The sequence below is a fragment of the Varroa jacobsoni genome, unplaced genomic scaffold (assembly GCF_002532875.2).
Source record: "Varroa jacobsoni isolate VJ856 unplaced genomic scaffold, vjacob_1.0 scaffold_103, whole genome shotgun sequence".
NCBI classification, from domain to species: domain Eukaryota; kingdom Metazoa; phylum Arthropoda; class Arachnida; order Mesostigmata; family Varroidae; genus Varroa; species Varroa jacobsoni.
Window position 1 is genome coordinate 220,912 of NW_019213005.1, and position 144,179 is coordinate 365,090.

The following is a 144,179-nucleotide window of genomic DNA, read 5'->3' on the forward strand; positions in this document are numbered from 1 at the left end:
TATTCTTCATGAAAATGAAATTTGTTGCCTGTCTCCATATAGCATGTAAATGCAAGTTACTACCACCAACAGAATGAGTAAATCGCGTCTAAATAAGCAAATATGAATGTTATTCCTAAGCTAAAATGATTACGACAGACTAAAACTATTACAGCAACCCTTCTAATTTACCAAATATCGTAGAACACTTTGCCAAGCGGGGAAAGGTTTGCCATATCGCGATTTATCACAGTAGTATGCTCACATGATCACGGGGAACAATACAGGACATTTGCAAATATGCAAAACCCCCAGCATCCAAAAGCTTTAACGCAACCATGAGGCCGCTTAGCTTCCCTTTTTCATATGCCCCTATACGCACGCTTATCTATATTTGACTTCTCTTTCATATCTGTCGCTGGCTGTCCTACTGTGCGTATGTATAAACTATTCTATTATTTATTATGTACTGTATGCGAGCAACAGCGAAAGGCGGGGTTGGCAGAGGGGGCAATAGTTCTGCGTTCAATAGGGCCATAAGGTTGCTTGAGCTAGCCGCATAGGTTTCCTCCCTATAACAACCTCAAGCCAGCGTGGCCGCGCTCGCCGTTGCTGGTACGTAGTCTACAATACAAACACTTCAAGGGAGGCTAAAGGCCTTTGACGGACCGGACCTATAGCTGTGGCCGTAGCCGTGACAGCACTACCCTTAACAACAGCAGCTCCGCTACTAAACGGTGGATATAGAAAACGAATGGCAGCAGCTGGCAGCAGAAACCGTTACGAGAGTTCAGCGTTATAAGAGACGAGGACGAAGACTTCAAGAACGCAGAAGGAAGAGGACAAATATCAGTGGCCCACTGGAGTTACGGTTCTCTGACTAGGCCGTTATATTCTCCGTTCCGACAAAGCCTCTGAAGATGCCAGGGAAGACCCGAAAGCACCCTTGAGAAATCCGTACACCCGGTCCTGGAGAACCCCTTAAGAGCTATCGAAGAAGCCCCGATACCAGAGCCATTCCTAGGTGCTCCGCTTTATCATGACAGCCCGGCGCAGTTTCCACCGCCAACGCCTCTTCACAGTACTTCACTCTGGGGACTGGGGATATCGAAACCGCTGTTTGTTCTTAACCTTTATGAAGCAGAAAGACCATTCAAAGTAAGCAGCAACGTCTAGTGTTAGCCCAACAAGGCAACCAGTTGCAACTGCCACAGCTGGAGAGTGATCGCTAAATGCAAACTGAGCATTTACGTTCGCCATCCAATGTATATATTAAATTGTCGAAAAAGTATTGACCGTGTTTGCAATTGCATAACTTTAAAATCACTTATCTCAATGTAAATTGCGAAAACTCGCTACTTTCATTACGCTAAGGGTACGAATGCTGCCCGTGCTTATGGCCAAAATACATTATGAGAAAACCCTGCTTAAAGACGGTTTTTGGTGAGTTAACGAAGTCAAGCCATTTCTAAAACAATTTACAACGCCTGATAAAAGAAGCCACATACAACAATAATATTTGAATTAAAAAAAAATAAAAATTATGTTCCACAGTCTGTAGCAAAGCCCAGATTGACGCTATGTGTTTGGTAAAGCTAGAAAGGAATCATGCATTGTGTGGCTGTCACCTGGCAACGACCCATTCTGACCTCTACTGACATAAGGATAATCCCATGTAATGAAAGTTTATCGGCTTGGTAAAATGGTAATTAAGTACAGCTATAAATGCTACAACTACCGTGAATATGACGAGATACAAAAAAAACTTGAAAGCTTATTTTTAGTAAATAATAAATAAACCTAGGTAAGTAACCGTCTTATAGAACACACGACCAATAAATTTTGCGGGACGCGCAGCAGGAAATACAATTTCTTATCCGATGGCACCACGCGTGGTTCACTTACTTACGACCGAAGCTAAAAAGAAAACTCTTCGCATTTTGCACTCTTTGTAATGGCGAAAAGCACATCAGTATAGATTTTCATACTTGCCAATAATTGTTTTATACCCGAGGGTACCGCGAAGTATTATACGTATCCTTGAATGTTACTGGTCTCGAAACAGAAGTACCGAGCCCAATGAACGTTTTTTCCATCTATGGTGGGGCATAAGGTAAGTACGCCATCAGCCAGTTTCTGTGCATGTTGTGTTAAGGGCAATTGGCTCCTTTTATTGAAACTACCACAAAAGCTCGATTACCGTTGGGCTGCAAACCAACTTTCAATCGTTCACTAGTGAATTCCAGTCGGCAGAGCATAATTCGTTTCTCTCTCCCACTCATACGTCATTCTCTCTTCCTGAGCCCAGGGAGCATCGTGCGCTCTTTACTGAGAGAGGGGGGTGGTTACATGGCTGACTGCACAGGAGTGCACTTTGGTACGAAACTACCTCAGGTTACTAGGCAAAGCCTCAGAACTTCCAGTGCAATGGGATTGCATGGATTAATGTTTAGTTTCACACCACTGAAGGAAGTTAGTCAACGACAAAACGAAGCAGGTTAAGTACGTGTGCTGCATGTCGCAGAAAACCTATTTCGGACACATGCGATAGTCAGCCCTGTTTCAAGTTTTGCGTCTCGTATTACCGTTAGCCACCCCAGTACAAAACGAAATCTATGCCCGGGTTAAATATAGACAACGCGCGTTCCTAAGATAAGCAAGCAAATACGTTAGCCACTAAGCTATCACGGGTGCAAGGTGTCGAATTCTAGGAGAAATTAGGTTGCCGAAATGTGGTAACTTATCCGAAAGTGATGACATTACTGCTAGGGACATTTAGGATAAGCCTTCACAAAGTATGTCCGCTTACAGCAATGAAAACGAGCATGTTTTATGTCTTAATGGGAACAAATCATATGAAATTGTGGTCGATTTACGTTACGATGCCGCTTTTTAGGCCTGACAATATGAGACAGTGATTGTTTGTTTCAGGTGTTATATAAGGTGGTTATGCCGGGTTTAGATATTTTCTGAAATTGCTTTGCTAGCTTTGCCAAGAAAAAACAACTGTTACTTTATTTAGCTTAACTAATCAAATTTACTAAAATGAATAAATTTGCTTATTCAAATGTAGACTGGCACCGGTTGAATACCGTTTTAAACATTTAAATTTAAACGCAGGCCGATTAGTTTTTTGTCGTACCTTTTTCTTCAGATCAAATCTCATAATAAATTCCTTGAGGAAGCGGATACAAGCAGAATGTAAAAAAGAACTTAATTTTTCAACGTTAATATAACGACGTAGAAGAAAACGAAGCCGTTTTTTTTTTTGATATCGCACAGTATATTCAAATACATAGAAAGTTCTTTACACATGAAGCCGCTTTGCTTTGACATGCTGATTTACTGCAATATCATACATCCTGAAATCTATTTAGAGACCAGTGCATGCACGTAACGTGCATGTGAGTGCCCAAGGTCAGTTCTTCAGACGATTAAAGAGTCGTTCAATCTTCTAAATGGAGGCGTAGCGTGCCTTCGTTTTGAACTTAGAACGTTCGAGAACCTTTCTCGGTAAAGTAGAGCTGCACGTGCCTTTTCGTTTATTATAATAATAATACCTAGCATATGTCCAAACATCTTCTATATACAATTTTAAGTAAGTCCATGCAATTAAACACCACACCGTAGAAAAACGACCGTGCTCTCTTTTAACTCTCCTATTTCACATCTTTTCGCACAATACAGGCGTATTCCATGTGAATAGCAGAACGGATTAGTTGAAAGAATTCTCTGGTAAAACGTAATGAATAGTGTACGGCTTTCTCGAATGCTTGTCCTGCTATTTGCCTGCATCAGTTAAGGCCACAATGACTTGCAGTTTCCTTAATTTCTCTGGAGCAGGAGAATTCAATCGAACTGTTCAGATCAACCAAACATATTTGCGTAGGCGTTGAGATCGTGTTAAGTACTTCGTGAACATTGAGAAATTGTAATAACAGGTTGTAAAATCAAACCATTGAAAGCCCGATGGGTTATGCCCAATAATAACTCAAAACTACAAAAGTACCATAACTACGAAGTCAATTTTTATCAAAGGTTTACATAGCTTAGTCATCAAACTCATCTGAGATAACGACGAATTTGAGACAAAAGTAAATATCTATGATATATTTCATCACCATGTAGACCTTCAATTGGGGCTTCCATTATTTCATTAGAGAACATATATGCTTATCACCATAGGAAGCAGTACACGCCCTACTCGCAAAATGAAAGCGAATATTTTGTCACCTTAGCAGAGTTGCTTGCGTCTTCTGGCCAAGAAATTCACGCTTTATTCGTCCGTTTGACCTATACAGACTGGGATGACTGCAAGACTCGGAGCGATTATTTCTGACACTTTCATATAACACCCATACCACAAACCATGTGCAAAAATCGCAAATATACGTATTCACGCATCACTGGTTAGCACGCCAACCATAATGTCCCTATTTGCTTGGCTATTCATCAGGCTATGGTGAGCCTTGTGTCTAAAAAAGCTTCGTTCTCGAAATGTTAAATATATATATTTCCGAAGCGGTAAATTGCAAGCAATTGATTATATCGTTGTGTCTCGTTGTCGGACTATCCATATCAAATGTATGGATATTAAAAAGGCGATAATGACATATCGCTATTTGAATAAGCACTATATGCGGTTTTGTGCCCGGATTCTTATCTAGGGCTCTGTGTAAAAAAAGGCACAAGAAGTTTGAATAGACGAGTGTAAGGTCCTAAGCAGAAAATCTGTTTTTCAATGAAAACCAATGCTCATCGAGTACCTGTAGTTAGCCCTAAGAAACATACATCACTTTAGTACTGAGATAATTATTTTTCATTCACTTTTTTCAAAATGGAAAATCATTAAATCTTCAGAATTCAAGTGTCAGACCAAACTTCAAAATAAATGTCCCCAAAATTGGGTAGTTCCGATACTAATGTCATTACCCAAAGATATTGAAAGCGTCAGCTAGAAACAAAAAATAAACAGCCAAATCGAAGTGTTTTGACTAGCACGCTTCCTTTTTTTACCTTTTTGGCCAACCCTTGGCCTGAAGCGCCTCAGAACTTCCGGCTCTGAAGTCTTCCTAGATAGCCGTACTGTTGCCTTGAGGTGTGCTCTCCACCTCGTAGTTACGCAGCCTTCTTCTGTGCCTTTTTGGGTTAATCTCATGCTTCCTCTTTTGAGATGATAATTCTTTGTTAAGTATCTCATAAATAAAACTATTCCACGCGCATATCCAGTTTCGAACTCGCGACTTATGCGAACTGGCTTATGGTACCGTTTATGATAATGAAACTTTCAAAAGTCAGCACAAAAATACATAAGGTTTATTTCTTTTAGAATTACATGTCGTTGGAACAATTCAACAGCTGCCTGCCCTTTGATATCTGTATGTCAATTAATCTTTCAACTGATATGCAAGCAAAGCTTTTCGTTTCCAAAAATAGAAAATGTGCACAGATTTTTTTGTTTTATAAAAACTACGTGACGTGGAAATAATAAAGGGGAAAACCAAACATTCATTAATGTGTCCCAAACGACATGAAATACAGTCTTACATCGATAAAATTTTACTTGTAACTGCCGGAAGTAAGCTGTAGTCCACTTACATCTAGCCGATGGCGACCTAAAGAAACTGGAAACCAAACTTACGTCAACCTGTAGGTATCACTTAATATTATTAGAAAAATCACATTGTTCAAGGCCATAACTAAAAACTTGAAATTTACATTTACTGAGTCTCGACGTCATTTAAGAAAGGTCTATTGCTTAAACTTTCCGGCAGAATACTCGAACAAGAAAATTCTTTCAAGTCAAGTCTTCGATCCGGGCAAAACCTAATATGTAAGTCTTATCAAGGTGGAGCCAAGTTAGACTTGGTAGATGCAGCGCCACAAAACATTTTTCATTAGTGCAGCTACTTTGCTGTTGTCTTTAACTCCAGTATGAGCCTCACATCTCCGCCCCCTGCCTTTTTAGCAGATAGTCAGTTTCTTCATTCACACGAAATGATTTTGTAGGTCTCGTCAGTGCTCCAGAGACATTGGTCCACCTCTGAAGCACCTATAACGCCTGTACCTGCTTCCGCCTGCTTTATCCTGCCACTCCAAGGCAAAGTTCCTAACTCCATGCCTAACTTCCTGACCACGTTACCAGCTGTTGCAGTAACAGAATAGACAGAGGCGAAAGACCAATCTCACACTCGACTTAGCCAAACTACAACATACCCAATTCAACCGGCCGCCCGCGTTAGTGCGAATGTGCTATTGTTGAGAGGCCAATAGAACAATAAAAGAGGACGAAGCTGTTGGAAAGACACGACCACGCACCGACAAACGGACCAACCATATCCGCAATAGCAACAACAATAACAACTGTCACAGGAATAATGGTGCAAACGCGCGATACAACTGTGTTTCAGTACAGCTGTTTCTGTTGCCGCTCCAAGGCAAGTGATATTACAAACAAACTTCTAATAGCTTGGCTTCTACGATGGTTTGAATGGATATATCTCCCTAGGTGATACTTTTAGAAAAGGAAGCGAACGTTGCGCCGTAGGACAACAACGGGAAAAGGGAGTAAAAAAGTTTGCTGATGCCACCACTGCTATTGCCTATAGCGGTTGCTGTCGCTTGTCCAGTTTTTGTGGCCGATGTTGGACGACATTGATTCCCATTTCTAGGTGGAAATAGTCACGCGGGAGAGCCGATCGACAAGCTGGGACGAGAAACTGGTTTCAATTGTTACCTATTCCATTTCATCGGCCAATGGGTGAGGATAAATTGTGGGTAAGGGAAAAACGCCGATTGACAATAGTGTCATTCAAAATGTGGTAACGCAAAGGCAATTAAACACCTAAGCAGGTCGTGAGGCGAGCTACGTTAAAGTAGCGGCTCCCAGAATTGCAGATACGGTCGCGAAACTGTTTTGTGGGCGATAGATTCGAAGAGATGTTGAATACTTAAACAGTGCTTATAATTATATAATATGTTAAATTAAACGAATGTTGCGTCTGGGACTATACATTGAACTGTGGTCAGTACTGGCAAAATCGTTTTAATAGCATGGATGCTGACTTTAATCTATAGGACTTAGACTCGAAATTCGTGGTTCCTGAAGAGGAATCGATCCTCAAAAGCCTCTAGGCATGGATTTGTGTATATCTCGCCAATTTAATGTAAACGTATTACAGGATAACTTCCTTTATTAAGAGCTTTAAGATATCCTAGCCTGTTTTTTGCATGAAATCTTCCTCAGATCCACAATCTCCATTGTTTTCTAGCTTTTCATGACTGAGAGCCACGGGAGTGTAAAATTAAAATACACCTGACTAGATTTCTACGGTCGAAATCTGGTTAACAGATAGCAACGAGAGTAGTGCATGGACCAATTTTCGCGGTTCTTCCAGAATAATAAAGACACATTTGCGTGCTGTACATCGTAAGAATTGCTCAGAGTGTGTTTCTTCTATTGGCTAAATCATATCAACTTCTTGTTCCTTCCTTGCAGAGGTTCTTGTGAGCCTGCACTTAAATGCTGGTTTTTCTCGTCTTTATAAACTTTCGACGATCGACTAAACGAAAGAGAATTTTAAATATTTTTTAAGTAATAAACTTTAACACTTTTTGATATTTAATCTAGAATGCACATATTTGGATGAATTTTGATAGGGTATATTTACCTAAACTCTGCGATAAGACGAGCTAAGGTCATTTTTTTAAATTTTGAACTGCTTGAGTGACAAATCGTTACCAAACGAATAGTCCAGAGCTAGTCCCTATGGTTTGAAAATTTAATTATTTTAGAGGTAGAATATTTGCAACTGGCTATCAACAGCCGCTACGAAACACCAGGTTTTTCGTAGAGCTATAAAGTGAAGTTAATTAATGTGAGCAAATTTAACAATTCGAAATGAAGAATGTCACATTTACGTGATGTATCACGATACTAATTTACATTTATGTATTCATCTATCGTAACTAAAGTTTGCACTTAATCTTAAGGGACTCAGTGCAGCCGCAAATCGGCTGAAACCAGACCTTAAACAAAAAATAATCTTATTCACTTGCGAGAAGTTACGCTAATGGCATAACGCCGCCAGCCACGTATGACTGGAGGAATTCGAAACCATCGAATTTATTTCAGTTGTTTCACCTGAGACATTTGAAGTGACCTCTATCAAATAGGTGGAGAAAGAATCTTAACATACCAAAGAATTATATTTTACTTGAGATGAAGCATGCATTCTACGCACGAGTTTGTCAGCAAAAACAACGAGTCCGCGTGATAGATCTGTTTATTTCTTGATTTTATCAGTTCATTGATCTGCACTTGTCATTGTTACCAGTAATCGATGCCCAAATTCACGGCTATTTTGTTCTAAAACAGATCATTGCGGTAGTATCCATTCTAACAAATATTTTACATTCAACCTCTAATGACAGCCACCTATGCATGCGGCATCTGCTTTTGTCGTTAAGTTTGCTAACGACTAATTAAAAAAAAAAAGGTTGAACAACTTGTTTTTCTCCTTAGCGAAGCCTTATCTCTTTCCCTCTATGTTGCTTACATGCATCGCTGAAAACAAACGCTGCAAATCTTTTTGCACAAAAAACGCTACCATTCTATTAACTTTCCCGCAAGTTCATATACAGTAGCACACCATATATACATATGAAGTGCTGCTTCCCATATATATATATATATATGAGAAGCGCCCATCTAATTAAAAATAGTTCCCTGTACCTGAGTAAAAGATTGCCTGCCTGTACCTGAGTAAAGGCATTGCTGCTTTTTTTAACATTCTTCAGTTCTCGAATAATTTCCAGCTAAAGTACATTCCTCTCTTTTTTTTCTCTTGGTCTCCGTGGTCAAGTCGTCTGATTACGGATGCGACCTTATATATTTGACAAATTGACTACTTATATTTTGAAAAAACTTAAAAAAGAAAGAACCCGGCTCTGTAAAAACAATTATGTTTACAATGTCTTATATTTATTCGTGCTTGTGACGTTTCAGTCATGTTTCGTTTAAATAATTGTAGACTCTTTATCCTTGGTGTTATTTGTAATTATCGTGTTTTTCATGGACGAATTTTATTACCTATTGTTATCATCTATTGTACGGTATGAGTGACGTTTTCATTTGTTTGTCCCCCCAAGACGATGTCATTGCCGCTGGCGATCGGCGATTCTGTGCTCATATATAAAATTCATCATCGATTTCTACAAAAAGGTGTATACGACGCGGACTGGTATTGTACGCACCTGCTCAAATTGCGGCATCGATTATCCGGGGATCGTTTAAGGTGATGGCATGCATTTAAGCCGCTTAAAAGCCTCTTCCTCGAGCTTTGCCCGATGGTCGGGATGGGCAATGTTGATAAGGGCGTGCGCCCGTTGTCGGAGGGACTTGCCAAACAGTGACGCAATACCGTATTCGGTAACAATGTAATGGGCGTGAGCACGCGTGGTTACTACGCCCGAGCCAACCTTATTGAACACCGAAATCTTTGATTCGCCCTTGGTGGTAACAGAAGGCATGGCCAAAATCGGTTTGCCGCGGCCATCTTGAGAAATAGCTGCGCCGCGCAAGAAATCCACTTGTCCACCGAAGCCCGAATAGATACGTGGTCCAATCGAATCGGAAACGACTTGACCGGTTATGTCGACCTCAATGCAAGAATTGATTGCCGTTACCTTTGGATTCTGGCAAATTATCTGATAATGACAGAAAAAGAGATCAAAAATAGTGTATGAAGACCTCAGCTTCAATGGGATATTTTTAATTGAACGCGATTCTGGCTCCAATTTACACTATTTGGTAACTATTGAGGGTTTCAAGGTTCATATGAGTTTTTGTTAATAATGAACCTTAAAATTCAGAGCATTTGTACTACGGCTACTAATCAATAACTTACCTGAGGATTGTTCGTAAATCCGGTATCAAGCATGACAAGCGAAGGGTTGTTGTGCATCCAGTTGAAAAGCTTTTGGGTGCCAATCGTAAACGAGGACACCAGTTTTCCCTGGTGAATGACTTTTTTATTGTTCGTGATAGCGCCAGTAGCCAGTAGGTCGACAACTCCATCAGAGAACATTTCTGAATGGATGCCTAGATCTTTATGATTGCCAAGCTGTGTCAGAACGGCGTCAGGAATCGCGCCAATGCCCATCTGAAACAAGACGTAACGGACCAAGAAAACGATTTATTCTCCCGTCCATATGCTTTCTAATAAATTTCTAGTTATTGTTATAAACTCATACACATTGGTGTTTACGTATCATTATTCTTCTCTTGTTAAGTACATGATGTTATGACAAACATCCGCCGGTTCCAGTCTTGTAACATCTGCCGATTTGAACAAAGTTTTGCTTTTCGCCCTCTGACTTCAGCATTTGTTGCTACATGGCAACGGGTCATTACATTGAACCCGTCATACTCCAGGCGCCATATTATCCAGCTTCTGTGAGAATATAAAAATGAAAATTATAAACGGATGTGTAGACACAAAAAAAACTACACAATTTATTATTATAATATAGCTCAATCACTGACCTGTAGCGTAGCACCATCCTCGACAAGGTTCTCTGCAATGTGCTTGCCGATAGCAATTTCAGGAGCACTGAGCTCGTTAGCTTTATGTTGAGGCAATGGAATGTGTCCCTCTACAAGTGAGTCGAAGTGCGATATGTGAACCGATGCATCACCGAATGTTCGCGGCATGTTCTTATTTACCTGTATACATCAGGGGCAGTCGTCCATTGAGTAAACAAAACCGGAGTTTGACGTTAATATGACTTCGACAAAAAGTGTTGACGTAGCCTGCCGGCGATACTAGCGATAAGGTTTATGATGGTAGATACAATAAAAAGATATTTTTTTTTAATGGCCACTATAAGTTACAAGTGAAAATCACATAAGTCTTATTCGAGCAGTCTTACATTATGCAGTACGAACTGAGAAAGCCATGTTTAATATTCGCTTGCAATCGAACTAAAAAAAAGCTTTTTAGAGAAACTCTTGTCCGCCGAACGTTAATTAATGTTCTCAATCATACTAGAGCAAAACGGAAATTATTTCTTAATGGATTAACATACCTGTCCAATGATATGCTTTGCGTGAATCAGTGCGGCCCGGGTCGTGTCTACGGAGGTGCCGAGAGAACAGTACCCGTGTTCATCAGGAGGTGACACCGTGACCATGGCTACGTCAACGGGCATAATTTTTCGATGAAACACAAGGGGGATCTCGCCGAGAAAGATTGGGATGAAATCTCCTCGACCTTCCGCAATTGCCTTGCGACAGTTGGCCCCCGTGAAGAACGAGCATGATCTATACTTCGCAGACAAAATCGTAACGTCATCAAGCAACAAAATAGGATCAACATCAACTTCAAAAAATTGCTCTTGGCAGCAGATACATTTAATATTCATGTGCAATCCATTTGAAGTTTATATTTCAATCGCGTTATCTACCAATCATCAATTTCGTAACTATAAGCAAACTAAATTTGACATCATCAGAGGATTATAAGATGCTCAAACCTTTAAACAGTGTGGCTGCCGTCCAGCTAACTAGCTTAATTTAGCGGAAGTTACTAGTCACTTTGAAGGACTTGTTTGTTTTGGCAAAAATCACCAAAAACATACCGGAAGATACCGTCGCAGCTTGGGTCGTTGTATTCAGCCGCTCCTTCGGTGTGAATGTGACAGACCGTGACCCCCTTAAGACCAGCCTTTTTGCCGTGCTCGGCAAGAGCTGGCACAAGGGCACGTGGTGTGGCTGCTGCTCCATGCAAAAATACCACATCGCCTGAAATGACACGATTTGTTCATTAGAACTAATTCAAGGACCAAATTTTGGATATGCTGTATGATAATTTCTTTTGCTTTTTCAAGTGCTCATTATGTCAGTGTGACAAAATAATAACAGCAATAATCCCTCGAATATATTTTGACGACAGGAATTAACCAAACAGTAATACACCATAAAATATCAAGCCAACTGTTAAAGAGAGTGGTTCGTTCCACATAGACACCACATGGGACTGTGTCGATTGAGTAAATCTGAAGCTTCTAAGATTTGCGAGCGTATTCCGATTCGAACTCAGTACTAATAAACCAATTAACAGGAAAACAAACGTTTCTGTGTTGTGTCGTGATTTATTAATTTATTTTATTTTATTATTAATTTCATTAATAAAAAAAGAGGTAATGATTCATCAGACCCTACAACAGCATGCCATCAGATGCAGTCGGTAAAATAAACAGCAAAACCTGTTTGAAATGGAATTGATTCGAGTTCTCGTGTATAACGATTAAACTTTATCACAGAGCTGACCTACACATCCTCATAAAATTGAGTTAAGTACTTCGTCCTTTTTAAATCAACACGAGATTTTTTTTGCCATTTTAGTATCTGTTATTACTTATATCTGGAATATATGATATTTTTCAAACATCTGCTAGCCTACGCGCAGATATCAGTTCAGAACGGAGCGAGATATTCTTCAAGATACATGGGACAAAACTCGCATAATTTTAAACATACCCATATGACTGTTTTTACAAAGCGTCCTACCTGACCACTCCCATGGGTGGTTTAATACTTCAGTTTCCTATATTCGCAGCCTGCGTAGTGGTGACCTTCGAGTCTTTCTCAGCCATTCGAAGACCTGAAGAGAAGACCCACTCACCCCTTGTCTCTTTCCTTGGTAAGGTCAGAGAGTACTAGGTTTGCTAGTTCGTTCTAAAAATAGATACATTGAACGCGACTTTGTCTCTTGCGAAACTGTGTCTTGCTAGTCGCATTGGTTGTAAATAGGGTTGCATTGTCGAATAAGTCGGTTCAAACTTTCGTAAAAATAAACTACCTTTTGTATTGTACGTGTCACTTGCACACGAATGTGAAAATAGACAAAAGCAAGTCGTGCATATCGAGCAGCAAAAATAACCTTATGATATTGAACCAGTATCGCACGTTTTTTTTTCAGTGTTCAGTTGTAGTTTTATCATTAGTTTGGCTTCATTCTACCAACACCTTTCACTTGTCTCATGTTTTCCGTCAGACTATTCGCAATACATTTTACATACAGCAAATATATTCCCTCATTTCCTACGCAAGGCTACAGCGAGGTCCCCAGGAGTAAAAGTGCATTCTTTATGGCCTACCTACTTGTAATTTTGATCAATTTTTTGAGCAAGTGCTTTCTTCTTTCGAATATCACATCAAATTGGAGGATAATAGGTTTCGGGTACTGTCAGCAGGCCATACAATTTGAAGCCTGCGAGGAGACACAAGTGCTTGAAAGTTTGTGAATTATGCCAATTTCCATAAATTAGCTGTTGTAACGTTGACAGTCTCGGACGGCTCACCTGTTTGGTGGGTCTGAAAGTCTTTCGCAAATCCATTGACTTATGCTATGTGTGCAATTATTATGTTAACGACTTAAAATGATCACACTAGAAACTTTCCTTTTTCTTGTGAGCGGTGTCTTTTAGTAATACCACACACAACTTACGATAAGTTAGCCCTTTATTCATAATAAAACAGAGCTTGCTACACTGTCCTTCTTGCCCGCTTCTACGAAACTACCTTCCAAACACGACTAGTAGTGACCAGGACCTATAAGTAGCTTCCTCTTCGTTGTCTGTCACCGGCTAAACAAACGCTTGTCCACCTATCTGGAGAAGGACTTCAAGAAGAGGTAAATACTTGAACGAGCCCTCTCAGCTGCGTACCGAATAGAAACAGCGACCCATATCACTTTTACCTACTAATAAATTTCGTGTACGTTTTAGGAGCTTTTGCCTAGAGTAGATCGAGCGCATAGTTAAAGGAATCAAACATACAGAGTATTATTAGCGATAAACGGTAAAACACTACACGCGAGTTACCCAAAGGTGCGAAAAATTCATCTCAGTTACACGTGTTAAATAGTAATACAGTTGTCGTTCTTAGCTAGCATATTACTATAGCGGAATAGAAATTGGCTAGAAGTTGCCCCGTACCGCATTCCGTTTTTCCATGGGCATGGAACGCACGTGCCTTCACTGGAGTGTTCACCCTAGTTCGCTTGTCTTTTTCTGCCGAATCGCATCGAATCGAGCTTCAGCATATACTGGTTCAACTTTGTCTATTTAATGATCAGAGTCTGTTGGCCTAACAAACGAGCTTACCAATCTGCTTAACTTATGAAATGGTGATAGCTTTTTAGGCTTTGTGTAATATTAATCAGAAATCTTCGCGTTGATCGTGGAAACATATCGTTGTTTCTATGTTCCGAGGTCCATTAGAAAATAAGGGCACAAAATTTTACAATATATAATCAACAGCGATACCGCGATTGTCCCTCAAAAATCATCCCCTTATTATAGAGGCATGGATTCGTTGCTTACCTTTCTCATAGTTTTCGCAACTGTTATAACAATTTTAGATCGCCATATAAAGAAAATTACAATAATCAGTTTTCGTCAAATAAACCGTTTGTTTCTATGATGTAAATAGAATTCATTTTGATCCATCACTTACTGTGCCTAGGAATATGAACCCAAAGTTGAATTTGAATTGAACATTTTTGAATTGCAACCCTCTCTCTCTCTCACTCTCTGCATTGGAGTTAACACGATTCTACAAGATTCTACTGGATAAAACCAACAGTTCTACGTGTTAATAGATAACGTAGTTAACGTAGATAATTAACATTTAACGTGGGCTTTACCTGATATTTGAACCTTTTTCATGACTCCGCTTATCTGAAACGACCCCTAACGAGCACTGTAGTAAACAGCTAGTCGGCGTGACGATTATTGTTAGCAATGTATTTGTTATACTGCGTAACCTCATTTATGAGATATGATTTCGAACATTAGCGATGTGCGCAATTTCTACATGCAGTTTTTGGTATAGGTATGGAAACGCGTTGAAAGAATATATCATATACTCTTCTAGAGTACATGATTAGATTTAGAATCTAATCAGCACAAACGGATTAGACGAACAAATCAAAAGCCCACAACGCTACCCCCGCCAAGCAAGGCTGGCTTCCCATAAATAATTGTGTCAAGCCACGAGACCATCACTTCATAGCGGGTTGTTTCGATCCAATATAAGAGATAGACTGTTTCAGCCCAGTTGAAGCGTATTATTCTATTACAAAAGATTATTTCATAGAAGATACTTTTCCACCTACCCCACGGACCGCATGAGTCAATGCAATCACCATAACGAGTCATATTGGCGATATATGGACTTAGTTCCTAGCTGTCACGCGTGCAATAATTAGCCAATAAGAGGCCTCATATAGCCAAGAATGAATATCACTGAATTAATGCATTCCATTGTAATTACTGCTAAGAATAGAAAATGTATAAATTGTTATCATAATATAGTCGTGATATGATGGTAGATTTGTCATAATTGATGCAGCCAAAAGTACTAAGAACAAATATTGAACAATAAGTAGACGATACCAAGCAATGATTTACCGAATTTTTAACATTCGATTCGAGTACTACTGTCGAGGTTACCTATCGTTCATGATGTACCTGTTTTCAGTAGTTCTAACTAGGCTTTTTCCCCGAAAACGTATTTAGAGTAGTATATATCATTTTCTTTAATTTGAAGTTGAAAATATTACCGCTACTTGTTTCTCATTGACCATGACTGAGGGAACATTATAAGACTATCGTGCAAAAGGTCACTTTACTGTTGTTGCGTTGCATCTAATAACGCACACTATTCGACTACTCACGAACACTTAGTCACCTATCCAGCCATTTGTAGCAGTAAAGCAACTTCACTGTATCATCACGTTTTGCAAAAATCTCTTTAGATAGGGGCAACAAAAACAATGCTTAAGAGATGGACAACCAATCGGTTTTGTCCACAGGAGTAACATTTTAGCAAGGAATTGACTATCGAAGTCCAATACTGATCTGTGTAAAGACCGTGCCCTCTCACTGGCCGTCAAGCGATGTCCATCGTTTGAGATCGTTCGATACGAAACGCGAAATGGTAGTGTGTTTTTGCTGCTTCCGCCCATGGAATGATCATGGCATGAAACTTTGTTGATGCATGCAAGGCAACAGTCTTGATGACTAATGCCAACGTCAAAATACACTGTCTAGCTAATGGCAGTTATGCTTATGATTGGCTCATTCTGATAACAGTATCACAGCACCCTGATCGTGAAACCACGCATAAGTCTTTATGCAAAGGAGCGCTCAAAATAGGTTTGCTCAAAACGAAGGTGGGTTTCTATGGAGATCACTCATGCTTTCTGGCGCCTAGGAAGCGGGGAACCAGGCACAACGGTAACTACAGTTCAGTGAATTGTACGAGCGAGAATATTAACATCGGCAAGTGCAAATTGTTCGACACGTACATGCAGTAATTTAAGTTGTTCGTCGGGGAGTGGAGTGTCCTCACAAAGGGAGTACAGTAAAATGACGAAGGAACTGAAATTATTGTAATTGAAATATAATTTTTAACAGTCGAAAAAAATATTTTGATTAAGAAAGACGTAAACGTAATTAAAATGGAAATTTTGCTTAGAGAAACCTCGTAGCGACCTTTGTTGGCAGATGTGAATTAACTACACGGAAGTCGAATAACGATGGAATATAACTGAGCGAAGACTAACATTCGTTTCTAACCACTACATAGTACCGACTGATCTATTCCCTCATAGACAATACATGCAAGTTCTAGGAACCGTTTCTTGTTAAAACATGCTTGTGAATAAGTACACAACAATATTGCGTCGCCAAAACCTTGATAATAAAAAAAGCAGAATAAATTATTTCAAAGGTGCAAATTACTTTGCACTTTTGAGATACTTTGTAAAAATTTACGTAAAAGTCGTCGCACTTTTTCCGGAAAAGGAAATTCAAATGATCCTTTCATGTTCCTGGCATAACCACAGAGATAATGCAATTACTCAAATGCTGGTGACTGCTGCTGCCGTATCATAAAAAAAAGCAGAACTGGTTTGGGAGAAACTGACCCAAAAACCAAAAATACACTTAATGAACAGACGCCCATTGGCAATCACAGAGCTGACAAAATTTTACATTACAAATATATAGTGACGTTGACTTGGAACTATTAAATGAATACGTACGTCTTTGTGTTCACTGCTTTAATCAACTTACTTACCTGATTTTACTACACTAACGGCTTCATCGGCGCTGACTGTTTTCGGTTTGCGATCTAGAGCCATGAATGGCTCTCGCGAATAATTATACAATCCACGGTTCAGCGCTGCGGGGCTAGTCCGCGTAACAGTTGCGCTTAGGAGGCCACATTTCCGCGCAACCGCAAAAAGCATTGTTGTTAAGAATAAAACAGGAGTGTAGGGTCACTATTTTAGAGTGTAGGTATTTACTTGTAACGTTTTCTGTTACTTTCATGCACCACTGGCTTGCCCGACCACTCGTCAACTACGAGCAAACACTGACGACTGCTGCAGATCACAAGGTCCACGGAAGGCTGACTGGATGATCCGCTAGCAGACGACGTCTATATGAGAAGTCCCCGATACAGACATCCACGAGGATGAACGCATTACCGTTAGTGCGTGGGACAATGCGCGGGATGCTCGCTTGAGTAAACAGATGAGTGAGTGGTGGAACAGTCTGACTTGGCCCTTGCCACCTACACAATAGACCTTAACCTTTTAGTTTCGTGCTGGGATCCAGCCATCTGAAGTAATTAATTGTTTGAGTAACGGATGTAAAACACGGTAAAAGCTACAGAATAAAAATAGATTAACGTGCAGGCAGAATCCAATATTTCCATTAAGTTTTCTGGAAAAGACAAGTTGAAGGTATGGTTGGTTGCAGTTCCGAAAGGTTAAATACGTGGATATAGCTAAATTTTTGAGCTCAGGTTGATATTTAAATTGTACTTAAAACACATTTGTGAAAAACCTTTGTGGTGAAAACCTTTTAAATGAAGACAAAACCATAGATAGGGAACTTTCTCTGTTATGTCCTATGACGTTATGAGATTTCCTTTAGTTGTTGCATCAAATTATAATTTTTTCAATAAGATTTATTTATTTGAGCATACGCATTTTTTCGTGCTCTATTTACATACTAAAACCAATTCTTTGTTGTAAACAAATTGTTTATTGATAAATAAATACGGAATATAATGACGTATATTGGATACATCGCTCCATATTATCTAGTAAATTAACACAGCTATGTTCCATGAAAAGGACCATAATTCATTTGAAGTCAAGCGTTAATTAAACGGTGTATTACTGAAGTAAGCAGAAATGTAGGGTATCTTTGATAAAGTACTGGACTTTGCGCATCTTGTCGAATCAGACATATAGTAGAATTTTGGAAAGCAAACCTGCACTCTACCGTCGCTGGTCATAAGCTCTGATATCTTTAGCATTAGAAAAACTCTGATTACACTCGTCATGTATTCATTCACTATAATGTTTTCACAGTAGAATGCACAGCAAGCAGATGTTGCCGACCAAAATCAGATCTTAGATCAGAGATTGTACGCTAGACGGGCGTATTTAGACAATCCCAACGTGAAGGTAATTAAGCAGTATGGCTTCAGGCATCGCGTCATTGTTTTTTTCGAAAATATAACTCCAACACCATACTTCAGTTTCACCTTATTGGACCTAGAAGCCGGAGTAGTTTTAAAATAATAAAATGTATGTATTAAGCTTTATCAGTTTATCTAGTATCCTATAATACAAGACTCTAAAACGAACAAATTCAAATTTGCTTGCATATTCAAAAGTTTTCCGAAGATTAGTTTATACCTAAACAGAGGCAAACCGTAATCTCATTCCTGTAGAATATTAAAATTATCTTTGTCACGCATTTTAAACAATCTTGAAGTCCAACATCATGAGTTCAACTATTAATAGGCAATACGCTAACTGATTTTACTCCAAAAATATAACACAAAACAATAGGGACACACGCTGGTTAATAGTCATCAACTTAACTATCAGAACTCTTAAAAGTGAACTTTACCGAATTCTCCTATTGTCAATGACTATTTTGATTAAATCTTTTCTGCGAAAAAATTTATTTGATCTTCATTGGCAAGTTTTAGGTGAACTATACACAACTTAATTTACGTACCCATCCGATCCAACATGTATTGCAAAGGTAAGGAAGCAAGATTGCATCTTGTGGATTTTGTACGACCTATCTGCTAACAATTAAATAGTTAGAATACAAACTAGACAATACTATCGAGATGCATCGTAGATATACTCAAAAATCAAACTGATTTTTACCATTTGCAAGCTCATAGATTGGTTAAATCAATAGTCAGTTTAATTTTGGCAACCTAGAATTCAGGTTTGTTTTATTCGTTTTTACTGCTTGAGTCATTTTTTAAATATACTTCTTTTATTATACAATTCAACACTCGCGCATCAAAGGACATCTGCAGCTTCATCAACTTGGCTCCAGTCCATTTTGTTCTCCATATATATGATGTTACTATGTTACTATTGGGGTGCTTTAGTTGTTGTCACATTGCTAATTGACGTTTAGTTATACATGATTAGATTCGGTGTTCTCACTGTTGTTACTTCCCACTTGATTCCTACCGTGGTCTAAGCTATGTGTATTTTTAGCGCCCTGTTTTGCATTGCGGTTAATATTATCGTCTGCTACTTAACATCGGATCGAGAAATATTTGGTATACAAATTTGCGCCCATAAATGAAGCATCTTTTTAATTACATTATACCGTTTCGTGAAAACTTCGTGAAAAATCGCGTGATTCATCGATGTCAACACATTGTTCAAAATCAGCGGTAATCTACAAATATTTTGACGTATCATTTAGCTTCGTGCACGTATGCATATGTTTATAATCTCTATACAATACAATATAGTCGCTACGTAACTTCGATCTAGTCCAGGACAAATTCGAGTCTGAGCACTTCATGTTGATCCAGTTACTTGTCGACTTCCCAATTCGTATGTACGATGCCAATAATTTTTGTTATTCTTAATAATAATATCTAAGTGTTTTAATTTCATTATCTTGTACCTTTAGTTTGACATAAGATTTCACTTTGATTCGTTTCGAATGTACCGTCTCTCCAAGTCTGTGTAGTGTATGACAGAGTTCTGATAGAACAATAGATTTACAGATACAGAGCTCAGACGGCGCTGAGAACACAAAATACCTAAGAAGACACCAGTTCCTGTTTCAATATTTGCAGGCTGACAGCGGCACCCTGATGAAATACGAAACAAAGCAGCCCCTGACGGACGTCCAGTATTCCTTACATTTTGCTGTGTAAACATTAGAGGTCAGGATTTAGTCTCCTTTCATCGTTTCCCATTACCGAGTCATTACACATTGGGATAGCGTATCGGCTGGATCACGCCTCCTTGTGGTAGATTTCCAGTAGATACAATAATGCCAACAGAAATAAATGATTGACAGGGAATGAGATCCATAGCGATTCCAACATCTCCCGACAAAAACACGATCACAGCTTTACAAAATGACGTACAAATATAATGGGGCACTAATCAGCACTTGCATCGTAGAAACAGGTTGAGTGGATCAGTCTTCTATCTAAATTTGAACAAATGTAATAAATCTAAGCAGACGTTGTGGAAATCTATCCTTTTCGGGAAATGGTACTTGTTGGAATTTAGTTATCTCTCTGTACACCGAGCCTTCATTGAACGAGAAACCTTTAGCGTAAAGATTACGCATCGATGCTTTTGTCAGGCCAGAGACATTTGTTTGATACACTCTTCGGTATACAGCTAGCTACATTCTACGTTCTATTCAAAAACCGAAGCAGCGCTTAGAAAAAACAATTCAATTACTAGATATTACAACGTAGAAAATGCGTCGTGAAACATTTGTCTTGTGCGCCGATCGCTCATTGTACGAAAGTTCTATTCTTCTAAATTCTGCTGCAATACGGGAACAAACATACTCTCACCACAGAAACTCATATGCTGGCTTTAGTGATTTCAAAAGCTGCGGTCTACTGTTCAACTCCGAAATGGAAAGCTCACAGAAATCCTTAGCGATATTTTATTCGGTTAGAACTACGTCTCAAAACCAGCCGTTATTGCCTTACAATGCCCCGATATGGAACCTAACTTCTTTTATATTTCCAAATTTCAAAAAAATCCTAGGAAATCCTGCGGCGTTGAGTGATACAGCAACCTGTGCGTTTGGGGGCCGATTTAACTAGAAACTAAATTCCGGTGAGCACTTAGCCGGTGAACAGAGTCGTAAATTATGCTAACAAGGCAAACACGATGGTCATTTAGTCTAGATCCACGATTGATTTCATTAAGACTTTAGATGTTATCATTTTGAAGCTTAAATACACACTTGAAAATAAGCGCGGAACACATCTTTCACTGTAAAAGCTAATGATAACACAAGGTATCTGAGAAACGATAGAACACATCAGCATCCAGTAGAAAACAGTAGACATCCGGTATGTTAGAAAAGCGTTACCCGTATAAAAGCATCAGAGTAACGTGACTAAGTTTATACAACAGAAGACGTACAGCAAGAGGAAAAGGAGCAGGTATCAGGAGACCATTAACTGAGCAAAACGATGTCTAAGTCCGCAGATGATGGTTTCTATGGAATGCAATGCAATACAAATTAAGTAAGAATATGGTAAAACAGTAATAAATCGAAACGAGAGAACACCGGTCAACACTCGCAGGGAGGCAGTAAAGAGTAAATAAATCATAGGGAAAAAACTAACTGTGGAGGCAGGTTCAATACGTTACTCTCACGGACGATGCAACAGATAAAAGGAAGCTGCCATGATGACTAAAACAGAACAAGCTTTCAATGTACTTACTACCGAGGGAGAAACATGTTAATTGTTCTGTTATGGATAAACTGTGAAGGTCCACCGAAGCTGACCATCGACGCGAATCGCATGGAACTTCGCTTTATCCAAATAGTCCGCTATATCCAAATATTGTCAGGCAGTAATCAGTTATTTGATTCGCTATACAAAATATAACTAATTCAAAGTTAAATCTCTCAATAAATTAGAGAAAATTTCCTATACATTTGAATACAGGCGATTTGAACTCCTTTCCTCGCTTTTTATCTGCCACCACATGTCATTGTAATCACTTGGACTAGCCAAGCGTTTTAATATAATTCATTACTGTGAAATGCTCTTGAAAGCTCACGCACACCCTTCAACGAACTGTTTTTGATAAGCGTCGTTGCTATATAATGTAAAACACAATGAAAATAACTTGACGAATGGTACCAGACACTAGTTACGTGAAATGATCATATACGGATGTATCGACAAACTAGGATTCGGTATTTTCTCGCTCATTGCCAATGGATTGAGCCACTGCATTCGTGTACTAAAGGAGAACAAACGTTAATTTACGGCCTAAATAAAATGGGTCGTATCAACGCGTTTAACTGACGCTATTCCGTGATATTACCGACGGAATCGACTGCTGTTTATCGTACGCCTAAGCGACAGGTGCCGCTACCCTGAACTTGTCATTTCAGCTGTCTACGTCAGCTGAGACCTATCGGTCCTTGGCGTTATCTTGCTCGTCTTTATGGTGGTTCTTTTCCATTGCCATTTTTCGTCGCAAAGCTTCACGTTCACGTTCAACGACATTTTCCTTAGCTCGCCATTCTTCGACATTCTGCTTAATCGATTTCGTGTTGTTCAGTACGAACGAATCGGGCTTACCATAGTCGGGTGGATTCGCGGCAGGGTCGTAGCCTAAAAAGTGGTACAACAGTGCCGAATAACAGAAAAAAGAAATGGAAAACCCTATTAGTTGGTACTGGTGGGCTATTAGAATTATCAAGGAATTAATCCGCAAATGTCAGCTTGTTTTAATGCGCCACTGTCATAGCTCTATGACTTGACGTGATTTTAACCGAACCGTTTGAAATGTTACCTCCCGAACTTAGTCATTTTTTTTGTTGTATCTCACGACCATTAGTCATTGTGATTCTGTATGTGAATCTGTATAAAACTGGGCATAGTGAAAGAAAGATCAAACCGAAGGACATGGTTGATTTCCACGTTTAGTAATACATACCTACCACGCTAGCTTAATATACATCGCGCATACCTAAATATTCCAACATGGGCGCAATTAGTGCCATATCCTTGACGACATCTTTGGGAATCGCTCCGACCCATTTCGAAAGGGCTTCCATGTTAATTGGTTTGATCACCTGATCTGTCGATCTTTCCAACCTAGTCAATAAACAGAACAAAGCACCAGCAATATGACAGATGCACTTAAATATCGCTCAGTTCAAGCTTCGATTTCTTGGCAAAATCGCACAACGGTGCATAGTCCGTGAACATTTGTTTTATTTCAGCGTATTACAATGATTTTTGAACGAATTTGACGTTTAAACAAGCGTAACTAGTAACCGAGCGATCTGTCTATACACAGCGCCGGACAGCATAAGACATTCAGGAATGATACATAACTTAAAACGACGACCGTACAACCTATGAATATCGCTCGCCCTATTGAGTGACATAGCATTGCACTGCAGCTTACATCGAGAGTGAGATTCCTCCGGGCTTGTTAACCAGCTTGTCGTGACGAAGGACATCATCGCTCCACGGAACGTCAAGAAAGTTAAGGATCTTTTCGAGCCAAGGCCGCGGGTGAAGTACAAGTTGTTCATAATATACTGGCAAACACCTAGTTAACAATAATGTAGTAGTTCAACAAATAAAAACTAGGCATAAATTACGATCCATTTTTATGTAGCCATTTTAGGCAACAATGAATTTAATTCTGATACTTTTTTGTGTTAGTCGTATTTCATATCTTTCAAGCTTTATTAAAAATTACCAGTCCATTAGTTTGAGGCCACAATATATTGGAAGTTCTCATTTGACCTTACCATTTGGTCCCTAGTTGTTGACATTGGGTGTACATGCTCGTCATTGCCTGGTTCCACTTTTTCAAACATTGTCGATAACTCGTCAGATCATAACCTGTTATAGTCACCTGAAAAATGTATGCGATCGCAGAACAGATTCCAGCACACGTCCAGTAAACAGTATTTAAGTTTTTATAAAAATGCTCCATTTATAGTTTCTACTTCTAAATAGAATACAGCATGTGTAATAACAAAAACGTGCAATCCATGGGACACGTACTTTTCGTGTAATGATTGAGTGAACGACTGCTCGGCCATCGCGTATCATTAGGATGAATTTGGCTTTAGGGAAAAGCTGATGTAGATATGTTGCCGCTCGTAACGTGAACGGGTCCTTGTTACACAAACGAGGTGCAGGCTCCCCATGACGGACGATCACCTAGGCACAGAATAAATCACGAGCGGTGAGACGAAACTTTTGTCGAAAACGATGTCTCCTAGGGTGGTCAAACCTTTGTTTGATCTACAGATCAAGCACGTCGCAAGGAAAAGTCAGTAAGGAGGCTGACGTCTATGTAACGCACAAAGCAATACCCACAATAAACAAATGGCAGTTTTCGTTAAGACAGGATGAAGCTATACAAACGGGAGGCGAAGGATTGATCTTTCAAAACTGTGAAGGTGTTACCTCAAGGATGAAGGAGGAAACAGCGCTATCGATGACCTCGTTGGTGATACCGCCCTCGAGAAGGCGGTTCATCTCTGTAGGGTTTTTCGTCCACTGCTGTTTCATACTCAGCAGCCTTTAATTCGATTATTCGATCATCGAGAGCCACAGTTCGAATCGGTGGAACGTGTAACGAGATAAACGAGTAATAATCAGCCACGGACATATTCGATGCACACAAATTGTCGAGAGACTTGAGTGCCTTTACATATTATTAAAAGTCTTTAGAATAAAGACTTTAGATTAAGAGAATATGTATGAAACGCAACTAGCACTTCTTCGACTTTTATAGATCCATTATGACCGATTGTAAAATGCAAAGTTCGACCGTATCTATCCATATCCTTACGATACCTATCTGGTGTAAATCAATCTCTGCTTGTCAAGATCCTTAACTTTACGTTCAGTCGGCCTACCTGGGGATGATCCTAGTCTCTTCTCCGCAACGTACATCCGGATGGGCATCAAGAAGTACTCGAATAAGGGTTGTTCCACTTCGTGGCATTCCTCCGACGAAAATTAGCGGCATATCTGTATTGTATTTAACACGTGCTCCGCTCTTGTTCGTGATAAGTCTCTGAATAAATAGGTCAAAAAGCATACACACGCCGTCACAAATACAAAACATTAGTCGTTAGAATAAAGATGATGTCCAAAATTCAGTTTACATATGTATCGTTACATGGAAAATCTAGACGGCTTTCGAACGCAATCTCCGGAGAAATATATACATCAATTCAAATACAAGAAACGTTGTATCAATTTGAAAAACTAGACTTACATCGCTTGCTCTATAATGAGCGTCTATTGTGTCCCATGTGCCCCCTGAACCGTATCGTCCGCAAACGCTCCGACAGAACCACCCTGGCGGTAGCAGCACATAAAGAGCGAGGCATAAACCTGCCAGGAAAATCACAATCGCCCAACGGCGAGAATGTAGCATCAGCAAGGCCACCGGAATTCCACTCCCTCCATTGACACCGCCGAATCGTATCTGAAAATTTCGATAAACATCGGAAAAGCACAACATCCTGATTGCGTCAATCAAACATGCCGTAGGGAAACTTACCTCTAAACAGGAGGACCATTTTTCATGACCAGCCATTGTGGTAATTCTAAATGAAAAATATATCTGATATCATTCATCGAAGCATATTCATATCGTTCTATTTAAACCTGTTAGCGCTAATATACTAAAAAATCATGCAGAGGAAAAGCGTACGCCACCCTTTTAAAATCTGTTTCTAACATTGTCAATACTGACAATTTATCACACACCATTAGTTTAACGTGTATAGAGGCGTTTTTCTTTTATATATATATACCATAATCAGCATCGATGTTACATACGTATCCTGCATTACTTTCGCTTATTTTAGTCATCTGGAAAGATTTCCTTCTAGATTCTTGGACAATCAGAAAAATGGCGTGTGCAGTAGGACTGTTCAATCTAAATCGCGTCTGAAGAAAGTTCTGAAGTTTATTAACAGACGCCTATTACCTGAATATTGTACGAGCAGTTTAAATTATGTAGATAGAATATCGAATTGATCTAATAATGCTAGTAATAGACACGCATCCTGATATAGAACGAATTAGATGGAATAGAAGGTAAAGTGTATTCGCTAAATAGACGTACCCCACTTATTAAACAGATAGGAACAACGTTGCACAAGCTGCCAATAAACGCATGCGGAATAATCTATTCTTTAAAAAGCTCTAAATAGAAAGCGTACTTTGAGTGAGGATGCCATCGTGCCGCCGTGGTATAGCTGGTTCGCCTTGGAATTGTTGTAACTAATGTTGTCCTGGGCGGAGATCTTTTCGGCCGAAGACAGCGATACTAGACACTCACCTGCCTTCAGCTTTACACCACCTTGACCGGAACCCTTCAACGTAAGATCGCAAAAACTTAGGGAGATAATCATGCATTTGATCTATATATTTATACGTATGCTTACTTTCACATGACACATAACTAATCATTGGATGTGTTTCGATTTGTATGTGCTTGAAGAGTAACTTCATATGGAAACCGACGTCGTTATCAATGCTTGTAGAAACAAGCGCGCAATTTCCGAACATGATCTGGCTTCAATTGTGTATGTTGAGGGTAAGACGTTATCATGTGGTTGAAGAGAATTCGAACAAAATACGATTGTGTGAGAACCGCTCATATTAGATTCTATATTGCTAGAATCGATAAAAAGGAAGTGGATTGGTCTTTGAACATAACATCATCAAGGATCGCCGAATAAGGAGGTTATAAGAGCTCAGGGCTAACCGTTCTCGTTTCGTGTACTCACCGTTATCACACTTAGAATTTACCTCGAATTTTTACTCTGAAAATACGCTGAAAAGCTAGGAAAAGACTTTCTTCGGTAAATTATAACTAAAGTCAAAAGTGAGACCGCCGACCGCCACTCGCTTGATCGGATTACCTATATTAAGATCATACGATATGTGCACTGCGCCACATAACCAATATGGCTGCAGCTGTGAACGGCCATATGGCCAAGATTCGTGGGTGTATTTTTAGTGTGGTTATTTTGCAATAACCACATATACGAGACGTACTATAAACAAACTGGGAAACCAATAAGCCTTAGTTCTGTGTGTCCTAGCTGTTGTGCGGTCCAGTTAATTTTCGTTCCTCTACTGGAACAGCCCAAACGCGTTGCCAAAGCGCGTTTCACCCCCCACCCCTTCTAGCCAGAAACCCCATGGCTAGCTAAACAAGTTTTCTTTCTGTAACTCACCTACAATATCTACTGTTGACAGGCGAAGCCGGACCCAAAGCAAAGAAGCGTCCCGCTATGTCAGTCACGTCCAAAGAACAACATACATTGGAATAGTCCCTGCTGCTGTCTCTGTAGGTTAGACTAATCAAGCTGCCATCGCCTGATCCGCTAACACAAAAGGCAGTGCAAGGAATTGCCAAATCACGCTACGTAATCACCCGGCCCAGGGTCCACCTGTAGGCCTGCTCTTTCCTGCTAAATTCCGGAATCGTACCATTTGGGTTGTCTTTGTGACCGGGTTATTTCACACGAAGGACAACATACACGCTTTACTTTACATGTCGCTGAATGAAACTTAACATTGGGAAAATGACCCAACAAAGCCCACTTGGTTTAGTTTACTGGAGAAAAAAATATAATAAAATAATAAACTGCGATAAAAACGGCAAAACCACAGAAATGTATTTGCTTATTGATTTACCAGTAGCTTTACGTCTAAAGCTAATTTTGTTTACTTCAACCACGATTCGGTTAAGCTCAAAGAAGGTATATATATATTCTCTAAGCTTAAGCGGATCGTATATATATAGGGCCGACGTTATCATATTTTTACATGAAAAGCCTGTCTGCTCAGGGAATTAATTCCTATAGGCTGATTGGTCTGCGCAGGCGTCTCTTTTTTATCCACTTTAACGCAGGTAAAGCCTTTGTTTATCTCGAAACGAAATATAAAATTACTCATTTGTGACAGTTATCTTATACAGCTCAATAAATTACAATGTTCATAAATGAACTAATTACATGGCAACGTCTAGGGATTTTTATGCGCAGACGTAAGAAAAATCAGTTTCTTTACCCTTTACTCTTTGCCGGTATGAGAAAAAATCTAAACATCTATGTACTTATTATGGAAGCCATATATGCAGTGAGCTCAACACTATACAGAAGCTAAATCCAATCATACGGGACAGTACTCAGTTTTAATAAAGTAGTTTAATAAAACTTTCATTTGACCAAAGCTTAACATTGAAGGACGAGACGTATTTGAGCGTATTAAGACAAGAGAAAGTTTACCAAGAACCCCAGATAATTAACTGCGTGGTGCATATTGAAGTTAGAGCGTACTTGACTGTGACCACAAGGGGTGTGTGAATACCGTGTTATCAACGAATCGAAGGCATATATGTGCCTACACATCGTAGAATAACTAACACAATATACGGCGCAGACTTTCGTTTCGTTCAAACTTTGTTGAATATCGGAAACTAATAGGGAAGAGCTCGCAGAGGGAAAATTTAAACATATAGCGGGCAGTATTAGATGACGCCGATCCAACGAATGTATCCGCGGGCTTATGGTTCTTAGCTTGTGATTTCTATGCGTATGCGCAGAGCTTACTTGCATCATCTTGAGATCCTCTGTAATTATGATAACCAGATCAGGCCAAAATTAATCAATGGAACTTGATATTGCGTTAGGTAACTTCATCCGTATACTCCTATAGGCCAGGATTTAACGACGCCAAGCTACCACGTCCTTGGTCAACCTGTACCAAAGTCATTTAATAAGAGATGATTGCAATTTATGAAATTACAATGGGTTTTTCGATCGCCCAGCGTTATCTGCTAGCGCCGTTATGTTTTGTCGCTTTTCCGAGCCCGGCTATTGCTTTATGTTCGAATTAGAATTTGGACGCGTCTCGGCATCATGCTAGAAAACATTCAATTGCCCATCCTTGTTGACAATATCGATATCAAATTGATACCAGTTATGCTGGCTTTATGAAGTCCCGCGTATTTTAATGTTCTATCAAAACTGTTTTCTGATAGCATTGCTATCAGTGGTGACAACCCTTAGTTCGCTCATTCACTTTTGGAAGCTAGTACCTCTTAGTGCCAGTGTCCTAATAAGTTGTCGCTCTAAGTCGTCATTACGCATAACTTACCTTCAGCATAACGTCGGAAATAACCAATCCGTCGCCTCCTCAAATGAGTCACTACACCATCGTACTATGGCCTGAAACGATACCACCGAACATTCTTCTTAGACCGCTGCTGTTAACATCACACACACACACACACACACGCTATCCCTAGCCTTTTATAGTGACCCGAAAAATTTCTACCGTGGTAAAGTCTTCCCTTTCAATAAAAAACATGCCTAAAACTGTCTATAGAACGACTGGTCGATTCAACAAAATAACACAAGCCTAGTATATAACATTGTATATGATACCAGTCACGTTGTTGTTCATACTACATAAAGATGACAGCAATACTTCAGATATTTTTCGTCTAGTGTAGCCCTCTAGAAATGACTCCATCTATTTGAATTTAATTCGACTTGAACAAGTCCATCTATTCACGCTTCGTTATTGCTAAAATATGACGTCATCACTAACTTCGGAGTTCCATAAATTAGCTTTTGAAAAATGCTCTCCATTTCACACGGGACAGCGCATAGGGTTTTCGCGGCCATACTCGTTTTAGTATACTGATAGTATTTACTTCTGATTATTAGAAAGCACACTGAGAATAGCTCTCAAAAGAAAGTCGATTTTTTCCTGAGAATAGATAGAACGGAGTTGGTAAGATCCCTAAAATACATCCAGATGCTCATGTAAAAAAAAACAACGATAAACAATATCCTTATCGTGATTCAAAGTATTCGTCTTGTGTATTTATACTCGGGTTGAATGAGCAGAAACGTGGCAGATAATCCTGTATATATATGCAAGGTGTATCAAAAAATGTATACGCACTCTAGGCGATTATATCTTCAGCTTTTGTTTATATATGGCTAATATTTGAATTTCATTATCAAAATTGTATAATATATAGTCTTCCTCGCATTGCGAATGCTTTAAATTATGACCATTTACCAGCAGTAGATCGAGCTGATAACTAATTCATAAGCTCAATTGCGGCTTTTGAACCTTTCAGTGTCATTGGGTTTCAGACGTTGACCCTATCCTTAAGGCAACCCCACAAAAAATACTGTATTGGCGCCGAGTGTGAGCTATTATATGGAAATCCTTCGTCCGTTTAGTAGAGGCCTATTGAGGTTTGCTCTCACATGACAATGATAAGGTGCATATGCTTTCTTCTGTTGAAGGTGAAATTTGCACGAAGGTGCTCCTAAATCCGCAGTAAAACTAATTTTTGCAGTAAATTCAAGCAGCTGGCGCTAGTAACTGCACTGTCAAAAATAATGGCACAATTGAAGTACAGATGCTAATGTTAAGATTTATATGTCACTTTACTCTGGTAGGTAACGCAACTTATACGTTCAGCCGTCTGTTTTATCTATCTTGAATGCGTAGATAACTCTAATCTAATAATACATATAAACAGTTTAGCTATAAGCGACCTGTGAATCTCCCGAATAACTAAACAGATTAATGTAAACAGGCATTTACTAAATAAATTGGGCATGATCATCAATGTACTCCGCGTACTTACATGTTTTCTTTGATAAACTTTAACATATCGCAATGCAAATCTCGACTAATGTTAGAGACGCCAAACCCTTCGTCGATTTTGTTGAGTCCACTGTATCTGGGAGCTTCGCTAGACACGCTATCGGCAGAATCACACAATAATCTAAACCCCTTTCGTACTATTACACGAATGTAACGTTTTAGCAATATAGAGCAGGAGCTTAACCTCAGTTGTATTTATTTGAACGTCACCCGGCACAAACGCGGCTCACTGATATCTGCGTGTACTGGTAGAAAGCGCTAAGACGAACCGATTAGGCAAACCGATCTGCGGGAGGTCCCTGTCATAGTTTATGGGTACCATATTTGTTTGCTAGTCTTAGAGACAGGTTATGAGTCTGGGTATGAACACGCTTCGTGTCGTTCTGGGAGCCAGTCAGCCGTCTGTCTGATGGAATGCTTAATGACAGTATCGTACGTAAAACTTGAGACATAAAGCGCTACTGGCCGTAGCGTGATGGGTAACAGAATTCGTCTAATGTCATTCATTGCAATCAAACAAAGAAACCAGATGACTTTCTAATCTAACGAAATTGATTGTGATTGAAAGTGGATAGCACGCACTTGATACACAAGGCCAATTCTTTCTACAACCTGTCAAACTGATCCAGTTGGCAGCAGGTACTGTTAGGCATGTTGAACTTAGATTAAAGGGTATACAGACGGAAGTAGGACTGTAGAACTTTTTAAGCTAGTCATATAAAGTAGTTCTCTGCCCGCCTAATAGGCAGCCGTTCACTAGGTTCTAATAACGTCGCCATAACTTGGCGGAACCGTAGATCGCATCACGCCGTTTACGCACCTGTCATGATACTCTTATTAGCGTTACCATTCAGATTCAAGATAATATTATTTGATTTTTCTAGAAACGCGTTATGAAAGAATATGGCACGGGATATCAGCTTAGGTTCGGAGTGATTCCAGCCATTGCAATGTAACTATAATAGTAATAATAATTGTACAGTAAGTTCTTGCCTGGCTTCCGTTTCACGTTACGGGGCCAAAAAGAAGGACACACCGAAAATAATTTTGTCGTATTTAATATGTAATAGCACGTTACAATGTCCTGTAGAGTCCCGATTTGATCGGCTATCATTAGACTTGAATTTTAGTTGCTTTTGAATACAGAATAATATAACAGACGTTCAGTAACAGCGAAACATTTAATTCATAATTTTCCAAGACTAATGCTTGCGAGCTATTACACTGCGACAATGTAGAATAGTATAGTTAAATTCCTGAATATTACGTGATTCGCCGACACCCCCTGTGCCAGGAAATAGAAGAAACGTCCGCTTGGTTTAGTAGCTCCAAAGTGAGTACACGCTTAATGTCATCGTCTAATTACACCATGCCTATTATCTTAGATATAAAAACAATGTACCATATTTTACGAAAGGAAGCTATCCTAATTCTGTTTGCACCTGTTCACAGATAGGTTGCCAACGTGCACAGTATAGTAATGACTATCGAATAAATAACTAAACATGCTTGCTAATTAGCCATTTTTGCATATTGAGCCATTCAGGCAGTGACCTCGCTAATGGAAAAAGACCTGTTAGAAATAAACATCGGCCAGTTCACTATTGCACCATCCCCTCCCCCAGCCTTTCCTATCGCCTTGTACCTTTGTCAAAGCTTTTACGAATAGGGTCCTTGTCCTGCGCGACGTATACGCATTCATCGTTGTTTGCGACTGTCGAGTTGAACTGGCTAATGCTAACAGACCAATATATCTGCTGTGGCAGTAGAAGCCTCATTTGAGCGTTCAAAAAGGAAACAGTAACAACCATATTGTTTCGTATCGTGCCAGGACACACAGGCCTCTACCCTGAACCACATGACCGTCCACTGATTGATCCACTTCTTCACGTCTGGCAGCGAGTAATTGTACAAGCTAAGCAGCATAGGTCATCGCCGATGTTTTCCGCACAGCGGCCTGATGTCCAAGGGAAAGGCAAGCCAACGCAGCACAACCGAACGAGGTTACTATTAGGTTCAACGGGAATTTGTACTATGTGAAAAGCTACGTCCAGGTGTATATATATATATACAATATAGTTATCATACATAGATTTCACGTACGTATTTGTACCGATGTGAATCAAGGACTCTCCGACTGCTAAGTAACTGTTTTCGAACAGATGAACCCTCTACGTATGCGCAATATAACTAGCTATATCCGAAGGCTATCCGATGTCACGATCTTGGAAACCTCATTGAATGTATTACTACAACCTGCAGTATCGAGACAGGTTTGTTGACGCCGTAAGAGGTCACACAATATTAAATGATGGTTCTGTCTTTGTGTAACGTGTTACAGATGAAGAAACATGAATTTCTCAAGCGATTCGCTGGTGATTTATTTTCGCAACGTAAAAATAGATATTTGTCCACCTACAAGTAATCAAGCTTCAGCCCTCTTCCTTTAGGAGTATCGGTGGTAAGGGTGGCGACTTAATAATAATTTTTCAATCGAGTGAGACATTGACATTTCATCATAGCCTTATCATGGTCATTAATGAACATCATCGTAATCTGTTTCTATAAGAACGATTCTAAGCTTTACCTCTTCTTGGAGTTGGGAAGTCGAGTATGTTCTCGATAATTTATTTGAGATAAAAATGAAAGCTCAAATAACGCGGCTATTTGTGAAAAAAAACGTTTAGCCGAAACACACGCCTAGCTTAAGTTAATTCGTCACAGATATTGTCGTTAAGGCATCTTTCCTTATAAATATTTCAGTCGGTTTCAGGGCAACTTCCGCCATATTACGACATGGTCAAAAATTGTTTTTAGCGTAAATAAAAATTATCAATTTGCACTTACTGAAAATGGTAACTCTTCAAAAGTGACGAATCACTTAGTAGTGGTATTGAAGTCTGCCGTGGAAGAGACAGCTGACAGTCGGCTATAAGAAGAAACACATTTGCTTTGTAATATATCTATATAAGAAAAGCATTTTCTTTTTACAGGCTTTATACTATAGTAATGGGTCACAGGTGACCAACTAAAAAAATAAACATAATTTACATCTTCCAGTTTATCTATGTTTAACTTAAATTTCAAAATTCGAAAATGTCAATCACACGTCCTGCCACAAACAGACAGATATAATATAATCTAGATTCCAGAAACCTAACCCTATCCATCAACAGGAATCCGTGATGATGAAAAGATAAAGCATTTTGACACTGTTCTTTCTATAACTAGATTTAATATTCTCGCATATGTTCCTCCTGTCACAAATAAAACAAGTCGAAAATACGAAAGCATATGGCCGAAATATAACAAGTCCCCCTTTTTTGACCACACAGAATAACCCATCAATAGTTAGCTAAGGCTTTATATTACAATTCCAATCATTGCTTTAAATCCATCTATACCGTTAAACGACACGAACCGTTATCAGGCCATTATACTTAATAAAAAGCATATATTTACAAAATATAATTTAAATATCTCGCTTTATATACTGTTGAAAAATACTTAACCAGATAAATATCTGTACCCGTCACGAATAAACTGTATTTCTATAATGTCCTCAATGTAGAGCCTTTTACTAAAATGTTTCAGATCATCTTCGAATAGCAAAAGATAGTAATCCGTTTAGAACGTCTTTTAGTGTACTTTTCGCGTCTGTTACCGGTACGTTAAACAGAAAAAGCACTGAGTACAAAGCGTTTTCAAGTCCTTTGCCAAATAACAACAGATAATCTTGTGAAAAGATAATTGTTAGATATTCATTTGCAGTCAGTTTGGATTGAACCTGGTGTCCTGGTATAATATTTTTCAATAACAAATGGAGAAACGAAACGAAAAAAATAGATATTCTAAAGCTTCAGCGTGTTATGCAGGAACTTTAGGATGGAACTTTCACGATAAAGGGAGTCGTCTTACTTACCCGTAGGGAAGGCCATTTGATTTAATTCAGGGTAAGAACGTCTTGCTTATGGGACGTGTATCGTTCAAGACACACCTTCTAGATATGCTTAATGCCTGTCTAATGCAGCTTCGAAGACTGTGAGAGTACTGCGTATATTCTATCGCAACAATAATTGAAAGAAAGATGGAATCGAGGCTGTTTCTTGTCCCGAAATGCGTCCAACGACTTTTCGCGCCACCCGCTCAATGGGTCGAGCTGCACTTGTTCCTGATCTCTTTTTGCCGACCCTTATTTGTTAAATCTGATTAACGATGCATATTTAAATGAGTCTAGCGACACTTTGGTAATACCTTTACTGCATAATGTGACTTGAGTTTTTTTTTTTCGAGTGCACGATAGCGCGCTCCAATCTTGCGTTATATGGATTTATTCGCCGACAGCAAACGATGTGATCGATATCTTAAGTCGCCATATGACCGAACTATGCGGACATGTCTCATTAACACAAATGTTTTACTTCGTTCATGTACAGGAAGTGAAGATATTCCATGATATATAAGTTAGTTGTGTTTCAACTTTTGTCAACAGGATAACACGGGAACGCGTGTGAAAACACAACGAAACATCTATTCCGTTGACATGCGATTTTAGTTGATTTGTTCTGGGCCAAAATCCAATGCCCAATTAGGTTTAAAAGAGTCACGTAGATAATTCACTAATCTCACATAACTAGTTTTCATCGAGACTTAAGATGCCACCATTGAGATTCACATTTCAATAATAGATATCCGTATTTTACATATAAAACAGCTTCGTTCGAGTCACCTACGCGATTCTGAAACGATGAATAACATACCCATATTGGAAAGGTTACCCGAAAAGCATCTAACTCGTTTTGCCTCTGCTAATAGTTCTGAACAATCTCTTTCGATGATTGTCCGAGACAACATTGGCCCAAAGAAAACATTTGTTGCAAGTCTAGTTGCCGCGTTACCTGTGAGACCAACAAAAACAAGGATTCTTGCTTTCTGTCTGCTGCTTTACCGCTTATTTGAAAGAAAATAATCGCAGCTGGGTGTTTCTAGGAAAAACAAACTGAACGAGAACATCATAGGTTACGTCAATCTACTCGATTAGGATGTTTCCAACCAAAATTTAGAGGTCCTGTCGTGGTACACACAGCGACGTTCTCAGTCACACGTTAAAATCGCATAGCTAAAACTGGTGAACGTTACTGGTATGACACACGCGAGATCAATATTTTTTAAATATCGACACCATCGACGGCAGTGCCTCGAAAATAAGTCGCAATGGTCTGGCCTTTTGCACGCGAACACTACTTGCATAACCTCCAACCACTGCACTGAGAAGTCTCCAATTAATTGTGTTGAGTTCTGGTGAATGTCCATTAACAACATAAATAAAGAACGGCCATGCTTGCACTGCCGCAATAGCAAGAATTCAAGCATAGCGAAGTTGGCTAGCACCATATAACAGCGCGTAAATTCTACTTCAGCTACTTACCTACTACGCAGTTCTTGAGTTCATTTTAGATAAGATTTAAACGTAAATACTTCGCTAGTCGACGAAAATTCAGATTTGAAAGTAAGTTCCGCTATTCGTACAGGTTGTGTAGTATGTATCGTCGGCGGAGTCCGAAACAATGGCTTGACAGTGGCGTACTTTAGGCAAGTTATTCGAATACTACTATCCTTGCATGGCTATCTAGATACGGCGTTATACATTTTCTAAAGTTTTTTTTATAGAAACTTTGAGCAGATAAACTGTTTAGCTCTACTGAGGCCTATTGATTAATATAAGAAATAGACAGCGCCAGGTTTTTATGGGAAGTTCACGGGTGCTATTTTAGAAGGGACCAAGCTCCAACATAAGGAATTACTATATTATCTTTATTATTGCCTAGGTTCATTATGGAACAGGAGCAAATTTGTCACTTTTTCCACATTAAAATTTCAAAGAGACTAAGAATTATAAAAGATTTATTTGTCTGTTCAACGCTACTACCTTCGAGCCCATGCTCTATACTATAATATTTCGTATTGTTCAAACTATTTCAGTCACTGGTATTATCCAAATATATTAATAGACTGTTGCAGTCAGTACAGATCCGAAAGCTTGAAGCTCTATAACGCCATTTTTAGCATTGATATTTCACTAAGTTGATTAAAGACGTCTCTAACAAATTGTTTTTACTATTTATAAGGGTAATTTAACATTTATAATACAAGGGTTGTGCCGGAAGTTAGCAGCACATAATAGCACAACACACTTCCTTGGTAAGGATATTCTGTGCAGCTCGACCCACTTAGAAAAATTTATTATATTCTGCTAGCTCGGGGCTCTCATGCGAAGAGGCCATGTATAGGTTTTAATTCGCTCTGCAGTCTGCAGTAGATAAAGTGTATCTTTGTTTAGTATCACTCCGTCATCCTGGATGATGGTCATTCTTCGTCATGGATCAATTCATATTTATCTTTAACTTGTCTCATTCGACTAATCCCTGCAAAAACTTTTGAAAGAGTATTTAGTAGTATATCTACATCAGATTTCAAGCATTTTGATTCAAATAGTTTTGAATCTAGTTTGCTATATTTACGTCTAAAAAGAAAAATAGAAGGTTGATCGAACTGAAGTCATGACTTTCGTTGGTAAAATCTCTCAAAATGTCTCTACTAAAGTGGTGCCTAGAAAATTGCAACGAATTAATTATCAATAATATTCCTTAACGGTTGCCGCCACAGTTCGCGCTTGTTGAAACAATAGCGACGATGTGTGAAAGCAACGAAATTGCGAGACAAAATAAAGAACTAGGCCAGAAAAGAAGCGACGAAAAGAAGAATAGGGCAAAAAGGACCACGTGGAAACCATTGAGAACAACCGCTGTTACCACAACAAAAGCAGCATCAGTTAGCTTGCTCTCAGCATTCGGTATTCCCTTACCATCATAGGGGCCAGTAAGGGATCATCTAACGACTTACCATCAAATAGGCCACCGCGCAACCATCTGGCGTTGACATTAATAACACCCACACCCCCCCTCCCGTCCCCTTCGCCGGGTCTAAATAGCAACACTTTTTCGGGTATAGTTAGCGTCGACACCTATTATTTATATCTAACATCTACTGTATACATGTAATAATGGAGGGACTCTGCCGCTGCCAGCTAGTGATCTGTTACAGGGCAGGACAGACCCAGTGACCCCGTCGCGTCTCTCGTGACTTCAGCTGTTCTTTTTCGTACGGTTAGGCTGCTTGCCGCACTTGCTAGCAGCGTCTTCATTGTTGTGATAGTGGATCGCTGGCATTGATGTTGAGTCCTATGTACTTTTCTCTGCTGAGACCGAAGCAGTAGCGAATGATGTTCCCGCTTTGTCTTCGATTGTCACCATTATGTTCGTTCCCGCTGGTTGCCAGCGACTGCCGCCACCACTGCATTGTTGGGCCGTTAGATAGCGAACGTCTGATCTACAAGTCGCTATTAAAATGTTTTTGTTATTCCCGTTGTTATAGTTCTTGCTGTCACTAGCGTGGCTAACGTTGATGTTATTCCGGTCGTTGTCTAACCTAGACACTTCTGGACGATGGCGACATTTGTTAGGAGAGCAACAAGCCGAGAAGGATTTTCCGATTGACTGTCATTTTTTTGCGTGGATGGTCTTTGAGTTCGGGCGTGCGTATCTAAGAGAGAGGCAGACATCATAATTGAGCAATGGTTTCTGTCGTGCACGCGATTGCTCCCGCTGCGCTTAGTACTACGTGGTAGGTAGTAAGGCATTGTCATTAGTTTTTACATAACCCTTCAAATAATAGAAATAGTTTATCTAGCATTTTTTAAGGAAACAAATATATGGTCATAGAAGCAATAGGCTATACTGGAAATTAAAAGTGTTGTTTTCGATAAATAACCTTTACATTCAGTGCCAGATCTGATCATAGCATTATTATCTATAATTCTAAATAGTACATTTGTGTGCCCGATATATGCCACTAGAAATGCTACACTCTTCTCGCACTGTAGATATCAACTAACGCGTACAGACCTACTAGTAAACAAAAGATCCAAGAAGGTTTTTAAGCACGTGCCGTTGCTAATTTTTCCGCGGTACGTTTCCGCCTCGAAAAATAGTTAATGCGATTAAAAAATTTGTAATTTCCAAAGTAAAGATAGCGAAAGATTAAACAAAAGTTGCATAAATTACAAGCTCGTAAAGAAATATACAGTGTTCTCAAATCGTATGGAACTACTCTAGCATCTGCGAACGTGGTAGATACAGAAACTTCGCGCGCACCTAGAAAAATTCAAAAAAATTCAAAAACCGGAAGATCGGCAAGCAACGAAGGAGTGCGGATTAAGACATATGGGAACAGTCATCTTGAGTGCTTCAAGAAAAAAGTTTTATTCAGTGGAGACGATTCGTCTCAAAATACGGTAGTAGCAGTGCTTCGGACTTCATAGCCGGTTTTCCGTTTGTCTTATTGAAATATTTTCAACAGCGTCGGTTTGTTATATCAAAACATTCGACTGTTAACGTTTACTGGGTTACATTATCATTATATATACTGTATACTACTATATTCTGTTTCTTCGAAATGAAATTACATCCTCTAGGTCTCAGCGGTGACTATGTTCAAATTGTCTCGCAAATAAGAACGAAAGGTTATAAAGTAACTAGTAAATTAATTTGGGAAGATGGGATTTATTATATATGTATCAACGAATGTGGGAGTGGCTTGCAGATCCAGATTTCTTTGACTCGCAGTATCAAATGTAGTTTGCAACTGCAAAATGGCCTATTTTATGTATGTCGAATAAGAGCGAATTCAGCTTGGACTCTAGTAATGCATAAATCAAGCAAGAGGTGGAGCAATTTTCATTTTATTTATTATATTATTTATTAATATACATATTATTTAAAATGTATTCGCCTTTATCGAATAGACCACGAGAATGATCGTATAGCAACGTTTCGTATAAATATATTCTCCTAACGATTCTAAAAAGATTAGCAGTCTTCATTGAAAATTTCTTGAGGCAGCACAAATCCTGTGATCTTTCACCCATAAACTTTAATAAGATCCGATAAAATTGAATGCATTTTTGCTCTCGTAAAAAAATCCACCGCTTATTCTTATTATTATATGTTTACGCCTTTCTTCTTAATTTTTCTTCTTAATTGCACTGACCACTATGGATAACAATATCAATTTTGAAAAACTTATTTATTATCCATTCAATGTTTTGTTTATCTGCCGTTTGGTTCATCGACTTAAATGGTAAGGAAAATTTATAAGTTGGATGAAAAAAGTACTTGGTATCAACGTTCACAAAAAGCAGATCATATAAAGATATCGTCTTATCAAATTCATGGACACATTGCTGCCAAGCCTTTGGCATTTGTCCGCTATAATAGATTAAGATTTTCCAAACGCATATGTAACGGTTAGGAGATATCCGCTTCTTTTGCTAATTTGGTCATTTATTTTAGGGTGCTACAAGCTCTAATTAATCATGCAAAAGAAAATTAATAAGCACATTATAATATAAATAAATCCAGCCATGATATGATAAGAAACGATACAAAAATAAAGATAAACATTAATGCAGAGGGAACAATTGGATAGAAGTAGCAGTTTCAATATAATTTAGTTGAGCATAAAGTCATTTTTATCCTTACGCCGTTCCTTGGAGTACCGCCGAAACAGGTCGGAAAATTCACGTTCCTCAGGAAACAAGCTGGACAAACATTAGCCTTCTCAAATGTGGTACTTAAGACCAAGTTGTTTCAGTCTATAGAAGTTTTATACAACAGCTCAACCAATGCTGCTGAGGTGAGTTGTATTTATGAAATGCCCCGTGTCGTACATATCGACAAAACAAATTAAACACGAGGTACGGCCCGATTCGAGAAAAATGTAAAAAAAACACCGGACATTGCTCTACGTGTCGAACTTTACTCAGCTCTCAAGGATAATTTGTTTAACCTTGGCAAAACAGCCGAATTTTAATGTAGTGGATACGACCTATACAGTGCATACTAAGTCAATAAAGTGTAATACCCACGTGAGGTAACAATGAAAGCGGGTTAAAAGTAGGCGCGCAATAGTTAGGTCCAGAGGCTCCTTCTTCCAACAAAGGGAACTCTGACTGAAATGTCCTCAAAGGTCTTTTCATGAACTTGGTTTTGTACTTCAAATATCACATACGCATCAATTTATTCTTAAACGAATAAACACTGATTTAATTAAACACCTATCACAATGTAATTAAGTAATTTTTAAAATCAGTGCCAAAGCTTGCTTTAGCTAAGTTCAATCTCTCAACAAGATTATGAAATGAAAAATTTATATGCGATACCATACACTAAACTTTAAGCGATAATCAAAACAGTTGGTATACAATTGGCGGCTTTTACAAACAAGTAAGCGCCATCTGAGTATAATCGATCATGTGAATTTATAACGATGAACAATACCAAACTTCAGCTATATTGGCCGGGTTCATTTGCTTATACATCTCTCGTCTTTGACATCATAGAACGCGTGAACATACACATGTCGATAAGAACCCAGCAAAGAAAGAAGGGCCAGAACGTTTAAGCCTACAAATCGAATAATAATAATAACAATAATAATCTGTGTAGTTGAACTGTTAGGAGATATAATATCGTGTGAGTGTAAATAAAAGGAGACCCAGTGGAGGAGATACGACTATGTCAATGCCAATCACAAGCATTAGAAGTGCATACCCAGCCCAGATTGATCAATATATTCCTATCGTAATCTACACTAATCTCTAATATTCTTTCATACATGATGGGCTCTTCCGTCGTGATAGTTATGTAAACTTTTTGTTACGTGTCATGCAGCATTATTGTTATTCCAACAGCCATTGGAGGCCAGCGCTATAAGTTCGATATTAGCGGTATCTTACCTGAGCTCCCTCTGACCGACATCAGAAAATACAATAATCGTTTGACTTCTCTCGCCTCTCTCTTTTTTTGCCTATTTTATAATAAGTGCGCTCACTTCAGAGTATTGCAGTAATTGTATAACATATTGGGTAATGTTTCGTCTGTCGTCTGTCATCTGTCACTATACTATGAATCTGTAGGGGAAAATATGATAATATTTAATTTATTGAGAAATTGTAAGAACTAATTCACCTAGCATAGACGTCATTTATTAATACTTATATATAAGTCTATCGGCACGAAATACGTTTGATTGAATTAATGATGAAGTTTTTAGTACTAACACATCTACTTATTCTGACACGACTATCGGTTGAAGTTAATGGGGTCATCGTATGATTTCTTGTTAATAACGACTATACAAGTCAATTAATTAGCGGAATTTATTGTTTATCGACTATTCATTCTTTAAGCTTGATACACGTAATTTATTTTCAGCTGGACTCGACGGTTGTTCTATATCTGACTTCATTAATTAGGATCGCATTAGATTGAATTACCTACTGTAATCATAATTTCTATAGAAGCATTACTCATCCATTCAGGCTACACAAGAAATCCACAAAAAGTAGGTTCCTCACATCAAAAGCTGTATCGTAGCTAACCAAATTACGTAACAAATACGATATGGCTTCCCGTAGGTAACAACTGAAAAAACCGCATTCATTTGTCTATAAGATAGAAACAAGTTTGCTCCTAAGAGAAGTTGTGGTATCGGATTGTTCCCAGACCACTGTAATGTCTAACATAGAAATTTTGACAACTAGGTCTAGCGTGTAATCCTAATTCCGAAAGCTGGTGTCTGAGGGAAACGCCGCTACATCCGACGAAACAGTTTCTGCATTGGGAATTCCGCAAGGCAACATGTGTGTCACTTGTACAGACGGGCCATCCAAGATAGAATACCTTGTTTCCAAGTGTTATGCGGTATGCATGTGAGTATAATATAATAACTGTACACTCGAGTAAATAATTCATTCAACGTTATTTAAAAATATAGCATCATCCACTTTAGCTTCTGTTCTTGCTATATGAAAAATACTAGCGGACGAAATCGGAAAATTCCATATAAAATATACTCTTCCTGCGAATACTGGCAATAGCTGTCTTGATTTAATTTCTACAACAATTTGTATTTTCACATTACATTTTTAATAACTGTCACTAACAATTCAATACTCCCGATTTAATTGTGAAAATCCATATCTTTACATACTACGTTAGGTCTTTCGAAAGTTGGATTCAACAGACAATCAAATAAAGCATCGGTCGATATATTTATTTTTGCCGTATATAATTATTTCCAACTTGTGTCAAAAAATAAAACTATTTAACGTGTATGATTCTTTTTTAACAAGGTTTTTTTCACTATAACATTGAATTGATTCTTTTTCTCTGATGTGTGGCACTCATTTACAATGTATTTCTAAGAACAGTGTACTGAGGTAGTCTTACGATGTTTATCGTCAGTAATTACCTTCTACTGCTAACCCTGTTGACCTTGTTTGGGTAATTAGGTCCAATTATTTTTTAAATGTCACTGCAAATCAAAACACCCAAAGATTTATGTTAAAAAAAATTCTATATATAGCGATTTCTTTCACCATAGTTGTTGTATTTCATTAAACATATAACGCTTATTTACATTAGCGTCGAGCTAATCCCCTACAACGGTCCCGCCTTTTTTTCATTTGCTTTCCTAGGAATTCAATTTATGTCTAATTGTTACAGTAACGTTAGTTTTCGCGCGTGTCTATACTGCTTCGTTGCATGTAGGCCATGGTGTGAAACTAGCTGTGCTCTCCTTTATCTCACCTAACTTCTATTCCCCCACTCAACCCCTAATGTTCTAAGCATCAACAACCAGTAAACAAATTTGTCTCGAGGATTGCACACACGTCTACTCCAGCGAGATGTTGCTACGTCGCTGCAATCGCTGCGGTTACCGTCATTGACATCAGATGATAATTAACCTCATTGCTCATCTGTTGCTTTCTCTGTAAAAAAAACGGCCACCATATCTACTACCAAAACAGCAGTGGCGGTATCCGCCATTCAGCACTTCAATCAACAGAAGTTCGCTCAACAGAGGCTCAACTAACGTTAGCGACAACAACAGCTACGTACCCCAAACGTCGGTTGACCATTATCCGCGGATTCACAGCGAGAAAGGTCTTCATTTACTTATTAGCCGTTACTCAAGGCAACGGTAGTGAGGACGACGAGGGCGGCCGTAATAATGATCTCATCGTGGTGCTATACATCACGTTAATTTCGTGCCCACGGCGGACGTCGGCATTAATGTGCCCGTCTATGTTTTCAGCTGGAACTTCTTTGTCCGTTGCCCTCTCCAATACCATTATCTCAGTATATATATATTATCATTTGCTGCAATTACATCCTCAACTGAAGCACCTAATCACTAACTAGTTATTGTCAAAATATTTCTCCCTTACTATGCAGATAACTTTTTAATCGTACCTGTGAGTCAACCAATATTAAAATCATTTGCAAATACGCTATAGACGAAAAAATGCCAGCGGAATCTGATTTTGGTCCGACAGTAGATGAAAAGTCTCAAAAGTACAAGCAAGAACTAAAAACGGCCGATACGTACAAAACACGAAAAAGACGCGGAGCTTCAAGAAGACTTACCATTGTAGCTTAGTTAGACGAGCAAATCGGGATATTCTGGTCTTCAAAACGGCCACTAATTTATATGTAAACCATCCAGCTATATTGAAAAGAGCTTCTTGGGCCATTTTCACAGATTTTCGAATCCTTCAAGTCGAGTCCTTTAGGTCTTTAGGTATTGGAAATCTGTTTGGTTTTTCGGAGGGCACGTGAAAACAGACAACAACGTGGACCGTCGATTTCATACAAAAGGTAATTTTTTATTGGTGGGGCTTCATCCAGCATAAACATTAGTTAATAACTTACCTTTGCTGAAATTTTGAAAATGACGCACTGGTTTTTTTCTTGATGAGTTTGCTCTAAAAGGAGCCGATTTTCCATTAGTTCAGTGGTTTTTTCTGTGGTACAAATAGTGGGCGAATGCATGCTCATTTTAGTTTAGACCAAAAGTTTAAGGCACGTTTAAAAAAAGTACTCCTGTTATAGATGTATTGCACAATCGGATCTATGTATATTCTGTTACTCTTCAATTGCCCAGAGACTTTTGACTAGTACATGAATTCTTATGAATTATTATGTAGGTCTGATGCTTAGTTGTGCCGACTTCGCCGCACTCATTTTCCAATTCTCATTTCATCGCCGGGAATGGGCGTAACAACAAAGCACCACCAACAACAACAACAATAACAACAAAAGAGATGATTTAACCTATTTATTGAAAAAAATGGAAACTTTCTACAAACACGACAGCTGCTGTAGTATCCTTCCACCCCACAATAATTTTCACAAAAAAGGGCTACCGTTATAACTGTAGCTGTGCTAATGCCGTTAACACAACAACACGTACCAGCCATAATAATAATAACAACAACAACTGCAGCCAAATTTGTATAGTCCTAGCAATTACCCATGGTAAACAGGGAGTCACTAGCTAATCCTGTCCAACCCCGAACAAAGTGAATGAGTTTGCCTCAGTCACTGCAAAAGGTTAGCTGTCAGTTGTACATTTGAAGTTCCGGGACCAGATGAGATCAGAATGTTCCGAATGGCAGTGAAAACCAGCGTGGTTGGAGAATGGTGGTAAACATATTAAATAGCTGATGAACGAATGGTCGGGAAAATGTAACATCGGTAATAATCATAGAAACAAGAGCAGCGGTCGAAGTTATCATTAAAAACATATTTAAGCGCTTGATGTTATCTTCGGGAGCCGCGGTTACCCCCTAATAGAAGGTCAATATAATCGTCCTGAAGAGAACGATTAAAGCATTAGTAGCATGCGTTTCTTATGTAGCAGTAAGTAAAAGACACATCAAAGAAATGGGTTCATACAATCAAATAAAAAAAAAGGAAAACATTTTCCTTTTGGCACAAAAGTTAACTTATATAATAATTAATATATAATAATTAACTAAATAATTAAATAGAAAAAGATTAAGGAACGCATCTCGCTGAAAATAATTGTTGCTTGGCTTTTGTCAGTGCGTTCAGTGGTCTCTACTGTTCTGTGAGTACTGGAATCAAGTGTATACTAGCCAGTGTTTGAGATTTTTATGTAGCACTTTTTGTTAATTGTTTATACTGTTTTTATGGAGATGATCCCAGTGGGGGGTCAACAGAATAACTTTTTGAGAATACAACAAGCCATGCTAATAGAAATATGGGTATGAGCTACTATCATCAATAAATAACACAATAATGATAGTCTCATATCGCTTGGTGGGACAGGGGGATTTACGATACCTTCCGATTTAATTTTCTATTTTGCATGAGCTGTCTTCACTCAAATAGAACCTTGGTATGTAAAGACTGGTAGAAGACATATAGAAAAAACTGTATCGAACCTTTAGTAAACGCTTCTTCATTATGTCAACCTTGATGTTCATTAGATCGAATAATAATTTTTTCGAAACTTCAATTGAAGTTTACCTCTCACGGATGGATACATATCTCCTATGGAGTATTTTTTCACAGAAAAATATATGTTGTAGTTTTAAATTTTAATCGTTTGGTTTGAAGTCCTGTAGACAGATTTCGGGTCAAAGCAAAAAACGAGTGTCTATATAATCATTTGTCCAGAAGCTCAGCTAGGGTAAACATATTGTTACGACATTACGCGAATATATAAAATGTGATGACCTTCGTTACATTTTATGCATTGCAATCTTAACGAAATGCATTCGCCGGCGAAAGCATAGTGTCAATGAACTAATAGTGCGTCACGAATCGTAGTATGAGCTTTTTTAAATAGTGACTTAATGCATTTTGTCTAAAAGAGTTAATTAAGATAAGCTGGACACAAAAATTGGAACAAAGAATTTTCGTTCACTTTAATCAGCGGATGTTTTGGGTGCGACACTTTTTGTCTTTCCGTAACACCACTTAATTAGCTATTCTTCAATATTAGTTATTGGTGTTTCAAATTTAACAAATATCATCGGACACTAGTTTTTATTTGGAAAAAAAGGGTTCATTCCATTTCACTACTCCATACTAACTCAATCGCGCTCACAGCGATAGCAAACCTGTCCTTAAACGGTAACATACCTTAATCATCCAATCATCAATAAGACGATATAATACTTATGATATTTTCATTGGAATATAAAGGTCATTAAGTGGAAATGTGGACACCATTTAAAACTGTTCGTAGAGATCGAACGTAGCAATTGTGTGCCCAATTATTCAAACTTTGAAATTGTTTCTTTGTCCTAGCAACACTCTAGTGACACCACAGAGGACCAATGAGGCCTTTCTCTTTTAGGAGGTAAAAAAACTGGGTTCTGCCGGCTAGAAAAGACAGAAACACACCTGTAAATGTCGTTGATGATTTACCATAATCCGCTAAAAATATTCGACTAAGAGTGAATTAGCGACATTCACGTATGCCAAAGATGTTTGTTCTTGAGGAAAAATTCGATTTACAAGTACTCAATTTAAGGTAATGTTCTTTCATGATAACATCTTTTTCATGATAACATATCTGGCGCTACTACCTTAAATAAATATTTATAGATATCTCAATTTTGGTGATATTCGATGCAGTAAAACAAACACTGTTTCACAACGATTTCGTGAATATATTGTAACACAATTTCTAAATGTTAAGCTTTAAATGCAGTTATTTATCCATTATGATATTTCTAATAATGACTGATCTGCAGATCGATGCGTAAAAAGAGCCTTTATGAAAAAAATGGTTGTGATGCAAACATGCGAAGTTGTAAATGTAAAGTTTGTAATTTTTACAAATTCGCATGTTTGCATCACAACCATTTTTTTCGTATATATATATATATATATATATATATATATATATATATATATATATAAAATAAGTCTGGTTAACTTCTTATAATGGTTAGTCAGTGAACTTGGATGTAGCATAGCGATGGAATTGTCCCGTTTTCGGATATACACAGATCTCACATCTAGAAGGCTGTAAAATAATCCCTGCCGCACGCCATTGCATAATTACGTAATTAAGTAATGTTAATATTACATAATAAACTAAAATGTTGTTTTCATAAGCAATAGGAAGATTTTGTTTTCTCTTCTTTAGTTAATGTAAAGAAAACTCCGACTTGAATTGCCAAACATAGGGGACTAGACAATCAAGAAAGCGCCCTTTCATTTTTCAAATGCTTTATATTTACTATAACTTTCACTCTTAACCATACAATAACAACAACTACTACTAATGAAGAGTTGTATCGCCGATTCCATGCTCAACCCGGAGTAGTTTTTCTTGGCATATCCTGTCTATTTCTGCTATATAATGACCGACATGCAGCTGCCGATCGCGATAACAGCTGCGCTAACTTCTGGTCAATTAACCGTGCGACGTGAGTTCCGTTTTTCTTCCATAACGCTGGGGGTTTTCGGATCGCGTATCTCATCTCTCTATCTGACTACTACAACAATAGCTCTCTCAAGAACCACAAAGCACCAATCGACAGCCAGTCTTTTAACTAACCTCAGACCAACTACGTTAGATAGAGCAGACCAGAAAAGTCATGCTAACAATTATAAATTGTACATATATATTGTACAAGTGAACATACATCCGGACGTCAATATTGGTAGTACTCTAGTAATAATAACCAATAACAATGAATTGACTCGAATATTAGAAAAAAATAGCTCTTCGAAACATTTCAAACGGAATCATCTTTGTTAATATTACAGTTAACATCTTAGAGGGTTTGATATACAATAGATGACTACTGATCAACGTTAAAATTTAAATAACAAAATGAGCCATCTTGAATATGCCAGTGGCTACCAACAATGACAACTAAATTCTTATAAGGTGTATATAATTTCCTAGATTGTTTTTGTTAAAAACGACGTTTCTCTTGCTTACCATTGCGCTGATCCGATAGTTGTGGTCGATGTTGCAGTTGCCGTCATAACCAAACATTTAGTAGTCCAAACAGAAGTCCGTCCCGCCGCCTCTTACTGACACCGACAATTCAGCAAAGTCGAATAAAGGAAAGCTATGCGGAGCCTGAGATTTACCAGGAATGACAACGAGGCATAATGATGAGGTTACGCGAATTGTGTCGTCGCTCCGGTCAATAAATCAGTATAAAATAGCTCCCTACAAAACTTCCATTCACCCGCTTGTGGCTGTTCTCGCTTCTAAAGCTCACCGTGATCCGCTTTACCTCGACCTGTTATCGCCTTCAAGCAGCGCTGACTTCGTTAATTCAAGCCTTCGGCGATGCCACTTACTCCACTACAAATGATGCCATTAACCTGTATCATTTATTTGTTCATATGCTGTGATTTCCTTACGTTGTCGTCGTTGTCAGGAGCAGCAACAAAAACTTCCCTCTCCTCGCTTTCGAACAGGCAGCCTAGATAAAGTTAGACTGAAGACGTAAAGGCACAAGCAAACGCGCGACGAATACGCACACGCTACTAGAGCACAACAATAACACAAACAACAACACCAATAACGATTAACAGCCGCAGCAAGTGAAACGACGAATCAGCTCGACGAAACGGGAAAACTCGGTAGGTCGGTAGAAAACTCGGTAGAATTAACAATAATAATCATCCGGACACGAGGGACAAGACAACGGATAAACGGGTCCTGTGGTGACGACGGCCGCGAACTTCGCCTGCCTTCGTGTCGTGCTCGAAGGATCCCTCTGCTGCATTCGGCTTTTCGCTGCGGCCTTCCGTTATCCACGGCGACGTTCTACCAAAAAGAATTCCTTTAGACGAATTTTTGTTGCTTTAAGTAGTAGCTTAACTAAAAACTGTTGTGAAGTAATAGTTGGAAGCATAAGTCGTTCCGCTTGATAGGAGCAACGCTTCAACCACAAGCAAGCGGCAAGATATACTGGCAGCCGCTATTGTAGAAGGTATGGGCTGGACGGGAAGCACACCGCCAGTTTTAGTGTTGGCCAGATTAATTTGCGAACTGCTTAGTATTCCATCAGTGCGACAAGGTGACAGACGCAAGAGTTCAGAAGGAAACTACGAAAGGATAAGGCGTACAGGAAAAGGCAACACTAAAATCGTGACTCCTAGCACGATAACATATAGCAGCCCCGAGAAGTATCCAACGAATTTAACATAAACAGATGGCAAAAACGGTATCACGACAAAGAAACAGGTCCGCCGACTCTTCTGGCGTTATTTGACGACAGCGAATCAACCACACTCCCCCACCGTCTGCCGCTATGGCTACCAACGAAAGTCCTATATAGTAGTATTGTTAACAGTTGAATAAGGGTCCCGTGCCATCTTTCGAGTGACAGTAGCCGAACCGGTCAAAATGTATCCAGTGACCGCTTTACTCTTCGTTCTGACCCTTTCACGTTCCACCAGCAGTTTTCGTACCGAAGCTGCTGCCTCAACAGCGAGCTGGATCTCCGGCTGGTCGAAGCCGGCACGGCAAGCGCCACTCACAACAATTCTGTCGCTGTTCTATTTGTTCATTGGTGACTTCTCCTGCTGCTGCGGCCCTCAGTTAGGATATTTGTCGCTAATTCTTCTCGCCAACGGCCCCCTTTCTGCCTCCCGGAGCGCTCTTTCTGCGCTATTCTGACCACTGCTGACGCCACTTGCGCCACCGCCGCCGCCGCTGCTGTTGTTATAGTGCTGACACTTGTCTGTCTTCTCAGCTGGCTAGCTGACTAACGCTGCGACAAACAGGGAACGTCAGCTTAGTCACTGTCAGAGAATGGAGTTTGGGTCGAATGGCGCGTCCGAACCGAGCACGTTAATAGAACCGCACACCAGATCGTAGTACAACGGAGAAAACGACATAACGTAGACACGCACGGAGCAACGGCTGGGAAGAGAGCTGGCACATGAGGCACCCCTAAGGGGAGAGTGCGAAAATTGGTCGGGTAGTGGAGTTCGCTGATGGATGGCGGGACAATTTGAAATTGGACACCGAAGAGATATAACGATTAAGAAATAAATCAACGGTGTTTGACCATGATGGCCAAAGTAAGGAAGCTGTGCGTTCGATTTTGACTGCTCGTCTTGGAGAAACAACGAGATTGAAATACTTGTCTGATAGTTGTCATGCAGTGATTTGATATAATTGAGTATTTTTGAATTTTATTGACGATGTGAATACATTTATAAAGAAACGACTAGGTGCAAGCTTCTTCTATCCTGGGGAAACGAGTTCAGCCGTTAAATCGGCCAATCAGGTCTTGAAGTCATACGTCCGTTGAACGATGTGCGTTTTGATATTTTTTTTTTTCTTTTTTGCTTAGCTGATGTCCATAAGCGTAAGTCTTTTTTGTAGTGAAGAGTGTAGCAAGGTATTAGAACTTACGGAAAACTACAACCGTCTGACGCAGTGGAGACTTCCTCGGCTTTACACGAGTAGCTTAGAATTATTTTGTTGTCAATAAGAATTATTTATTTTTTCAAAATGGAACTTTACAACCGTAGCTTAAAACACTGTCACTTTCCAACATCAACGAAAAGGGCACTTGTCCGTCTACCATGTGCCATAAAAATAGGAATCCCACTAAGCTGTAGCGTTGTGAGTCCTCTTATGTGACGCGCTGTTTTTGAAAAGCATCTAACCGGTGAGCTGGTTCGCCGACAATTGATACATTTTCCAGAGTAGAAAGTGTATATGCGAAGCGTGTTACGAAGACTGAAGAAATATTTTTCGTGTTTTAGATCCGCTACCTAAACCGTAAGGCATTACTTTAAACAGTTGGCTCCTGCAGGCAAAACTAAGTGTATCTACAACCCGATACGAACCTAAACCACTGCATGTTTCTAAGTTTAGCGGACAAACGCGTTGTGCACTGCGCTATCATGAAGACAAAGAAATTAGCAGTTACTGTGAAGAGTTATTTAAATTTTAACTAATTTTAAATGTGTGCATTTCGAGCGAAATGACACTAAATCCTGACATGAATCCCTCGTTAATCTCAATATTGATCCTCAATATTTCCGCGCTCGTAGCCGGTACTAGAGACTTTCATAACATTAAATCTACTTACATCTATTAAAGGATTACGCTATCTTTCAAAAATAGAGAATAAAGAAAAATTACCGCTGAACAGCAGTAGTTTTTCTCTATTCTCAATACCGTTTCTAAACAACTAAAAAAAATTACCAGCTCATCTGAATTAACTTTAATCATGTACTTCCACTCGTTAGAGTGCGATACACCAAAACACTTCACTAAGAGCCACTCTCTTTAACTCGTTTCACTTTGATTGTCTGGATTGTTAACATATTAATTAAGCACTACAATTAAGTGGCGCACGTCAACAGAATATTCTCTCAATGTATGCGTGTCTATTTTATCCAAAGACGAAAAATCACACTTTAAATTATCAAACGCATATGCACTTTATTTACATAGGTGAACAAACTACTCATATGTACATGCTACAGGTTGTCCTCATCACGGCCGTTTAACGTAAGGATAGACGTTTATTTATAAATTTGTTGATCAACCGTACTATATCACTAATGCTGATAGTAGTAATTTTTACCCCTTCAAATCAAGTAGAATGCTACTGAACTTACTTTCTTGATAATATCATTGTTTGAACTACCACTCGATAAACCTGATGTGCACAGCTCATTTTATAGGGATGCAAACCAAATCGAGTATCTTTCAAAATCATGTTCTATTTGGTACATTATCTTTCCTTGTCTCAAATACATATTCCTTTATTCGCTAGTTTTATTCCAGTTTGACATAAATACACACGATTAACACATTCATAGTTCTATCCGCGTCCTCATTATGCCTTTTTGTTGTAGTCAGCTTTTGTGCTAGTGACAATATTGCTGGCAATGGCCATGCCTTTCTTTGAATTTTCCTTTTTGAAGTTTGCTGTGGCCGTTATAATGTTATCTCGTTGCATTTTCGCTCGCGAACATAATGCTGACTAAATCAGACCACTCAAACGTTCAATAACTGGCCGTCCATATATATGGATAAATTTAGAGCAAAAGACATTACTACAGAACAATTTAATCTGATGGTATTAAGAGGGCTCAGAAAAACTCTCGTATGATTGCCCTCAACAAGTACTGAATTATATGCGAAGAGTCTCAACTTCCAACGCGCGTAAAAGTGTGGCCAGCCTATCCTATAGTTTTTTTTGGCTTTGGCCCTGTGACAAAGCAAGTCAGAACTGTATATTCTATGGAGAATGCACGTTGTGACCCCTACACTCTACATAAATATTGTTCTTTATTTGCACAAATCGTGTAGTATTTATATCCCGTAGAACATTTGGGGTGCTGAATCATATCTAAATGCCGTCGCGTCGTTCATTCCCCTTCGTATCGTCGTTCAAATTACTGCAAAAATATTGCCGGCTGTATTCACCATCGCCGTCGACCTTTACGAGTCGCCTCATCTTACGGCTTCGAAACAGCGAAATCGTCTTCAACATCCACTTTTGGCGGTCTTCATATATGTAAACGATGACAAAGCGTGCGATTCTGACGAGGTAACAGGCCGAGACCTAGAAGCAAAGGGGTTCATTCAATGGGGCGTTAGTCGACATGCTGTAAAAAGCGCGGTGAATTCGCAGGCCGTCTACGGTCGCCAAACGCCGACGGTGGCTGGGGGCTCAACACGTTTTTTGAACTGTAATACTGCTTCTCGATCACCTGGACGCGATGATGACGATGATGATAGGAGACATGAGGAACATAATGAATGACGAAAAAGTTATCAATTGCATTTTTGTGTATAAAGTTATAATCAATTTGACATATTTCATAGACAGAAGCTATGAGCCGAATACCTCGACAATGATCACTAGGGATAAAATTACCTGCATGACAGACAGTGCTAGTTAATAGTAAAGAAGAACCATTGTTTAATCTACAGTGCAGACGAAACCTGTAGCCAAAAAGTTATAGTTTTGATTTTCATATATATATACATATAGCTAAACTGAGCCTGAGACTAAACCAAAATTTTATGATAAAGGAATCAAATAAAGTTTTAAAATGCCTTTACATGTAGAAAAAAAATCGTGCTAGAGAAGAAAAAAAGAAACTGTCAAATTGAAAAGTTTGAACTCATGGGCTAAGTTTTTGTATCATAAACAAAGTAACTGATAAACTCGAACCTTGTCAAAAAAGCGTGATAGCTTAACAGCATTGGAGGAGCCGGGAGCAAGACTGGAGCTATGCTCTCCATCTCCCGTTGAATCGACGAAAATTTGTTCGGCGCCGCAAAGGTCTGCGATGTGGGTGCCTCGCCGATGCTGTACCCTTGCCCGTGACAGTTTTGTGCCAACGACTAAAACAGGCACCTAACGATAGTAATAGCATATTGTTTACGTAACGATCAGTACACATATGGCTGGCCAAAAAATATTATATTTGATCATCTGTAATATTATTAATATATCAAGTTCTTGAACGGAATCGAATTCCGTACCCGACTCAGCCTCAGATGAAGAGAAGATTCAAGGAACTTTTGCTTAAAACGTTAGGCGTTATCAAGATAGCCTATGGTAGTCAGAAACGATATAACAAAATTCAAAATATAGTAAATGAAATCCAAAGAAAAATCACGTTAAGAAGTCGAAACGATCACCATGTTCAGCGTATGTAGGCGCGATTGAATATGCCAAAATATTAAGCAGAATTAACTCTCTCGCTGGGGCATTTCGTGATCCATTTGGGAGCAAAACAACAGATAACTGTAACCCGAGAGCTCGTATCAGCACAAAACCTTAGCATACCTGTAGGTCGGCAAACATTTCAGCATCAAATTCACCTCCTGAACGCCGCGTAACAGCATCCGCCAGCCACATTTTCAAGTGATCGTGACTTTTACTATTGGTTAAATCGTGAACTAGGACGATGCCTGCAATAGACAGCAGACAGAGGCGAATCTAAAAATTAGAGCTCAGCTTCAGTGCGTTCCATACTGAAATTATTTTACAACGAAGGATAATGATGTTTATAATAGCAATGTTCCGTTAGATGAACACCATTCATATAGTGTAATGGAATAGGACGCTTAGATTGAATCGTCTTATGAACTTTATTTCGATTAAACAACATCGCGTATGCGAAATAATCTAACTGTTATTATTCCTAAACAACAGAATACACGAGCATAAAAACAAAACACCGTAGTCACATTTAGCACTACTACTGTCTACTGATGATACCCTGAATTGTTATTCACGTGCCTAGAGCTCATCTCTTATATTCTAGGAATGCTCGTCCCCATGACCTTTCTTACTCTTTGAAATAGCACCTTCTCTGCTGTGTAATGCAGATCTTTGTAAGCATGATCAGTTACCTCCATTTCGGTTTAGGCTTAACTAATCATGATTCAAGTAGTAATGTGCGATCCTGGGAAGGAGTACTTTTCAACTTACTACTTGAGTACTACAATAAAAACGAGTAATAATGTTATAAATATAGCCACCATGGACGGAATTATAGAAGACTCGTCGAGCATTGGCGTGGCCCGTGTTGCCTCCGATCTCCCAAAATTCGACAAAAAACGTTCGTTGTTGGTCGGTTCCTTGTCGATATTCATGTAGCTTTACCTGGAAACAACATAAACGCTTCATACTATAATAAAAAAAAAGCGACGAGCATAATTTTTGCTTTTCACTCATTTAAAGTAACAACTGACTACTTAATGGCTATTTAAAATGAGCTTGAAAGTATTTTTAGACACACCCCTTTGCTTTTGTGTAGAAAAGTCAATGGCGCGGATAAGAAGGATTCGGGATTTACTTCTTTCAGTAGACCTCGTATTCGCGTTAAAATAAATTGTTGGTATAAAGACGGTGACAACTTTTACTAAAAAAATGATCAATCAAGATGAAAAATTCACTGGGCTCAAACGATTTATCTCTCTAAACAACTGAACTGACCTCAACGTTGCATCCAATGGTCGATGCGAGTGATCTCGCGGCGGGCCTTCCAGAGCAGATCAGCTGGACGACTGACGACTTGCCCACGCCGGAATCTCCGAGGACTAGCACCTTAACACGTTCAACGCTTATAGTACTCATTACGTACGCCTTCTATCAAGTTCCCTGCCTAATAGACTCTTCAACGTCGGTCTATGAAAATGGAATTATGAACGAAATCGCCTCCTTCTGCAAAGACGCATATTGTTTTGACTTTAATTTTTGGCTAGGATTTTCATTTGCATCTAAACCTATGAAAGAAGTTGCACAAAAAGTGCTTTATAAGGAAACGATACGATTTCCTGTGCATAAGATCGCAGAAGTATCGATAACAATAATAATATTACTGCTGTTTTCATTTTCAGGCGCAACATCTCCACTAATACCTAAGGCGCTTCTGCTTATCCATGTAAACCGACACAGTATGAAGAGTATTCTGTAAAATCACACTTTTCGAACCTTAAATCATATTGTTAGAGATGTGAACCACAAGGCTCTCTCGTTTTTATTTACGTGGTAATTGATCAACCAATCTGATTTATGCACCGACTTCGACATGAAAGAAGTCATAGCAAGTGATATCATAATAGCAGGAAAAGAAATAACCTTAGGAAATGGGAAACATTATTATTAGTAGTAAATTTTACTTCTATATTTTAATTCTCTAATTAATGGATCCACAAGAATATACAATAACTACTTCTTTTACACGCAAGAGAATATTTCATGGATCTTTCATATTTGATATATTTCATGAATAGCTCTATAGTTCCTTTTTGTTTCTATTATTACCACATACAGTTTAAGGGTTTAACGATTCTTTTGCGTTAGAAAAGGAAGGTGTTTTTGTCGTAATTAAAACTCTCCTTTCCATCTCTTTTTCACTCATATCGATGTAATATATTGCCAAATGCTTAATTTCTTCTAGAAACTTCCATGGTTATTTCATTACATAGGATATAGCAGAATGAATTCATAGGCGGACATTCACATCCGGTCAAGTATTGGGCACAAGCAGGCTCATTGCTTTATATAACCGTTTCAAAATGCCCCAACCTAAACGTGTATGCAATGTCGCTTTTATGGTCAACAGACCAATAAAATAAAAAAAAAAACAAAGGGGACCAGTACAATGTACAAAAAGGTATTATCTACGACTTATCAACGTACAAACATGGAAGCAAAATTAAAGAAATACACGTTTTGAAAATATTATGACAATTGTCACAGCTGTTTGACCTGCAACGCATACTCTCTACCATTATAAGAACACTCTCCCTAACGTAAATCAACAATGCTTCTACGTGAATTTTCTCCCAGCTCATAATCACCTGCATCCCATCGGGAGCGCGGCCCGATATTTTCGGGTCTCCCAGGTTCAGTTTTTCGAACAACTAATCAAATTTAATCTGGGAACGTGTTCTGTTTTCAGTTAAACCTAAATTACTCTTGCCACATTTGATTTTTTCTTTTGATACCTCTCCGACAAGAAGGTTCACAGAAAAATATATATAACGGAAAATCTCGGTGTCTTTTTCTAGAAGAAACATTAAGGCTGTAATTTTAACCAACCTGAACTAATAAAAACATAGTGATTACTCGATTTTTATGTCATGAAAGGCTAGCTAGCACACAGGCACGTTTCATGTTGAAGCTCAGGTTGTTGTGCTAATGCGACTCCCGGCGTAAAATTCGAACTAAACTACCATACACTTTTTGTACAATCCGAGAAGGTACGATCCCGCTTTTGTCTGTCACACTTTCTTGGTCTACCTCGATCGATGTCGTTGTATCGGCTTTTGACTAGCCTGAGCATATGTACATTTTTTACTCAGTTATTTCAATTAGACTTTTTTTTTTCGAAGTTATTCCTTCTTACTAACTAAACTTGCGAAGAAACTCTTAGTGAAGCTTCTATGGCAAGCGCTTGGTAGTTAACTGTATAAGAACTGGTAATATTGTTGATTTCAGTTACCGAAGTGATTGCGACCGAATTTAGAACGCGCGATTACTGTTCGATGTTATTGACATTTTATTATATCGCTTGCTTTCTTTAGCAAAGATTTTTCTAGGCTGTGTTTTTTGACAATTATGTCGTGTGTAGTGACGTTTAAACCTCTCAGGCACATAATATGAAGATTGGAATAAATAACTGTTGTAAAGAAGCATTCAGAGGCATTTACACTACGCGTTTCGCGTACAAGTAAACGATATATTAACCATGAACCTATATCGATTAAACTATAATATTTTCCAGAAAGCCGTTTACTCGCGATACTTGTCTACAGCGACGACGGCTCGGTCGGTGATACGAAGGGGGGGCCAGCTAATTAAAAAAAAAACAGAAAATGAGTACTTCTACAATATTCTCGCCCAGCGAGACAAGTTCATCTTCGGCAAGCTAAAAAGTAACAAAGAGACAGTTATGAAAGCGATGAATACGGCCGACTGTCTTTATGAGTTTTTCTCCGACACAACGAACACGAAGATAGAGGATCTCAATCCAAAACTCATCGATGATCTCGGTCAGTAAGCTGAAGAGTACTAAAACATGTACGACTAAGCGATAATTAAACTGCAATAATTTAAAGCTGATTATACATATGGTAGCCTACTTAAAAAAAACTGGACACCAATTACCGCGGTTAGATTAGAGGTTATCGCTCATGAAGTCCTTTTTGACTAAAAGCGTAATGATTGGCTATTAATAGGATAACCTGTAAGACGATTCTAATGTCATTAATCTACGATGTGTAAGTTAAAGTCCCATCAAATCACTCAACAACAACGAGAGGATAAGACCGAGTCCGACATACTCATGTGGAGATTGCGAGCTACAAAACAAGTGTACGCACTTCGTTAATAATATCATTTGTAGTAGTGTCCAGAGGGACTTGAAAACTGGAAGTTATGAAGCACCCCAAACAAAGGGTCGGCCAAGAGAAAAGTGTTTTGTTAAGATACTTGGCTGGTTCGGCTCCGTCGACGTGTATATTTTTATAAGGTACACTAAAAAATGTACATACGAAAATTTAATTGAGTGTTTCTTTTTGACAGTACAGTCACTAATGCCAATAATTTAAATTTCAATAGTAAATAATTTAAATGAGAAGACTTTGCTGATGAGGGCAAGTTTTAATTCCGATAGCACAACACAGATGCACGCTATCACCATAATGTAAGAGTATACCTTCATTGAGTCTTCCAAAGAGGTGGGTAGGAATGACACTGAAGAAACAGGCGACATAAAATATCCTGCCTGTCTCCTAGATCTGGACTTTTTTTCTGGAGCGATAGTTTAAAGGTAAAGTTTACGTCAGAAAAGCAACGTTATTAGAAAATTTGGAAGCCGCAGTTAAGTAAGGATGTCTATCAGCACCAAATAATATGTCTGCTGAACTTTGAAGAATCAATAGCTAGCTCAGCGCTAGCAGCAACGTAGTGACCAAAACGGGAATAACTTCGAACATCTTCGGCAGGACCAAAAGTGTCAATGAAGCATTAGTAATTATATTACTTCCGCTAGCAACGGAGTTGATTATACTGACACAGTAGTTTTGCAAGATTATCTAAAACATGGATTCGATGTACTTTTGTTGCAGCGCTTACGATTCCACACCTGGATTTGCATTGCATTTACGAGGTGTTGCTCCACATGTCACGATATGAAGTGCCTAGGGGCACAAGGAGTGAGCAGCAAATGAAACTAGGGGTGCGTAATCACGTTAAAAACCTGTTGGGTAAAGGATGCTAAAAACTAGACGTATCGATTACAGTACAGAATAGCTGGACCCCTGTCCTTTGTTAATCTCCGTTGCCTTTAACCAGAAAGAGAGACATTTTCTACCAGACGTGGATTAGAATCAGAGCCGCAATTCTGTAGTAACGAGTATTTACATTTATTACATCAATGAAAATTGCGATTTCGTGTTCTCTCATACAACCCTAAAATTCACATAGAAACCAATTATGATAATGATTATCATGTTGTCCTGGGCAAATGATTAAATTAAGGAAGTAATGAATTTGATAGAAATATTACTTTTCTCACATATAAGACCAAAATCGAGTAAAACTTTATATGCTTACTGACGTTCTTATTGCTGTGTTTATCTGGATTGTTTGTCAATCTTTAGAACGCTGTGGATCAATACTGTCAATTGACTTTGCCGAATAATTCATTCCGCGACCAAATAGTAGTGTTGGATCTCTATTACAGATGTGGGATCTTCAAAAGTAACCTTTTTAAAAGCATACTCATCGCACAGGTATTGAACGTAGTTTTTCTATGCGTTTTTGTAGCCTAGTTGTGCTTGACTGAACCTTAATGTGGCTCCTACTTGATCTAAGCAGGAATAACAATATATTAGTTAAAATAATGAATGACCCCGGATTTGTTCATCTCAAGTGCCCAATTGTATTGAGTTTTTAAGAGCTGCAGAATCGTAGACATCCTTACTTTATAAACGGATTGTTCGCCAGTTCTTATAGATTGGGAGGTCTAACAACTTTGGTACCATTCCTTCGCTTAAATAGTTTTTGGTAGATTAGTTCAATGATACACATAATTGATGGCCTGAACTTTAAAAAAGATAAGGCATCTTCAGCTGGAAGTACTTATTAGCTTGATAGCGGAACACGAATGCATAAACGACTTTGGTAGCCCAACTTCAATTATTTGCACCATACACTGGTATTGCCTGTTCTCATCTTGCCCTAATATTTATTTGTATTCATAAGAAATAAACAAGTATACCTTTTAGCGTCGACCTGTCAATCGTATCCGTTGTAGTCACACCATATCGCTGAATGGAGTCCCGAAGAGGTGGTACAGTATTTGTTTTTGTCTAATTTGATTCGAGAGATACCTGTTCGAACCGTCGAATGCGTCGAAAGCATATTGTCCGAGTGAGTATAGAATCTTGAGCCTTAATTGTCATAAATTAATTCATTGAAATTATAAGATCGAATTCTTATTTCATCCGCTATGGCCACATATGTTTTTCTGTGTATTCGACTTTCTGGCTATAGATGGGTTGCTTGTAAAAACCTGTAATACATATCGAAATAATCATGTAAGCGCCTGATAGACAAATCGACTGCGTATAGTTTACTCGAAAAATGTTTTTACTGTGTTTATATAACCCTATTACGTGTTTAAGCTAGAAAGATGTCGGGCACCATTTTGGAAAGGGCAAGATAGCACAAGGGTTCCTTGATTATCTAAGAGACGATTTGTCGATATGTGTCATGGTAATCGGGATTATACGCATATGTGGTCGTTTGATGAAAATGTAAATCCTTGTCAAAATCCTGAAATGACACCCTGCATTTGAATCGTAAATTTAGACAATTACCTTTAATTTGCAATTTTTTTTGGCATACAACTAAACAGTTGATCCATTCGCAAACGTTGATCTTAACGAAGTACTCTATAATTAAAACCGGTTTAGTAATAGGAAATAATATCTTTATTTTTTAAATTTTAATTTTATGAAAATTTAATGAAAATGCAAAATTAAATTTTTTGTTCTATTCAATATTGCTTTTTTTCGCTTGTAATTTTAGCAATAAAAAAAGATTAACTAAGACCCGAAGCATTATTTTGTCGGCCCTTTGAAATGCAGTGTGTTTTACACGAAGGTCTCAGTATGTGTATTGACGTACCATTCATATATGATATTACTACTGTAACGTGTTGTTTATACGAATCGAAAAGGTATAAATTAGCAGCGTGAATAAACGTGATCTAATGATTGGGCATCCATTGGGCAAATCTACACCTCTATTAAACTAACTCGCAGATTTACTTCATTCTGTTATTTATTCCGGTGGGCGAATTTCCAACGGCGTCTTTCTCAATGTTTGATACCATTGGCATTCATGATGACTGCTGCCATAATGAAGCATACTCGCGTCATTAGACATCGCAGAAGCTGCCATTGTGAGTTACTCGCTTTACAAATGTAAGGTTAACATCGTGAGCGTTAGTTTGTGGGAAAGATTTATGAGTCTTGTCGAGAATAGTATTAGGTCCGACGAGCCCGTGGAGGAGAGATATATATCCGCTTTTGCAAAATTGCTTCGTGGCTATGGACAAGTGCCAATAACCGGCAGAGTGGGTATTGTTAAAAGGTATGTTGTCTTTAGAGTAAAGTAAAGAATAGTATATTTATTTTGTATATATTTCGACAAGTATATGAAGTTCGTGTGTGTGTATGTTGAGCCAGAATGACGAAAATCAGTTTTTCGTACCGAAGAATGGCTGACATCTGCTTATTGCATTTGTGCACAATTTTTTTTACATTACATTCGATCACAAATAGCGCTGTACTATCAGTGGCGTAAGGCAGTGATATCATACGTGCAGTTTAGTCTTTAGCGCATCACTCATGACTTGTCGATGTTGATAACGCCGAACAAAGTATCGTATGTGTGTTTCTATGTATCAAACATAGTTACCTTAAAATAATTGCTCATATGTCTTTAAGTTTAGAAGGCAGGCACGCTACCGCTGTACTTACATGAGAACAGCCAGTTTAAGTTTTTATTTGCTAAAGATGTCCTGATGTCATTATAGCAGTATTAAACATCCTTAGGAGGTTCAGAACAAAGTTAACGATATTGTAGGCTTATTAGTAGGTTGCAGCCATCCCGTTGGCATTATTCGTGTAGACCACGATTGAATTAGTGTAAAATGTAGTAGTAGCGTCGGAAATTTTCTTTTTTAGGTTCTTGGATATTTTGTCTAACGTGGACAGTCAGAGCTGGTCTCTTGAATCTCAGGTGCGCGTAGCCAGCGTTGGAACACAGGTAATAGGAGCGGACCACGGCAATGATAATCCTAACGTAGAATTTAGCAGTACAGAGTTCATACATATTACTCGAAGATACGCAGCTGATATTTATTTACACTCTTATTGTTTTGTGCCAATTGCATTTTCGGAGATCGTTTCTATATCGATCCGTGGGCGGTGACATATTCGCGTGTTTTACGAAAAAGAGAATACTACATTTTAAACGTGCGACAAAATTTATTATACTGTGTATGTTCCGCTATTGCTAATGACGTTCTTTGTCCGGCAGGGAGTAGTAAGTTTCATCTTAAGGAAGTTTTTAACCATGTTTTGAGTTCTTGTTCCGTGTCAAAGGTAAGGCCACCGATTGCTCAGTTAACCCGTTCCGCGTCAAAGATAAGGCCATGGATTGCTCAGTTAACCCGTTCCGTGTCAAAGATAAGGCCACGGATTGCTCAGTTAACCCGATAACTCGAAAATCCATTACCGCAACATCCAGAGATGTAAAGGGCACAACAAAACTTTCCATTTGAAGTCTAGGGAACAGCTTTGCCAATTTTTGTTTATGGTTTCGCGTTGTCATGGAACCGGATGACCTGACCTTTGTTGGATTTTTTTCTTAAATAATCTTACGTTACTCGATATAATAAATGTGCCAATCAATTGCTCGGTTAGTAGGAGGCAACTGTCAGTGAATTAGGCTTTCGCACCTCCTACAAACGTAGGGCATAACTTTTTCCTGGACATGGTTGAAATCTGGTTCTTGGCTTGTCTCACTCATTCCGATCTCTAATTCATGTTGACGTACAGATACCACTTGTCATCGCCGATAAGAATTCTGCGCAGAAATCGGTGGTTGTGGCTGTAAGACGCTCGATAGCCGGCGAGATGTTGAGATGCAGCGTTGATTCTGCTTTGTTCGATTCAATCAAATAATAAGGTATCCAAGGCCCAAGTTTCTATCTAAATGCAAAAGATTCACTGTCGCGTTGGTTACGCCCATATGCTCGGCTAATCCCCGTGTTGTCTCTCAGCCGTTTTTTTTTGGAAGCGCCTCCAGATAGTCGTCGTAGAGCTCAAACGGTCGGTCAGAGCCTCCTGGATCCCTGATACCGTTTTTTTTTAAACCACTTTTGAACGATCTTGTTAGCCATATTGTTAATACCCTGCACAAGGCAAATACTCCAGGTTGTTTCAATAGTGTTTTGGCTTCGACGCAACCGGTAATACAGAAAGTGTCGAAAGTGCACCCTTTTTCCGCCCGGAATATTCATATTTGGGGAGTAATTTCGAGTTTTAATTGCACTCGCAACACTTACGTTGCTAGTGCAGTTAAAATAAATAACACGCTACGGCTAAAATAAAAGCATCGAACTATTTTCGAACTGTATATCGGAAGTAAATGACAAGTAAGGGGTGGTGGGAAAAGGAAGTTTTTTCAAAGTGCGGGAACCTTCTTTCCAACCTAATGTTATGCATAGTCGCTTGCAAATAGTGATTTACAGGCGTTGTTAGAAATATTCCTTTTTGTATGTATCTCTAGATACGTCCAGCTAAATAGCTCATTATTAAGTTATTGGTAAAAAATCGCTCAACCATGCCACTCTCCTACGCGGTTTTCCTTTTAATATTATTATTTTTAAACGCCTTTGTATTATATAAGGTAGAACATCTCAATCCTTGTTTTTTCTTATATGTTATTTTTAAAACTTTAGACTTTAAATGACAATACTTAAATGAAATTACGGGTATTTTAACGACGCAATTTCCACATGCTAAAAGTGTTATTTCTGTCAATCATATCTATTTAGTATAATCACCATTCGCTGCCATACAAATTTAGATCAGACATAAATCACTAATTAATCATTTTCGAAGTAGTCTTTTTAATTTGCGAAAAACCGAACATGAAGCGATTTTGGTAAGTATAAACTCTTAAAATGTCGCTCAAATACGCTAAGTACGACGAAATTATATTCAAAGCTGATGACAAGCCTAAAGTCTAAAAAATAGAGAACTTGGAACGACAAAAACGTTTGAAAATTTCAAAAAAGCGCAAAAAGTTTAAAAAAAGCCAATCGCTGAGACTTATTTAAACGGACCAATCGGCAATTTATATTTTCCTCTCCTTTATTTTCTAATTTCTATATCAAATGCCTAGGTGTACTCAAATGGTTTTTTGAGCTATTTTGATTAATCTTTAAGCCTTTTAAAGCAGAACCTTATTGAAGATCCTTTAGTTTGCCTCATGAAAGTCTTCACTGGGTTTTCCAGGAACCGCATAAAAGCTGGCAATCACTTACACTGTCGATCTCGGTGTTTAATTTTTTGTGAGGGTTTGTTCAAGACAGAAGGATTAGCTGAATTTTTGCTCAAATTGTAAAACCAACGAAATAATAATTGTCTCGACGGGTTTGTTTATTCGTTCTAGAAAAACTGTTCTTTTTTTCTAGCAGCAAAGATAGCGGACAAACACGTGCCCGTTACGGCGGACTAGAATTTGTCCGAATGATTGCCCCACTCTGTATGTATTTCCGTTATGTTTTTAGGTAAAACTATGCAATGCAAAGGTTGTCTACAATGCTTTCTTAACCCTCATGGCCGAACTGGACACATGCAGACCCAAATATATCAGCACTATGCTATTTACCTACGCCTATTTTAATTTACATATTACTGCGGATCAAGGAAAAAGGTACGTCTTTCTTTCTCTTCAAATGTCTATTAGCGTAAGATCTAGGAAAAGAGCGGCGTGTTCCCATCAGTTTGGAAGATTCTCACCAAAACATGCTCTTACATTATGATGATAGTGTGCAGCTGTTCTGTTGGAATAAAAAAAATTTATCTCCCGAATGTATGGTAAAATATTTACTTGAGTAGAACCAAGTAATTGACCCTGTGACTGTACTGTAAAAAAGAAATAATCCTATTAGTAATTTGCTTGAAGTTTCGCAACACCCTGAAATTTTTGGCCAGTTCGTATGGTGTTCTGCGTCCATGTGATTTACATACACTTAACATGTAGATTTACAGTTAGCTAGTAACCATAGTTATGTCAATCAGTAGTCGACATTTATTTTTAATATACCAAACAATGTATTCCTAAATCTGTGGATTCTGTTCAGACTTTCCAAGTACTATTCGCAAAATTTTGGATTATCTTTATATACAATAACATGTACCATCGTTGAAGCATAACTTTTCCATTTTCAACAACCTAAGGTGCAATAGACACTTGATTTGAAATTTCTAAGATCACTATTTGATTCTTCTGAGAATTTTTTGTGAAGATACATTGTAATTTTTCAGTACCTGTTTTTCTAGTTAGTGCTTCCAAAACATGGACCCAATAGTTTCACCCATTTCGAACCATTCGAATTTCATCCAGTTAATTGAGTCGCATAGGTTAATTTTTCTGAAACATTCTTTATTTAAACGATATTGTCTTTGTACTTCTGATAAATTTTCAAAGTTTCGATAGCGTTTGAAAATCAAAGTTAGTCAATTAAGCTTGAAATGTTATCCAATAGTTTCCAATTAATTACGAAAACGAGAAAGTTATAATCTAGTTAATACTAATGTATGCAATTTTTGGATACCTGTATATATCTATATATATGTATATATATATTGCACCGATGCCCCCGCGTTTTACATCTTGGCTTGTCGGTTGAACTTTTGTGTTCTCCTTGACTGCACTTGTTATCCACAGATAACCTAACTAGAGTAACATGCGAATACGTTTGTTTTTATGGTCCCTTAAAGTTTGTGCTGGAGACACGTAACGAAAGGCGATAATTAAACTCCATGCTAAGCTACTAATGTCGACATATATAATCATTAGAAATTCTTCGATTTGCTGTTACTTTTACTTGAACTCGATTTTGACAGTTAACCTTGTTGATAATGGCTTGACATAAATAAACTGAAAGTTATCTGTTACACTGTAGAACTTGAACGCTGAATCACATAGACTGAATTCATATTGTATATGCCTAGTGTATGGCTATTTTTGGTACCAACAGGTTAATTGAACGCGTCTTGAATCCAATCGACGACTACCGGCGATATTATTTCCTCGTGCTATGCACGTGGTCACTGACTATGATGGGGTTTTACGATAAGAGACTCTACATGAATTCTTTCGATCCACACAAGGTTAGAATATAAACTGACCTATATTATGCTACATGTAGGCATGGTACAATGCATCGAATAAGAAAACACACACAAAGAGCAGCTTCTTATATCTTTCATAAACAAGTAAACAACTCTTGTTAAAATCTCATTTATCAAAGCGCGTTTCTTATGTGTTTTTCTGAATTTGAGCTTTTTATTTGGGCAGTTGCATTCATATTTGAAAAAAGGCTATTGAATATGTTGTCCCTTAACACGTGTATAGCTTGATGGACTTCCTGTTTGCACAATTTTGCTATGACGTCTTGGCTAATTCGATGCACGATAGAAATAAATAGAATTTGCTCTACCTACTAGAGTATCTTCACGTTCACTTTTCAGTTGCGTTCAGAAGATCTTCGCGGACTAGATTATTGCCTGGCAGTCATATGGGATTCTTATCGAATTGAAGCCCCGTCAATACATAAGTTGGTATGTACAGCTAATTTAGTAAATAGCCGTTTTGAACGAGGTCTAAATATGATCGCCGATGATCACAGAAATATCGCATATCTCTGAATCTGTTCACAAACTTCATCAGTAGCTGTAATCAGAACTGCTTGGGATACCTTGATCGCCCTACAAGATACATAGATAATTTTCTATTTCTTGTGCATCGTATCTACTTCTAAATACCTCATCATTCAAGAACGATGTTTTTTGAAATCTTTATCCAACACTTAAAAAGTTAAAGTATAAGTGCGAGTTTAATTTAAACATCTATAAACATATATTTAGCAATAAACAGTTTCGACTAGTAATGTAATAACAAAGTTGTTGTATTGGGATCAAAGTGCTAGATCTTTTAATTAATCATAATGCGCACAAATTAAGTATTTCTGTTCCGCTGCGATTACGCTTTTCTGGTTCTCTATTTCGGTTCTTTTTTGGTCCAACGAGGTAAACGTGGAACCTACGTTGATAGACAAATATCGCATGAAAACAAAGCAGGACCATCTGAGAGTGACTTCGAGGTTACAGGAACGTCTAGCCAAGGAAATTTATGCTATAGTTACCGAACAACTTGAACATGAAGCTAAAATAGGATGCTTTATGCCAATGTACGTTGAACAGGACGTCAAGGTAAGCATATGGAATTTAATGAAATTCAAGCCTTTTACATTCCTTATTATTAGAAGCATTAGCAGTAGACTTAGCTTACATTATTAATCTTTTCTTCTGTATACACCTTAGTCGTTCGCTAATAACATCTGCGAGAATGTAACAGTTCATCGCAGCAACATGTGCTCAGCTGTCGAATCGAAAATGCCTAATTTGTGTCAATTATAATTTACCCAATTGTTTTTTTTTTCATTATTATCTTCAAAAACAAAGACGAACTTTTTCTGCTTGCAGGTGGGAGACAAGATCATTTTAGTGTGTCACGGGCTCACAAGTTATTACAACGATCAGTATCTTTCTGGGGGCCCAGCTCATCGGGTGCGTCTGCTTCGAGCCAGTGGCTATAATGTCGTTGAAATCCCGTATAAATTTCATACTTCCGGTTTGCAACTTAACCAAAAAACGTCACTTATCAAACAATATCTGCGACCTTTATTAACTTTAAACAAGTCAAATCGCTTCACAAAGCAGCGAACGATTAGGCCTGGCATCACTGGCGAAGATCTTATGTAAAAAATGCCGTTGCGGACCTGTGTGTCACGCAACATAGAACAAACATGAAATCACAGAAAGTTATAGATATAGCCATGTGTTCGGCGATGCAACGTGTACACGCTAAGCGCAGTATGGGTGGTTTAAAAGGAGTTATGCTTTCTAATGTCTTCAATGTTATTGAGACAAGGAATGACTATGTTAAACCCTTTACATGTAGGTCGCAGGTGAAGAGATGGCGCTTTTTTTGCCAGGCACTATCGCTGATCAAAGAAAGTTTATTGAATGACACTGCGTATACCGTACTGTAAATAAAAAAAAAATTCAAATATTTAAATGCTTAGCGACTTAATTATTAACTTCAATAGTATTCCCTTCGCATCATCTTAAATCGAATAGTATACAGTCAGAGCGACTTCCTTCAAACGACGAGTCCTTTAAGCTCTACTTGAAGGTGCTATGCACCGGTAGAAGTTTATCGACCTGTAAGATAGATATATTGCTTTTGTCCTATTAACATAACGCTCATTACGTTTCAAAGGAGTTTATTGAGTTTGAAATATTCTAATAAGCAAGTTTGGAGCAATTAGAACAAGCGGTTCAATAAGGAATGACCCTGCGAATAGGTTACTGAACGCGGTCCTGATTTTCGGGAGAGTTTATTGTATATCACAGGGAATAACTAATAGCCGTGCTAGTCGCTTAAATTGGCAAGTCGTTCTGAGATGTGTATGCGTTCATTGACCAATCAAGAAGTATGTGAACTAAGCCATGTTTAGTACGAGAGGACAGAGATTGATAAGAGTCGACTTTTAGGTAGTTTTCGTTGTAGGGTCGGTCATTTTTATTACTCCTTGTTTATATCGATTAGCAAAGCCAGCCGGGAAGGATCTCGAGATGATCGAGGTTGATGATTTACTATTGCAGATTAATCAGGGAGACACGTTACACATCTTAGCGTTTTTGTTTCAACTGAAACGACGTTTATGCGATTGTAGCGTTTAGCACCGGCACTTAAAGCAGTACAAGAAGTAAAACCCGAATCATTTGTATGCATAATAGGAGTTTTTAACTTGATAATTTGAATTGTACTTCCTTTATAAGGTAGAACAATTGACGATTATAAGGAATAATTTATTATTAGATAAACAAGACTACTTACCATAAAGAAGCCAATAACAATGGCTTTAAAGCTGAATAGCGTGTAATTCACCTATAGCAACTTCAAGAATCTGATTATTTACCTTAGAAACTATTTAGAAGACTTGTTCTATAATGTGTCACGGCCTTAACAGGATGTGTCAACTGCTAGGGGATTCCAGGGGATGACATTTGTGATAAACTAAAATTACAGCTTAATTCGCTTTCAGTGTTCATTTTTATTGGTAAAAAGTTAGAATTTATTTCGCCACTTTACAGGCACTGCTATAGGCATCCGTCAACAGACGCTCGAGTTCCCGTCATCGACCTTTGTTTGTCCTCGAATCTGATTGAAACAGCTCTTCGCGAAACGGCCGTATGTGCTTATCCGCAGTCTCTCGTCGACACACGTCACGTAAGTTCGGCCAGTCAGAAGATGTCATCACAGAAACAATCAGCAAAAATCGAATTAGCGCTAAAAGGTCTTGACGTTATGATGTCACTATTGAGCAGGTCGTCATGTTTACAGACCCGATGACAACCACACGCGACAAACTTATAGTTCGAATCTAGTGGCCAACCCGGGTATAGCTGAGTGCCTTCTTACAGACTTTTTGCGCTCAAAGTACTTTTTGTCCTATCAAAGCAAGAATGTAGCGCTTTGCGTTACGGCATCGATTTTGGTCTATTTAATATACATATATATATTCGATTGAAAATTTGGCGGTCGTGCGTAAATTCGACCGCCTCTTGAGGGGATTAGACGTATGGCTGTTGGATGATAATTACTGATCCTTATGTTTGTGCTCATAGGTGTAAAAAGTGACGAATATTTTTAAGTGCCCAAACTAATTGGTTTGCGCGTAATCACGTTGATCTGCCTCGACAGTGAGATTTTGAAAAGCCGAAAAATTATTTACTAATGACAAAGGGATCATGACTAAACTGTATTGCTTATTTACTTAGCTTACAATTTCAGCACGTTCTAGTCAAGCAATGACATAAGGAGTGGGAAAACGACAAGGATTCCGCTAGAAATATGTCTTTCTTCTGATCTAATAAGTAATTTGTGACAATCGTCACACACTGCATCGGCAATAACCTATTTTTTAATAACACACCTATGTACTGAAATCAAATACATGTACTAGGGGAAAATATTTGAATAACTTAGAGGAAATATTTATCGAGGCGGTAAGGAACTATCTATGAACGGAGTGACTTTTATATGACCCTAAACCAGCGCTTTACTACGATAGAATTTCGACGTAGCGAAACCATAGCGCCCGGCAGATGAGAAACAATCGAACGAGAAACGTTTACGTCTCTTTTAAGTTAATATTCTATATATAAGCAGATGGAATACGAACATGATTAACGCCAACTGTACGCGTTAATTGCGCAACCAGGAATAGAATCTTTATAATTTAAGGAGGACATTAGGTTTATATTTATATATCAGTGACTGATAGTATTACCCTAGACTGTTGTAACCTCCTGTTACGTAAATTATTGTGTGATTTTGTGCCATTGATGTAGATGGACTCCGATTTTACTCTTTTTTCATCATTTCGCAATGTCTTATTTGAGCAACGCAAGCTTCAAATCACATTAACCAGTTAACGCCGTTAAAAGGGCTCGGGAAGTGAGACGCGCTATAGAACGTAGGCTCATCTATGCAGACTAAATGGCATATCTGCTATGACAAAGGTGCAAAATTTGAGTAAAATTAAATAATGTCAGAAGAGCTCACCTTAAAAAACCTTCGTCTGTCTCAATTGGAGCAGTTGCAGATCAATGCTCAGAGACCGGTTTTGCTGCCTGCTTCCCATGTATTTGAGAGTAAATAACACATTTGGCATATGTGTGATATTTATAATAGGCTCTACAGGCCTCTCCAGTCTGTAATACCCAATTAATAATTTCCGCCGAAATGTATTACTATTCATTATGCCGATTTGCACCTATACCCATAGTAAGCGTGCGTCTACACGCTCGTGGCGCTAATACGCGGTGTTCTACTCGGATTGTAGCTGGGGTTAGTGGAATTGAATGGTGTATACTTACGTTGAAATCTCTACGTGAGAAAGCTATCTTCCTGGTTGCATAAGATTCCACATATTGGATGGGGAATTGCTAATAACCTTACCTTTCCCACGATTAAACCTCTTCCATGTGGTTACCGCATTGCGAATACCTGCTGAGGGAAACAGGATTACCAAATGCCTTAAAATGAAAGCTGCTGCTTCTTCAACATTTACAGTATCCTGGAAATGTATGGTTTGAGAAGCCTATAAATGATAATAGCCTCGTATGTTCACACTATGTAAACCTAATTTCAATAGCACCCGAATAACTTTTTTCTTTGCAACTCATTTAAATATAGTCACGTGTGATTTAATATTGCTGGCTGACGATTTCAATATGTATACATGCGATGCAAAGGGAAGCAGTACATTATAGAAACTTGATGAATAGTAGAAAAAACAGAATCGAAGATTCTGTTTGCGGCAACTATAGCATTTGGAGCACATAATGTTTGATATTCTCGTATCGAGCTGGTTGCCAAAGAGTAATCTTCAAAACGTGTGCTTAGAATGTTTGTTCTAATTAAACGAAACGATCAAGTCTTATATCAAAGTCACAGACGATACGACGAAAGTACTACACCCTCTCTATTTCATTTCCTATATATTTGACTCTGCACACCAGTGAAAATAAGCGGAGTTGTGACAAGAGCTCTGGTGATAACAACCATTTATTTTTAACATTGAGACCGCACGGAAACTCTTTAACTTGGAAAGATCAGTGTGACCTGTTTGAATCTTGTTACTTGCCATTTACTATAGAATTTGTGCAAGGAAAGAGAAGACATTAGACACATCTTCACCAGCAACAATAGTTCCTAATGGATGTTAAACAGAACTTGCTGGAGACGCGGTTTTTCATATTCTTGCAAATGTAAGTATTTCTAGATTTACTTATTGTTTACTTAATTTCCCCTCATACGAGCTCGCCATTTTCACGACTCAAAAAGAGCTTTGCCAGAGTGAATTTGGTAGCTTTGCAGAAATACTACAAAATAATTTGTAGGAAAAATGTTCAACCTTGGAAATGTTTATCGTAAAAAAAGAAGGGAATACTTTGCTTGAGTTTTTCGTTGTTGTAGATTTAAGGAATTTAACCCACCGCCTTTACCTAAATGGCCCGAATATTTCTGAAACCAAACTTGTTTGTACAGGCGAATACAGTCAGTTCACAAATATCACACAAACTCCTTCTTTTAGCCAAAAACCAAACAGTTTACTAATCTCCTCCGTGGGAGAAATTATCCAGCAAAAAAAGAGTAGTACCGCATTCTCAACATTCGAAATAATAAAGGATTCAACGACCAGCTCAGAAATATCATTCACTCACATCCAAAATATATGCCAGTCAAAACAGACCCCCTTAAATGCAACATGTTGTTATTTGTCAAGCAAAGCTTCGATTCTAATATACGACGGAAAAGTGATTTAACGCTTTAAATACATAATTCGCCCACTTCATTATAATTTTATTACTTGTATTATGGATATGATCAATGTCAGTATTATCGTTTTATTATTACACATATACTATATGAATCTATTGTGATTCAAGGATGAATCTTGCCAGCAGAAATGAATTCTACAGTTATCTAAAGTTACCTATTAGGCCCCAGGTAGGCGTTCTACATAGAAGGACGGACCTAATACGCCTACACTGTCATTCTGCTTGGGCTCTGCTGATATCGTCTGAAGCGTCTCGCCCGCGTGGTGCATGCTCGTTCAGCGTCCTCTGCCCGTATACTGAATTAGTAGTCAATTGGAAACGAGAACTTTTCCTTATACCTGAGTTCTGCCTAGCGAAACTACAGGCAAGGACCCTCATATAAAGCTGATCTTTTTGCCAGGCTTTGACTCTTTTTTTGCCTGCCCTCTTGTTCTATTTCTCAAGGATCTGTCTCGTGTCTCACGAGATAGGAACAAAAAGATACATTAATGTAAGTTTGATATACCGCCAGAACTTAATAGCGTCGAATATGTCTGGGTTATTTTGACAGTGACATCGATTCGATAATAACCCGCAGACGGTATAAATATGCTGCGTAGAAGCAAAATTAGGAGAAATACATTGTTTCGTTTTCTAAAAAAGAGAATGTGTTTATCGTTCACAGTCTGACAATACATTTGGCGCTTGGGCCATATCGGCTACTCTCGGAATTTTGGGCGGCATAACGCCATTGTTTCTATCCATACTCGTGGTAGGTACAACTTCAGTATTTGTGGCAACCTCACTTAGAGGAGCTCTGCTAGCTTCATTGGTAACCGGAAGTGAGGTCTTAGGCTTCACAACAGTTCGTTCTCGAGCTTCTATCGAGAATGGAGCTGTCGTTAACGGGATGGAAGTTACGGGCAACGAGTTGGTGGGTAGTGTAACCAAAGGCATCATTGGTGCGGCCAGTTGGGGACCCATAGAGTCAACGAACGCACTAGTTACCGTTGTAGAAGCAGTGTTTGGAGATGATAACAGGTTAGATTTCGAGGAAGAAGAGGCCGTCAAAGGAGTTGGCATGCCAGTCAGAACGACGGGCGCTGCACTAACAGTTGAAACTACTGATGACGGCAGTGTAAGCATCGCAGATGGCATAGACGTCTTCGAAACCTCTGCTAAGATCGAAGGCGGATCCATTTGTACGACGGATAAATGACAGGCAGAAAGTGGCGTCGTGACTATTCGCTGATCTAGAAGTACCTCTGGTGCTCGGGATTGCGACGATACAGCCGGCGATGGCTTAGGCTGCAAATATGGGAAAGGACATTGTGAGTAAAATGATACAGGCATAATGAAAGTGCTATAGGTGCGTTTTGAAGCGCTTAAGTCGGAACACTCGAAAACATGAGAAAAAATTTAAGATAACACGATTTTTTTTCAGTGTGCAAGTTACAGCCTGAATGCACCAAACAAATTGTAAACTCGTACAGACATTATATAATGATCTATGATTGTTCTTGATGTGCGTATTCCAAACGTTCATTACGCTGCCTAAAATAGAATTATAGCATTTATAGCAAACATTGGGTATGTATGTCAGGCAGTCTGCCTTGAATACATGTTTCATGCGACCTTTTATTCACATGAAACAATGTCCCGAGGAAATATGTTAGCAAAGCATTGAGCAAGCGGATACGGTTTGGCAGTATTAGGAAGGAAACTCCAACGAATGTTTTCGAAGCATCAGAAATACCCACTGATCTGATCCATAGACATGCAATCTGTGATGCAGATTTATTGAAAAATGATTTATTAAATTTTTTTCTCTATAACCACCGCGGTTGACTTGTCACTTTCAGCGTAATAAGCCGCCCTGTACAGATAGTATCAATCAATGCTCTTTATAGTATCGTGCACGCAAAAATTGAGTCAGAAAATGAAAAGCTGCGATTCTCCAAGCTTAGAGTGCCACCAGCTGTTTTTATGCGATTCGTCGTTCGTTTCAGAGCTACTGTCGTTGCGTGGTGGATGCTGTAGGTTGAAGTTATGAATATCGCCCTGTACCACGATGCCGCATTGAGCCAAACTACTTTAGCTATCACTCCGATCTCGCCTGGTAGCTCTGCAAGCTCCAGATGCCTGCTTCCAGCCAATTCAGAGCGTTCGGGATAGAATCTTTAGCTGTCTTTTTAGGCACAACCAAATCATTCGGTGATACACGGCCAGCTTTCGCCTTCGGAGCATAGCAAAAGGTTTATGACATTTCCTTTTGCTGTTACCTTTATTTTTAAAGATGACGTTTTTGCTCCCGTATCATAACTTTTGGTCGCAGCTGATTCCACGGGGTTAGCCGGGACGCTTGCAGCTGGGTAAGCAACCACCGCAGAAGGTGTCGGCGGGGCTATTTTACTGACCTCTGCTCTAAACGTTTCCATTTTAGCTGCCGGTTTCCCATGTGCGACCGATGCGTTAATAATCATTTGAGTAGCCTCGTCAGGTCCAGGTGTAGGAACTGTTTGGGTATTAGGCTGTTTGTTTGCAGCACTTATACAGAGAAGGTAGTCTCCTAGGAAGGAAACGGGCGTGGTTGGCCTCTTAGCGCAGACAACGATCAAAGCATCTACCAGGACGGCCTCAACTCCGCTACGCTCCACGAAACCGCGCTCGTCCGAGTTCAGTTCTATTGATCAATGTAACCAATCGGTATTGTCATGCGAAAAATCAAATATATTTTGGTCATTTTTCTAAACGAATCCATATTCATAGCTACGTTGATCGTACTCCAAATGAGCGTGTGCGTTGTACACTTTTTAGGAGTCTAATTAGAATAAATTAAAAGGATGAATTATGAAATGTTTGCTTCGCAGCAAAGAAATAATATTATCGTTAATATTAAAATTATAATTAAAATACTTTCTCAGTAATTTCTATATGTAGAGTATTCGATTAGAGATACTGTGGTCTACTACAAAGGCAACCTCTACGTGACGGCATTAATTCGGGTGGGGGTAACTGCTAATTAGTTTCTGATTAAGAATAGCAAACTGTCATATATTATGTTAGTATCAATTTATGCTCTAATCTGCTATTGTAGAATAATATAGCGACCGTATTTATAGTATTTCAGTCCTATTTCACTTAATTAGGAACAGGTTACAGCCAATAGAATAAACAAGAAATCACTAGGCTCAAACATTTTGCTAGTCTTACGTTTAATCATATTGGACACGGTGTCCCGAACTTCCTGTTTAACGTCGCTCATAGTAGCTGTTCCTGATGTCGCGCTAGGCGATCGGTCTGAAAAAATAACGGTTGCGCGGTAAGCGAACTACTTATTAGCCAAACTGCACATTTAATAAATAACAGAGGTTTAAACGATTTGTTTTTACCTTACCTATGTTTATTCACTAACAGGAGCTTTGAGTTGCAACGGAATATGAAAGTTCAGTAGTGTGAAACGGTATACAAACAGTTCCTTTAAGATGCCGTTCTGTAAAGTTAATTCTCTTAACACTGGATTCGATTGATTCGTAATGCAAACCGCTGAACGTTGACTGGTCACCTTTGTTTATTCGGTCTGAGTCAATGCCAGAATCGTCGTGGCCGGGCGTATGTTCGTAATTGCGGAAGATATCCTCGATTGTTAGCGCGTCCGGATGGGTACGGTAAAAATCCGCTGAATTTCCGTTCTAGTTTCAACAGTCCGGTAAATGAAACGACAGAAAAGGAAGGCATGAAATGAAGAGAAAAAGTTCAGAAACAGTAATTACACATATTTAACAGCACATAACAACACAAATATTTAAAAACAGTATACACCGTACAAGGACCTTGCTTGTTCTAGCATCTACAGCCATGTTTATGGGTATTTCAAACAGCAGAAACGATCGGTGCAGCGCTGGATAGATACGTCGGCATGGGACACTGTACTCTAAGTTTTCTGTTCTGCCTAGTCAAAGTGTACCAGAGAAACATGCTTACGTATTCATTGAATGGATAGAATTTGAATGACTATAATAAAAGCCCTAACAACAACGAACGAAACTGAACGTGTATAGACCACCATGTTTCATTAGTAATTCTGGTCAGAATCAGTGTAGAGTCGTTGGCGATGGGTGTGTGCGATTTGGGAGGTATTCCGGTTTAACCAGGCTTGACCTTGAGAGTAGGCGAGCGGATTTAATTGCTGCACCTCCGCGTTTACATTGATGAATTTTGGTTTCCGCTCTTAAAGTTATGCCACCTACCGTGCACGCTCCGGTTTGTTTGCCCTCTTCGGGACGAGCGATAGTGCTCCAATTTTCAATTTGAAATTACACAGACAAGGGCCTTGCCGAGGTTCGCGAGTTAACGGTTGTGTAGTGGCTTTATTCTCATTTTTTGGTGCAAAAATATGGTGCTGTCATGTATTTTAAATTTAATAGCGCTTGTTATATGTTTTTTTTTTTTATGCAAAATTGCCTCAAACGAAGTTGCATATCTCGAAAGTTATATGTTTATTACTGAGGTATATTTGAAGAGACGTTTTATAAGACGAAATATTACTACAACAATTGGTTTTGAGAAAATAATATTACGATGTATTAATTTTGTGTGCGAAGAACTCAGTGCGAATAATTAAATTATAGTAGCAGAAAACCTGTTATTACTAGTTACTATGTGTTTGTACCTTGTCTTTAATGTTTATATCTGCTCCAGCATTTCGAAGAATCTGATAATAGTCCACATCGATGACTGGTGCTACTGCGGCGTAGTGAAGTGGAGTACGACCCTCGTTATCGGGTCCATCCAACGTTTCTGGAAAGAACTCAACGATGTATCTGCAAAATAATGTTGTAGTAAACAGTAAGGTCTTATATACTAACAAACAGGATCTAAAAAAAAACAGTTTGACTTAGATAGAATACACAAAAATTGCTTTAGAAACATTTTGACCACTACATATAACGGAGTCAAGTACTTAGCCAAATTCAATGATACGCTTTCTGGTCGACTTCACGGTATACACTGATGCAATGTAAGAATAATTGAGAGAAGCGTTCTAGCATGAAATCGAGTCCCCAATAAGTAACGTGTTTGCCTGCTAATCTCAGCGGCACATGGTGGTCTGAGTCCGGTCTTAAACACATTTCGTTTCGCGACGACAGAAGCAGCCGTCTGACGGTACCAGACGCAAGACAAAACATATAACATAAGTGCAAAACTGCTCAATGGAGCCGGTATTCTGCACAGTGTGAAAGTAGTTGTCGGTCATATCCTTCATTTCGTATACAATTTCGCGCTTGGAATTGTGCTGATAATAATAAAATACCTATTGCAGTTAGTAAGTTAGTTCTTGAACCGTATTAGTTAGTAATAACGGTAGGTTGTCTTCGAAAAGCTTAATTCCATCCATGCTGTCTATCTATTTATGTGATCAGGGTGCAGCTGAAGAAAACAAGTCACAGCAAAAACCTGAAGCAAGGTACATTAACATGCCTGCGGCAAATACTAATAACTGCACAATTGATCACGTGATCTGTGAACTTACTTGAGCACATCGGGATGGCCGTAGAGAATAGATAAATGCAGCGGACTAGCCCCGTTCACGTCCCGACTAAGGGCGAATCTTTTCCTAGTCAACAACTCTTTAACTTCGTGTACGTCGCCCTTAATCACCGCTTGGTGTACCTGCTGGATTTTGTCCTAACGAGCAAAGAAGATACACGCACACCCACATTGCGCTCAGTGCTCTTAATTAGAATGGCACGTAGATAGCCATACGACGTTAGGTTAATCAGATACGAAATAATTAAAAAGTGTCTATGCAATCATATCTATGAGCTTTGTCGCAATCAGTATTCGTTAAGCCAGTTCCCTTGTTCGAGGAAATCTACAATAAATATTAAAACGATACAGGTTTCGACGGTCAAAGGCACAAAGGTTTTAAATGATGATTAGGGATAATTAGGACTGAAGGTACTTCATCTCGTCTCCAATTGACCTCTAAACGGTCAAATTAACTGCTTTTTTTTTAGAAATTCTTGTTACAGGTATCGGATTTTTGATCTTTTAATTATACCTGGCTATCCTCTTTGTGAGACCAAATTTAAGGAATCATCCCTTTCGTATGTATTGGGTAGGAGCTGTAATGGTATTCGTAGATATTCGTGATTGCTATTTATAATACTTGCTACAGCAGGAGGCATTCCGCAGCAAGAAGAAAATGCTTTCTTTGTCACGCCTATCAAGAGGTCCTTAAATTCTATTTTCGTCAACCTTATGGCCACTATCACACAACAACTTTTCACTATTTTATGCTGGGTTGACTTACCATATAGGTTGGAACAAGGCTGAGAAATTCCTGCACTTGGGGGTTACTTGAGGTCTTCCCTATAAGCCGTTCTCCTTGTCCAGCAATTACTACATGTTCCAATCGTAGGAGGTCCTCTTCCTTAATCCAGTAGTCAATAAGTTCATTTAACCGATCTAAAAGCACCGGCCAGACGCACTTATTAACACATCAATTTGCTACAATTCGGTGTTACACACGTAAAACAAAGATTTCGCCTCGAATGAATTTATAAACGAAGATGCCTTTAACAACTATCACAAACAATAAACTCCCAACTAGAAACAAAAATCAATCTCCGTGCGAATTATACCTTCATCTAACGTTAAACTTTGTTCAATTTGTCTTAATGGCAGTTAATGTTATGAGAGCGCTATTAACTTGTAATTGGCAATTCATCATTCTGCGGCGTGTATGTATCTCAATGATGTTCGCCTCGCTGGAGAAACTTTGAACCAAACGAAATTTGAATGCTTAGGACCCCGGCAGAAGTAGAACGGCTTGCCGCTGCTCGTAGTCTGAACTTAATCAAAAACGCGGACTTGGGCTCCTAACGTTCCGGTAGCCGTTGTTATTCGGTCAGTATCGTGTTGTACGGCTTTCTCCATAGATACAAAGTAGAACACAGGGTCTCAGGAGACCCTTGGGATGTAACCTGTTCCTGGAAGTAGCAGGCCAGTAACACAACGTCAAGGGGCAAAACGTGACATCCCTCGGCCTAGGGACATATTGGACCGGAGATCATTGTTGTAGTTTTAAGCAACCGGGGATCGTTTTCCGCCAGATTGAGCTTAGTTTAACGTTAGGTAGTATAGCTGTAAGTGTGTTAAGGACAGCAGGTGTTGGCAACAGCATGCGCTTTCGGCAAGTGTACTTTGTAACAGTCGTTGACGCTGTTGCCTCATAACTTTGGAGCTTATGCGTCACCTGGTGCTGAACAATTGCAACTGTACTGTTCCAGTTGAAGAGACTTGGTTTGATAACTATTGCATCGGGATTCGAGAGGAGGTGGCAGATACAATAGACACGTATCGCTGGTTGGGTCTCGAAATGAATTGAACAACAGAACGATATACCACCTGAAAAACTATTGTTGGGAAGGAAGAAATATTTCCTGTCGTCTAAACGGTGCTCGAAAGATACAATGAAACATAGAAAAAGACAGAGCTTGACAGAAGTGTATGGAAATAACGTGAATCAAATACAGAAGACAGTGAAGTATACACGAAGTGTGGGTTGAGTCCTTGTGCACGTCAAAATGTAGCTGTTGCAGTCTCAATCGACTCCTGACTTGGGGCGTGCCGCAAAATAAACTAGGTGCAGTTTTGTTGCTATGGCAACTCACCCATTGCAGCCTTCATCCGCGTAGCCTGTTTTCGTTTACGGCTTTTACTTCGCGTACGAAGACCTGATTGCGCTTCGTTAGGCGTTTTAGTGACGTCTAATACCACGTTTTCGATGAACGCATCACTAGTCGTTGGGGCACACTGTTCTGGTTCGCTGTTCACGTTAATTTTTGATTTTTCAACCGCGACATCATCATTTACTCCTTCAATAGTCGGCACCTCGTCATCTGCATTCTGAGTTGTTTCGGCGATTTCTGAAGCTTCGCCACTTTCCTTCCGTTCTATTGCGTCAGAATTTTCTGCATTTTCTAAATTAATTGCTTTTTCTGCCTCAGCTATTGCCTCGACTTTATCGGTGATTTCATTTTCGGAATCTTTATCTTCATTTTCCTCGGTCTTCGTTGTTGTATCCTTACAACTTTTTGCGTCTTTTGCAGTGGCATCCCCTTCATCAGTCGGCCTATCTTCCTCGGGGTGCTCGTCTTTATTTTTTTCTGCTTCATCCTCTTCTTTATTCTCAGTTGTCCCGTCGGTTTCGTGCGTAACTGCCTCGATCGCTTCCGCAGCTGCCTCCTCGCTCTGCATAGTTTCCTCGATTTCTGCCTTCAGTACATCCGTATCAACTTTATCTGCAGTTTCATTTTCGTCCTCAGCTGTATCATCCAGGACTGCTTCACCATCCACTTCAGTAGTTTCATTTTCGGAATTTCTTTCAACAATGTCAGTTTCGAACTCATCGCCGTCGGCTCCTTCGCCTCCTTCGACTTCGGTTCTGCCTTTATCGTTCGTTTCCTCATCTCCCTCAACCTCGGCTGCCTCATCCTCAATAGGTTTATCATCTGCTTCTAGCGCTTCGCCTACTTCGTTCAATGCCTTTTTCTTCTCTGCATCGTCTGGCGGTTCGTGTTCTTTTTTCACTTCCTCGTCAGTCTTGATACTGTCTTCGAAGGCTTCGGTCGCTTGCGTATAGACTTGTTCAAGGTTGCCTTCCTGCTCTGCCCTAACCTCTACATTTGTAGGTGTTTTGGCTTTATGTGTACTCTCTTCTGCTTCTCGTTCTAAACTTTTTTCCTCTTTTCCTATTTGCACATCATCGCCGCCGTCCTCGGCATCAGCCTGATCAGCCGCTTCTTCGTTTTCTTGAGAATTTTTAGTTTCCTCCATCGTGCCCCCTCCTGTATAAACTTTCTCCTGCTTAGTTTCACCTCTATTAGATTCGTTTTCAGGGGTGCCATCTGCTGACCCCTCGGCAGCTGTGGTATTTGCAATTGTCCCTGCCTCGAGCTTTTCACTGGACTCGCTTGGCTCATTTGTACCTGAGACGTCGTCTTCTCTTGGTTCCTCATCCACTGCTGCATTTTGATCTTCTTTGGTTTCCTGCCTAGTTACTTCTTCGTCAGTTACGGTTTCCGACGACGCAGCGTAAGTCTCATTGTCGACATCAGACTGGGCCTTCTCAGATTTGTTTGTTTCCGGCGTCTCCGATTTTGCCTCAGGATCGCCCTCACCGTCTGTAACCTCACCCGTATTAGTTTACGCAATGTATGTATGGTCAATGCTATACAAATCCGCTCAGACAAGCAAACACGTACAAGTCATACACAAGATGCAAGACACAGCTATGGGTGCAACATGATGTTAGTGCCGCAACGCTGAGTAGACGGAACGTGGGCTTTTTGTTGAACGCTGACTAACTCAGTCATCTCTTGCTACCAAATGATTCCCATCTGGGATAATCTATGGCATGGCGTGTGCATGGCACTCACCATCAACGCTCTTCGCGTGTCGTTTTCCGTTTTCATCTTCAACGGCTTCTGTATCTAGTGTTGCGCAGATCTTAGAACTAGGCACTTCCGGAATGGCCGACAAGGTCCGTTTGGCCGCTTCCGGCGTTTCAAGCTCGCCGACTACCGAATTTTGCCTCTGCGAATCACCTCTGTCGACCCGCAATTCTGCGCCTACCTCAGTTGGGTCTGTCTCGCTTCTCTCAACTTCTTCCTCGTGGTTCTCTTCATCAGCGTCAGTTTCAGCACCGCCTTCAACCGGTTCCACACCCCCAGTTGCACCAGTGTTCTCAAGGTTCTCAGTATTCTCTTCTTCTTCCGCTTCCTTTTCTCCTGATGCGGCCTCTGCCCCTTCGCCTTCATCGGACATTTCAGCATCCGCTTCTATACTGTGAGGTAAATCTTCTTCAACGGCCTTATAGTCAGTACCGGCCGCGTCCCTTGCAGTCACTTCATCCTTGTCCTGACGAGGACTGTTGTCGTCAGTGGTTGCTTCTTTCTCATCACCAGCATTGTTTGCTTCTGTCGTATCTTTAGTCTCATGCTCTCGATAATTTGCAGCATCGTTCTGATCGTTATTATTTTCTATCTTATTTTGTTCGTCAATCTCGTCACTATCGGCCTTATTCTGCTCCTCTTTGACTGATTCAGATCTCTCGGGGTCCTCTTCTAATTCTTCAGAATGCGGTTCAGCCTGCTCCTCGTGAACGTCATCTTCTGGACACTTTGGCTGGTCTTCACCCTCGCTATTGTCCTCACCGTCATTGACCGCAGCTACCTGCTCTGCAGCATTGCGAGCAGGTTCATTTACCACTTCTTTTGCGATAGAATCTGCGAAAGTCTGGATAGCGTTCACATCTTCACCTTCAGGCGTCTTGCTCTTTTCGCTTTGGATGCCCGAATCAATCTCCTCATCTCCCGGCTCCTCATCCTTATCCAAGTCCTTTTCGCTTTCGCCAAGTGTCTCTGGGGTCCAAAACAGTGTTAGATATATGCAGGCTTTTTACAGCCAAACAGACACGTAATGGTCATGAAACCATGCTTAACCTCGGGAACGGCAAGAACAACAACAGCAACAAACAAGAGACGTCAAGCAAACTTCCTAAGGATAAAAACCTGTTAAAAAATAAATTTTTTTACTCATCGGTGACACATTAAAACTCACGGTGATCGTCCTGGTCGCTAATGACACTGGATTCGCTGTTCGTTCGAGTACGTACGTCCCGACTCACATGATTGACGTCGGGCATCGACTTTCGGGAAAAGGCACTCCCTAAAGCAGGCAGCGGAGCGGCTCCGGTTCGACGCGAGTAGTCATCATAGAAGCGTTCGGGGTTTGTCGCTAGCTTCTTCGGAGCGCCCAGACTTCGCATATAGAACTCGGCAGTTCGTCCGCGCTGTTAGTAAATTTAAAAAAATCACCTAACTTTCGGTACATCGCTTTACATAGTTAGCTAAGGCTCTGATATTGACGTTTTTATATTTGTAGGTATGGGAATTTGAAATGAATACTAAGCCGGACATGTTTGCGACAGAAAACATCATGCTTAAACGATTTATAATTGCTTGATATATAGGCGTGGGGCAATACGCATATCATAAAGTTTTGTATGATTCTTCCTTGAGAAGGCAATCATTTGTGTAGCCTTAGCATCTAAGTTAAAAAAAAAAAAAGGTTTTCGGAGAATTACAAACGAGTCGATTATCGGGACTAATTGTCTGTCCAACTTTACGTAAATGATTCGCTGTTCCTCTGTAGATATAATAACATATATATGTATACAAATGTGAACTTAGGTTAAAAACCGTGGATATTGGATCATTTTGTGACATCCTCTTTGGCCTTTCTTTACTCGAAAGATAGATCCGTATCGTCGTGTATTATGTGTACATATAGAAAAATAATCAGTTACTCCGCATTGGAATGCACTGATGTATAAGACATACCGAATCTAGCGCGCGCACATCGGCGCCATAGTTGACTAGGAGACGATAAATTTCGGCATCTTTCTGCAAAGCTGCTAAATGTAAAGGTTGTTGTCCATTCTGAAACGTACGATAATTCATTGTCACTTTAAACAAAGTTTCCTAGGCTAAAAAATCTTCGATATCAACCTAAATACAATAGGCCCCCTGCTTCCACTCTGAATCAGTCATACATACAGAACTTAATATGAACTATGTCTTTTCAAGATGGTAGTGATCATATTGAACACCGACAGCCAACAGAACTTTACATTTGCCGTACCGCTAAAGTTGTCCTATGCCTATTGTGACCTAAGCTATGTGTACTGTTATATGATGATAGGATTGCACCCTCGAACTATCGCGGTGTATGATATTGTTTTATTATTGATGGATTCGTATCGCTTGATCGGAAGGGCTCGCTATCGGTCGATAGCCGACCTATAGACCCATTGCCATTAAGATAGATGGCATGGTTCGGTTCAACGGTCCTTGATTCCAAAGCCCATTTTTGTAACGGAATCAGGCATTATAATGGTACTGTGTTACCCTTTCTGAATAGATGCGACTTCTACCTAAGGCTCGTAGTGGTCGGAACGCGATCAATTCTACCAACGGTCTAATTTCTAGCAGCCCCTACTGGCTTGCCTTCTGTTTTTGCTGTAATGCAGTGCAAATTTCAAGGACGGAAAGGCCCGTCCGCTCTTTACGGCGATTAGCCAATCCAAACGACCCTTGACACATAATACATGCAGTAAATTTACTAAACGGGGCCACTTTTACTACTTTCTTACCGGTGTTTTTGATGTTAGGTACTGCGTGTAGTTTTTCGCTATGTATTCAATGACTTCGGGTTGCCTGTTTATTGTTGCTATATGAATCGCCTGATAACCATTCTCGTCTCGGGCTCGCAGCAGCGCGTCGTCTCGATTCGAAATAATTGCTAACATCTGGACATCGCCAGTACTGGCTGCCCGGTGGAGGTTCTCGATGCTTACGAGTTGTGTAGGAATTTGTCTGTTTCGAAGTAATGTTAACACAAGACAGTAAAAGTCAGAGGCCTTCGTGGTAATCATCAATCCAGTGAGCGATGCTGTCTGCTTTAACAGGAGTTGAAAGTATTGTATCATTCCCTTTTAGAAAATACACATTACAAAAATAGAGTTTAATGGACGTAGAGGAACGAACGCATTCGGTTAACAGACGCATGTTTTGTTCACGTAGCTACTCTTTTACCTGAGATAGTGTCGCAATTCCTCGTTCCAACTTGTTCTACCGACAAGATGTTTCCCATAGCCCTCTATGACTAATTCCTGGGCCAATGGGACGCTTCCTTTCTGTAGGGCCGTCGTGATCCTCTCCGAAATCTGGTTAGCCAGGAGAGCTATTTTGCCGTCAAAAATAAGTTTTTCCTATTTTAGTATGAATTAAAAATGTAAATATAAGATCTTTGAGCTAGAAGGTTTACAAAACCTGCATTTTAGCAAGCTGGATCGATCGCCATATACTTGCGAAGCATTATTCGACGAAAGGCAGGTTAAAAATACACGAATTTCTCATATCATGCGGGAACTTGATGATCGTTTTCTTCTTTGGCTGAAATCTATGCGAAATATGTAAATCTGCCCTTATCATTCTCCGTTTATGCTAACTTATTTATAAATTCATTCTCTACGTATGGAAGTAGTTTAACTTTTTGTATATAGTAGTTTAGACCAGCAGCGTCTGTCGTAAGTCACGAACGTTTACTACATAAAGGCAAACATTTGATATAATATACACCGCATATATCATGCGGTGTATATTATAACAATATACTAACGAGAGGACCTGTCAAGAGGGAATTTGCGCCGTATATTGATCCAGAACATCATATATATGATATTTCGTTACAGCTATCGACTATCACAATTTTATTACCGAATTTTTGCAAAAACTGGTCAAAATTGTGGTAATACCACAGTTGGTATGAATTATACTTTTTATAATTACTCCCTTGGATGGATATTTTTTATAACGCAGACAAATGCAGTAGATGATATGCTGGGCAATGCATACACACTGTAAATCGATTACGTTCTAAAATATGATACACGCCCCTATATCGTCTACAAAGTAGTTTGTTGTTCCTTACATTATGTTTCTATGTGCGTTGTCAACTTCTCAACCTAATTACGCGTGTCTTCTGCTCCCACTAGCGACTTACTAATAGATTGTGTACAATGACCGTCGTTCAATATCCGATTATTGAACTAAAAATAGCGAGTTAAGGTAGCTTATTGTTGAAGTTATTAACATCCTTCACATTATGTGCTGAACTTCGTTCTTCGTGCCTAACAATTGAAATCAACGAATAGACATCCTTTTGAAAGCCAGTATTATCCCCGAAAATAATTGCGAGATTATTTGATGATATATACTATTAACATATTGTGTGTTAAAACTAGACAACGTATGTGTCCAATAAAAAATAACAAACACGGTCACAACGATTTCCTTAGAGGATTAGCAAACGCAGTGAGCAAGGGTCAAAAAGCTGCAAGGCCTGTTTCTAGCCAACTGCAGCTTTCCGTTGATTAAAGCCGACATAATTGAACAGTCCAATGGACCGTTCCACATTTGAATACGTCTGCTAGCAATCACGATTTCCATCATGATAAATATTCCAGCACTTTGCATGCAAAAGCGCTAACGCTATGTCGGGGCTGACACCAACATACTTTCAAGATATCTAGCTTGTGAAGTCCATTTTAACTAATAGCTGGGCATTTCATTAACGCGTTTAAAATTCTGCTCTGCCACTGTTCTACCCCTTTTGACCGCCATATCATCCTGGTAGTCATACGAAAATGGGCGTTTAGTATGTGTATGCATCTACTGTGCAGTTACGGCACTTTGCTGCCGGGGGGCAAGCAACTTGCCCGGCCCAACGACGCCTGCCGCGGATATTCGGCGACCTCGAAGTAATGAACGTGACGGAAATCACAAGCAGCTTTTCCAAGAGAGACAACACCTTTCATTATTTCAGAGTGTAGGGCCTTGTTTGGTAGGACAACCCTTGAGGGAGAGAGAGATATTTTGTCGAGTTGATAGATGCAAGAAGGGAATAGAAATTGCATTAGATGAACACATGGTCGGTGATTGTTACAATTGTATTATGTTACGCCTATTTTACTACGCATGTCATTGTCTAACGTTTGTTTTGTTTTGTAAATAAAATTGCTGTCTTGTAATGTGGTCTGTCAGAGAAACTCAGCGGAAATGGTATTGTTTTCAAACATTGAACAGCGTCTTTAGCTAACTTTAGTGATATTAGTCTTCGGGAGTTGTTCGAACGAACAGGATTTTAAAGTAGCGAATTAGAATCAGTCTGAACTGTATAGATACCTACTAGCGGGGTGTTTCCCGTCATTGCGCTTCAAAAAACTTCTGCTGTTCTAGCATCGGACATTTATGAGTCCACTTTTGCGAGTCATAGGATGTATTTGTTGAATGCACCTCATTTAGATACTCACACTGACTTCTAAAGCCGTTTCGCACGGGAGGTTCTGATTTGCTCCTGAGCTTTCGTCTCGATCCGAGAAGGGCGGTTTCCGATGGAATCGGTAGGTGATGGCTCTTGTAGTATTCAGCAGGGCGGCCGCGCTGTACATACAGTAGGTAGGTATCCGTACATTAGAGCGGCAAATGCAATAAAAGTAATTCAGGACAGTTTAACGCCGGACAAAACGCTAACGTGGTTGTTTGAGATCCTGGCGAACTTACTCCAAGGCTAAGCACTGCCAAAAAACCTTCCATTATATTAAGTATATAATAATATATTGCTTTACCAAGCTTAGCAAACGTCAAGTAACTAAGTTAAGAAGCGTTGCTGCCAAGTCGACTCTTAGTTGTGTAGTTAATTTTTGCTGAAATTTTTTAATAAACAAAATAAATATTAGTAATAATTATAGATTCTACATTTTGACATAAATGGAGGACTAAACCTAACAGAGAAGAACAAAGGAACATGACAAAAGATCGCGTTATATTTGTCGATGCCGTACTTACGTTATCCTTAATACGATTATCGGCACCATTTTGAAGAAGATATCTGAACATTCCATTTTTACCGGTCCTACGAGATATTGCTGCTGCAAAGTGCAACGCGGTGCGGCCTTCCTGAAGTCGTTAAATGGAAATTCTTAATTCGCTTAATTTCGCTCAGGAATGTATCAGGACAACAGCATTTTGTTAACCATTGACGATTCAGAACTTGTAGCCTATGTCAATATCGTGGCTGGCACAAAGCTAAAATGCAACTGAAACTAAAATTAACCCAGCAGTAGAATGATCCTTTCGCTTCCGGTCGTCCTCCCTCCTTGAATGTCCCCCTCCTGAAACTTATCGTTTGATTTGAAGATCAACTTGGCTTCAAGCTAGACAACCATTGATGAAAGTCAACTTTAGCAGCAATTCGAATTCACAGCTATGGATCAACATCTCAAAGCTGACAATTTTTTTTGTTTGAATACACGCATATGAACGGCCAGCCGGTCGGTAGAAGAGAACTCGCTATAACGGCAAAACAAAGTAACAGATATGCATACGCTTTCAAAATTCGACAGATAGAACTATTTTTAGAGTACTATATAAAGCTAGATATGTTTGTTTCATTAAATGCATATAAGTATTCGTAATTAGACCTATAAAATCAAGACAACAAAGACTAACTCTTCTAAAGGTAACAGGAAAAGTCCGACTACCGATACTTTCCGTCAATTTTCTACCCATAAACCTCGTTTGATGAAAGATCGTCTAGGTCTTTGTGTTGGCAGTCGGCAGCACTCCAACGGGGGGCAGCGGAGTTTTCGCCACATAGGGACACGACGGCCGAATCAGCCATCCGCCTCTTACTGTATCGTTTACAGAAGTTCATATCTCATTCCGACCAAAGTTGAAATAAATATTTCAACTTCTCGGGTTCACCGTCGAATTCAATAATACGTGCTATGCAACAGAAAATTCTATGTGGGGCATGAATTGTAGTCAAGGGTCACCAGATCATACGTAGGAAACCGTCAGGGTAGCGAGACAAAGTGGTAATCAATGAGCCGTATAACGATTGAGATCATACTCCTTTCAACAATGTTTATCAAACGAGTTGGTCGTAATGCGTAAAAGGTCGGCCAGTACAAAATAAACCGTAAAATAAATTCAACTGCAGGTAAACTTGTTTAGTGGACGTAATATCAGAAAATGTAACAGGGCAGTCGTATCTTAGTTTTGTAGTCTATGTAGCGATTATTAATCTAATCATTGATGATATCGTTGGTCTGCTGATTAGAGGAAAAGTTTTAAGACATATTTAATGTGCGGGAGACTAGCCGAAGTACTTGTGAACAGTGAAGCGCGACCTATTCCGGAAAATGATAACTATTAAATACATCAGGTTAGCCGCTAAAAAGGCGTATAGATGAAAACTAATAATATACAATCGAACCTACATGGCAATTTTATGATTTTTAGCTAGATTGTTTGTTGACAGATCTAACAACTCATCTCCGAAATCCAAACCGAAGGCGCAAAAGGCCATTTGGATTTAGATTCCAGCTAGGGAAAAGTTTATGCATTTCCAAACTACAATTTTTCTTTACATATGATAAAAAGGTTTTAAAAAAAAGTCGTCCTTGCATACCAACCCGATCACGCGCGTTGATAGTCTCTGGGAATCTGTTAACGAGAAATTTGACGGAGGTGACATTGTTAAGAATAACGGCTCGGTGTAAAGGCGTCATTCCAAAGTGGTCTCGAGCTAGTGCGAAGTCTTGAGACTCGAGTTGTGACTCCAATTCGGGAACGTTGCCTGCCAAATGATCATGAATCATTATAAAAATGTACGTCTAGGAAACCTATAGGCTGTGCGTTTTCTTCTTTTACAATGTCAAAATTTCTATCAATTTGTTGGCCAGATTGGGTGATTAATCTCGATTCTCGGTTCTGTTGTCGACAACAGTGTGGTAGCAGCAGTACACCGACTCCTATGCAGTATATCACAGCTTCGTTTCCATATTTGTCCACCGCTCTATTTTTTCTCGGGCGAAAATCGAGCGAACTCGTACGAACTATTTCAAATTACTAATACCATGAAAAATCTCGTGTATAGAGTTATGACAATGCTTGAATGAAGACGTTAAAAGCGTATGGACAGCGACATCGAAAACCGAATAGGATATCATAGAAAGAGACCGCTATGCCACAAAAGTTTCAACACAAATAATGGTTTCCTTGCTTCATCTTTCGCATTTAGGGCCCATTAACATGACACATAGCTTTCAGCCCCCAAAACCAGCACTGAGACTTGGTTGTGAACAAGTTTAGCCAATATGAAAGCGGTCTGCTGTTTTTATCTGACGTTCTGTTTAGCTCTGCATAGTGAGTTGTATTCACAGGCAACGTTTTCCCAAAAATAAGGCCAACTCCAAACTACTCTATTTGCGGCCCACTAACGGCTAATTAGGTTTACGGTGCATTCATAGATTATTTCCGATACAGGTTTGTACGAAAACGTAAAATAGTTTAGTCGTTACGGACCTTCTTGCAGCGCTCGATGTATTGCTTCAAACTTCCTCATGAGATTAGGCACGTCATGGCGCAGATATGCCTGGATTACCTCGTCCCGGGGGTGGTCTTTACCTAGCTGGTCAGCCACCCCACTCATTACGGTTTCATGAAGTTTTTCCACGTTTTGATCCTCAATCCATTCACGAAGCTTTTCAGCAGTGACCATTTCGCCTATTCAACCGACGACGCAATTCGAGTCGTGCGATCGATAGCCATGCACGATTGTTATAGTGCGTTTTTGTTCATTGTTAACGTTTTGCGACCAGACCAGGATTGCGTGAAACAAGACAAATGTATATCGCAGAAGGAAAAATAAGCCAAACCGAAGAACGTATGTAAGCTCTGTCAGAAAGCAAAGTGAGACATTAGCGCAAAGGCCCTCGTGTATTAAACACCTCAATGACTCGACTATGAACACCTTAGGCTATTTGTTGTTTAACTAGTTAGTGAACCTCTATACAGTTGCGATAATAAAAGTTATTGATTATGCGCTAAGTAATAAACAATAGCAATATTTGTTCATACATATATAATTACTTCCGGAACCAGGGTGTACCAATTGGCACAGAGTTTAGTATTGATGAAAACCAGTTAAAATTATTACTTGTTCACATCTGGTTATGGAAAAAGTATTAGGCGTCCATAAGCCAAAGTGAAGGCATATAACTTCATATGCTAAAATAATATGACGAAACTAACTATGCGCCACTTCTTCGTAATTTCCATGAACACCATCACTGCAAAAATTCTGTGACGAAGGATTTTGACATTTTTCCATTGAACAACTTTGCATTCCTCCATTGAAACTAAATTAGCACCACTATGTGGTCCTGCAGGGATCTAAACCAATGACAGTCTGATGGTGCCAGATTCGGACGAAAACATTCAGGTTCTCTCAATTCCTGCCAGGTAGCTAAAGAAGACAACGCCTCTTCTATTAACTAGTTCGAGTCGATTTTTGTCGATGGCTGGCCGCAATCTTGCTGGGTACTGGTAAAAAGGTCAATCGAGTCAATCGTTTTGCGAAGCGGTAGCAACTTATAATCCCTCCCAAACACATGGCATCATTTTCATTGGCGTCAGTCTGGCCTTAGCTACAGGTTGTAGAGCTGATTTTTTCATTTATACGTTATTGTTACATCTAATCTATTTTTCACTATCCGTGAACAACCACCCTAAAAATGATTCTCGTCTCGGTGGGGTTTCGAACGAGTTTCGCAAACAGCAGTATAATTGATTAACTTGTTCCCTGTCAATTTATGTGGCATCTAAACAACGTGCTATTTTTTTCGTAACAAGCTTTTTTCAATTGTTTACAGCTATTTAGTGATAGATGTTTATTTCCTAGATATATCATGGCTATTCACGTTTCGGACTTTCGCAATAATTTCATCAATTTTTTTTCCCTAATTTATCGACCGGTAGTACTATTTTGTACCTATTTAGAAACAAGGTATAGACGGTTTTGACGGTCTTAAATAAAAGAATCTCTTAGTTAAAAAAAAAAAATATGCTGTCTCCATCAACTACGACAGACTATAGCAAATACATTAATTAATTTCAAATGTTTTTTTTTTATGTTTTTTCACTATAAATCATGTCACTAGTGCCAACAAACTGCATCTAAATAATCACATTATTGCTATGTTGTTAATTCGCTCAGAGGAGAATAAAATAATACTTTAAGAGGACTGACGATTAAGCAATGCGTTGTTTTGAAATAAAAGAGCAAATTTTTTATATTTTTTATATATATATATTTTTTTTTTTTTTAATTTAATATTAATTGAAATTAATTTAAAATTACTCTAACTATCGAAGTGCGTGTGAAACCGTCGAAATTTGGGTTTGATTTCTTAGAAACATCTTCTGACTTTTATTATTATACGAGCGCTTATTTTAATTAAATTTTAATTAAAGTAATTTTTTACTCATTTTAACTAAAAGTGCGGGGCCGGGTGACCATCTAAAAACTCGATCATTTTCACAACTATAGTGTATATTCTAAGTGGTGCTGCAATGGGTAGATACTTAAAATATTTCATATAAAATAATAAAATATATAAATATTTTTTCGTGAACCAACTTAAAAAAACTTCGCTGTTGGGAACATTATACCTTTACCATCAATAATTGACAAATGAAGCTTCCATATATTTTCTACAAAATAATTTTTGGGCTACAATGATATGTTTAAAACTAACTTTCAGGCTTTTTTTCATTTTAGACGTCGTACTAGCTTACTTCTTATTTTATGCGTTCATCTTTATTTATAAATTTAGACGATTTCAGGTTCCCCAGATGGGCATAAATATAAGCGACATCGTTTATTTACGCTTTGTGGGCAGGTCTGCTGTACATAGAGTAAAATATGTGTTAACAATAAAAAAAACTATTTATCGTTAACACTGTGCCATTAATGATTAAAATTTTCCATATATTCTATATCATCAATACTACTATAATAGTCTAGTTGAAATAGATAACGATAACATCAATAAAATTGTAGTAATATAAATTTACCAAATGAATAAAGTAAACATTTTTCATTTCATAGCGTATGGCAAATATATCTAATTAACCTTTAAGTATCTTTCTATACCCTTATTTTATTTAACTAGAAATGACTCTCTACATTCTTAACCTCGAAAAAAATCTTAAAATATGTTTTGAAAAATTGAACTTTTCTTTCTACCTGCATTTTATTTTGAATAATTCTGAGAAATGAAGCACGAAGGAAAATATGTAAAATATACAAAAGTAAACATTTGTCTCAAAAATACATAGGAAGCTTCAAAATATGGTCCATTTTAATTAGGGACCTGCATTAACAGGTTCTGGTGATTCCGATGAAACTTTTTTTACTTAATAATTTAATAAAAGAGGAAAATTTAATAAAGACTTTTAAGAAATTCAAGCTCAATTTTAGTGGATCCAAAAGTTTGAATTAAAATAATAATCTGTCGTTCACAAGACGAATTTTAGCGGTCTGCCTTAGCATACTCGTTACTTGAAGTAAAATATGGTACGCACTAATCGATTCTATTCAAACTAACCTAAAAACACGTTTACTCCAGATGCACGGTATTTATAGCCATTTCTCATAGTAGAACGCCTATAAATGCCACATTTGGGTTTTCTAGCTTTCACTTTGTTAGACGAAAGGGACCGCTCAATTTCAAAATATTCCTTGAAACCCTAACGGTCGCTTTACCTTTAACTCTTAAATCTGACCTACTTCCAAGACATTGACTTCAGGATCTTTAAACAGTCGATATGAATCTATTGTTGACATGATGGATCTAACTCGAATCTATCGAAGCATGGTGGTGAATGTCGCTGATAAATTGAGCAATATTTCTCACTTCCGAACAACTCGTACTATCGTCAATTTTCGACCACTCAAGTTTCGCTTGAGATTTTGATTCAGTTTATGATATATGAATTTGGCACTTTTGCCATTTTCACTATTGATAGTGTGTATACGGGTAATTCAACGTCTACCATAGCGGCCGATAGGCTGTGACCACAGCGCCATCGCAAGGCAACGAAGTCCTTTTGTATCTCGATAATTTTACGATACCAGAGTTAGATTCATCTATTGTAGCAATTAAGTGGGTAGTTGCCGTGAGTTTAATTAAAAAATTATATCATCATCATACAGTTTACGGTGTCCAACTGTATGTCATAGCAGCAGACGCTAGAAGTTAAATTTTCATGGACAGTAAATATCGTCTGCGGAGCAGAGCAGAATGACAATCAGAACTCGGATGATCACACTGCACACATACGGTTAACGTAGAGTAAATGCTATATTTTAGATCGATGACAACCACCCACTAAATCGATGCGATACATGCATAAAATTTTTACGTGTATACTTAAGGTGGGCACCATTACCAAGGTATTCTAGGTTTGATATGATGGTACGTCTATAAATCACGCTTTTTTTAAAAATCCCCACTAAATATTGTTTACGGCACTTCGACTATTATAATGCGTGGTTTCGATATGAGCGCGATACGATTAAAGTGGAAAGCAAACTATGCTAGTAATTAAAAACATCCAAACGTATATTTTGTGTATTTTCAGCCTGAATTTATTCTAACAAATTTCACAACGAGGTGTAACTAGAATACTACGCAAATTTGGCAAAAATTACTTTATCTAGCATAGTTCTATTTTCCACAATGTATTTCAAAACGCATCGCGTTGTTTAGTATCGTTTCGTACTGATTCTTTAGATAAATTTAAATTGCGTATGGAGTAAGTCCATCAGAACGCGCGTTATATCTTTGCCTTTTTAGCTTTCTGAAATGCAAGACTTTGAAAACAGCGCATCTATCTAGACTAAAAGTGCTCATCAGGACACCGGTTGAAACAATCGAGTATTGCATCTCCATGCATTCATTACCCGTGTCTCAACTGGTTCAAATAATTTTAGAAATTACTTTTTTTCTCTCTACGCACACTTTACCACACTTTGTCTAAAAAAAAATATCTTTTGCTCTAATTTATTGTACTGCAAGCTCATTCCTAATACACTACGGTTTCGTAGAGACTAATTCTTAACGTTTGGACCACCGATGTTTACAAAGTCAAAATCAACGATGCACCGTTCGCTCGGTCTATCTCCGGTTCTCCTGGTCCGTTATTATGCAAATGGCAAGAAGGACGCTGGCCGCCTAAAACTGCCACTCTAAACTTTGGAACTGAACATCGCTTTTATGAGGTAAATGCTCAGGCCACAGACATCGTGCTACCTGGGACGATCGATGACATCGGACCTTTACTCGAAGCAATTTCCTTGATGCTGACGAATTCTTTGTTTGAGATTCCTCTCCGTCCAAACCCCTCAGTCTCCCAAGGATAATTCCTAGTTCAGACCTCTCATCCTAGAAACGATCCTTGTCTTTTAGTGGCTCTATGCAAGCGAACAGGAACGTTCTCAAATTCGGCAGCTACGACGACCACCACTTTGAAGAACACATACACACATGGCTCCTTCGTCATGTCACACGGACATCTGTTCTACTTTAATAATCTTTAGACCCGTTCTTCTAAAATATCAGTGTAATAGAAATAGGGTATCATATAGAGGTAGAGAAAAGGGGTGGAACATTAGTAAATCATCCATATAGAGCTAATATAGGGGTAATCGTGAATCGTGCTTGGCCAGAAAATAAACAGAATGAAATGATATAAGCTATGGTATGTAACATCCAAAATAGAATGGCAACTCCAACGGAGTGTCTCTAGAACATGTCACTATTAAACAAAGTACTATGCACACATGTGCACGTTAGTTGATACAATAGTTGAAGACTGGGTGGATGAAAGTAAAAGTAGGTGGGAGAGGTTTTCTTTCGCCAAATTGTCCGCTAGAAGGGGTTGACCTTGGATAAGCTCTAACGGATATCGAACTTAACCGTAACGGTTATCGGCACTAGCGGGTATTTAGAGTATCACATCGATCGAAATAGAACTATTTTGCGTTTGTTTGCCCCCTCTTTCGTTGTCAAATACTTAGCTAGTGAGAAAAACAGGACATCTGACAATTCACAACCAACCGTTTGAAATATACGTTAATTGCAATATGACTAGACAATAAATAGAAATAGAATTTTTCTTGCATGGTTCATACCTGCTACCTGTTTTGTGTCTCGAAATCATCACATGCATGTACAATTTCTTACAAAATACTTTTATTTGTGCATACCTATTGCCTATGACACAGGTTTATTTATATATGCGAATGCTATTTTTAACCTAATTAGCAACTGTGGACACCTTCCATGACCTGAATTTGCTACTCCTAAAGATTTGTTAGCTAATTTGAGCCTGAAGGAAATTTAATTTGCAGAAACAGCGCCACACTGGAATATTTTTTGTCTCGACAAAAGTCATAGCCAAAGAAAAGATCAGTCTGCAAAGTCAGCTTGACACCACATGAAGCTGCGCATATTTGACCGTCGAATTGTGCGACAGTCTCGTCGCCTACTAAATTACAGTTACATTCTCATACCTTGTATCTCTACAGGGGGAAGGCGACCTCTGGAGAACCTCCTGTACGCAGCTGGGGGCTGTGGCGGCATACTTTTTAGATATCCCAGACACAAGTTGCTAGTTGTATTGTTGTTGAGCTCGTCTTCTGTAGGTGGACTGGGCGGCGTCACCGGAGTGGCGTCTGAATTCTCAGATCCGCCAAAGGGTTGTTTGAAATTCAGTAAATTGCTACTGAACAGTAGACGGTCGTGAAGAACGCTCTGGGTCTCTGCAATAGTATATGATCACAGTATGAACATGCAAAATTCCATAACAATAAACATATTTACAGCAATAACTGAGGCAATGAATGGCCGACAGAGATCACCCAATGTAAAATATTGCTATACCAGCACCCGTTTTGCAAAACTAGTAGCTAAATTGTCACACGAACTCAAAGGCTGGTCAAAGCGAAACGGGCACGAAGTACAGTGTTTTCATTTGTCCGTTCTCTCAGCTTGAAGTTTAAACTACGCAAAACACGCAATTATTTTATCTGTACATAGGTCTTTCCACGAGGCTGAATAAACGCATTTGACTGTTCCTTCCGTGGTGTTGGTCTTTGCGCTTTGCAGTGTTTGGGGTAACTTCCTTTTTGTATATTAATTAGCTACAAGATGCAATACATGACAGCCAGCAAACCGCACATGAAGTCCTTTATCGGTAGCCGTGTCTATGGGGCCAGTCAACGGTTCGGTGGTTGGATGATTAAAACTGAACCAGAAGAGGCCGACGGCGTCCGGCCGTCTGAGCGAGTGCTTTCGATGTGAAGACACGGAGAAGCGGCGGTGCGTGCGGTCCGTTCAACAATGTGTCCCATCGACGATCGACTGGCCTGGCAGCAGGATGTAAGTTGGTTCTGTAGGCTGCGGATCCGGGGACAAAACAGATCAATAAAAGTACGTCGGGCCCTTAAAGAGGTCGAGCCCTCGCCACCAGGCGTCTGATGAAGGGCTATCGACGAGGAGATGCACGGGCACGACAGACACGAGGCCTACGACCTCAGCAACAGCTACAGTAGCTATTGTCAGAAGGCAGGAGAAATAAGAGGGAATCGCTTTCTGTATTAGTTTCATTCTTGCCTGCTGGTGCTTGTCAGTCAGTTGAGAATCGTTGTGCAATACAACGCCAGTGGCAATAGATCGCAACAGTATACGCAAAAGCGTTAATTTAGCAACGGCGACATGTGGCGCCCTCATTCGCTGAACGTGTGTTAGCCATATGCATTATAAGCTTTATGGAATATTTACATACTACTACTACTACTACTTTGACGTTTGGCACCGTGTTGATAATGAAGACGTCGTATATCTTCTACTGCGCTAAACACGAAATCGCAATAGAAGAAGCCAAATTGCTCGGGGGCGAAAAAATCGCGCCAAAAATTTTCTAGGATTCTTATCAGTTGAATAATATTCTAATGGCAGTTCTAGAAATTGGAAATAGGCACCATTTATTTGCAAATATTACATAATATATGATGCATATTCAATTTTTTTACAAAACATGAACCATTGACTCATTCAACGGTAGGATTAAGAAGTGAATCTGTGTCACAGCGAAACTGCTCTATTGTCGCCTTGTATCAGTCTCCAATAGAGATAGATATGCATCGATGGGATTCGGCCAGGTAATTAAAAAGTCCCTGGAAATTTGCTATGATGTTTAAGTTTGGCCTTCTTAACGGTTAATTCGAAACCACACTGTGGGTCTGCCAAAACCAAGATTTTAATTTTCTTTAATAGTAATTATCTTAGTAGTGTTCAGTTAATTGGAACCCTAAATACTAAATATCAAGCTGGGTGCGTTTAGTATTCATGCCTTTGTATGATAACGTTTCCAAAGGTCATCACTCAACGTCTTGTGTTCCTGGCTTTTTCACAGATCGAATTGTAAACGAATATTAAGGGCCTTTCTCTTTTAAGGAAGGCATCTCACACAAGTTTCTATTAATACGTACTTGAATAAACTGGACAACTTCCAACGAGTCTGATGATCAAAACGCGCTTTAAATAGATTTTGGAAAGAACGCTATTCGCAGAAACGCTGCATAAAGTGTTAACCTTATATTCTGTTACATCAAAAATAAAAATTGCTTCGAATCGCCTACGAAGCTGGAAGCAGCTTTCCCTTTGATTTCGGCTTTATGGCGTTGTTGGACACTGTAAACCTTATCTAGGTGAATTTGTAACGATCCTAGAAATGACCTGCAATATTAGAAGCTTTAACATGATTCTCTAGAGCGTGGACATCCTGTACTGTTAAGTATTGAAGAAATCCTTTTAAGCACACCATATAAACTAATACGAACATGAATCTTCAATATTAAACTGAAGATGCAGAGCGTGCACCGGAATTCTATTGCGTGAGTTGCTTTTGAAAGTAGACACATGACTAAGGTTGATCATCTTCTTATCTTAATACAAACTGACTACTTCGCCGTAAGTTCACGTACTCGTAACGTTAGGTGCAACGAACTTAAGCTTCGAAATAGTATTGCCGAGGTACGTCGCGTTGGCGAGCTGATTCTTCCTGATCGTTTGCTCTAGGTCCAATAATTCGGGATGATTCAGGTACTGTTCTGCATTCTTCCCCTTCTGCAATGATCAAAGATAAGCGTGCAAAAGTAAGAAATGTTTCGCTTCTAGTTACAGCCATATTATAAGCATTACGTAGACACACACGTGTGTTTGAATAGCGCCGATTGGAACTATACTAAACATTTACATCAAAATAATTTGCTTATTGTATAACCACATTAGATAGAATACACTTTAAAATACAATAGGATACACAGGGTATTGTCAATAGTAATAATATATTTGCAAATTTTTTTGAAATATTTCATAAAATTGATATATCATAGGCTTAAAAAGGCCTAAAATTAAAAAAATGTAGACAATTTGAAAGCAATAATAGCCATGAATTGTATTTGATCGATGAGCACGGCTTGTTTTTTTGTTGCATAGTTCAAAATACAAGATACATACAGAACGTCTCCACAAATTTGTTATTAGCTAATGCACCCGACAGCTTCTACAACAATCGTGCACGGCTAGCTATATATGCATGGAATATGTACATCTACCGTAGCTGCACGTTTTAAAACATTGTCTGTTTACCGCCAATTCCAGCCGACACGACGCATTTCGTCGGTCCAACCCGTCCGTCGCAACTTAGTTCCGACAAACCGCTCATTAAGCTCGTGTATTTGTTCTGACGGCACTCAGTGCCGGCACGTTCCTTAATTGTTCTATACTTAGACCTTTAGCTGCTTATAAGTGTGTCAACGGAACAAGCCGCCGCAGCGCCAGCAGCAGCAGGTCATATAGGCGGACGCCAGTCTAGTACTAATCGTAAACATGGTCTTGTCCTACTTTGCTCTACTTGCAAATGAGATCAGCTAGCCAGGCCGAAAAAACAGCCGTTAGTGTTAACCCGCTTGATCGTTTGTGCGATCGTAATCGACTTTATGCCACTCCAGCTTCTATCGCTGATTAGCGAAACGAATTTATTTAAGATAGTTGCGGCTTCGTCAGTACTGCGACCGAACCTATTTCATTCACAGTCCACGTGATCAGTCTCACTGCGTTCTCTCTGTCGTTTCCTAGGCTCGTTCTATGATTGTCTCAAGCCACGATGGGGTCGTTGGTGTTATAGTCGTCTTAGTACGTTTCGAATCGCCCGCCGAGTAGTAAAAGTGATACCGGTGATCGTCATGTCAGAAGCTTTCTATTCTTACAAGAGCGCCCGGGGGCTGCTGCGGACGATTGATTTTGATTGGGGAATGTTTCAAGTCCATGTTCCAGCGAGCGTTAAGCAAAAACTGGCTGACTGTCTGCTAACGGTTGCCCGATGAGTTCTTTGTTTGGCCACCCCCTAACGATTAACGCCCTACAATACAGTCTATAGAGACAGGTGGATAGAAGGGGGCGAGGGGTCGCTAAGGGTTTCGCTGCTAGATTGCTACAGCATACAGTCACAGCGTACTCAGCCAATAGAGCAGAATACTTCTAGACGACAGCCAAAATTTAAATGGTAGATAACTGTGAACAAGAACACGTTGCCCACTACTTCTAGCCATCGTTCCATGGGTTTGTGACAGTTGTGCCGAGAATTAGGGCTTGATCAGTCGCTACGACCATGACGTTGAGCGTGGGAGGTACAAGGAAAGGGAGCGCTGTGCGAGGCCACACGAGCACTTCGTGGGGTTGATGCGACACACGACATGTCTGCTAATGAAGTTCGCATCACCAATAACAGTCGATTCGGTTCGCTGGTATCATTAACAAAAAAAGACATCGCCTACCTTACGGAAATGGTTGCTAAAGAAAGATAGATGGATTCTAGTTCACGCATTGGATCCACGAAATTCTTTCGACGATTAGAACGCAGGCAATGATCCTTCACTTTTAGTTTCGAGACAGGTTCAAGCACGACCTTGAATTCTGTGACCTTATTCTGTAATTTTCGATGAAATCAAGGGGAGTATTTCAAAGTGGACATGACCAGCTAATTAGTGGACGTGAGTATATAGAGTATGCCTCTTTCCGTAAATATCATGGGCAATTCAGCTTTGTAACATTAAGCCGTTAAGGAATGCTTCAGATGGCTGCCTGGTAGCGCGAAATTCTAGTTTTGAACCTACAAAAACGGATGTTTCGGGTTTAATGAACGAACACATTGCTGTATAAACAGCGCTTATTTTGCATAATATACATGAGCGTAGTTTTAACTCGTAAATGTTTTTTGATATGCGTATAGATACACGGGTTGAGATTTGTTATTAGTAAACACTCTCTGTAGCGTATAAGTTACAGAAAACGCATCTTTTGTAAATAAAGATAACCGAGCACTTAATAACATAAGCTTTCTTATGTAGAACAGGCTACGTTGCAACCCTCCCTACGTGACACGTCCGCCATACATTCGAGTTAAGGACGCTGCACATAGGAATTAGGCTAATACAATGTAACCATATATATAGAAGTTATATTGTCATATGCTTTAGAGCTACTTGTTCTAAATCAGCTTTCATTGGCCGTATTTTTTAACGAAGTGATACTGTCTATAGGAAAAATAGGTGCGCTTCCAACAGTAAAAAGGTAAAGGGTGAATCCCAAACAGCGCGAATCACGAATTAACATCACTGCACTCGTAAACCACGATGACCAATCGAACGGCTCTTTATGGCGTCTGCTGGAACCGATTCCAGAAGGTTTCGAGTATATACTAAGCGCAGGTACACCAAAACGTATTCATCATATTAATTCTAATGCCTTGCAAGCCCCAGACGATCCCCTCCAGCAGGATCGGTTGCTTTCCTCTAAGAAGAAGACCGGGTGAGACCTATGTTCCAAACTCGATTATTACTTACGGTAGCAGAGAGCACAGAGCGTTGGGTTCTCTTGCCCGAACGGTGCATCAAACACGTCGATGCAATGCCCACAAGGATGTTACGTTAGCTGCTGTGGCAACGATTCACCGTCATTATTTAACTCATTCTTCATGCTTGAACATACGCTTGTCCGTCATTTGTTTCCAACGAATCGCAATTTCGGCTTATTGATCCTCGGGGCTAGATTTAGCCAGTTACGATTACAAAACTTACGTGATAGAAGTTGTTAGACAGCATGGTGAAAACCATAACTTCAGTGCCGTCTGTCCCTGGTCGAATTGTAATAGCTGCGAACGAGATTATGCATCCCGTCCCCCTTATGCAATGCACAACCCCTCCAATTTAGAAAATAACTTAAGGAAACAACGTAAAGCTTCAATGAAACGGCGGCAGATTGGCGTGAACCATAATTATAGAGAGAAAGCGCGTTTATATTTACAAAGGCAACAAACCAATTAATAACAATCAATACTTAATTTCCCAATAAATTGATAGTGTGTTAACGAGTTGATAACTAAACATGTTATCTGTTCTTTGGTAAAAAGATTTAGTTTAGCCAAAATATATATAATGAAACCAATGACTTCGTCTTCACATTCATATGATAATTTTCTAAATTTACAATTCAACGGTTACCTAGAAAAAGCTTCACGTTAATATACTTCTTTTATTTCAGCATTGGCTATCTAGAGCTCTGCATAAGCAAACAATTAACGCACAAGAAGGTTACAGTCCTCTACAGCAATGTCAAGTTGCATGTAAATCCTCATCTGCATTTTGATCGTTAACAGTCGAGACAGTCAAGCGTAGGAGCGTTAGTTGAACTAAGGACCAATGATTTCGATCAATAAGTTCACGTGGATTTTAAACCTCTTCTATATATGTAGTATCAGTAAAAGATATGATGACATCCTAGAAAGCTCTCGTATCTTCAACGTCACACCGCAGCAAATATGCACGCCCTGGAGGCGTGGGCCAAAAAAAATCTGTGGCTGGATAACACAAGGAAGCGATTATTTATGTGTGTACGCACCGTATATATTGCGGAGCCTGGGGACGAGTGTCGCCTTCGGAAAATTTACATATAGATATTGGCGTTGTGTTGATGTTCAGCAACCGTTTAATAGGGAAATTTTGTAAATGAGAACTGACAGCAGGAAAACAAAAAAGTAAGCCTGAATCATTGTTCATCTCAACTGAATTAACACTTGCCCGCTACTCCCCGTCCTTTGTTGTATTATCCGTGAGACACACACCTTAAGTACGTAATGATACCAGCCACCGTACAACGATCATAACATAGGTGGATAGATACCTAATTAGTGCAATCATTATGAAGAATGTGCGATGCCCCGTTATCTTCTGTGCTATGTTGTACACATTGACTAATGGCACGAATACACGCAATGCCTGCATCCATTTTCTCTGTAAACTTGATTACATTATAGATACCTATTCGAAAGAACTTACCGAATCCAGTATATTGGCAGGTGCGCCGGCGAAGATCAGCATATCGTAGATCTTTTGTCCGTCGCGTAGGCCAGCGGCTAAATGCAATGCTGTGCGACCATCGAGGCTCTTAGCAGCCATCGACGCAGGAAAATTTAAGGCCATGTGCTCGGCAATGTCGTAATGTCCGAACAAAACGGCCTTGTGAAGTGGGGTCAGTCCCATCGCATCTCGGGCTAGCGAGAGCGATTTGTGACTGATTAATGTCTGCACCTCGCGCAGCCGTCCCCGAACGACTGCTCGGTGCACGTCGTTAATTTGCTCCTGAGGACATGAAACGCGTATAGAGGAAAATATGGCAAGGCAAACAATTCCGTTGACAACAAATTTGAATTATGTCAAAGACCTTGTATGTTCTATAGTACTTACTAACTAACAGATAACATTATGAACGAAACGTATCATGTGAAGCGGTGGTATTTTTGCTATTTTTTCTTAAAGGTTTAGAATTTGGAGATCCTTATTTTCGAAACATCTTAGGTATCTGTGTGATGCCGCCTAAAAGTAAAACTATCCTGACGCAAAGCCCAATATAATCAAGCCTGAACTAAATTGCAAGTTTTTCAGTTATTACAACTACTCATGGTGTCTTGAGAAAGTAAACAAAAACAATTAGCAACGTCTGTAGTGAAATCAGAAGCAATGCATGTTAGAAGACCACACTGTGGACAACGATTTGTTACCACAGTAGTTTAAATTAAACTAGAATAAGACACCTACCATGTAACCAGGAACTGTATCAAGAAACTCTTGAACCACAGGATCGGATGAAGTCTCTCCCAGTAACTTATCACCGTGGCCGTGAAGTACGAGCTCTTCCAAAACTTCTAGATTTCCATGACGAATCATTTCACGAACTTGGCTTCGATTACCCGCCCGCTCTGCAAAAGGTAGCAGCATTACGGCATCAGGGAAATATCATCATTTTTGAGATTCTGCCGCTGATTTAGAGTCTCGTCCTAGTTTTGTGCGGTTCGAGAGTCGAGAAGTGCCGTACAAATCGTAGCATTTTCGTTCCCGGATACCCAGTCTCAGCACTAAGTTATTCGATGGTATCGATACTAGTCGTCCGCTTATTGTTACTGCAGGCAGCGGCCCAGTGTATATAGCAATCGACAACAACGTGCGCTAGGATCTGTTCAATAATCTGGCTCAATTAATGGACGGAATATTAAGCAAAGTGTATACGAAGGCTGTGTTAGATCGTCGATCGCTGTCAAACAAAAGGAGATAATCAGCCTTTCAGGAGAACTGGGTTGTTTACATTTATTTTGCTACCGTAATTTGAATTCAGCATCACGTGGCATGATCTTGAACGCTACAGCATGTACCTAAACAATATTCGATCCTGGAACTAACTGTTGCCAGGCCTATTATATAGCCTCTGAGAACTTACTGGCCGAAAAACTTCTATTTATGGCAAAATTTTCTCGATGCTTGATGCGGGACGCCTTGTGCAGCGTCCCTTCGCGACACCTGGCAGATCGGTGCATGCCCTCTTGAAGCTGATCTACAGTAAGTTCATCGGATTCCAGATAGTACGTCGGAGTGTGACCGTACTGAAAACCGTTTTTCGGTGCCAAGGCGTTAGATAAGAAGGCTATAGTCGTCAACCATTGTACTTAACTATTGCACTCTGTTCACTAAAAATTGTATCGAATTATTTTTTAGCTTTCATTAATTCATGAGAGCCTATTGTAGTTTTTATTTCATCATCAGCAGACGGTCCGAAATCCTGGCCAGCCTTGTCCGGAATATCAACTTATTTACATTTGCTGATTTCTACTGGGTGACCTATCTCTTGTTGTTTTAGTTACGAACACGTGTACGCGCATCGTAGACAATCAAGTTACTAGCTCACTGTCATGGCACTTCCTATTCTTTTTATTTTTTTATTAGCAAAGTAAATTATAGCTAATACAAATTAAGTTATTATAGCGTATAGTACAGCAAACGATGGCGTCACTCACCAATAAAAGCTTTTACTGGGCACCGCCGGCTTGCCTTCCAGTATTTAAAAACGGTTTTATTTACAGATAAGCCTACTGTCCTATTTTAACCCAAGGCTTTAAACTGATGTAATCGCAAACGGTTCTGCTATACGCTGTCAAAAGGTTGCAGAACGAGAAGCGTGGGCTAGATTCGTCCATGGATTACATGTGGCATTAGATCTTGTTTGGGGGCATTGCTCTATTACCAACAATGTATATAGTTAGGCTTACGGTAATTAGTCAGATGGCTTTCGAGAATAGCTTTCGCCATTAGCAGAAAATCTGAACGACGGCAAGCCTCTAGGAAGCGATTCGATTTAGGTGGATCTAAGGAGATGATCAGGTTATAACTGAGCTCGATGAACTGTACGAAATACGGAACGCATGTTAGTTACAATTGATCCAATGTACCAACTTAATTAAAACTATACCAACAAGTGTCCAAACTGATGATTTGTAAACGCTTCTCAATATACACGACCCCTAACAAAGCTGAGATCGATATCAATTCAGGGGGTCTCTTTTAAGGCGCCCATGTGACATTTTCAATTAACTATTGTCTAGTAACGTCAAGTGACATGAATTAATTCGTTTGATAAAATACTCGTCCTGCGTTGTTTCTCCCGGCGCTATAAGTTCAAAAACAGCATTTGCAATTGGTACATCATGATTATTAAGCTCACAATATATTAAAAAATATCGTCCGGCACAATACTAAGAATAAGTGAATGAAGATCAGTGCCATTGCACAAACTTCAGGACCGTATGTAAGACAGCTCAACAGGACGCTACGTCAGATCGTTCCCAGTGTAATTAACAGCCTCGATTAACTGTTTCTAATAAGTTCCTGTACCATACAACGTTGCTACGACTGACTTTACATAAATTGTTCGTTCGGCACGCTTAGAGCCGTAAAGCAAATACACAGAAGTGGATGTTGTTTCAAAGCATTTTTTCATTCTGGAAAGCTTCGCTAACTAGGTCGTATCACACCGTACACAAAGTCTTCGATAAAGAAACGTTTGAATTGAGCTCGCAGTAGTTAGTGAAGCCCACATAGCACAATACTTGCCACGTCGGTGGCGTTCTCATCGGCCCCATGTTCGAGTAACGCGTCGTAGATTTCCGGATCTTTCTCGAGCACAGCTGCGTAATGGAGCGGAGTCCGTCCTTGCTGTAACAATAAACAGAATATAACTTGAGTTTGTTTCCGTTACTTTTTGATTTGCAGAACAAAGAAAACACTGGAATTTTGTACGGGGGTTCTCACTATACATGCAGTCAGTCCTATACGTACTACGAAAAAATTCTACCAAATTATACACGGGAACTTAAACATGGAAATTTAGATAGGTTATAGTTTCCAGTTGTGAGTCTTAGGTTATGACAGCTGAAAACACCCAAACAAGGGCACCTAAGCATCGACGTGGATTTTAGGCAGCTGAAATTAAATTGCGCAAATTTAATCAAATGTCAATAATTTATGTAGAAAAAAGTTCTGCTTAAGATGATTGAAACTATACCAACAAGTGTCCAAACTGATGATTTGTTAGTTCTATAAAGACTGCGATAAAGCTAGCTCGTCATTTTTTTTGCATCAGTATGAATTCGTCTGCATTATACTGATCCATATTTATTTATACGTTTACATTTGTTGTCAGTTTCTAAATCGATTAGCACACAACGAACCGAAACTGATAACTAGCACACGTATCTAAACGAGTATTTCGTTTCATGATATAGCTCTGCCAGATGGTGACTCTACTACTTCGCCACTCACACAGGTCAGTCATCACCGAACACGTAGACAGAAGTATTCTATTTGGCAACAGCAAGTTCGCAAATTGAGTTGCCGTTTGACAAACCCTAAATTAATAGGCTCGCTTTGTTCTACTTACTGGATGTATCTATTGGCCAAAACATGAGTGTTTAACAAATATGGATTCTGATCATTTGGAATGATCATCTATTGACACACTTAATTGAAAGGATCACAACACAAAACATCTATTCTGTTTAAATTCCCAGTAATATTTTCGAGAATATTTCGAGAGATTATCTGGTCTCTGGGTTGTTTCTATTCAACTTAGATGAGGTAGACGCTATTCATCATGGACCCTTAACTCTCAAATATGCATAAAAGCTGATTTCTATTATGCCTACACAGTTAGTTCCCGATGCGCGGCTTCGACCATTTCTAGTAGAACAGCCAGAAGGGGTTAACCCAATTTTCCGACACCAGTCTGACCCAGCCTAATTCTTTGCCATAAATCGTCAATCGATGATAAATGGCTTGTTTATGATAAATTGTCAGAAACCGGTTATCAGTTTGCTGCAACACAACTGCTTTGTATCAGGTTAGGATATGCGCAAAACGTAGAGAGTGCGACGTGCTTTATGGAAGTAGGTATCATATCGATACTAGGGAATGGTTCAGTTATTATGAGTCGCCGAATATGGGCCAGTGATGAGGTTTATCCACCTCCAAGTATTGATTGACAGCGTAACAGCAGTAGCAAGACAGGGACTCAAACATGAATTTGGCGATATCGATCGTTTCATTCTTCTAGCTGCAAATAGTAAACCCAAGTTAGACTCACTGTACGACAAGCTGTCGCTGATACATATCAGTCGTGCCGTGCAGGATATGTAACTACATACGTGCCCCAGTTGTGTTGGGAAACATAATGAGGCCAAGCAAACGTTGTGCTTTCGACGCGTAACAAAATTGGCGCCAAAAAATGGTGGCCATAAAGACCTCTGAACCTTGCTGCGAAGTTGTGTTAATATCAACCAGAATTCGTATTTATGTCAATTTGTTTTACAACTAATGTATAATGAAAGCTTCCATGAACGGTGACCCGCACGAGACATATTCATGCTAACGTCATCAAAATAGAATGTGAGTTGCACTCCAACACTGTTACAGTAAAGAATAAGATCTGGGCCACAGCGGCTATAAATAGACAGTATATCCGGCTTCACCGCTTCGGACAACCACCAAGTGCTAAAATAGGCTTATAATATAGCAAGGAGTATGCTCTTCCATCGCTATTATTACGATTGTCACATTATACTTCTTATATTAAAAAAAATTCGAAATTATTCCGTGACCACATTTAATACCCTGCATGAAATATACGAAAATATTAGTTTCTAGCGCCGATATGTGGCCAGGTTAAGATATATAAGATGAAACTACTTCAAAATACCACTTTACTCTAATGTAATAAAAGTAAACGCCTTTACTGTAGTAGGCTGTTAGTGTCGTTGCACTTAAATATGAAATTACCAACTAAAATTATAACTGCAGATGAAAACGAATCTCCTTAGGTACAGTTGATTTAACGAAAATGATAAAAAATATCTAAAATTCTATAAAAACGATTGGATTTGTGTAAAATGAAGAGGGTGGTTCAGCTAAATTGGGAATTTTTCCATGGCTTTTTTTTAAGACAGCAATCACTTAAATTTCCAGGGGACATATAGAAAATGTGCTCGTACATAGATAACAAAGCAAAAAAAAACATTTTGAGCAATTGGTCACATATAAATTTCCTGTTGAGTCTAGTGACTCGACCCATATCATCGAAATGGTCTCATTGGCCTTTTCTACATTTGTTTCATCTTAAAAAATTAGGATAATTTTAGACATAATGAAACACGAAGTATTGGAAATGAAAAGCTTCAAGAAATATGCACATTCAGGCTTTTGCATACGATATAAATTGCACAAATGGATAATACCTATTGAAACTTTCTGGGAAGAATATTTACTGTTTCTGTTATTCGCGGCAGAATAAAATGTCAGAGAGAACAAGTTCAACCTTACAGGACTACCATGGCGAACAAAAAGTTCTAAAAATTCAAATGACTGGACCAAATTAGCACCGGTGAACTAGTTCAACTAAGAGGCCCCTACAGCGCGCGGTTTTTGAAACTCATTTAGTGAAAAGTACTTTAAACAGTCTTTCACTAGCATCTATCTTTTAATAAAAGGTTTCGTTGATATTCTTGTTAAAGTTAAAAATAAAATAATTTGCGAATTGTAACTGAGGGATTTAACCTAACTTTTCACTAATCAGCGGCTTCCAAAGCACGTATCCCTTAGTTGGAGCGAATAAGCGAAACAGCCAAGAAAACCTCCTGCATTACGACGTGACGTATTTGGCCGACCGGAACAGTTTAATCAGAAAGCTTTTAACAGAAAACATTTCGGTTAGAATGGCCAGATTTGCAGAGCTTGGCAATGCTGACCGCTCGGGCTCGCAGACAGACCCGGAATGGGTGTTGACCCTAATAATAATCGCGTGGCGCATTCCATTCCTTCCAACTAGCTTTTAGTATTGATTAATGAAGGTCGGTTCTAGTGCTTGTAAGATAGATGGTTTTAATATCTGTCTAGGACACCTCATTGCACTTTTCTAGCTCTTCTTTTAGCTATTCAGTGTACCGTTACACACGGGAAACAGCTTCTACCCTTGCTTTTCCCTGATTTTGTACGATATGAGGTGGATATGGAATTTGAGTAGTGCCTTTTAGCCAGAATTGCCAAATCGTTAAAACGCCAATTTCGACGAGGGCAAACAGTTCGTCTCTTCTCATTTCCGCATACCTCCTGCGACCCTGCGTCGATCGGGTTCATGCCCCCATCCACTGTGTCCGGCATCAATCATTGAAGGCTTCATCGATAGTATGTTTTTATATGGTCAATTAGAATGCGTATTAAAATACATTGCAATACAATACAATTGTAACTACTAGTAAACATATGATAAAAACCTAAACAGGTAGTGAAACGTAGGATCCATCAGGAAGCATTTGCATTACAAATTTCGAGGAAAACATTTTATCTATAAACACATTGGCAGAATACGAAACGCCTAGAAAAAACCTAGATAACATATATATATATATATTTTTTTTTTTCGGGAAAAGTTAACTTGTCTGTCGCCACTCGTAGTTAGCAATGTATGAAGATGTCTTTGCCACAGTGAAAGCCGACATACAGAGAGTGTAAAGAAAGAAGATTAAACAAAAACAATACACACACACGCACCTATCGAATAATTCATACAAGACTGGTTTCCTTTTTAATACTTTAGACAATTGTTGCAAATATCGATAACAGATATATCCGCAAAATAATGACTAACGTGATCTCGGGCGTGTAGTGTGCTTGGATAGTGTTCGAGGAAGAAGGAAATAATATCGGGGTGCTGGTAGAGGACAGCTTTATGCAGCGGCGTTGCTCCCTGAGGATCACGGCTATATGCAAACTTTTTGTGTTCGATCAATCTTCGAACGAGGTCGAGTCTTCCAGCTACAACCGCTTCGTGGATCTCTTCGATCCGGGCCTGAACTGCTGGCACTTGACGGAGGAAGCGTGACACCTGCGGAATCCTGAGTAACAATGAACGAAAGACAACAATGAGCCTATCAAGCACCAGATATTTGACAGATCTATATCTTTGTAATTGAGTGAATCGCCATTGAGTGAATTCAAGTTCGCTATTGTTAAGTGACCTGGAAATTCACGATCTCGTTTAGCTCATGACTGAGATAAACTTGTTTATTAGTGATGCCAATGAGGCTACAAATATGTTTATTGGCAAACATTATATAAATATATTGTATTGGTAAGATCATAATTGTAAGCTCCAAATAAATACTAAATACTTATTCACTAATGGGAAGCTGTAAGGTGACTGAATACTACGTCTCTTAATATTGTGGTACCTTGGTAGAAAATTTATATACTTTCTTTGCTGGAAGATCATATACTGCATGCTACTAGATATATATATATATAAGGAACCGCTAGATTTTAAATTGACCCCAAAAGCGAAAGCCCAGCCTGGCAGAGTTTGCGATCAAGATCTATTTGAAAAAAAAGTGATATTACTTTGTAAAACATATAAAAAAATAGTAAGTTAACGATAATGAACGTTACCAGTAACGATAGGTTAGGTTAATTAATGGCGCACTTGAAATGCTATTCTGGTAACCTTTCTATAATTAATCCAACCGATTCAATAAAGCAAAAGCGTCCAGTCCAAACTTAGGCACCATCTCGAAAGACTGGACCATTTCGAAAATTTTATAATCCTCGACCATTATTAATTTTTAGATAGAACTAGTCGTATGTAGTCAGAGGTCTATCTAAAACAATATTATTTTTAAGTTCTCATAAAATAACCTAACCTAATTAGATCTGTATTGGCGCTGTTCAGAGTTACATTTTAGCTGAGCACGCGCGCTTTCAAGAGTTACCATCATGCGCTCCGTAACTGTTCTCTATTATGTGGCTCACGTAGAATGAAAAGAATCATACAATAAGAGCTTCAAGGTTTATTGAACGTTCAGTTTGCGCCGCATATTAATCCATCACGATTACCCGCAAGCCTCATGCGAGTTGGGTCCCTGAGGGTGGTCAACCCCGCGAGGCTTCTTTTGACGTTTAACCTCCGAGTGAAGGCCGCGAGAGTATGCCCGATGGACCGGACTGACGTCTGGTTTGGCCCACAGGCACAGTTATTCGAAGGGCGGGTAAAACTTTTCAAATTTGTCCTTTAATAGCCAGTCTGGAATCGACGATGACAGTAGCATAAGTTCCTCAAGATCGCCTACTGTAATTATATCAGGGTTTGAGGTTTAAAAGGGGTTAGGACAAAGTGGCCTTTTAGTTGAATTTTGTCTATTCGTCTTCCGCGCGGTGCGTGTGACAATCACGTAACTACGCTTTTGCGGACCAGCTCGTAAGAGCGTCATCGTAGACAAAGGGTGCGTCTATGCAGCTCAGTTCTAAACTAACTTATAAACTGCGTATAAATCTATACTGATTATTTTCATGTTGATGGAATATTGAATATGATAACGGGACTCTGCTCAGGTACGCAAATAGGTACTAACTATATCAGTTAGAGCAAAGGCAACCATAACAGAAGTTTGACTGCTTTAAATGAAAGCAAGCGAGAAAGACAATGCGTCCCGCGCCCTAAAGGTGAGTATTGTGACAAAAAAAAGGGGGCGCATATCACGTATGCTGTTAAACAGAAGAAGTAGTTAACTTAGTTCAATACATAAATTTATTTAGGTTTAATAAAAAACACGTTTTCTATATGAAAACGATTATGAAAGAATATTTTATTAGGAAAATACACAGATATGAATGTACTACACCTTGGGAGTTTCGTTTGCGTTTTATACATGTATCTGAATAATATACGTTTCGGTTGTATGCTATCCCTGAATAATAAATAATGATACTGCAACCATTTAGAGATACTAAAGCATAAACTTACACTGAAAAAAAAAAAAAGCAAAATATGTGAGAGCCATTTTCCTTCGGTCTTTTGCGCTGCCGTATGATGTTTACTATTAATTAGTAATTAGGTACAATGTATGTTAGTTTGAACTTATAGGTAAGTTTAAATTGATCTCGTCCTGAAAAAACAAACAATGCAAAAACACATAGTAGCATCTAGAACGCTACCTGTGAGATACTCGAGTTGCTACAAAGACGAGCCTAAGTTATATTGTGTGCGAAAACGTACATACTGGAAAGCTTTATACTAACTTTATAATTGTGTTCCATATTCCTGGCATGTTTAATGATTGACTATTTATCTATCATAAATTTTATGGATCATAAGATGATAAGCTGTCTATTTAATTTCTTCTTCTAGTATAGCCATATCCGACAGAAAATTTCCCCTTAATGATGTAGTGTCTAATCTATCTTGTCCGCTTTTATCAGTAAATATCCTGCACATAATCAGGCCATCTTTGTTATCCAAGCACGAACATATGGTTAAAAAATAAGGTGTCCTACGCTACCCCTTAAACTGAAAATTACTGTTGCACTAAACCAACATACGAGAACACCCATGGTGCACAAGTTGTCATTATTACGAATGTTTTCTCGACTTTAGGGAATGGATAATTATAATTTTTTTCTAGTCTCGCTCCACGTCAAGTCAGACGCGGTTAATGTAATTACTTGCAACAGCCCCAGTTCGCTCCGGGAAGTGCGACGGAGTCCACACTCATATACCGGGTGCTGGCGTTTAGCCTGTTGAGATTCATGTACGACGTCTGTCCGCTAACTCACTGTTGCTTCTGACATGTGACTCTTCATGCGTCGCCATAGCCGTGACGGAAATCCCGTCGAAAAGAGTACAAACAGGGATTTGACCAACGCAAGCCAACATAACGCACCCCAGCCAAGTGAAAGCGGCAAGCGTGTTCATGACAATTTGGCGAAATGACCCCAACAGAGAGCGGGAGAGAGCGGCCATTTGGCGGATCGTTGGCCTCGACCTGATTTCTAGTAATATAACGACAGCTCCCGCAACCGCCCTTCAGCCCCACGTAACCCTTAACGGCTAGACCTAACTGCCCCGCAAAGATTCGTAGGGCTAAACCCGTTACTCATTAATCAACAAAACCTGTTCGTTTTAGGCGACAAAGCTAGTTCACATTTGGACGATCGGTGTGAAACCGTCAGACTGCCTGTGTAAGTAAGGACCTGTAGCGCTTGGCGAACGGAAATCGACTATGGATTGGTCATAAAGCGGAGAAGCTAAACAATATAGTTAATCACAAGCGCAGTTAGCTGGAATGGGTATCTATGCAAGGACATATTTGATCAACGACTGATACGCTAGGATCAAGCTCGTCTGAGTTATTAACTAGTTTCGTTCTCCAGATCTGTCCTTTATGACAAGAAAGGAAGCATAGACATACAAGAAAGCAGCGAATGGAACAACGAATAGATCAAACGGATCCGGTCACTGTTATTCGCGTGTGTGCGTGTGTGTGTGTATGAACGATGCCAGCTCAATTCTAATGGACTCAGATCACGAAATCGAAATTAAGAGGTCCTAGTCTTCATGCAATAAGGCACATAGAGACTTTTCGCAAAAGAGTTTTCATGGCCGGCTGATTTATCACTAATGCTATGGCTATAGGTGATCCAAGGTAGAGGCAGCCTTATCTAAGACTGGATGTTATATCTTGATCAAGCAACGTGTATGTATCTCAATAAATCAATAGTGTCTTCCATTTATTACGGGGTTTACATTACATGTATACAGAGTAAGGCACATCGGATTGGGTCGTGAAAATGTTAAAGAACGCTATGCGAATGGTAAATCCTTTGAAATGAAACGCTTTCCGTTTGAAGAGATACCTCAATATAGTCTTGAATGAATAATATTCGAGTTTCGACTTTTCAAATACTAATCTGGCTAAAGTAGCTGGGCAAAAATTTTTGGGCTTCGGCAAAATTGTCACAGGTATAGCTATTAAAAGGTGGTGTCTTATATAGATACCATTCTCGCATCTACTTCACTACTGAAATCTGTATAAATGTGAGTAGTTTCATTTAGCATATACAACCCTGACATTGAACAATCAGCCAATTAACAGAACCAGAATAGTACAAGCAACTTATCTTAATTCAACTTCCAGCGTGCTCCCGGCCATCACCATGGTTCAAAGTTAAATTGGGTCGTTTTAAGGAATCTATTTAAATATTGAAAGATAGTCTCTATAATCAAACTCCTGAACCCTCATCAAACCTAACCTCGACCCTTAGGTGCCAAATCAGAGTAATAAAGAATGTAGTGGCATGGTGGAAAAAAAATTAACAACAAAACCATAGATTATCCAATTTGAGAGTATCTTTAATAAGAAGTATCAAGTTTGCACATACAATAGATCCCGTGTAACAAATTCCTATTATAAACTATATAAACCTATATAAATAGTAAACTATTTGCTCTTTAGTAAGTTGATATTAATTACAAAAAATTGTATAAGGCAAAATATTTACTATTGTCTACCTTTAATTTTTCATACGAATCTACAGAACATTAGATGGTTTTCGCATTTTAATTTGGCCTTAGTTCTGTTGCGAACATTAAGTTAACGTATATGCTTCGATCGCGCAACCGATGAACTTATGGGGAAAATTGTTTCAACAAAATAAAAAATAGTATTATTGTCTTCGAACATAGTTGTCCTCCAACAGACTGACGTCATCACAAGTTACTGCACGAAAGTTCGTCAACAACACGTCCTATTTTTAACTTAGTTTGTCGCCTCAAAACATTAATAAGTTTCAACTTTACCATCAAGCTCTTTATAATCCATATTATCCTCCTTGGTACTGGCTAGTAATTCATTGCATCTTACAGAGTGTCCAACCAAGATCTAGCGCATCAGATTCGCTTATTCGTGTATGTGAGCCCCTTTAATTTCGGACAACAGTTGCCCTCTACATGCATTAGCCGATCTATGAGGGGCAGGACGAATGGGAAATTATGTTCGTTCTCAATTTTGCTCCACTTGTGTGGTCGATGCCGCCGCCGGTTCTGCTACCGTAAAATGTTCATACAACCTCATATTAGTTAGCCTAGGTAGACATAAAGGATGATCCATTTCGTTAAGAAGGGAAGAGTGAATTTATTTTAAGAGCTAATTAAAGCCGACTTCATCGTGTGCTGTTGCTGTTAATATTGCTTGCGTTTTCTCTAATTAGTTAGCTGCCGTTCGTTGGGACATCTGCGGTATGTCGTCTGCAAGATAGTGTCGAGAGCTCGGAGATAATTTTTTTTTAGTGAAACAAAATAGTTTAAGTGAATTGTTGTCTAAAAAAGTAGGTATTCACTACCTGTCCCCGTGATAGGTCAGTGGGTAACGTATTTGTCTGTGATCTTAGGAACACGTTATGGTCTAGGCTCGAAGCCGGGCATAAACAGGCTTTATTTCGTGCTGGGAACCAGCCATCTGATGGAGTATCTAACGGCAATAACAAACGTAAAACTTGAAATATAGAGGTATTCATTAGTTAACTACTTGCTGACAATATGATTATAATGGAAATCGTTACGGATATTTTGAGCGACCCGATTCCGTTCTATCATCTCACTTGGATGTTTTATCGCGGCACTAATTTAAGTGGAGTTTCATTAGACTCTTATATAGCACAAACTGATAGTAATAGTAATTGTTATCGTTGGTTTTTATTATTCATAGGACTAAGCCCATCAGTAAGAGGCTCGGAGAAAATACTTTTATGTTCACGTAAATACGTACCTGTTGTACCACGATAATCCAACTTCAATACAAATACACACACAACAAATAACAACTATCAGTCAGTTGATGAGGATGATGGTAATTACAATAGTCAATACCTTACCATATACTAGAGGGGCAACGAACTATAATAATAGAAAATAAACTTAAAAAAAGAGTATAAAGAGAGTTGACAACAAAAGGCGATACTGCCATAGCCCCGTAAACTATTGACAGCATTTTACAGAGATCGTAATTATAATTTTTGCTCTTTGCCCGTGTTCATCTCAACCCATCCCAGCCTCTGTACTGTTCCGCGCCGTACGAGCCATCCCACCGTACCAACCCGACCAATGTCACTAGTAGTAAATAGGAGAAAGGAGCGGTTGAAGTGGCAGACGCCTTTAACCGGAGACTGAGGGTGAAATAAAAAGGTCCGCAGGGCCTTCGCCTTGCAAACGGCAGACAGAGAAGACGGGCGCTCAAACTGGGTCAGCGGGTCACCAACTGACCCCTCAAACACGACTGCTTTACACAGCTCCTGCCACTGCTGCTGGGTTCATAACTTACCAAGACTGGATTCCCAGATTCCGAACTCAGCCCAACTAGACGACTACAGCGGACTCACTAACACTACTTACGCACAATGTCTTCACCGTTGTGGCTTGGTAACATCTTAAAAAGCATTAAAGCACTGGAAGCACACAGTCCTGTGTCGCTCATAGTTAGCTGGTTGACTGACTCTACACGTTCCCGCTGAGGCTATTCTTATGGTATCGAATATAGCCGTGCGCAACGCTCATTCAGCCACTAATGTAAAAAAATCCTTCTATAGCCTTCCAGTCTCCTGGACATGGTTAACTCCTATCTGTCCCCAGATTGATTTTTGAACAGTTTATAATTCTAGCGAGATGTTGGTGCAAAGGAATACACGCCCCGATCTAAGTTACAAGTCGTTGCTCCACTTTTGTATGATGGCGGCTCGCGTTGATACAGTACAATGTAGCTTACCATTGGTTACTAATTAGACGCATACGTTTCATTTATGGGGCAAGCATCATGAAATCTCCGAGGGCAAAGGATCTGTACTGAGGTGTAACAGGTTTAAAAGGCGAGCGGGTATCCATGCAAAACGAAAAAAAGGTCATGTAAATATCATACTATTGAGAGCTAGCCAGACATTATGCTGATGTTTTTCTGCTGAAAGTATAAGAAAAATACTTCGTACAAGAAACAAGACAGCGGATAAGTATCCTATGTTCGTCTGCATCCTTTATTGGCAAAATGAAAGGTCGACAGGTTCGATTGTCGTACCTCAATGCTAACATAATGCGTGGTGTGAGTAGCGGCGTCTGTTTATTATAACTGACTTCATCATCACGATACAGTGATTTTCATGATAAACCGAGCGATAGGAACTATTGTTGTTAGTTCAATTATTAGACGCGTAGATACAGATGCGTAGAAGAAACAGGAGAATTAGGTCGGGCTATAACCGTAGCGGTTGCTCGATGATAATATTCATAGCTGATATCGTAGCTCATATCAGGGTAGCAGGACTCCTATCGCAGAGACTTAGTAGCCAAGTTGATATTTAGCCTAGTTCTACTTTGAAGTGAATGGGTCGGGTCTGGATGTCGTATCTGTGGTCATAGGTTTCCATCAACAATACTAAACTTTTCGCTAACGTGATCGATTTTTGCTACTGTGATAATAACAAGGATGTAACAAGGAATACAAACTTCTTCTGTTACAAAATAATTGTTTTTGAGATACTAAAATAAGATTGCTTTCTACGGATGTTCTAATGGCATTCTCATACTAAATATATCTCAAACAATAGCTAACCAAATATTTGTATTTTCATACTACGCATATGCGACATGAACCTCGCTCGTTCCTATGGAGGCATCAGTTTTAAATTAAAAAACTTGAGCCAAATTGTAATATCTAAACTGGTAGCTTAATCCTGTTTTTGGCTAAGAGCCCATATTTTATGAAAATTCTTACGTCATAGATCGAATTATGGAAGGAGGCCAATTCTAAAAAATCGGATCGTTTGCGAGATGATTCGGAACACATCGGAACTGACAGGTGTTATGAAGACATTAGAAGCTCAGTAATCGATGAGACCGTAGAACAGATTGCAAAAAAATGAAAATTGCGTTTAAATAGGCCATCGAATTTTTTTCTAAGTTTGTCAATATACATCATACTCATCACAACAGCTTTCAAAAGGATTGAGATTTTCCAGGAGCTTCAGGAAAATCCACTGCAACAAGCCAGAGCCGTAGCAGAACCCTCGAAAGCTCTGCATCACCGTAATTGTATAGAATGCTCCTGAAGCTTATCATGAAGTTCCAGGAGTCTTTTCATTAAGGCCACATATTATGATATTATGATTAACAGTTCAGGCAGCGTAAACCGGCAAGCTGGACAGTATGGGTAGAACCAGTCAATATTTATTATTAACCCCATTCCGTATAAGTTACGATAGTGCACGTGTGATGTGGTTAAATTTCGCTTATAAAAATTAAGCCTTCAGATATATTTTGCAATCAGTATCCTATACAACATTGCTCAATCGTAACTCAATTTCGGTGTCTATTTAGTCAACTTCTATCACTATCATTAGAAACTTACGAACTTCTAGGTTTATGGGATCTATCCCAGTGATAACTTTGTGGGTCACATATTTGCTTGCTAATGTTAGGGACACGTTGTTGTCTGGGTTCGAAGCCGGGCATAAACAGACTTCGTTTTGTGTTGGAAGTTAGCCATCTCTTAGAATGCCCGGCGGGCGGTATAGAACGTAAAACATGAAACATAGAGGTTTATAAAAGCTAGCTACGGCTATCTATTTCGTATGATGTTCTACTGATCCTTTTTGTGTTTATACTTGTTTGTATTATGATTCTTCGTGTGTTTCGCGTACAGAAAAGGAAACGGTGCGGGTGAACGCGGAAGACCATTTTTGACTATCTGAATATGTAATTCGTTAACATTTTCGTATGATATATTTCAAACAGTACGATGTTGCTGTTGTATTTTATTGTACACCATAGAAAAAAAAAACGTTTGCTAATAGGCAATCACATAAATATGTAATACAGTTTAGTTTGCACTCAGCTTTTGCTCTGTTGAGATGGATTGCGTTAATAGAAGCCGCAATAGCTTTTGTTTTTTACCGTAACTAGCTTTGTCCGGCCGTAGCTACGAATAGGCTTGACTATGGTGGTGGGCAAGCACTGCTTCTTGACCTGCAGCGGACTAGATGCCGATTATAAGATTGTTGACCAATTTAGATATAGGAACGATCAGATGAAACCTATTCTTATATCAGCACCCTATTCATTAGGCGTGCACGGTTACTTCGCTTTCTAGAAGGGACTGTACGATGATAAAGTCTTAAGCAGTCATCTGCGGCCTTCATAAGCTACGCGGTAATTTTGTCATTGTGATGGGCAGATGAACAGAACGGAGTCTATTCTTCCTAACAGTTACTTGGAATTTAATATATGTTGATATTTCTCCTATTAACAGAGAGGTACTGGGTAGCTGGTTTGTTCATAGATATTTTTCAGTTTCACCAGTTATATATATATAGCATAGTTTACCTATTCAACTAGAAACTGTTTTATGGAAGACGTTTTGGTCTTCATAACAGCTATGAAATGTACGTTTGACCAAAAGAGAAATACGTCGGCGAAATATTTAAATCATAAAAAAAAAAGATTATAGCACCTTATAGATAAGCGCATCACTTGCATCTATACCGAACAGAAAGCGTTAAGCTGCCCATTTTGATTGATGGACCAGTTTAAGCGTGCTGTCAATTTCCCGTGATATCGGTGTGCAAGTCCGAACGGTCTGTGCATGTAAACGCTCTGATCTATTCATTAATCAATAAGGAAGTGAGTGCATATGGCCATCTTTCTGGGCCGATCTTTTGCCTACTATTATTGCTTGGTCGTAATGATATCTAATGGTTTATTGTCAAACACATGACCGCAGTCCTCATTGATACAAGATTATGGAACATAAATGGCCAGATCACGTAACTGTAGACAGCAATAAATTGTTTGTCTTCTGACGAATATATGATCGACATATATGTCAGCTAATCATCGATGGGTTTCGTTGGTAGGGTGCTGGTCAATCGCTATAGCATTTGCAACGCTTTGCTATAGGTCAACATTGTTTAAGTTAACACGACTTGTATACGCGCGGTATGCATCGTGTACTCAATCCGTGCGATCATGGATCAAAGGTCCTCTGTGAGAATCATTGGAAAATTAAATATTCAATATAGCGCAGTCGTACTAAGAACAAGACACGCTTTATTTTATGTATACATAATTGGTGTACAGTTCGGAAGCAAAGAAATCGATTTACGCATTTAGATAACACAGGTTAGAGGTTGCTGGATACTGCAATGGTTTCAATATCATTTTTTAAATAATCATACATTTATAAATAACCATTTTCATGGCGGTAGCCTGAATCTAAAAATATCGCGATAAAATCCAATGCCTCTATATACTTTACATATGCATGGATATATCTCTTTACATTTTGCCGCATTTGCCCCTTTTATACTGCGTACCGATATTGAGTGTTCGCATGCTTCGGTGCTTGCTTGTTCTGTTTTTGCGACGTCCTTTGACGGCCTGTTAGACCAGATAGCTCCGTATCATTTTTTCTATGCCGCATACGCTTGTTCTCGTTACGGTCGAGTCTATCCATGAGTGCATCTGTGCTGTCCGCTGGCCGGCCCACTGCCTCCGAAATGCAAGAGATGGAACATAACAGTTGGTACGACAGAAGCTTCCCGTAATCTCGTGCTATGACTCGTACAAGCGCTGGCCAACAAGATGGATTTCCTGATTTTAAGCCCTTCGACTTTATCAACGATGCATAGCATGTGGCCACGAAATGCAATTGGGGGGTCGTCTTTGGTTAACAGAAAAACCCTGAGTACCGTCTTATGAGGTAACGCCAGTAATCTTAAAGCGACTGACATCCCGTCGATTTGACATCTTAGGACCCCGACAGACCGACCGACGCGAAAAACTATTCGGTAACTCTGATGAAGGTGACGTTGTAGTGTACCTTATACTGGTCTCGTCTTCAACCCAATGAAGCCGACATAAAAACCGATTGATGTGTCATTGTTGTATAGAGAGCACACGGTTCTGATGGGTTAATGAAGCCGCATGATTGGGCCATTTCAATATAAATAATTGTGGGATCACGTTAATCGGTGACAATTAGTAATGTTACCTACGCGAATTTCTTATAGGATATATTTTTCCCAGTAAAGCTTCTGCAGGTGTCGGAGTGGCTACAGAGGGCTACAGCCCGAGTTAAGCAATGCCCCGGGCAAGAAACAATAAGTGATTGTAATTACTGCGCCGATGTTCGATTTAGGCAAATGAATAGAAACGCATTAACGCAATGGTGAACGGATTTATGTTGAAACGCAACTGTTTCCCTTACTAGCGAGCTGTCACCGCACGTACAATCAATGCCAACGAAACGCTATCATCCCAAATATAGCTTAGGCACGAACAAATACCTACCTAAAAGTACGTCGTTGAGTAGGCGCTAGACAGCAGCTTATTAAGGTTACCGAGCGCAACAATTCCATATAATCACTTTTTTCTAGTTCCCAGCAGTTCACAATATTCAAATCACAGGCACTTCTAATCTCTTCAATACTTGTCAAATGTCTCAAAAAAAATTCAATTTTAATATTTTACGTTTCGTTCAAAGTTCACGACAACATCACAAAACAAAAACACAAGAACAAAGCACATACACGTATAAAAGCAAAGATAAACGATGCTAGATATAATAGTAAAAGATAGAAGTCTTTCATAACGAGCAGATGCCGTCCGCACTAAACCATGTGAAGCAACCTACTTTGAAGTATGCAGCACCGAAGCTTTGTACCAGTGCCGTATATCGCTAGATAAGTGAATACTGCCTCGCGATCAAATAATTGACAAATGCGTTATCAGTGCAAAAAGCCATGATTGCACCTGCTGCATAGCAAAAATAAGAACTCTCTACCTAGCTCTAGTCCGTTCCGCTATATCATGACACGCTTTCAAGCAGTCAGGCCTGATCTATGTCGGCCTTAGCGATCAGATTCGTAACGCGATGGTGGAGAGTACGCCCTGGAACAACTGGCTGCCTCCGCTTGACAGAGAGGGGACTCATAGGACATGGCATCCAGCGGCTGTAGGCAAAAAGCGGTAAGAATGGAGCGTCAGAGCGCGCTTTGTTTTGAAGCTTATCACCAGCTAGTTGAAATAGGACGTACAGTTACCACCAGACTCCCACTATCACAGAGTCAGTCTAGCGAAAAGAGACTGGAGTGAGCTAGCCCGTCGATCACATCTGAAGCGTGACAAGATCATGAGGTGAAAGACGAAGACTGCTCTGCACTTTGGTTCTTGTCGTCCTCATTCCCATGCAACACCTTCATATGCCCATAGACATAGAATTTTCTCATCTAGTGCACAGAAGTGCATTGTGTTTGGGTGTGATGGCGTCAAACTGCAGGAACTAGCTGGCCGACTGGATCAGGACCATTGGCCCTCTGGCCCCGGTCCGCTGTTTGGTACAAGATACTTTTTTGTGTTGCTTCGTAAGTTAATTACGCGCCTATAATTACCGCCATAAATTTTATATGCAGTTATAAAATGTGGTGTATTTTTGTGCACAGTAGCGATTTTTCAAGTACCTACGCCATTGCGCCAACAACGGATAGAACAAATACTTATTTCAGAATGTGTAATCATTTCGGCGACAGGTCGAATGCCCATGCTGCTCCGTAGCCCACTTCGTGAGCGACGGAGTCCAGATAAACAGCGGCGTGATTTTATATCACATTAAGCTTTTCTAATATACATTTCAATATACATTTAAATAGGCTTATCCAATAGCGTCACCGACATCAGCAGTACATGTACATACAGAGTTTAGTCGACTCAGATTGTTCAGCTCAGGCAATTCTCCGTATCCGCTACCTGTGATGTATGTCTACAACGAAACGTGTATTTAGTTTCCCCAGTTCTATTTGAAACCAAACTGATCGTATTTAAATATACACACTTCTTGATTCAACAATGGAACCTAATTTAGTTCAAGGCCGTCACGTTAACCTTTAAGGATAATCAGTTGGTCCCGGAGGGTAGAATGTTCCCAAACGATACTCAATGGACTTGAAGGGAAGTCAGTATATTTCGCACGGGCACGCGATAGTTTCCAATGGCCGGGGTATAGTCATACGAACGAATTCAAATCTACGATGCGGCCTGAGTTGGTACCCGAGAGCTGCTATTATCTTCTATAGGATTAACGGACTATACGACAAGCGGCACTGGATTGCCTTTCTGCTTAGTAAAATAGAAACGCGCTTCAAGTCCCTCATTATGAATTTGTATGTGGCATGGATCTCTAACGACTCTAGCCGAGGCCAAAATTTCCCTCGAGGCCTGTTGACGAAACTATAAAACTCATCTACGACAGTTACCGATAGTGTCGTTTTGCTTTGGCTGTCTGTGAGTATCGTAACCACCGATTCTCCTTCGAAATCAAAATGATATAGACCACCATTGACGTATTGATAAACAACATACGGCCGACTGCAATTAGACGCAATGGCTAAGTTTATACGAATGCCCGTGGTGGAGAACCTGGCCGATGATGAATTCGAAATTTCGTTTTATGGTGCGATAGTAGGAATGGCGTGAAAAAAGTATAAGCTTGGCATGTCCTAGCAAAAAACCGGTCCCGTTTGCCTTGTCTTTCTTCAAAGAGATCTGTATACGTCGTTATCTCTAAGGAAGACTTTTACTACTTTTGACCTGGAGTAACAGCCAAACGATTAGACAAGTATTCTGGTGCACGGCTCCATCGATAAAAACAAAGCACTACTTGCGTGGGGCCTTGCGCTGAACCAATAATCGAACACGATCGTAGGACAGCTATCTGTGTTATGGAACTATTTTCGCGACAGGCTCGAAGATATTGGGCAATTGGCCTTTTTCAAAAATAAGGAAATGGTGGAAACAAACAAAGCAATAGCCCTGAACGTCCTTCAATTCCCATAATATACACTAAGCAAGCCGGGAAAGCCAAATTTCCTTATACACCATTTTAACGCGTTACTAAACTCCACTAATTCAAGCCCAAAGCGAACGCTGTCAAAAGATGTGACACTTTATCATTAATCACAGGTCGTTTGTTCTGAAATAACTACAGATCGAAGTATGATATATAATATGATACCCGTAATTGGCATTGAGTTGTTCTTAAAAAAGCTTATATATCGCACTCACCTGGACGTTTTGCCGACAAGCTGTTCCCAGTAGCCATCAAGAAGTGCTTGTTCCAGTTTGTCCAATGCACCCAACTTCAGCCACAGAGCTATGGGATCTTCAGCTGTTCCCAAACTTCTAATGCTACTAAGACACCCCGGGGTTGATAACGACGCCAATTCTCGCATGGCCCGTACTGGCGGCAAGTCTACGTACGGACTTCGAACTACGTGGATCTGTAGCACAGAAATTTCAGATCCCGTTGGGAGGTTACTCGCCGTTGCATTGTGCTATAATCAGATCGAATCGGGGCACATGGTTCCCCCAAGTCGTTCTGAGGATATCCTTTCAAAGAAAAACACTGTGGTCCGATCGATTTTTGAATTTGGAATTATTTAGCCATTAAAGCATGCAATGCTTATGTGTCTGGAAGCATAATTTTATGTCTATGACCAATCTTCATCGAATATGGTTTTTATTAAGCTATTTATGTCCATATTAGAACATCTCTGTTTTGTCGCTGCCTAGACTACAAACAAACACTGATTTTTCATAGATAGAATTAGTACCAAATTTTTATCTCATTGATACGCTAAATACAAAACAATGTAAATTATCATTTACCTTTTAAATAACCGTAACCACTTAATGTATATGTTACATTCGTAGCACCGCATTTCGTAGATGACATTTGAGCGATGTTATCTAAAAAGGAAGTCATTTCACTGGGTATATCGAGTGGACTTGTACAGAACGCTGCTTTGTGGAGCTCAGTTTGTATGGGTCGTGGTTGCTTCCGTAGGCAGGCCACTATCGTAGGACAAACTAAACATCTATCATTTACTTCCTAATTGGGTAACAGCTGGGCGTAACGGTTCAACCAACAACTCCGTATTGTTTTTTTCTAGGTAGTCAGGTGTCCGGATGGTCAGAACATACAAGAGATCAATGTGAGATGCATTCATTAGTTATATCCTAACCCCGAGAACAAGCGGCGCTAACACATGGAAACGTAGGTCCAAGTAGGTCTGTAACTATTCTCGGGTCTCAAATGCTCATGTAATCACTAAATTACACGTTCAATATATGACTGAAATTATCTGTGCGTGTATCGTGCATGGCATGATTACAAAGGCAAAGCGTAATATGTCTTTTAACCTTTGTATGGTACTTATATTAGCATTATCATTCGCACCATGAACCTGTACGAAGTGCGATTATTGAAAGCATTAAATAATTCATTTGGCTAGTTCTCCCAAAAGTTAAAAGGAGTCGAGTTTTTGTCATCCTGTGGTATCAGTTTGGGTCTTTCGTACGTCGCTTTTTCAAAGTTCAAACTTTACCACTCGGGTTTCGTCCCGAGCCCCTTTTCCCGTTACCCGACCTAACATAAACTATAATAAATATCCTATCGCAGTTTCCCTGCTCAGCTAGTTTGTTTCGCTTGTGTAATTATTCCATCAGCTCGTTCTATGTTTGCCAGGAGGCTCAACCAACCCTCTCGTTAGTCTTCCTCGAGATACATTTCTAAAACTTTAATTTGTAGTGCTGATTGGTTGGCTCTGTTTTTAAGAAGAGCATAGAGAAACCAATACGATAGTTTACGCAGTCTTCACTCAAAAATATCTATTCTATTCTATTCGAATCTATCGACTTGCGTCAACAAATCCCCTTATGTAGAATATGAATATTAAGTTCTAATTTTTCACCCAAGGAGTGGGATTTAGGTCGGCAAACTTTCATTCGGTATCAAGAAATACCTCCACTTCAACGTATAAAATTTTCGTCCCAGTGTAAGTTAAATGAAAAAGTTACTATGTTCGTTTTTTGCCTTGTTCACGCCGAATTATCGGTTTTTGCTACAAACGAAATATTGCATTTTTACAGCTCACCATTATCTGTCGCTTAGCTTCGAGAAAAAAAATACCTTTTCATAGAATACTATGTCAAGTTTCGCTAGTAACTTAAAGTTAGGTGTAAGAGCATTTTGATTCAGTTCGACTAGGGTTGACGATTGGCATCAAGAACGATTTCCTCTACCAAATCTACATGTGAATATTCGGCACCTATTGTGTTAGTAGGAAGAACCTTCTCGACAAAAGCCCCACAAAAAAATTGGCCGTCTCGGCCCCTATACTTTTTTCATAGACATGTATGAAAAAATGTTGAAAAAAACACCAAAGAATGGCAAAGGTTGTAAAAACGATAATTAAACGTCATACGTTATATGATGAAAAGTAAATTACCTCTGGAAAAAAGTATGTATCCAAACGGCACCATCCCATGCGCAGCTCTATTGCGGATGATACTCTAGCTAACTGCCAAAAATCAGCCGATCCCACAGCTTCACAAGGTCGATTTGCGTCGGACAAACAAATACACAGTTTCAGTAGTATATAGATCACTGCTGATATGTTTCGCCACATACTTCCTCTCGGACAATATGCCTTAGTACAATATGTTAACAAATTTCGACCAATTTTGCCCTTCTGCGCTCAAATGCTCGGTTCAACACTCGAAGTTGAGTAATTCCGTGCAAAAAAATAACGCTCACCTATATACAATTAAACACTAACTGCTATAAAGATGTTTAGAGTTGTCTTATTATTCTAGGTAATCCCAGCGTACGATTTTTAAAATGACTTACTCAAACAAGCTCTCACTTTTTTAATATTCGGTTGTGTCGTGGAGGCGATCAGGTCTTGAGCGCCTGAAGATTTATGGCGGCTTCTCGTCGTGGGCGGTGGAACGGAATTATGTTTTGGCGTCGACGTCGCTTGAGGTAGTGGTATTTCGCGGCTGGTCGTTGGAGGTATCTTTGAAGAAGACGGAGACTCTACAGGGACGAGCTGTTCTCCGTAGTGAAAGCCTCCGCCGAGAGGGCCCTCTTCGGGTGGCCGTCCTGACTCGTCTCCCCCGGGATTGTAAAACGGGCTCCTGCGCAAAGATATAGTCAGAAAGATTTGTTACTGTTATTATTATCATTATTCTTGAGTGCTATACTTCTTGTCACAGTATATATATATATATATATATATATATATATATATATATATATACACCGATATTCTCTAAAATCAGAATAAGGGGCTAACAGTGATAAATGCCATCCTTAAATAGCACTCTATACTGATGTGGTTCCAAATAAGTTAATGAGCTACGTAACTTTGAAGAATAGCAGCCCAAATATGTACCAGCCCGCTAACTTCGCTCTCGCAATACCAGAATGTCGAGAGATCAACAAGTGTAGTCAAGTAAAAATAGTATGAAACAGTCCGCAGTCTCATCATAAATAGTCGGATATCAGTATACTTAATAATCACAGTAAACCGTTATAAATTTAGATGAATAACACCTTTGAAATCCTATTCGTAGCTATATCGCGAAAACTTTTTTGCAGCGAATTTTTGCTAAAGGCCGATATATGTTGGACTGCTGTGCTGGTCAAGCCTAACCAGATGGTCGTGCCAACCGTTCTGGTCGTAGTAGAATTTGTGTGACAACTAAACGTAATACTACCAAATTATGTTTCTTTGTTTATAGTTGACCTGGGGCTGTGCTGTATCAGCACATTTCGACGGTAACCATGAGCCCACATAATGTATTTTTGACATTAACCTATACCACAAGGCAAATAATGCGCCGCCGGCGTATACGATCATTGAAGAATATATTCGCTGACGTACATATTAAGCTTGCCTTTGAGCCATCGTATCAAAACACCGATAATAGCTATTGACACTTGGTTTCGATGGGTATCATTTGACCCTCATTACGGCATCAACAAGGTCATGGTGGCCCCGCGTCACACTGTTCTATCCAGAAGCTGCATAAGTGTTGAGAGATACGTCGAAGATCAACTGATGCCCATGCAGAGATCCACAGAGAAGTTCCACAGCGAAAAACTTCCTTAATCTCACGTAAGGTAACTGCTCGCTTTCATACCAACAAATCATACCTTACAAGGTGTCAACATAGACAATTCCTCACTCTGTCGCACTTATCAGTACTGTCATTGCAATCAATATATCTCATACTTCAATTTGAGTTATTTTAGTGGTCATCTTTTTCACTTGAAAATAATCCTTTTAGCTGCGCACAAGATCGACGATTCCTAATCAGCAGGAAATATATTTTTAAATAAATCCGTGTCCTTAGCTAACGCACAACCAAAGTGGCGTTAGAGACCACCAAATCCAGCTAGCCCGGTCAGTAAATTGCAAAGAAATTCGGTAGTTTGTAACCTCTAGCACAGACCCTACAACGAATTCCACACTGACTATTGCCACCACTACAGTCACCTGTCAAATGTTGATACCCATCCGCAATGGTCGGGGTCGTATCGGATCAAACAGGCTACTTAAACGGTGCAATTGTTTCAGGAGTGAGAAGGTCTCCTGTGATCCTTCGCTTGTTTATTCGAACTCGGTGGGTCGTGGTTCTGCCCGAAGCAAACGGTTTGTGTACGAGCTAATCCGGCAAATAGAATTCGTCTCATGTACTACACGCCGTCATGGTATATATATTGCGTCTTGTTTGGAAGTGTGAGATCTATAAGACGATTGGCCCTTTGTGACCTTTGCTGTGTATGTGTGTATTTATGTCACAACGTCCCGTCCGTTTGTTTCGCTCTCCTCCTCCATCTCGTACCTGTCCAAATAGTAGTTTGGGCTCGGGCCTCGACCGGTGCGAGGGCGGCAACGATGATCTTCAGCTACCGTCATTCGAAGGGTTCGCAAGATTTCGTCAGGTCGCGTGACCCCAGGTCGGCAGCGCTGCTGCACCAGCGAGCGATTGAAGGCTGTTGGAGTTGGTGGTGAGGGGTAATAATGGGTTCAAGTGTTCTATAAGCATGACCCTTTATAGAGCAATCGATCTACGGCAGCAATGTGCCTACAAACCACCTGAGTTGTAAACGGATTCGAAAGAGTAAATGTCTGCGTGTTTTTTCTAATGTATAGCCATGAACACGTTTATTTCTTTACATACGAAAATTTGCTATTATTTTCAAAAGGTATCACGGCTAAGTTTAGTTGAGTTGAGATAATAAAAAATACTAGACTCTTTTATCAGAGTTGGGAAATTAATGCCAGATCTTAAGAAGTCTTCCGCGAGCAAAAATTCAAAAACGGTTAGTAACGAATTAAAAAAATGATGTCAGATTTTTTTGACTTCAATTGACCGCTTACTCATCATTTTTCCAACTAGACTTTGCTCGGTTTGAGTAATAACATCTGCACAAGTTAACTGAGCATCTGACTACGATAAAAATAGGCGTCTGTTTTTTTAGCGAAACTATAAAGTTTTTGCCTATAGTTTTTAATAAAATTAGAGACGAAATTGAAGAACTCCATCATAGAGACCTATAGGGATAATCGTTTGTATCGAATAATCATTGCAAACTTACTGTACAATGGTCCTAGCAGGACTCGAAACTTTAAACGGTAACGAAAGTAAGTGGGTCAGTAAGTCATATGCCCTATTTAGTAGTTTAGCAAAAATCAACATGTTAGGAGTTTGACAACCGGGGCAGGTGTTATTTAAGTAAAAATTTTTCAGTATCAGTGACTACAAGTTTAATGTACTTCCGCAAAGGGAATGCCCTGTCTCTGGTAGGCTAGCTGGCAAAATCAATGGTCTTAAGGTTGCTAAAGTAAGAGCTCAGGTCTAAGTAATTTTTTTGGGCGCTTACAAAAATCGAGGACACATGCACATAAGATTAAACGTAAATAGTGTCATGCACTACATAGAAAAATTCGAAAATATGATGTAATTATATTATCTTGCTTATATAGGGCAAGGAAAAAGATTGACTCTTCATATCGTCTAAGACATTCGTTAAACCCTTGACATTGTCACTAATAACCGTAGCATGCTCTCTGTGCCATCGACCGATGAATACGTGTCTACATAGCTATAGAGTTCGCCTACGACATAGTCTCTGGTTTCCTAAAGACGCGTGGTTTTTAGCGACAAAGCCTTAGTTATATGGTTGAAGACGGCTTGCATACGAAACTTTAGGGACAATAGAATCGTTCTCGCCTTCTGAAGATCAGATTTATTTGATTTTTAATCCGGGATAGATAGATCCTTGATTCTATTGTAACTTCTGCCTCAAACGGCCTGGAATTGTATTGTGGCGCCGAACAGGTGGGTGAAAATCTGACACTCAGTCTTCTTAACAGAGACAGCAACCAGACTACAACCGAATGATTCTTATCGGCTGGAGTCATTCGCTAGATCAGACGAGCCTTTCAAATAGATTCAAAACGCCTAATCATTTTATTGCGGTTCGTTTCGAGCCGCATGAACACTCTGCGGGGAATTTAAGAAACTCTGCAGCTTCCGTGACTTTTGAAGATGCTCAAAATAAAGGCACCCAAACGAACTTGTACTACTTTTAAATATTTTTATTGCTACACAGTTTCGTAAGATTGGCTGCATACTTTTCTGAACGCCGTAAGATAGCATCCTTGTAAAAACGCCAAATAGATGTATGAAAAACAGTCTCATGTCACAACAGTTACGCTGTCTTATTTTATTAAAATCAAGCACAGCAGTATTACAAACAACATTGAAAACGCCCTATCTATATTGTAGCTTGAAAATGTTTTTACTATTCCCTTTTATTTCTGTAGCGCGTGTTGTAACAATGCTCTAGGTCAGCCTCAGCTAAAATACGGCGTTACCCATACATAATAGTAATACTCATTAATATTTTATGTCGTTCTTTCTGTTTGCGTACCAAGTTTGTACTGATACGAGAAACTTAGTTATAAACTGTTCGCTGTCCACTGTTTTGAGGCAGCCCGAGATCTTTCAAAAATTTTTTTACTGATTACCTCAATTATTAAAAAATCTGTAGAAAGCAGATTAGACCGATAACAATCCGTGGATCGAAATAGCTTCTCCTAAATGTATATATATATAAGCTTCACCCTGTCTGAATGTTATTGATAAGCAATTCCAGCATGAAAAAGCTGATCGGGTTATGGATCCACAGAGTACTTCAAATAGACTCATCAATTTGGTTGCTGTAATAAAGATGCGCTTGCTAGCCTAAAGACCCAGTATTAGCATGAAACCGGTGCAGCAAGCTCGAACTGTACTAAGGTCCCAGCTAATCGCTTTCTGCATTGCATAAAGAATACATAATAGATTTATCGATATTGTATCCTATTAAAGAGGTCCATATATAGCTAAACTAACGGTATGCTAAAACAACGACCAGACAGTGTGGACCCTTCCAAGGCCCAGGCTAACTGAAACTGAGTTGCCCAGCTTTAAATTGTCTCCTTAGTTTTAGGTTAGGTAAGTTACAGAAAGATCAATAGAGAAAGTTCCTTCTTTGCTCAAAATAAAGACAATAATTCTTAGTTGATATTGCAAGTCTGCGAACACGATGATGTTAAAGTTTATGTTCGTTTGTAGGTATTGGGTTTAAGGCACATTAGCGAGGTTTCCTTAGTATTGGCCTAACTCACTTCAAGTATTTCAAATCGGTAAGCAGTTGCCTAACCGCTAAGACCGTTCCTAGAAGCAACATCTCCGATTCGTCTAGAGTCGGGCAGTTCTAACCATGAGAGCAACTGATGTAATACTCAACAAATACAATAGATATGCGCTACATATACAATAGATAAAAGGACAAAAGGTGAGTAGTCCAACTTAGAGGCGTCACGGTTATATTATATGAACGTGCATTGTGAATTATAATACTTCCTCACCAGCCAGAGTCAGCCATATGTAAAGTTTACCATAGGCAAGAGTCTGCATAAAATACAGAGTATTTTTTAGACACGCTAGCATTAGGAGTCATCAAAGCATAAAATGACTATTCGGAGCACCATCATAGAATTAAAGATTCAAAATCTTTTAAACAGTTAATAATAATCCCGGCCATTCTCAACGTGTTTGATGCTCCGGTCTTTGCAGGCAGGTGGCATTGCATTAAACAATGGCCGCTGCTTAGAAGAAAAGTACTTATCGCAGATTAGCTAGGATACGAATCACTGATCCGTAGCCTCAAAAACAAAAAAAATGAAATGCATTTTGTCGATTGTCGAGCAATGCATGGTTGGTGGTCAAGGACCACTATAGCCCAAGGTCAAATTCTGTCCAGGCAAACGCCAAGCTTCAAGGTGTCGATTAACGGTATAAAAATGAGCCCCGACAATAGTGAATTTTCGATACGACGTAATGACTTTTCTAAACGTACGATAAACGTTAGCCGCTCAATTATGACTCACTGTAGCTAAGATCATTCGTTTATTGGTCAATGGTATAGCCCATAGTGCTGTCTTCCATGCGACATCCTATACGATAATTATCAGGATAATCGATCCTAAGTCAACTTAGATTCAATAAGAACAAAAAGAAAAAGCACATTTCCCTTTTTTACTTTAATATGTTTATTCTACAACACTACAAGGAATATGTTATGTCTAAGCACGTATCGGGACTTTGCTTCGTTTGAGCACCTTAGAAGCACATACATATATCGAAGTTTTTTTTTTAAGATTTAAAAGCCTTCCCAGGTTTGCAAAACCAAACAATAGTGACCTTTTACATGGACATACAAAAACCCTTCCAGCGAAAATGCCCCTATTAATTGGGTATACTGTACATTTTAGATAGGAGTGGTACCATTAGTCGTATAGAGTTCGTGGTGCTGAGCGTGGTGATGCAAAACACATATTCTGTACACATTGTAGGGTAGGTATTCAGCTTGGGCTTGGCCTAGGCTTTTTCGTTGTGTCTAGAAAAAGAGAAATGTTTCTCGTACTCATTACAAAGGCAGCTTTTATTTTACCATGTTTGACAAAGGTGTTGCTATGGCGTGATACCTAGGCTACTTAAACACTACCTAATAAATACTCGCATCCTTTATTTTTGTCACAGTCCTACGTTTTGCGCTAAACGTAGGAATCTGTCAGAAATGTGCTTATTCGACAGTGGTTCTCGTTCGCTTTCATCACCCACCAACAATTAAAACACTTTCGGCTTACAGGTCATTTCCTAAATGCAGGTATATAATATACAGTGCGTCAACGGCCGTTCACTCATTTAGGCCGGCCGGCCGGCATGAAGAAACCTCAACAATCAAGTATACAATAACGGATAAGCTCCAAAAAGGTGTTCGCGTACCCTGGCCAGTCCTACTATCTCCACTTAGAAACGGAACAACACTACGGTAGGACTGTGACCGTTATCAACATTGCGGGTTAAGCATTAGTAGAGAAATGTATTATGCCGCTAGTTGACAGGTAAATGCCAATCCAAATTGACAGTAGCAGCAATAACGACAATATAACAGCTACTGCATGACAGATGCTTTCGAACGGCAATAGTTTTGCTTATTTCGTTAGTGTTTGCCGAAATACAGAAAAACCGCGTTAACCACGGCCACTTCGTCCAGCACAAAAACGATTCCAGTATACAATCTAACTGCAGAAGCAGAGAAGATAGTAATGGCAGTAACGGCACGAATAGGAGCATAAAGAGACAAAGCGTTTAGGAACGTAACGGTATCTGCTGGAGTGTGATGGGTGAATTGAGTCGCGGCATTTAATGCAAGCGTCTCTTGGTAGAAAAGTTTATTGGTATGAAGGAATTCCATTTTGTTATTGAGTGTTATCTCCAGTAGTTCAGCTGTTTTCTGTCATCCGTTGATTGACTCATTTTCAATTGTGCCGTTTACAATATTGCAAATTATTTCCAATATACCGTACTATATAATATAATACGCAGACATGTTAGGTAATAGTCTAAAACTATATCTGTAAGTTATGCCTTCTTCTATAGAAAAATATAATTACGGCAGGTCGTTACCTAAATACAATATTTATCTGTTTTGTTTGTAGCTATTACTTGTATATGAGATCGCAAACGAATTTGCAGTAGCTGCGACCGTTTTGTGACATTAAAGCACTATTTAACGCTTTAGGTAGCGTATTTGGCCAATACAATTTAATTTCGGCTGTGTCAATGTTCGGCTACTTCGATTCTCGTCTATTTGTTGCTATAAATCTGTAGAAATATTTGCCCCGTTTGTGCTTCTGTGAATCTTCATGTTGCGTTCAGTCCCCCCAACGATGGGGCTATCTCTCACTTCCCGAGAATGCTGGTGTCCCATGCTCTGGAAATAAGACGCTTTCGTTTATAATGTCACCCATTAAATATCGGTGAAGAACAACGAAGCTTTTGAAAAGGGCTGATGGAAAGATCATGATGACGCTAGCATCATTGTTTTTTTACTAGCTATTTACAGCATTTTTTTAGCTATTTACAGCAACGGGAGCACACATCATAGTCAGGCTAATCATGGACCGAAATGGGGCAAATTACCAAAATTTATAAATGTTTGTCCTGTCCTCTGACCACTGATGATCTGTCCTCAGCTGTCGTAGCGATATAAACTCAAATAGCGCTATTTTAAAGAATTGTTGCGATCGACACAAAGAACGATAGGACAAGGTAATGCTTAGCACGTAAGCGAATTAGTGTGGCAGTGACCAGTGCTTTGACTTGACCTGCTCACTGGGTGAAAATAGGACAAAAGGCCAAGGATGAATTTACACTTGAATATCAAGTAGACGCAAAGTAAATGTAATTAATAATCGCTAATCGGATCGTGTCCTCCAGGTCACGAAGATAGTTAATTCGTTCCCATTTTTAGGCAACGCTTCGTTGTCGCGAGCCTGCTATCCGTTACACCGAATAATCAAATAAAAAAAACTCAGGATCCTTTCATACGCACAACATCGGCAAACGGTATATCAGTTTATCTCCCATCTCAGAACCGAGTCCAACCGAAGATGTTCCCGGTATATGTTCAATACTAGTTGTTTGTTCCTAGAAAATGTCCTGCACAAAGATAGCAATATCTGAAACATACCAATACCTAAAGCAATTCAGTAGTTAACAGATTATCAAAGCTGATGGTGCGAAAACGATGACGTACTTGTATATATTGATAGGCAATTGCAGAACGATAATTAGCATCCCGGCTTCGTGATAAGTTTCGTATAGCGAAAATCCAAATAAAAAAAAAATAGGTCCTATGTGCATATTAAAGAAAATATCCACTTACGAATCGTCTAATGATGCTTTACTTCCATAAATCCAATCTAAGCCATCCATAGCCAAATCGGTAAAAATCATTGTGATGCACCAATATCATCACTACATATAGATAGGTAACTGTGTTACAATACGTTTTGCTATTTCAACTAATTATCTAGCTAGCGAGTGACTATCAATAACATTACAAATAATAATTAATAACATTGAGATCATTCGAAATTTACCGCGCAAATTGGAAGCATAAAATGGCCTAAGACAATAATGTTTTTCCGGGAACGATGCCCTTCCGTCTTTAGGATAATACATTGCTAAGCAAAGGCGATTGTCTACAACGGTTGTACGATTGCAGCCGAATTAAGAAAATAGTCTCGGTATGACCACACCCAACATTTAGCTTCTTGTGAAAAATTTTAGAGTAGAAACCCTTAGTCTTTCTATGGACCACTGAGCGACTTCGAATCAGAACTTATGTCTTCTGAATTTTAGTTAGCCGAAAGTAGAATTATACGACGTAAGGAAAAACGTCTATTTTCGAAAGACTATAATCAGTTATACTAACTACTTATCCGATCGGTGGACATACACCGCATTGAAAACACCGTAATTGCAACGCTGTTGCAGACCTCATGATGACATGTTGAGTAATATTTCAGATCAATGTTTCCGACTAGCAATAATTAAAGCATTAGTTTATTCAGTGTGAAATTGCTCCTACATTAGGGCTTGCATCTGCAACAAAATGCCATTTTTCTCTTTTTTAGCAGATTAGTATAGTAGAGTTTACTGGGTTATTTTTTCGTTCGATTGCCTCCACCGACCTTCGTTTGGGCCCATCTGCTCCACAAACATTCCGAGAAGGTCGTACTAAGATTTCGCGTTTGACGATTTGACGGACCGAACATTATTGACTCGCTATCATCAGCCGCATTAACATCGCCTTATGCGTCAGAGCTCTTTCTGAATAAGATAAATATAGAAAAATACACAGCACCGGTGCGACAGACAACGGTAAAAAAATTTCATGAGAAATCAAATGGTGACAATGACATTTGGTAAGTATCAAGGCGCTTGATAGAGGGTAGCTCTGTCGAATCTGCCGGCACCGACTTCATTTCGAAATCGTTCCGTCGTCCAACTGATCTATGAACTAAATGGAGCAATGGGCAATCTGTACTGGACCAAAGCTGTTGGGAGTGACATAACATCATGAAGACATTGAAGTATTGACGTGTAGCAGTCGGCAAAGTTTCCATGTGTTGCCTCTTCCTTCATCCTTCACTTTGAATCGACTTTGTAGGTAGCTTGTTTGAGTGAGCATTGGGACAGTATCTAATTGAGTTCCGTAGTTCGAATCTATCCACTATCTCAAAATCAAACTGACCTTCGGCCGGCATCACATAGACGTGCGTAGACCGAAACAGTTACGTATACAGGAAGGTGCACTGACTCATCATCACTAGCCGACAGACAATGGATACCAGCTTCTCTACCTCTCGACACACTTTTCACAAACTTCGAATTTCTGAAGGACTAACAAAGTGTTCGGGATATAGAGATGCGGTAATTCGATTACCATCCGCTTCATTAACGCCTGTCTATTGCTTCACAGCTTGATCTAACTAGTTGGACAAGCTAAGCTGGAAACCGAAGGTATGGAAGCACCCCCAAAAAGAAGAGATGTGAATGTTCGGATTATACTCTCAGTAAACGTAATCTAACCTGACGGCAAAAATCGTCCGTAAATATTTACTAAACGCTTTTCAATTAAACTATGAAGCTGGCGCAGACAATTGAATCATAGTTGCAGTTTTATTGAGTGGCAAATCGCAAAGGTATGGCGATGAACGCAACTGATATTTGAAAATGTTGACAGCGAAATAAACGCAAATTCGATTCATGTTGGTACTCGATGCGTTGATGTCCAGGAAGATTTACTAAATGGCCCGGCGAAAAACAAAGGAAGAGTGAGGAAGAAAAGTCAACGGCGACATCATCTCGGAGCCGCTCTGTAAGAGCGTATGGTGTAACCGGTATCTGATGTCCGATGCAGAACGAGTCGGCGTGCGATGTTCGGTCAAATCCGTAAAATTTGGCCCTATTTCGAATCGGGAATTTTTTCACAAATTTTTAGAAATCAACAATACATATGTTCATTGTTACAAGCTGTCTTGCACGTAGTTCTGCATTAGCTACTTCTGAAACGACTGTCTGAAGTCACGCATCTGTTCCTATCTAGAATAAAGCACGTGGCTTAATCGAAGTTTGAACTAATCATCAGGAACATAATCCTGTTATTTTCAAGTGATTTAATGTTCCGAAATAATGGTCACAATCAGCAATAAATAACTAAATAAGACCTTTATTTTTACGATAGCAGTGAATCAAATGACAGCCATTACTGCTGTGTTGGTTCAAGGTATGCGACTTGCTAAATGAAACAGAATACAATTGGACGAACATGATCTCTCTTTCGACGTATAGCGGACGTCTCTGAGCGAACGCTGAAGCCGTCTGTGGTCTGGCCTTCGTTTGTAGACCAGCATAGCTATTCCTAATTTTAACTGCTTATAAACACTAACAGAACGACATGACAAGGCGGTGCGTAGAGGAAAACTTGGCAACAAACGATCGTTCGATCGTCATTCGATTTGTGACACAAACGTATTATCACCGGCGCAGGGGAGAAGCGCTTGAGGGAAAGCCTTAAGAAAAAGCTCGCCTCGAAGTTTCGAGTTTAAAAAATGTGAAAAGTACAAAAGTAACGAAAATCGAAACAAGCGCGTCCTTCTACGCAATATTACCTTGCTACACGGAACAACTAAAGAACTTGCTAATCAAGCAGAACATTTAACAGAACTTCGTTATTAATAACTTGTCTTCGCTCTGATCTGCCGCTATTGATTTATTTGCTTGATGTGTGTTGGAACTGGCTAGCGTGTCTAGGCGAAATCTCCACTTGGCCACCATTCGTAGCTTTTATTTACACATTGTTGTTGTTTAACTATGTCACGCTGAAAAAGTTCTACTTACGACACACCAGTCACGCATTTGCCAAAACGGCAAAAAACACAGACAGCTACTGAACGCATCGCCTGAAAACTGCGCCCGATTCGGCCGTTGACAAAGACATTTTTGAGCTGCTGAGTTTTAATTCTTATCCATTTCATAGGTTTGCATAAAGCAAAAACCAAGAGAAGTCCAGCTTGATAATATTTATTTGGAATTTTTTAAATAAAATAGAAGTACCTATATATATATAATGTGTGAGGTAATACTGTACAAATCGTGCTGTCAATTAAACTGAGAGCGAGAAATCCAAATAAATAGGGTGTTCCTTTTAATTTTCAATATGCGTGCGGTCTATTCTACAATAGAAGATAATAGTTGAGATCTAGTATTTTTCTAAAAAATAAACATGGTTATACGCAACAGCCAGGCTAAATTTCATGTGACGCGTAAATGGCCCATTGCATTAAAAAATTGCTACAAAGCTGCGTCAAAAAGGCTTTGGTTATTTGTACAGCACGCAGGAATACATGGACATGTGTACATAAAGAGAGAAAAAAAAAGAATACATAATTTAGAGAACAATTAAGTTGACGGTTAAGAATGATATTGACTGTAATGAGCGATACGAGAGGAAATTAAAGTAATTTCTATAAATACACCTGAAAAATATATTCGTCAAATAAGTATGTGCTAAGAACTTATCTTATTCACTTTAACTTTTAAGTTAAATTTGAACAAAATGGCAATATAATTATGCCTCGGGAGATTAATATGTCACCCCGATGAAATATTAAATTGAATGCTTTATATGCTTGTATTATTCTTAGTATATAACATCGTCAATATAAATAACTATTACATTTAAATGAATATAATTCAAAGTTATTTCCACGCCCCTCCTCCTCTCCCCCATTATATTTAGTCGTTGGTTCTAAGTTTGAGGCTCAGCAAGAAAAAACTCCAACGTCGGACAATTTCAGGACATATTGCTGAAGCAGTGAACAAGGCTGTAGTCCCAACGAAATTTCATGAAACTCTTTCGATGTATACTAAGTGAATGATGATCCAACCGGTTGAATAGTCTATTAAACAACATCAAAGTTCGCTAATCTTCGACCAGGGTACGAGGGCAATTATTATTTGTATTTTTTTTTTTGTATCAACACTTACATTTATTTCCCGGGTTTCTGCCTAGAAAGCCATTGAAAGGAACGTATCTTCAACGCCTACCTAGCGGCCCAGGAGTAAAAACTAAATGCAATAATTCCGCTACCGCTATATTATCTGCTGGTTACATAATTATTTCTGCGATTTGACTGAGGAGTGGCTACTGTAAATCGGTGCGGCGACCTACTATTTCGAGCTGTCTGAAGTCAGTCAATCAGCCGGATAAGTGCGCGCAACATTTGAATATGCTCTATAATAACATAGCTTCGATAGGTACGGTGAGTATATATAAAAATTAAATTTAGCAGCATTTAGACTTCTCTTTTTGCGTTCTTATTGCGTCGTTAAGTAATAACAACAACAACGACAACGACAACAAAAAAACATGTGCAGAGGAAAATGGCCGGCCAGGTAGTTTGTTTGTCGAGCGATTACCGTTGACAGTAGCACAGGTCTCACGGTTGTCGCCAACTGAAATTAGCTTCGATATCTTTGACGCTGCTAGCCGTCGACATATCTCTGCACAGTTGCTATCGACAAACCAGGAGCGTCAAATCGTGTCATTGATAGGCACACGAGCAGGTATCATTAAGCTAGCTTTGTATTTCGTTAGCGAACAGGTATATATAAATAGGAGAAAGTTCTATGACGAACGTGAAGAATGAAGAAATCGATCGATTGAAAAAAACAATGCCATTTACAAATGAAAAACCAGCGTTGTAAAGATTCTATAGTTAATTTTGGTTATTCTAAATAGATCCATTGGAACGAACTCGCAAGGCGTTGCTTATTCGAACGACCCATATTAAAGCCGCAACTTCTTAAAGCAGGCGCGAAACAGCACTTCAGAAGTCAGGAAACAAGTTTCAACGGATTAACTTCGACGGCGAGCCACTAACAGGCTTAAAGTACTATAGAACAGATCAAGCGATTTGTCCGCAGATCTAGCAGCCCCGGATCTCACTTGGCAGAATAAATCCTCGCCCGTCCACTCCGCTTCATCAATAGTTCCATGTTGCCATTTTTCATTGCCCAGGTAAAACTCCGTCTATTACGCGCTCAGAGCACATAATATTATGCAATGACACAATTGCCATTGGCTTAGTTGGTCGTTACGAGCGCCCCAGTACCGGTGACGAAATCGCAGTGTATATACGAATAATACCAAGTATTCCAGTAGATCGGCGCGGCATCACGCAGCAAAAGGGGACGGATCGCAAGGGGGTTAAAAAAAATATTGTCTACACATATAACGTTATACATTGAACTAGCCAGTTGTAGCAATAGTTGATCATATGATAGTACAATGTATCGATGATGACGTTACGCGATTTTTTATTTTCTCCTACTTCAACGGCTACCCAGGTCGAATTGGGAAGGATACACTAAATGGCGCCCATTTAAGGGTTCCTGGAAATATTGAGGGGACGCCACTTGATCTTCTTTAGACGAGTCGGGCACGTTGGTCATTTTAAGCCGCTGTTGCGAGTCCAGCTGCTAGCGGCTGGCTTTGTCATCGTTTTCGTTCACTGGCGTTGCAGTTCTTAAGAAATTTAACGTACCAGCCAAGCAAAGCCGGAATGACTGTCCCCTCCAGTTGTGAAACACAGAGGGCAACAGTTATAGTAACTGTAGTAGTTATTTGAATGAAAGAAAATGAATTGCGACGTCTGAGGATGTGGGGGGGGGGGGGATGACCCACGCATTATCGGTGAATGTCGTCTGTGCTCTAGTCTAGTAATTATAATAGTCATCTTCAAATTGTCAGTACTGGCTTGACGTTCGTCTGCGATGACATGTCAGATACGCAAACGCCCATATGAAAACATCGTGCCCCAAACAAACGAGAATGGATCATGACTCGGATTAGTTCTCAACTCGCTTTAGTAAACTGCGAATTTAGTGCAACAGGGGAAACGCTTTTTACTTGGTAGGTAGGAAAGGTCAAAAACATCTACTTTCCTTCTTATTTCTGCTGTTATTGTTGCTACCGCCCCCGCTGTCATAAATGGATCCTAATTACCGTTAGCCTCGCCTCATTATATCTAAGTGTTATGTATTTATCGAGTGGAATATGGGGGAGCTGAGCAGGGCGGGGCGGGGGGAGTGGGGAGGTGGAGGGGGGTAATGTAAAATATGTATTTTGACATAATACAAAGCACCGTTATAAAGTACAGATGTAACATACAAAAAGCAGACAACAACATGGCCTCCACTCTATCTACTGAGAATGAACTGGGAGGCGCAGGCAAAGGGGATTACAAAACGTAACGAAATGGCGATATCGACTTCAGTCCAACTTGGCAGTTAGCCAGTTACGCAGGCGAATGGAGACTATAGTGAGAGCTAACGTTGATGGACTATAAGGAACTTCATCGAAAAATTAATGAAGTGCAAACCGATTAATGGACGGCGTTTTTCTGATAAAAGCTTCAAATATCTCTTCCTTTAACATTTTTGAGCAAATCGCGATTTCTATGCCGCAATTTTGCAACCTGGCTAAATGTACCTGATCACACTGTATCCTATTTTTATACGCTGGAATATTTTACGTTGTTGTCCAAATACGTTGGAATTATTAGAAGAAGAGAAAAAAAACTAAAAAAGGCCATACGACACTGTTTTTCTTACGCGCATGCCTATTTTAGCTACGATTGTGATTGGGTTCACATGTAACATATGAGTGGACGATAGATTATTTGCATGATTTTATATAAATATTGTAATCATGTTACTTGTCAACATCTACGTTTATATTACATACAGTCCGCGAGTGGTAAACAGTCGGTTTTCGGCGGTAGCTGCTCAGAACGGTGTATCCCAATGGCATAATTCTGTTGAAAAGGATTCGTGTCGCCCATGGTATTGAACAACGGTAAATTTAACAGTAGGTTTAATACAGCATTGTAATAATGTTACGCGTTTCCTATCTCGACCATATTACCAGTTTATAGCTATCTCGTAAGCTTTTCCATATATACATATCCGCACAAACACACACACAAACAGTGACGGCCACTAATGAACTGTCACACACTAGGCTGTGCATATCTATTAAAAATAATAATGTTTTTAACAAGCACACATACGAAGATATAACGGGATGTCGTGATATAACAAAAGTCCGAGGGAGGCGGAGCGGCCCAGCTAGAAGAAAGTGGGCCGATTTCTTCGTGACAATTTCTACTTGATATCAAAACAAAAACGCATTTCAAGTATACGCTGAGAGCTAGTTAACATTGGTGTCCTGATTATTTGGCAGTCAGACCCAACCCAGTGCGATAAATTATGCTAAAGGTTAACAGACATTTGATAGGCGGAATGAACGCAATGCCTATTAGTACGTAAAGCTGAAAACGTTGATTTTATAAAAGCCATCAGGCTGTACACGATTTCATTATACGGCTCTGAACAGGTTCGAATTGCTTCCTGACCACACAGACACTATATTCTATGGATCCTCTTTTATTTGATTTTTCTTTTACACACGACGGTTTTGCATCTTTTCATTTTGTTCTGTTATAAAGCAAATAGAGTTTT

General features: G+C 39.3%; 6 protein-coding genes and 2 long non-coding RNA genes across 23 annotated transcripts; 3 read left to right on the forward strand and 5 right to left on the reverse strand.

The window, feature by feature from the left end:
- Positions 1-8,246: 8,246 nt before the first annotated feature.
- On the reverse strand, positions 8,247-17,473 carry LOC111265505 (succinyl-CoA:acetate/propanoyl-CoA:succinate CoA transferase). Its single transcript, XM_022842245.2, has 6 exons — positions 17,129-17,473; positions 11,620-11,782; positions 11,068-11,302; positions 10,526-10,705; positions 9,888-10,142; positions 8,247-9,687 (listed from the first exon to the last, which is right to left on the reverse strand). Exons 1-6 carry the CDS (start codon positions 17,298-17,300, stop codon positions 9,271-9,273), a joined length of 1,422 nt encoding a protein of 473 aa, XP_022697980.1. The 5' UTR covers positions 17,301-17,473; the 3' UTR covers positions 8,247-9,270.
- Positions 17,474-19,288: 1,815 nt separating this feature from the next.
- On the reverse strand, positions 19,289-50,944 carry LOC111265361 (protein-tyrosine sulfotransferase 1). 10 transcript variants are annotated; one of them, XM_022841973.2, is made up of 12 exons: positions 48,704-50,944; positions 29,273-29,343; positions 28,726-28,745; positions 26,323-26,475; positions 25,368-25,580; positions 25,003-25,163; positions 24,548-24,662; positions 24,140-24,298; positions 23,881-23,987; positions 23,529-23,675; positions 23,085-23,212; positions 19,289-22,726 (listed from the first exon to the last, which is right to left on the reverse strand). In XM_022841973.2, the coding sequence occupies exons 3-12, from the start codon at positions 28,732-28,734 to the stop codon at positions 22,524-22,526; spliced, it is 1,395 nt and encodes a 464-aa protein (XP_022697708.1). In that variant the 5' UTR covers positions 28,735-28,745; positions 29,273-29,343; positions 48,704-50,944; the 3' UTR covers positions 19,289-22,523. The 10 variants fall into 10 exon arrangements, with proteins under 10 accessions (XP_022697708.1, XP_022697777.1, XP_022697717.1 ...); XM_022842042.2 differs by lacking the exon at positions 48,704-50,944 and adding an exon at positions 35,707-35,770; XM_022841982.2 differs by lacking the exons at positions 28,726-28,745; positions 48,704-50,944 and adding exons at positions 33,656-33,737; positions 35,707-35,746.
- LOC111265437 (uncharacterized) lies at positions 26,405-27,395 on the forward strand. The gene is made up of 3 exons (XR_002683466.1): positions 26,405-26,482; positions 26,604-26,688; positions 27,368-27,395. It is a non-coding gene; the product is annotated as an uncharacterized LOC111265437 (long non-coding RNA).
- On the forward strand, positions 50,936-56,468 carry LOC147753922 (uncharacterized). The gene is made up of 2 exons (XR_015313106.1): positions 50,936-51,046; positions 56,114-56,468. It is a non-coding gene; the product is annotated as an uncharacterized LOC147753922 (long non-coding RNA).
- LOC111265409 (rab-like protein 3) lies at positions 52,167-57,478 on the reverse strand. 6 transcript variants are annotated; one of them, XM_086970539.1, is made up of 6 exons: positions 57,460-57,478; positions 55,710-55,937; positions 55,253-55,376; positions 54,555-54,679; positions 53,934-54,119; positions 52,167-53,318 (listed from the first exon to the last, which is right to left on the reverse strand). In XM_086970539.1, exons 2-6 carry the CDS (start codon positions 55,848-55,850, stop codon positions 53,103-53,105), a joined length of 792 nt encoding a protein of 263 aa, XP_086826665.1. In that variant the 5' UTR covers positions 55,851-55,937; positions 57,460-57,478; the 3' UTR covers positions 52,167-53,102. The 6 variants fall into 6 exon arrangements, with proteins under 6 accessions (XP_086826665.1, XP_022697817.1, XP_022697809.1 ...); XM_022842082.2 differs by lacking the exon at positions 57,460-57,478 and adding an exon at positions 57,321-57,425; XM_022842074.2 differs by lacking the exon at positions 57,460-57,478 and adding an exon at positions 57,080-57,212.
- Positions 57,479-57,691: 213 nt separating this feature from the next.
- On the forward strand, positions 57,692-68,672 carry LOC111265351 (uncharacterized). Of its 2 annotated transcripts, none has more exons than XM_022841951.2 (11): positions 57,692-58,273; positions 59,351-59,460; positions 59,885-60,016; positions 60,541-60,656; positions 61,656-61,883; positions 62,480-62,561; positions 65,095-65,240; positions 66,571-66,703; positions 67,064-67,153; positions 67,622-67,804; positions 68,078-68,672. In XM_022841951.2, the coding sequence occupies exons 1-11, from the start codon at positions 57,970-57,972 to the stop codon at positions 68,354-68,356; spliced, it is 1,803 nt and encodes a 600-aa protein (XP_022697686.1). In that variant the 5' UTR covers positions 57,692-57,969; the 3' UTR covers positions 68,357-68,672. The 2 variants fall into 2 exon arrangements, with proteins under 2 accessions (XP_022697686.1, XP_022697694.1); XM_022841959.2 differs by having other exon boundaries at positions 60,613-60,656.
- A 4,331-nt stretch (positions 68,673-73,003) lies between these two features.
- On the reverse strand, positions 73,004-114,051 carry LOC111265509 (uncharacterized). The gene is made up of 25 exons (XM_086970561.1): positions 113,966-114,051; positions 111,120-111,489; positions 107,036-107,137; positions 105,369-105,531; positions 104,693-104,853; positions 103,934-104,236; positions 99,521-99,662; positions 97,046-97,294; positions 90,991-91,191; positions 90,099-90,262; positions 88,468-88,578; positions 87,933-88,062; positions 85,654-85,801; positions 85,212-85,434; positions 84,400-84,498; positions 83,618-83,849; positions 82,435-83,451; positions 80,668-82,179; positions 79,305-79,459; positions 78,522-78,676; positions 77,661-77,811; positions 76,554-76,680; positions 76,202-76,288; positions 75,271-75,671; positions 73,004-74,296 (listed from the first exon to the last, which is right to left on the reverse strand). The coding sequence occupies exons 1-25, from the start codon at positions 114,049-114,051 to the stop codon at positions 73,661-73,663; spliced, it is 7,125 nt and encodes a 2,374-aa protein (XP_086826687.1). The 3' UTR covers positions 73,004-73,660.
- A 7,503-nt stretch (positions 114,052-121,554) lies between these two features.
- On the reverse strand, positions 121,555-129,088 carry LOC147753923 (uncharacterized). Its single transcript, XM_086970434.1, has 4 exons — positions 129,078-129,088; positions 128,042-128,315; positions 125,400-125,614; positions 121,555-121,826 (listed from the first exon to the last, which is right to left on the reverse strand). The coding sequence occupies exons 1-4, from the start codon at positions 129,086-129,088 to the stop codon at positions 121,787-121,789; spliced, it is 540 nt and encodes a 179-aa protein (XP_086826560.1). The 3' UTR covers positions 121,555-121,786.
- Positions 129,089-144,179: the final 15,091 nt, after the last annotated feature.

Coding starts and splice junctions, on each gene's coding strand:
- LOC111265361 (XM_022841964.2), bottom strand. Junction 23,676..23,880: donor CAACAACTAGGGACCAAATG/GTAAGGTCAAAT, acceptor ATTGTTAACTAG/GTGTTTGCCAGTATATTATG. Junction 23,213..23,528: donor GGAGGAATCTCACTCTCGAT/GTAAGCTGCAGT, acceptor TTTATTGACTAG/GTTGGAAAGATCGACAGATC.
- LOC111265351 (XM_022841951.2), top strand. CDS start 57,970: ATGAACCTATATCGATTAAACTATAATATTTTCCAGAAAGCCGTTTAC. Junction 60,017..60,540: donor AAAGCATACTCATCGCACAG/GTATTGAACGTA, acceptor TATCCGTTGTAG/TCACACCATATCGCTGAATG. Junction 60,657..61,655: donor GTCGAAAGCATATTGTCCGA/GTGAGTATAGAA, acceptor GCCATAATGAAG/CATACTCGCGTCATTAGACA.
- LOC111265509 (XM_086970561.1), bottom strand. CDS start 114,051: ATGAATCTCAACAGGCTAAACGCCAGCACCCGGTATATGAGTGTGGAC. Junction 83,850..84,399: donor ATGTGCGCGCGCTAGATTCG/GTATGTCTTATA, acceptor ATTTACTAACAG/CGCGGACGAACTGCCGAGTT. Junction 79,460..80,667: donor GCGGATGAAGGCTGCAATGG/GTGAGTTGCCAT, acceptor CGGTGCTTTTAG/ATCGGTTAAATGAACTTATT.
- LOC111265409 (XM_086970539.1), bottom strand. CDS start 55,850: ATGAGTACTATAAGCGTTGAACGTGTTAAGGTGCTAGTCCTCGGAGAT. Junction 54,680..55,252: donor CTTCTATAATTCCGTCCATG/GTGGCTATATTT, acceptor TGTCTATTGCAG/GCATCGTCCTAGTTCACGAT. Junction 53,319..53,933: donor TATCACGCTTTTTTGACAAG/GTTCGAGTTTAT, acceptor CTTTGCTTCTAG/GTCTCGGCCTGTTACCTCGT.
- LOC111265505 (XM_022842245.2), bottom strand. CDS start 17,300: ATGCTTTTTGCGGTTGCGCGGAAATGTGGCCTCCTAAGCGCAACTGTT. Junction 11,783..17,128: donor CGTTAGTGTAGTAAAATCAG/GTAAGTAAGTTG, acceptor GTGTCATTTCAG/GCGATGTGGTATTTTTGCAT. Junction 10,706..11,067: donor CAAAGCATATCATTGGACAG/GTATGTTAATCC, acceptor TGATGTATACAG/GTAAATAAGAACATGCCGCG.
- LOC147753923 (XM_086970434.1), bottom strand. Junction 125,615..128,041: donor CACAACCGAATATTAAAAAA/GTGAGAGCTTGT, acceptor TCTGTGCTACAG/ATCCACGTAGTTCGAAGTCC. Junction 121,827..125,399: donor CTTGTCGGCAAAACGTCCAG/GTGAGTGCGATA, acceptor TTTCGGAGGCAG/TGGGCCGGCCAGCGGACAGC.